This window comes from Serinus canaria, chromosome 7 (genome assembly GCF_022539315.1).
Source record: "Serinus canaria isolate serCan28SL12 chromosome 7, serCan2020, whole genome shotgun sequence".
Taxonomy (NCBI): domain Eukaryota; kingdom Metazoa; phylum Chordata; class Aves; order Passeriformes; family Fringillidae; genus Serinus; species Serinus canaria.
In genome coordinates this window covers 8,750,917-8,891,245 of record NC_066321.1, presented here as the reverse complement: position 1 = coordinate 8,891,245, position 140,329 = coordinate 8,750,917, and the positions used below count along the sequence as shown (strand labels likewise).

At 45.5% G+C, this 140,329-nt stretch overlaps 7 protein-coding genes across 17 annotated transcripts in view; 3 read left to right on the top strand and 4 right to left on the bottom strand.

The window, feature by feature from the left end:
- Positions 1-15,330, bottom strand: part of CFAP221 (cilia and flagella associated protein 221) — a 20,538-nt gene extending 5,208 nt beyond the window's left edge. Inside the window, exons 1-18 of one of the 3 annotated variants that reach the window (XM_018911298.3) lie at positions 15,019-15,330; positions 13,326-13,504; positions 12,804-12,904; positions 11,716-11,802; positions 11,515-11,610; positions 10,537-10,637; positions 9,031-9,134; positions 7,965-8,124; positions 7,415-7,535; positions 7,217-7,328; positions 6,889-6,997; positions 6,073-6,160; positions 4,882-4,971; positions 3,924-4,019; positions 2,634-2,724; positions 947-1,074; positions 423-503; positions 1-31 (exon numbers count right to left, since the gene is read on the bottom strand). The exon at positions 1-31 is cut by the window's left edge and continues 77 nt beyond it. In XM_018911298.3, the coding sequence (XP_018766843.1) occupies positions 1-31; positions 423-503; positions 947-1,074; positions 2,634-2,724; positions 3,924-4,019; positions 4,882-4,971; positions 6,073-6,160; positions 6,889-6,997; positions 7,217-7,328; positions 7,415-7,535; positions 7,965-8,124; positions 9,031-9,134; positions 10,537-10,637; positions 11,515-11,610; positions 11,716-11,802; positions 12,804-12,904; positions 13,326-13,458 (1,729 nt within the window). In that variant the 5' untranslated portion in view covers positions 13,459-13,504; positions 15,019-15,330. Of the gene's footprint in view, positions 32-422; positions 504-946; positions 1,075-2,633; positions 2,725-3,923; positions 4,020-4,881; positions 4,972-6,072; positions 6,161-6,888; positions 6,998-7,216; positions 7,329-7,414; positions 7,536-7,964; positions 8,125-9,030; positions 9,135-10,536; positions 10,638-11,514; positions 11,611-11,715; positions 11,803-12,803; positions 12,905-13,325; positions 13,505-15,018 lie in introns of those variants that run through there. The other 2 variants (XM_030241834.2, XM_018911299.2) reach the window with 2 other exon arrangements.
- A 3,617-nt stretch (positions 15,331-18,947) lies between these two features.
- On the top strand, positions 18,948-38,819 carry SCTR (secretin receptor). The gene is given in 15 exon segments (XM_009087813.4): positions 18,948-19,013; positions 19,015-19,071; positions 19,074-19,172; positions 22,658-22,784; positions 26,985-27,095; positions 30,900-31,003; positions 31,307-31,404; positions 32,389-32,521; positions 33,306-33,459; positions 33,549-33,609; positions 34,146-34,215; positions 36,886-36,977; positions 37,071-37,209; positions 37,384-37,425; positions 38,440-38,819. Coding segments are annotated over 15 exon segments (1,530 nt in total). The 3' UTR covers positions 38,617-38,819.
- Positions 38,820-43,070: 4,251 nt separating this feature from the next.
- On the bottom strand, positions 43,071-47,305 carry TMEM37 (transmembrane protein 37). The gene is made up of 2 exons (XM_030241877.2): positions 47,216-47,305; positions 43,071-46,388 (listed from the first exon to the last, which is right to left on the bottom strand). Exons 1-2 carry the CDS (start codon positions 47,234-47,236, stop codon positions 45,816-45,818), a joined length of 594 nt encoding a protein of 197 aa, XP_030097737.1. The 5' UTR covers positions 47,237-47,305; the 3' UTR covers positions 43,071-45,815.
- Positions 47,306-55,694: 8,389 nt separating this feature from the next.
- On the bottom strand, positions 55,695-58,816 carry DBI (diazepam binding inhibitor, acyl-CoA binding protein). The gene is made up of 4 exons (XM_009087812.4): positions 58,679-58,816; positions 58,478-58,595; positions 56,706-56,768; positions 55,695-55,987 (listed from the first exon to the last, which is right to left on the bottom strand). Exons 1-4 carry the CDS (start codon positions 58,685-58,687, stop codon positions 55,914-55,916), a joined length of 264 nt encoding a protein of 87 aa, XP_009086060.1. The 5' UTR covers positions 58,688-58,816; the 3' UTR covers positions 55,695-55,913.
- On the top strand, positions 58,485-69,863 carry C7H2orf76 (chromosome 7 C2orf76 homolog). Of its 7 annotated transcripts, XR_007778028.1 has the most exons (7): positions 58,887-58,989; positions 60,998-61,150; positions 62,834-62,884; positions 66,358-66,395; positions 66,521-66,602; positions 67,340-67,444; positions 69,676-69,863. XR_007778028.1 is itself a non-coding variant. In XM_018911294.3 (6 exons), exons 2-6 carry the CDS (start codon positions 61,018-61,020, stop codon positions 69,750-69,752), a joined length of 381 nt encoding a protein of 126 aa, XP_018766839.2. In that variant the 5' UTR covers positions 58,485-58,616; positions 60,998-61,017; the 3' UTR covers positions 69,753-69,863. The 7 variants fall into 7 exon arrangements, 6 of the variants coding, with proteins under 6 accessions (XP_018766839.2, XP_018766832.2, XP_009086058.2 ...); XM_018911294.3 differs by lacking the exons at positions 58,887-58,989; positions 67,340-67,444 and adding an exon at positions 58,485-58,616; XM_018911287.3 differs by lacking the exon at positions 67,340-67,444 and having other exon boundaries at positions 58,894-58,989.
- A 7,737-nt stretch (positions 69,864-77,600) lies between these two features.
- STEAP3 (STEAP3 metalloreductase) lies at positions 77,601-104,484 on the bottom strand. Of its 3 annotated transcripts, none has more exons than XM_009087806.4 (5): positions 104,294-104,484; positions 89,419-89,905; positions 88,419-88,946; positions 86,705-86,869; positions 77,601-80,973 (listed from the first exon to the last, which is right to left on the bottom strand). In XM_009087806.4, exons 2-5 carry the CDS (start codon positions 89,902-89,904, stop codon positions 80,683-80,685), a joined length of 1,470 nt encoding a protein of 489 aa, XP_009086054.1. In that variant the 5' UTR covers position 89,905; positions 104,294-104,484; the 3' UTR covers positions 77,601-80,682. The 3 variants fall into 3 exon arrangements, with proteins under 3 accessions (XP_009086054.1, XP_018766829.1, XP_050833081.1); XM_018911284.3 differs by lacking the exon at positions 104,294-104,484 and adding an exon at positions 101,486-101,858; XM_050977124.1 differs by lacking the exons at positions 86,705-86,869; positions 104,294-104,484 and adding an exon at positions 101,486-101,861.
- A 29,445-nt stretch (positions 104,485-133,929) lies between these two features.
- On the top strand, positions 133,930-135,249 carry C1QL2 (complement C1q like 2). The gene is made up of 2 exons (XM_030241745.2): positions 133,930-134,568; positions 135,014-135,249. The coding sequence occupies exons 1-2, from the start codon at positions 133,930-133,932 to the stop codon at positions 135,191-135,193; spliced, it is 819 nt and encodes a 272-aa protein (XP_030097605.2). The 3' UTR covers positions 135,194-135,249.
- Positions 135,250-140,329: the final 5,080 nt, after the last annotated feature.

The following is a 140,329-nucleotide window of genomic DNA, read 5'->3' as shown; positions in this document are numbered from 1 at the left end:
GATACTTCATAATGTTGCAATGCTGAGGAACCTAAGTGCAAAGAAAAAAGATGCGCTGCAGAAATTGACAATAATAACTTTCAGTTAACTCATAAATGGAATAGAACATTTGGCTTTATCATGATGGTAAAAGACACTTGGAGCACTCTCCTAGGACATGATACATAACCAAAACTTTGAGAAGCCATACTTCACCGGGACTTTGATCTTTGTAATAATTTCAGCTGAGGTGATTAATGTCTGTCTGGAGAGAGGGAAATACTGCTGGCTGTAAGCTGGGTACTTATGGAAACTGGTGAGCTTTGGTTTTAATAAAAGCATGATAATCATACAGCCTTATTAAGGCAACATTTTTACTGGGCTGTGCAGAGGCCATTTAACTGCAAAGGTAAGAGAAACATGAGGGAGCTGTACTGACTCACCTTCAAGTCGTGAAAAGGAAGAACATGTTCAACTTTCACGTTTACAGATTCAATAGGAACTGGGCCAAGAGCGTCAGGTGCCTGGAACAGAACAGCATTTAAAACCAGTAACATGGTGGGCAATTTGTTTTGTATTGGCAGCAATCCATGAGCACAGCTAATTGAAAACATATGGAAATAATTATGCAAATATTTACTTTATACAGTTTGATATTTCTGTTGTTCTTTCTTGGACTCCAGCATTTCAGTTATTTTTTTCTTTGCTTCTGAAAAATGGATGTTAACCGACTCTGAGCATTAATGTATTGTTCACAATTTTAGGATACAATAAAGAGAATGAAAAGATTTTTTTACTGTTTTCAGTAGAACCCTTAGTAAATCTGAAGTCCTGAATTAATTTGCCAGAACCCTGGAACACCAGTCACACTGTGAAATTTTAGTAAAACAACTATCAGCCCTGGGGCCAGTATCTTCAACAAAATTCTATCTAGAGTGCTGACTAATATTTGAGTTACTGTACCTACCAAATAACTGTGTAGTTCATGGGACCTGTTAAAAGGGAATTCAAAAGGCAATATATGATCTTCAGACATTCTAGAAGAAAAGTCCTTATGTTCTTCACTCTTCTCTTCTTTGCCAAAACTTCTGCTTTCTGTCATGAGTGGAAACCAAATATTAAGATTTTATAATACATCTTAATACACTGTTTCAGAAATAGAATCAAGCCACAAAATGTATTTAACATTTTCCTAAACCAGGATGTCTAGTAATTTAAATATAAAAAGTTAGGTAATACTTCCTAAAGTCTTTAAATGTCACATCTATAAGATATGAGCACAACACCTTGAATAGCAGACAGATTTAATTTCCCCTTTCCTAAAAAGACATCACAGCCCACTCCTTCCATCATGGTTCACAGCAAAGCTGTGTCAAGTCAGAGGCCTCTCTTGTACTAAATGTCATTACACCTTCTATTTGCAGCATTCCTGCATATCCTGCATCCTGAGAATTAAAAGTGCCTATCTGCAGAAGCAGGAAAAGGCCTAATATGGAACAGTGTGTCTCAGGAGCTGTCAAATTGTGTGTGTCTACAAGGGAGTGGGAAATAGGACTCACAAATTCGTCTCTGTCTCCTATTTACCCAACTGTGACTCCCATCCAAAGCCAGTTTTCTTCTATGATATTAAATAACAAGTCACTTTTCCAGACCAGTACTTTTGTTTTCATGTGAAAAACCCCAATTGATTAAAAATACTTCTATGAGAAAACAATGAAGACAAAAACTCAACCCAGTACTGGCTACCTGGCAATGTGTCTCATGGTTCCTACTGTCTCATTTCACTGAGTTCAGACATCCTGCCTTCATCACACTCAAGTGTCTTTCCCCCTTCCATCCCCCCTGCAGTAAGGTCCTCTCATCCTGCGACTCTCACCTCTCGGGCTCCACCTGATCTGTTCATCTCCCTGTCTCTCACACAGTCCCATCTGTCCTTTCATTGCTCCTCAGGCCTACACACAGAACCACAGAATGGTTTGGGTTAGAAGGGACCTTTAAAGATCACCTTGTCCAACCCCTCTGCCAGGGCATGGACATCTATCACCACATCAGGTTGCCCAAAGCCCCACCCAACTTGGCCTTGAATAGTTCCAATGATGGAGTATCCACAGCTTCTCCCCTGCTACTAAGTAGATAAACTGCAAGGTTCCTAAGAATAGTTAATCACATTTCTTCAACATGGTAAATAATGTGTATGGAAAATAGATGTATCTTGACTACAGCCATTTCCACGTTTTAGCAGGTCCTGTTGCCATAGGATAAGTGGCAATGGTCTTGAACTAAAATAAGGCAGTCTCAGACTAGATAAGGAAGAAATTTTTTGCTACCAGGATGGTAAAACACTGGAACAAGTTGCCCAAAGAGGTGGTGGATGTCCCATCCCTGAAAACATTTAAGGTCAGGCTGGACAGGGCTCTGAGCAACCTGCTCTCATTGAAGATGTCCATGCTTATTGCAGGGAGGTTGGACTGGATGGCCTTTAAAGGCCATGGAATCCAAATCTCTCTATGCCTCTTCCTTGTCATACTTTATTTCTTTCTGGAAGACTCCTTTATAAGGACTTATGTTTATATGTAATGCACCCAACACACTGCAGCACACCCTGAATTATCATAGCCATGGCCAAAATATGAACTTGTTCTTCTAACCCTTACCAGACCCAGAGCCTTCCTCCAGACCTCCAGCTTCCCTGGGCAGTCCACGGAACAGAAGCAATAAACGTTTTAGACGAATCTGAATCAAAACCTGAGAGAATGATTTTTAAATGTAAGTCAAACACCCTAAGATTTACAGAGCTCATTCAGACATCTCTATTTGAGAGTTTTTAATATAGTTTTCTGTTCAGAGAAAGTGGGAAGGAAAGATGTAGAACAGATCTCAACTCTATAATGACATTACACAATAAATACAGTTAAAATTTTTAATGTAGTCTTACAGGTTAATCAGACTTGGTTGGTTGGTTGGTTTTTGGTTTTTTTTTTTTTTTTTTTTTTTTTTTTTTTTTTTTTTGCTAGATTCTAATCCTTCAGCTGTGTTTACTGGCATATACAGTCAGTTAACCAGGGCCATATGAATTTTTGTAGCTCTGAGAATGAGGAGAGTAAACAACAACCTGCACTGTGTTTTTGCCCATACCCTACAAGATAAAAATGAAGAATTCTTGGTTTTAATACCAGATGGGGCCATTTGGTCACCTCTTTATTTGTACAATGAAAAAGAGCATTTAATTTCAAGACCTCAGTATTATGAATAGATTGAAGAATATCCAAACTGGACACTAGAAGAGCAGGACATTTCCATCTTGCTTGCTACATTAGGATTTACTGAGGAAACAGCAGTGGTGATGAGAGATAATATTGAAAACAAATGAAATAAACAATTTTATTGATTGGTCCTTTAGTCTCCAGGTCTATATCTCCCTTATTTGAATTTCTACCTGTTGTTTGTATGTTCCCATCATGCACCATTGCAAAGATCCTCCATCATCAGTAACCTCAGAGGACCTGGAAGGTGCTGTTCTCTCCCTCTACCTTCCCTTTCCAGATTAAGTGTCTCCTTACGGAGTAAGTGCTTTAAGCCCTGAAAATCTTGGTGGCTCTACACAGAACTCACTTCAGCTTGTTAAATTCTTTCTTGTACTAGGGGCTCAAAGCAGGGTGCTGTACTCTATATGCATTTTCAAAATCTTTTTTGTACAGAAGTATTTTTTACTTTAAAAATAATCTGAATTTATCTGCATTTGTTTAGTATCAACTGCAATATGAAAGATGAATTGAATACAAATCTTACTCCAGATCCTTATTTCCTGGTGAGGTAGGGGCATATTTATCAAATTACCAAATCCCTAGCTGGCTGTGAACAGTCCTCACATGCCTGTTGCATGTTCTTTTGTGCTGTTTCACAGGTGTCATGCCCTCTCACTGCATTCTGGTTGTTCATTTTACCTTGTATGCTGCTTGTTGGAATTTCCTGAACATCCTCTTTCTGCTGTCCCAAGGGTTATTATGGAGCAAGTCGAATGTGGGATGGACATTTGGTTGCTGCACAGTGTATTTTTTAAAAAGGAAACAGAAAAGAAAAACAACTTTTTACAACTAGATAAGGTAGAACTTTTCTCCATCCCAAGCCATACTTTGGCCTGAATCCGTATGTTATTTCTAAATATTGAAATTGGTCCAGTGAAAATATTTGCATCACTGGCATTTAACCAGAAGCCTTCACTGCAGGGCTTCATGGGAGGTAATCACCAAGTATTTGCAGATGGAGCACAGAGAATGCAGAGATAGGGTGGCATGGTCTGCATCCACACAAATGACCAGTGCAGACTAGGACTGCAGTGCACTCCCTGGGCAGTTGGACAGCAAAGAGAATGGACAGGGGCTCTAACAAAAACACAGTTTATCTTGGACAGACATGAAGTTGAAACAGCTGTAAGGACTCAAATCAGGCACCCAGCAAAACCAGTACCCTTTCTCCATAATGGCACATACCCAAAGGAGAGTGAAAGATGCCAAAGAGAAGGGCAAAAAAAATCTAAGTACCAGAAAGGTTCCTGTCAATCCGACCTGCAGGTAAAAGTTGGAAATCTTGTGATATGCTTGACCTTACAATGAGGCATGAGAAAGCTTCTCCTGAGAGGTCTTTCAGAAACAAGCTATATAAATTTCAGGTTAGGCCTGCAGATTTCCACTTGACTCTTATAATTAGATCAGAACATTAGAAGATGAGTTGTGCATGTAGCACGGTGCTTGCCCTACCTAAAAGTAAAATGGGGAATAAGGCACTGAAATAGGAATATCATGAGGAAAAGTATTCAGTGTCAAAAATCTATGGCTAATTTGTTAGCTTGGGAGGTGATAATTTAGCATGCACGCAGCAGGCTTTAAAAACATATGAACAAACCTGGTCAACGTGCCGAGTAACACGTCTGAAGGAAACTTCTACTTCACCCCTCTGAAACTCCTGTTCTATAATAGGATCTCCTCTTTGGAGCTAATTTAAAGAAAAATCACATTAGCACAAAGCATCCAGTGAGTTATTTCCTCTATTACAATCAGAGAAACTCACAATGTAACACTCTGGAGGTGTTTAACGAAACACAGATTTCATTCCCTTTTAGGGTGTGATTATTGCAACCCTTAAGCAAGTCAAACAAAGTAAAATAATGTCTTTTCAGGTCTGAGTTTCAATCAAATCTCAGTTCTAATTAAACATGGTTTGCTTCGCATAGCCAAATCAGCAGGATAGGAAATAAGTGCTTCTACAACTAATTCAGTGATACATCAATCTCACAACTTAGATTCTTTTTCACCCATTTCCTTCTTCTTAGTATTAAATATAACGTTTTATATTACCTAAATCAGTGTATAAATCAAGCCTTTACCCTATGTATAAATAATTTCACTCCCACAAACAGCTGGAAGTCAGTGGGATGCCAGAAGCTACTTGAATACCCAGGAGGCAGGATAAGAGGGACAGGCTTCACCAGTCCCTTAGGGCTTTGCCACATTGGGAAAAAAATTTCCTGCCACCAGGTATTGCTTATTGCTGTTGTCACCTCTGTGGAAGCAGACCTGAAGTCTGCAGTGACTGGAAGAAACCAAAGAGAGAGAGAGAGGGTGAAAATGCAGAAGTGCGACCCGATGAATTATCTCCCCATGGCTCTGCGTGGGAGTACTGACTGGATCTAGCTCTTTGAATCCAAGCCATTCAGGACAGCAGCTCCTCAGAGGTACAATACAAACAGAATATTAGATGTGGCCTTGGTGCTGATAGGATTGTTCTCGAATGTGGCACTCTGATGAGACTGGGTGGCTGGGTGCAAATCTGCTCACTTGGGCAAATATTGTTACATTTCTGATAATACCTTACCCTTCTCTCTGTCTACCTTCAAGATAAAACCAGCCCTGAAACAGTGATGCACAGGCACAATAAAGACATGACTGCAGTAACAAGCACAACTAGCACAGGTTTGCACTGATTAAAGAAGAAACACTGAACATGTAGAGAGCTTGATGCAGTTCACAGTGCAGTTCACTACATCATCTTGAAGTATAAGATTTTAAATTTACAGAAAAAACATAAAAGGCTAACCTTGTATTGCTCTTCTTCCCTCTGTCGGCTTTCAATAATCTCTTTTTTAAACTCCGCAGAGATTGGATCACTTCCCTTATGAACTTGCCTGCATTTACAGTGGAGACAAGAAAAATGCTTCACTTAGTGCACAGTTTGCTTTATTCAAAGGCAAGCAGACTTATTCCCCTCTTCCTGAGGTGCCTAGGTGTGAATGACATTCTGCATATGAGATATCTGTGGATTTCAAATGAAACCATCATGTGCTTAAAGATCAACTGAGTTCTGCTTTGCACCAGTTGATGTACAATAGAATAAGAAATCATTAAGGTTGGAAAAATCCTCTAAAATTTTTTAATCCAGCCATTAACCTAACACTGCCTAACACTTCACTAAACTATGTCTACCTCTATCAGCACTACATCTACATGCTTTTTGAACATTTCCAAGTGTAATTCTGCTCTTACTCCATTATTTTTAGCCTCGATTTATTGACAACCATGACAAAATCTTCCTTTGACCTTAAGGGCACAAGATGAGATGCCTGAGAACAAGGTTAGGCAAACCAGGTTTTCAGCAAGTTTCTTTTTGAATGGAACAATAAGGCAATCAAAGTCTTCATTGAGTACTACTGTGGATGCTACTGAGTCTGCTCTTAAGCAGGAGGGAAAAAAATAAATAAAACATCAGTAATTTAGGCTTAAACCAAATGTATTGAGACACAAAATGGCAGCATTCTGCAGTAGTGGACATTGCATATATTATTCATAGAGGCCTTGGTCAAGCAAATCCCAGTCTTGGTAATATGATTAATTAACATGGCTAACTAGCACTTACCACTTTAGATGATTTGCTTCCTCTTCCTGAACATTTTGTTTGACTTTTAGTTGAAATACAGCATCCTTCATCTGTCTTGTTTTTTTTCCTTCTTTGCCTTGGGACAGGGCTGCAGGAACATCAGAAAGCCATATCACACCTCAGTCTAGACTGGATTTTTAATTGCGAAAAACATCCACTAAGATAACCGTACCCCTCAATACATAAAGCTAAGGAAAGAGTTCTCACAGAAACAATAGTCACATCACATCAGCAATTCTGAAGCCAAGCTCCTCATCAGAGCTACAAATAATGCTAAGACCAAGTTTATGCTGCTTAATTACTTTACCTTCTTTTACGTCCTTCAACTTCAATTTGCCTGGTTCCTGAATCAAAACAGTGGCTACAGCATACGGATTTGACAAGTCCGTGGGGAATCTGAGGTTCTGGTATTCGATTTCCTATGAGATATAAATTAATAGGAAGAAACTGAAACATGGAAGATTTCCAGCCCAGAAAAGTACTTGTAATTATTATCTTTTCACACCTTTAGTTTTTGAACAGGCTTTGACTGTAGTTGGCTGAACTGGTCTCTTCTCCACATCACAGGCTTTCCAGACACAGCTTTTTTCTCTGGATGACTTTGTTGTTCATCAAAATATTCTTTTCTAGATGTCAGAAGGACACATATTCCTTTCATAAGTATTCTCTAAATGGCATATAAGTCAAATTTTTTCACAAAAACATTAAGTATAGTTCAAAAGGCTCAAAACCCCCTGCATCTTGCAAGGCCTCACCAATAAGAATAATGAGTGAGAATGATAGAAGCTGAGGATCCTCAACATTTCTTGAAGGATATGTAACTTCTCATTATATTTATTTTGTTTGTTTTATTTCATGTAGATTAAGGATGTTCTAATCAAACAGTGCAAAAAAGCAGGTACATGTATCAACAGTAGAATTACTTCAGTGCATTGTAAGTCTCCAAAAAAAACCCAATGCTTTAAAAAATCATAGCAAAATTGTATGAAATCCTATTACATTAATATTTTTTCAAACTGGGCAAAACCACTCCAAGACCACTCAGCCACACATACATCAGAGCCACATGTGGTATTGATGTTCCTGTGAATACACACACATAGGGTTTTGAGTGAAACTCTGAAATCCGTAACTGCATTGCCATTTGTGCTGTTCCATACTCAAATGGGGAATACTTCACAGTTACTTTGACCTTTCCATTGGCTGGAATGATTCCTGTGATTAGAGGAGAAAAACAGTAAGGGTCCATATAACATGAGCCCATTTAAGAGTATTGGAACTCATTCTGGGCTACTTTTTTTAAAACAACTTAATTGTTTGAATGGATGGCAGTAAGCATGGAAAATCTTTCTGGTCTCTAAGCACCTTTCAAAATTTGTGTCTTGCTGCCAGATAATGGACGATATTTTGCAATAGCAGAGAGATTTGACAGTAGGGCTACAATATTTCATACTGCTGTGAAAATGACTGCCTGTTTATATGTAGAAATTCTGCACTTCCATCTGCTAGTCTTAAGTCTTTGGCAGTTTCTGCTTTCATGGGCAAAGTATTTATAAACATATTCCTCTGAGCTTTTCCAAGCTAGGGGACTCATCTGGATTTGATGCATTACCTGTCTCTGCTTGACCTTATTTCCTCACTACTTATTCCATTATTTTCTCAAACATTTTAATGACCATTCATATCCCTAAACATTCAGGGTCTTTCCCAACCTAAGTGATTCTATGATACTATGATTACTCTGAGCACAATGGCTTTGAGTAGGAGCTGAAACTTTTTAGTGCTTCTCAGATGGCCTTCAGCCATAGTTTCAGGCTACCAAAATTTCTGACTAAAGTTTTACTGGGATGACCCTATTTCAGGGATATTCTTCTGGAAAAATAAAGGTTGCATGGACTGTTTGGAACATCCCATATTTTGTCAAAGCTGGGCATTGCCTAAAGAAACTTACAGCCAAGATGGCTATTTGCCATGAGGCTGAAAATGACTGGCAGCATTTACCTGCAAAAGCTTTGCCTGAGGAAAAGGTTTTTTTCTGTACAGCACTGAATACACTGTCACAAGTAACTACACTTAATAAATACAGATTTAACATTTAGAATTTTAAAGAAGTCAGTCTACCAAATGTTGGCTGGACAGTGAAGGCTCTGTGAGGCTGAATAATATCAATGTGGAATTCAAAATCTATGGGACAGCTGCACTGCAGTGGGATAACATACTCCTTACTGAAAAGAGAGAAAGGAAAAACTACGTTAATCAAAGTACAGTTATTCATCAATTACAAGCTGGGAAATTGTATTATACACACCACACACTAAATTACCTGCATTCAGAGGGGTGGGTTACTTATTAATGTGAAAATCATAATTTCTCACTGTGACAAAATAGCAAAATATTTCAGATCTTAATAAGAGCTAAATCTTGATTTGAATGCTGTACATTACTTTCTCTTACCCATACAGAATTTGATTACATACAAAATTTAAAAATTACTTTGTGGAAGGTAGTTATGACCATACTCAAATTCTTACAGACTGTAATATCTAGCAAGTACAAACAATGCAAACTGGAGCAACAATGAGTACAGAACCAGAAATCAGCCTTTTCCCATGGCACTCCTCGTGAAAGACAATGAGAAAAGAAAGTGTTGAAAACTCCAACACATTAGAATGACTGAACTTTAACCACTGTAGAAGTAATGGTGCTGGGGCCTGATTTTCAGAATAGCCCTTTATGTCTCATGCAGGTTGTGTGAGGAGCATTAACACACATCTTTTCAACCTCTCTTGCCTTTGCATGCAAGTGTTCTTTTTCTAGTATCTTCTCTGCATTCTGAGAGATTAAAATTCTGTATACCCAGCACCAAAATGGAGCAAATAACAGAATCACATCATGCTAGAGGCCCCAGAATATCAGGAGTTATGTACAGTCCTGTGAAAAACTTTCAATGTTATGATTCACTGAAGTTTAACAGAGCAAAGGGCATAGAAAAACAAACAAACAAAAAGATACAAATGGCATTCTGCAATGCTGGCTAATTTTTACTACAGAATTTTGCATGTTTCTTGTGTGTGTTTTTCCTATTCATATTTCTGTGCTTCAGTAAAATTCATGAGTTACTATCAACTCATAGGCTAAGACAAACCACCTGCTAGGACATTCACTTCCTAGAATTCACTCAAATCTTTACACTAACACAGATCACCATAATTACCACTAATATAGCAAATATACTGCACAACTAGGCCCTAATAAACAGAATCTGCCTTCTCCATTCCCCCTTCTCAGTTCCTATTAGCAACTATTACTGATTAATTCATGAGAACAGTCAGTGCTGTATCCATGCAATAGACAAAGTACAATGAAGTCTAGATCATTAAAAATACTTTTAAATACAAGAAGCAAAAATAAACAGCACCATCTTCATATATGTTTAGCTTACACAGCATTTATGTTATGGTGAATGTGCACCTGAAACAGTTCATATACAGAATTATTTTGCAGTCCAGACGGTAGCTGAGTTTCTTAAGGCTTTCAACATTATGTTGTATGAATAGAGGAAAATGGGATTTTTCAAGGTTTGGGCAGGTCTTGCAAAATGTGGACAAATGTCTGTCCTTAACTCACCTCTGACCAATTGATACATCAGACAGATTTATAAATGATGGAAATTCTACAACATTCACAGCAGGGTAAGCATGCATGGGAATAACTAAAGTATCATCTCCCTGCAAACAAAAAAACAAGTGCAAATATTTATACCTTACAATTAGTAAATCATAGAATCATATAATGTTAAGGGTTGGAAGGAACCTTAAGGATCATCCAGTCCCAACACCCCCTGCCATTGCCAGGGACAGCTCACACTAGACCGGGCTGACCAAGGCCTATGGACCTGCCCTTGAACACTGCCAGGCTTGGGGCATCCACAGCCCTCCTGGGCAACTGTTCCAGGGTCTCATCACCCTCAGAGTAAAGAATTTCTTCCTTTCTTCTCTCCTAACCTAAATTTCCTGTCTTTCAACTTGTACCCATTAGAACTTGTTCTACCACTACAGTTCCCGATGAAGAGTCCCTCTCCAGCTTCTCTGTATTCCCTCTCAGATACTGGAAGGCTGTGAAGAGGTCTCCATGCAACCTTCTCTTCCCCAGGCTGAACAGCCCCAACTTTCTCAGCCTGTTATGGAAATAAAAACTTTCTCTAGTAGTTGGCCAGTAAGTGGGCATAAAACATCTTCAAAATTATCATTGTGTTGTACCTCAGAACAATAATATTCTACCTGCTTTCAGTATCTTTCTGTCTTTCCATATTTTATGCAACTTTCTAGAGCTCCTCCAAGCTGCTCAGCTAAGTCATTGCATCAATGTGGCACAAAGACTGATCTACTGGCAAAGAATAGCAGAATAAGTTATATAATCTTGCCTACTGCTCTGGGATGTTTACAGAGAACATTTTTTAGTGCTTTAAGTTATAAACACTCCAATCAAGACCCACTGGGAATAAATCTATGTGTCTCTAGAAGATTAACTATACCTTTATCAATATGCTCTAATATTTGTTTTATTCCATTACAACTCTAACTATGTTTTGCAATGAATCCTCACCTGACAGTGAATTCGGATGCAATCATAATAATACCTCCATTCATCAGGGCAAAAATCAACAGTAACCACAAGGGACAAACCAGGGACAAGCCGGTGCTAGAAAAAGACCCAAAACAAGACAGAAGCCATGTAAAAACTGCTTATATGGCACAAAACCTGTGCTGCATGCAAAGAGCAGTGTGAAGACTTTCTGGCACTTACTGTTTTGTTGTATTTGATCTGAAAATACATCGTCTGGGGTGGTAGTATGTTAAGGTTTACTGCATTGGTAGAAATATTTATCAGCTTCTGCAGAACAAAAGAAAACAAAAACCACAAAACACTTTACAATATAAGAGGTCAGTTAAGAACGCCGACTATAGGAAGGTTTTGTAAAACCTTCCATAGCAAGAAGTAATAATTTTTACTTTAGCAGGAATAATTCTAAATATGCTCTGAATTTAAAATAAAACTATGCAAAACTTAAATCCTGCATTTTTATTCTTTAGAAACAAGTAACAATTTTTAACCAAGGAGTAACAGTTAGTTTTGCTAGAAAGATGCTACTATTGAATCCAATTATGATGCTGTTTTACTTATGTGCAAAAGGAACAAACATTTTATTTGGAACAAACAATTTATTGATCACTTTCAGGGATATCTGAAACAACAAGAATTACATAATACTTGATGGTTCTGTTTTGGTGTACAATCAACAAACTTTTGGACAGTGACAGTTCAGCCTGCAAAGCCTCCTGCATTTGTTTACTTTCCTTACATTCAGAGAACCTGGTCCAATATAACTACCAACCTCTGTCTCCATACACGTAAAACATGAATAACAAAGACCCACAAAGGGAAAGCAGAGAGTAGAAAAGGAAATACCCAAACCATTCACAAGGAAAGGCAATCAAATCTATGCACAGAATTTCCTTTCTGAGAATAAATTGTTCTTGGCAAAAGACCAGAAGTGCTTTCAAAACTTTCCCACCAGTAAACATGTTTGCAGACACAGTGACAGTCCAAGGACATTTTGAAAGCAAGTCTCTTGTGGAGTTCAAGCCCAAACCCTTTATTCACAATGTGTAAGTCGCATATCACAAACAGTGATGCAGACATGGGAAACAGGGAGTTTAAAGGAAGGTGATGCTCACAGCCTGGGACTCATCTCTTTTGTTACCGCAGGACCACTGAATTTAAGTGCTGCTTTTCAGAGCACTCCACAGGGCAAAGGCCTCATGACCAAGGAGTCAACTCAGATTCTGCTGTCCTTTTATGACCCCCAAGGGGATCCCTGCTCCAGAACTTACCAGCATCTGTTGGTGATGTTTTCCAACTTCATACCCTCCATAGTGTAACACAGCAGGCTCAGCCTGTACAACCCTGCTCCTCTGACTTTCTGAATAAATCTCTACAGATCACAAAACAGGGAGAAAAGGAGACCAGAAACCCACATGAGTGGTACTTGCATTGAAGCAGTCTAGCTATGCTATACTGATTTATTATCAAGGGAAAAAAAAAATATTTCTCCTTTTAAGCAGGCATGAATTTATAAATGGAAAGTTATGGCACCATCCACTACCCCAGCAGATCCATGATCCTGCCACCAGTTCATCTCTTGGTATCATGGCTTCAACAAGCCTCCCAAAACTTTAGGGTCAGCCGAGATCAGCACAGCTACTATTTCTTTCCTGACTACCCCTCCCATGATTTAGGCTCTCAGGAAGCTGCAATTTAAGCAACAGGATGGGAGTTGCAAAAAAATAAAAAAAACAGCCAAGATGTCCTAGAATTGCCACAAGGCTGGGAACAGTCAGAGAGCAAGAACTTACTTGATTCCAGCAGGTGATTGGGTACAGCAGGTCTTTTTTTAGGTTCTTCCATGAGGCTGCTCAGGACACTGGGTACTTTTTTCAAGGACCCCCGAGTGACCGTGATGTCTGGGGAGGCTGACTGAACCTCCATGTTATAGCAGAAACAGGCTCTCAAGGGCACTAAAATTCCTCAGTGCCTGTGGACAAATGAAAAGAACATAATGATGAAAATATCTTCTTTCACACTGGTAGTATCTGTTGCCTAAAACTGCCTAAAAACATTTAGGAGAGAGAGCTACTTTTTTTCCCTGATGAAGTAGAGTGCTCTGTGTGTGCTAAGCACAAGGAGAGAAGGATTCCAGAAAAGCTTGCTCCCACTGCAAGGCCTAGCACTCTTGGCATCTGTTCTAAGGCTTGCTGGGGACATTTGCCTTTCAGGTCTGTGTATAACATCTCTGTCTTCCTTCATGTCCCCCGTCAGAAAGGAAGGGAGCAGGTTCTGTTAATTCCACTATCTGAACTGATTTCTGCAGACATGTTCTTTCAATCTCTCCTGGGTATTTAAGTTGTTAACTTGCAGATTAATTTTTAATTTTTAAATATTAATATGGGGGATAAGAAATCTGGCATTTGAATATTTCATTTGGATAGCATCATCTGGGTCATTTGTTCAGTGAAGATAAATATAAACACAGAAAGCCACAGGCACATACTTAACACAGATCCTGTGTTAAGTATGCAGAGTTATCAGAACATAAACTTCTCTAATGACAAGTGCAAATTTTACATAATAAAGACACCAGGCATGATCCATCCACCAAAAATTATCCTCATAAATACAGCACACAGAGCCCTTGGCTCTTGTATGAACTGGAGAACTGCATGGAGACAAAGACACAATACTTTTGGAACAAATACTGAATTCAAAAGCTGTGCTGGGATTTTCAGCCCTCAAGCAGGCAGCACTCAACATTTTCAAAGCTGAATCATTACGCCACCTCCCCCATTACATTTTATGGTCTCATCTCTGGTATTTGTCTGATTTTCCAGTCTGCTTTAGATCTTTCAGGCACAACTTGAGAGGTGCTTCAAGCTCATAAAATGCTGTTTTGATTTATGGTTTTGTACAGTATTAAATAATAAATAAGCAAGAAGCTTAAAATAATGTGCTGCTAGGACCCTGGCCTTCATAATATTTTCCACTCAACAACATCAAGCACAAATTTTCCACTCATAACAGAAAACCTTCAAGAGGAGATGCATTATTGAGCACAACAGTAAATTCCTTCTGATGTAGCAAGACCAAACTCAGACAAAAAACACTGCAAAAAAATTTCAAAACACAAGGATAAAGCTTACATTTTTTCCACTTGCGCTCTTCAACTTTAACTTACACCACTGCCACCCTCCTTCTCCTGGTCAGCATTCCGCATCAGGAATGCAAGGCTGGAAAAGGTGTAGGCAGACATAAGTCTCCTCTAAGGATACAAACTTTTCAGTAATTTACAGTGATGGTGCCATCACGGCTCACCAACTTCAGTAACACACTGCGTGTCGCTGAAAGGGCTAATACAGGACAAATCCTTAAGGTCCTGGAATGTCGGAATACCTGATGTTCTTAAATTTTCCACGACAGCTGTGTCTTTCGAGACTTCGTGTGTGTGTGTATGAATAGAACTGTGAAACCCTGGGAGCCCATGGCAAAACTCACCCCAAACGCCCTCAGACCAGGTTATCGCCCTTCTCCTTGTCAGCGGAGCTTTCTAAGCCCTTTCTCGAGCTTTCCAATCCCTTCTCGCGTCTCGGAGCTCCTCGCACACCTCACCACACCGAAGGAGGCGGTGCAAAGCCATTACAGCTGCGAGAGGCTGGAAAAGGCATCGCTGTGCACAGCCCGTACCTGCCAATGCCACAGCCCCCAGCCCGAGAGATCCGGCACAGCCCGGCTGTCCCTGCCGACCCTCCCGGAGCCCCGGCACAGCCCGGTTGCCCCTGCCGGACTGTGCCGGCCCTCCCGGAGCCCCGCGGCCCGGCCTGGCCCGGCCCTGCCCTCACGGCGGCCCCGCGGCGGTCGCTCGGCAACGGGGCAGCCGCGCTGGGCCGCACCACTCGCGGTTAGGCTGGGCACGATCCCGACAGCGGCACTCCGGCTCCTCTGAGGGGGAAAAGTGAAAAAAAAGCGTAAAAAGCACACCTTTTTTTTTTTTTTTTTTTTAAATCCTTCTCCCCCGTAAACATCGTTTTCAGGATTCCCAGTGTGGCCGCAGACAGAGCAGAGGCACTTCTTTCCCTTTAAAAACTCTCACCTGTTAACACCTAAATTGTTCTTACTTGGTTTAAAATAGATTTTGAAAGGTTTATTACAATATTGTTTTTTTTAAAAAACCCTCTTTTCCCCTCCCTCTCCCTTCCCTTCCCCACTTTTATGTTCTTGCTTTCAGCATTAAAGGTCCGTCCCTTGGAAAGTACTCCTGTAAATCTTTCTTCCGTGTATTATTCATACCACCCATAAATGATGAGGGTTTTTTACCTAAATGGGTGCAGTGGAAAAGGGAAAGCAAAGAAAGCAAAGTTTTCTTCCTTTTTTTTTTTTCCTTTTCCCCTTCAGACAGGAGATCTGGATTAAGAATAAAATAATTTACTTTCAGTTTTTTTAACACAGGGGTAAAATGTATCCAGAAGTAGTGCATTCATTTTGGATAAAAACATAAACAAGAAAAGCTTCAGATCATAAAATTCAGATCCCAAAACACAGTTCCCATGCTTAGTAAATGTAATTGCTTATGGTCAGAAAAAACTATTCCTATACCCTTGACATGATGTCTTAAATAAAGGCTTAATATAGAAAGCCAGAATTGTTTCCACAATGAGTTTTTTACTTTCATATTCTAAGAATAAAATTGTTCACTTTCAGTTTTTCTAACACAGAGGTAAAATAGAGCATATGTCTCCTCACAATTCACATGTATATCAGTCTGTTTGGACAGTGATAGCTGAGTGCAAACCAAAAACCATGTCTGCTTCCACATCAGAGGGTCTAAACTTGATGCACCTCTGGAGAAGCACTCTTTAAAATTTCCTGGGCGTGGAAAAGATAGGTGAAAAGAGTGGGTTATTAGCCAACAAACCTTTAGATTTCCTTGGGAAGGCTGATATAAATCAAAAATGTTAACCAGGATTTAAATAGGTGATTCTAGCCTCAGTTTCGTCTCTGTATTCCAAATGTCAGATGAAAACTGTGTGGCCTGATTGTCAAGCTGTAGTAAAGTCATTGCAAACAATTTAATTATTTAGCAAAGGGAGGAGAAAATTTAGTTGTTTCAAGGACTAATGGAATTTTTAAGCATTAATAAATAAATGTTTACAGTCGAAGTTGGTTAGTGTTTGATAAGTAAACAATCCTACAATCAGAATAGAACAAAGCAATTTCTTTTATTTACTCCTAAAGTTAAAGTGAAAATGTTTTGAAATGGTGGGAACAAACTCAGATGTTTCTTTCCTGGTTTAGATATCAGACTTAAAATAAATTCCAGCTGTGACAAATTTACAAGGAGTATATATAGCAGGTATAAAAGCAAATGCACACAGCTATTGTTTAATTAAACAAACACCTCATTTGGGTCTCTGTGAATTCTTGGTAATAATTCTTTGTAGTCTGCTGCTGCTGTTAGGTTTCCCAGCTCTCCCTGTCTGTCCCATTGGGCTGACATCTGCTGTGAGTCAAGCAGTGGTTTGCACAGGTGAGAATCTCCCAGGTTTTATTTTGCATCCATCTTCTTTCAAACACCCAGCCTGCACATGAATAAAGTGGGAGGATCACAAAATATTAATTCACACTGTTAGCATTTAAATCCATCATTGACTCTCCAGACTCCTGGGCCTATTTTGGAATAAGTGCCACATTCCAAAGTACATTCAGAAGCAAAGCTCTCTCAATTACATAAATGCAATAAAGAGTGCTGGCTTTCAGGGGAAGATGCTGCAATATGAATGGAATAATAAAATATTCCTTCAGCCAAAGGAAGAGAGAGAAGGACTTGACGCCCCACTGAGATGATGCAGCATTATCAGTGTGGTTTCTTCAGACTATACAGCAACCATTGTCTGTCTGCCTCTCAGGCCCCCTCTCAACAATTTGTTTAACCCTTTGATATTTTCAACCAAATTCTGTGAGGGAGCAGATATCTTCAAGAAATGAAAATCACTACAAGTTTAGTGTGGACTAGGGCAAGGAAGACTGAAACATTTGCCATTTGGGGGGGAAAGGATGCTGTGTGAGTGTGCTGGATGAGCAGGACAGAGCCAGTGTGGGGTTAAGTAAATGCTGCTGCTTGCCTGACTGCTGGTCAGGGACTGTGGGGAGAGATGAGGGTGGTGTGCAGGGAAAGAGGGATCATTGCAGCTCAGCGATCTTCATGAGCACATATAGAGATGAGCTGGAGCTAGGATGGGCATGGAAAGGGCAGCACTTGCTAGGCAACCCAAATTCCTTCATTGTGCTGCTCAGCGGATAACTTGTTTAATCCAATGGCAGGATTTTCAGTGCACAGGCAATTAGCCGTATATTTTTCCTAGTCATTGACTTTACTGGTAAACCTGGAGCACATCTATGTTCTGGGCAGCCCTTCATTAAGTTTGACCTGTCTGGTGATGGAAAATTGGAATAGGTGGTAAAAGATGTTTTGAGACAAGCTGAGGACTGTCGTGCTTTGAGGAAGAGCACTGGTACACAGTGCAAACTTTGGCTCTTTTTTGAAGCTGTATTCAGTATTGTGCTAGAAGTGAATGTGACCAGCAAGGGTTTGGAGTCCCTGCCGTGGCAGCTGGGAGCTCACACCCAGCTAAGCACACAGCTCCTTTACAACAGTTTTGCCACAGAAACAAAACCTGGAACAACAAAGAGTGCTCTGCTGGCAGGTGAGGGGACTGCCGAGGAACTATCTTTGCAAAAGCCAGGATGTCTGAAACCTACATCTCAGAAACGAGGTACCAGTGGGATCCAAATGCAATGACACCTTGCAGCCTACAGCATTTGGATGAAATGCAGACTGGCTGTTCCTTCAGATGCTGGATAAGAGGATGAAATCTAGGGAGTATTTGGAGTCCTCCCTGGAAGGGAAGAGCAGATTCTCTGTTTATCCCAGATTAGAAGTTGTCTTTGGCTCTGGCAGCTGTGCTCAGCTGGGCTTGGTGGGACATGCAGGCAGCTGGCTCACCTGCAGCAGGCTCTGCCAGCTTCCTGATTTCTGCCTCTCAGGGATGTGTGCTCCCTGCGGGAAGCATGTGCAGAGCTATCAAGAGCAGAAGCAGTGCAGGCAGCCTGAAGAACATTCCTCCAACTTGGTTTCTCAGCAGAGCACTAATTCCAGGGCTGTACTTCCCCTTGATTGTTTGCCCCTGCCATTGTGGAGCTGACATCTTACAGGCGAGTCCTGCTTGGTCCCTTATCGTGGGAGCATGAGGAAAGATCATTGCCCAGCGACACCCATCGATAACAGTGAATAATAGCCAGGAAGGGAGGCAGACAACAGTAGGAACATGCTCAAGAGAGGTGCTGTAATTCTTGGGACATGGCGCTTCTGCAGAGGAGGAGGAGAGTTGCAGGGTGGACGGGAGGGGGAGGGGGTCCTGTCACTGCTGATGCTCTCTAGAGCTCAGCAGCTGGAGAGAAACATTGGCTAAGGATGGTCAAAGCTGGGAAGGGAAAAAGGCAAGGAGGGAGAAGGATGAAGTGAAAAGAGCTAGCAGCCACACTGGAGAGCATACAAACAGTCTGCTGACCTCTGATGCATGAGGGATGAAGAAAACAGACTGTGATTGACTATGTGGACCATCTGGGTGTTCTTCTGGATTTCAGCTGTCCCGGTAGGTGCTCAGATCTATTTACTCTGGTTTGCATGGAATCACATGTTATCTGAGTAATGCCGAGCACCTCTATTCCATGAAGTTGTGGTGACTGTTTAAAAAGATCTGTGTAGAACCTGGGATTTTAAAATTTTCTTCTTGCTTCTGCTGCTTCCTGCACTAATTGACAGTGACTAGATGACTAGATGCTGGATGCCTCATTTTCCCCACCTTTATAAAGACAGAAGTGTTACTAACATACTTTGACAAACACAGCAGATGCTGTGTTGAAGGAGAAAAGATTTAACTCCATTCAGAGAAGCTTTACTGATTTATACCAGCAATCAATCCCTTAAGGGACAATGCCCACATCTAGCAGTGCCTCCCTGGACTCAGATTGAAAGAATGTGAAGCCATGATTATACCACAAAATTTGTCTTTTTCTTTTTTTTAGCTTTATCACTTTACTGAGATTTATGTGGCAGATTGTCACTGCTGAGCTCCAGGTGCTTGGATCAGTCAGAAAGGAGAGTGGAACCTGGGCTGTGATCTCCAGGTGCTGCTTAGGTTATTCAGATTTTGAATGCATATAAAACAAGGGGTGAAATATGTCTGGCTTGGGTGTGAGAAGTTAGGAAAGAATCAAATCACTGTTTCATTGCAACAAATGGAAAGATCAATTTCTTTGTCCCAGAAGGGAACTTGGCTCCAACTGTGAGAAAACCTGAGCTCTGCTTAGACATTTTAATTGCAGAGTGGATGCAATCTTCAAACCTTTTGCCTTTTGATCATCTTCTGCAATAAAAATTGTGACTGTGATGGTTTTCTTGTAATTTTGGTTTCTTGATCTTAGTACTACCTAAAGGACTCTGTAAATAGATGTAATTTCTCAGGGTGTCCCCAAGAGCACCTATTTCTATTGGTTCTTCTAATGTTTCAAAATACCTGTTTTGATTTTGCCAGGCATCTTTTGCTCTTTAAATCCTCTTATTATACTAAATAAATCTACTTATTTTAAAATGAAATGGCTGTGAATTCTGGATAATATTTAGATCCACTCATTTCACACTTTAAAAGCTGTGCTGGCAGTTGCTATCAATATTGCAGCCTTCTGCCCGTTCTGGAGATGTATTTGTCACAGTTATCTCTGTTTGGAATGGGATTGGTATCTTGTCTTTAAACAAAATTTGAAGAGGTCTTTCTCTCTGTCTTGGTTTCAGTTGGGATAGAGTTAAGTATCCTTTTAGTAGTTGGTGAAGTGTCAAGGAGATCACAACTGTTTCAGGGAACTGTTTAGGATGAGACATAGAAACAGCACGTAGAGGAGCCCCTTTTCCTCCTTGCTCTCAAGCAGCGGAGGCAGGCTGTTTGCTCCCACTTGTGGAGGGTAAACACGAGTGAGACTGAGCACAGCTGGTGGCAGAGTGGGGTTATCCGGCCACGCCATGGGAAGCGGCTTTCGCATCGCTCCGCAAACATCTGAGTGCGCGCACCCAGCCCGCTCCCTCGGATGCCTGTGTTGGCACAGACTGGCTCAGGGACAGGGCTGGTGGAAAATAAGGTCTTTAAACCCACACCTGGAAGCTCTCTGCTTTCCCTGGGCTTAAAATCCTTTTAGGTGCACCTCTATTCCCAGGAGTGGTATCCAGCTGATTAGAAGAATAGAGTGGACATCACTTTGTGGGGTAAAACAGTAAATGTAAGGCACTACCTAGGCTGTACTCCTGCTTGAACAACACATTTAGTGTAAGAAAGTAATGATGTATCAGATCATCAGGGTGACCTTCACAACTGTGTGTGCTAAAAGTGTGTGGCCTCACTCTAGCCATAAAGAAATAACACAGAATTTAAATCTTTCTAAAACAAAAACTTTCTTCGGACCCACATTTCTTAAAGGAAAAGAGTGCCCACACAATGTAGAGGCTTTTTTAAGATGGAATATTCCCCTGTTTCTGAGATAATTGTTAACATGGTTCCTAGCATTTATTTTTCCATATGTTCAGTATCATCTTAACAACCCAGACTGGTTATGTTTGCCACTTCAAATGCTCAGCATTCAAATCCTGGCATCAGAAGAGAGTTTCTTTCATATAAAGTCTTTGCATGTGTGATTCCAGAAAATTTGTTACATTGTGCAAAACTAGGTGATTTCTAGTTCATTCATGACACACAAAGACAAGGGAGGAGGATACTGAAGTTAAACACAAGTTTACACACCAGACCAATTAGATGAGGTATGATAACACTGTTGAAAAGATCGAACTTTGTTGAGAAATACAATACTCAAAAAATTTCCAGCCCAAATAGTGGGAATATGGCCTCTAATGTCTGGTAGCTAAAATTTAATTGTAGAAAAGCAATAGCTTATTACAAGGTTTTCAGGGATTGTTCTTTCTCCCAAATCTAATCTGAAAGTGATCAGCAATGCTACAAGATTTATTAGGTTGAGCAGTAATGTGATGCTGCAGGGTTAACTTTCTTGAATAAAGAACATAAACAAAGTCTCTCTGATAATTTTCAACTAATAGAGCCTGATGACTGGCTTCTAATCTCTTCATTATTCATGTACATACATTTGTGTTTATGTATATGTACATAAAAGTTCCACAGTGAGAATTTATAAAGATTTTGGGTTTATCCATTAGAAAGAAATTATGTAATTAAGTACAATGGGCACCTACTTATATTCAGGTTTCTTGTGTCAAAAAGAGTAGACACTGGAAAAATAACCTTTACCCTGCAAAGGGTAAAAATGCTTTTTTCCTGAACAACGTAACTGTTAAGACCCTGTCCTACAAATAATTTAGTAATGATTTTCAATATTTGTCATTTTGATGGTCTGTAGCTGTTTGGTTTTTTCACTCATTTTGGTCCAGCTGCATAAAACATAAACACACATTTAATTGCTACATCAGGATTGAGTGAACATTAACATTTCCACATGGTTTTATGAGAAAGAAAGCTGGGAAGATATGAAAATGACTTAGGACAAATTACCATCTAGGTTCTCGCTAAAATCTGGGTGAGATTATGCTTTCAGGTGGGCTCCTGCAGCTACCAGATGGTAGCAGGGAAACAGGCTTGGGTGGTCTGCAACCAGTGGGCATATTTGGATCGCTTGTGCACAGGAAAATGAGCTGCCAGGTGTATGATTTAACACAGCCATGGGTGAGTGACTGATTCTCTATCTCCAGCAGTGTCCTGGATGTTTCTGCAGTCTTTTGGAAGAGCATCCTGTTCATGTACTTAATTTAGCAGAATAACACATATTTCTCAATGTCAGTAATGTCAGCAAAAGGGAGAAGACATAAACTCAGTCTGTGTTCGCCTGCTGCTACTACAAAAATGCAGACTTAACTGGGAAAATTGCCTGTACTTCAAGGAAATATTGCTCACAATCAAGTGATAGATTTGCATGGGGAATATGAGTATAAAAAAGATAGATTCTGTTGAGATTTTATACGTTTTAAGAGGAAAAGTGATTCCACTGCTTTTAAAATTTGTAGATCAAAGCTATTCCACCTGTCTGTGACCTTCTGAGCGTCCTGAAAAGGGAGGAAGAAAGGTGTGTGGAGACTCTTTCCCTGGAGGCAAGGAACAGAACGACTGAAAATGATCTGCTCCTGAGCTCAGGTAAAGGCTGAACTAATGCACACGATAAAACCTGCTATCGCATGAACTGGGTGCCTCAAACTCAGATACCCTGGCATCTCTTCCCATAGGAGGTATGCACTTAGAATACATCTCTCCTTTAAGAGCAGAAAAACAGATAAGATCTGTTATGAGGCTTTTAGAGTGGGATTTTGACCTTACTGTGACAGGGAAAATTGTGGGAACTTTCTAACCCAGTTGCTTGACTGCAATCCGCAAAACTAAGGAACACACCAGCAACAAAATCTTGCAAATTGCAATCATCTCTTCTTAGAAAAGGATAATTTAAAAAGTCAACTGGCAACTGCAAATTTACTTAACTATATTTACCTTAAAAATCAATGAAGACCTGCAGCCAATATTTCAATCACGTGGAAGGTCCTCATTGCTTCCTCCTTGTTCCAAGTTACTGTCACCTAATAGAGTTCTTGAATTTCAGCGAGGATTTATCATCATACAAAAGAGGTTTTTGGCCTGGGAAAGTTGTGGTACTGAGTCCTCATCATGTAGACAGCTTTGCTTTCACAGCTGAGCAACTGGGGTCATGTGCAAGAGATTATTAAACCTTGCCTGTGAACTGCGTGCTATTTCCCCCAGGCAGCTGCTGGGTCAGCATCTCAGAGGGAACATTGGGTGTAGGCAACACATGACTATTTTTAGTGTGTGACCAGCCATCACCATTGAGGATGGTGTTGTGTCACTCACAGCATCTCACAGACTGAACTGATTCTGGGTGACTTTTGTGTACTGTAACATGGGCAAGGTTCTTACCAGCAGGAGAAGGGAAGGAGCTCCCATAGATGTGCTGTGTGCAGGCTGTCCTGGCCACAGATAGGCTACCATGTGGAGCTAGAGATAGTTAAGGTGTTTTCTTAGTTTCAAAGCCTTCCTCTCTATCAGAGAGTGTTGGACTCACAGAACAGCCTCACTATGACCTGGCCCAAGGACAGAACTCAGAGGGAAGATCCATTGCCTGGTTTCTTTGGATACCTTGCATTTTTCTCTGTTACTGTTTTATCCCTGTCCCTTGCAGACTGATGGGTATGAGCAGAGCTTCAGGGCAGTACAGCCACATGGCAGTGACAGGATACCTAATGGCAGGTACTCCACAAGGTAGATCTGTCTCATTGCATGCAAGAAGTTTGATGATATGAATAAATCAGTATAGTTTCTTTCCTTCAGTGAAGAGCAGGGTGGTTTGTCAGCCTATTTCTTTTTCTGCTTTGATCCTGTGATATGGCTCTAATGTTCAGCTCTGTGTTTCCTTGGCACCAGAGCTCCACAGCAGATGCAGACAAGTAAAACTCTACAGGACTGTGCCAGTGTGGACCTGCACTAGTATAAGCAGGCAGTACCATTTTACAGATGGTCTTGCTTTATCTCAGTCAAATAGTAGCTTCTCAGCAGAGACTTAATCCAATTTTAAACTGGATCCACACCTTAAAATTCACCCAAGGCCTTTCATTATTGGAATTTTTAAATGGGGTAATTCTGCCTAAAATTCTATCAAACTCTAAGAGAGGTTTGTTACCTTGGTAAATTAGGGAGTAATGCTTCTATCCTGGGAAATACATACCTGAAAATACCTCCAGCCTTTAAGGTATCTGCATGCCTGAAGTCCATGTGGAGAAAACTCCATACAAGTATTTCAGTTTGAAGAAGAGAGAAACAGAGCTGAGGAATTCAGTGCATATCCTTGGTGGGTCATGCAGGGAGGAATAAAGGTGGCTTCACAGGGTGTGGGGCACCTTCCACACCTTATCCTTCCTGCACCTGCTACAGCTACACCTACAGCTTTCACTGGCACAGACAGGAAAAAGGACAAAGTAGGGGACAAGCTCCCACTCTGCTGCACTGCTCACATCTCTGTGAAGATGGCACAAAGGAATTCATTGCTGGGGAATCAGGCACCAAGTACCTGAGCAGTGAGTGTTTCTTATCCTCCAGCAGTAAAAAGGAAAAGGAACTCTGCCCTTATGATAACATTAGCTTGGGAAAGGGAGCAGTGGAATATTAACATAACCCCAGTCACAGTTATGCTCTTTTTAGTGCATGAGTGAAGACAAGGAAGTTCTCTTGGGAGCAAGGAGCAGGGCAGGGAAGCTACTGGAGACATGGAACCCCTGATCATGGTGACACCGTGTATTGCTGCCAGGAGAATGCTCTGAGTGCTGCTTGAGGGAGATCCCAAAGAGCACAGGGCTCTGTGAGGGAGATGTTGCTGTGCTTTGTCTCCACCCTGAGGCTCTTTGTCTAGCCGGGGGTGGGAGACACCGGCGTTTATCCATGAGGAGTGGCAAGAAGCCCACCTACAGGAGGAGTAGCTCAGCTGGTTTTTGTTTTCTCTTCCTGGATGGAAACCACCCAACATAATTTTGCCAGGTTTTTCTGTGCACTGGGTCTGATTTTGGGCTTTTATGCCTGTGGTGTTGGCATGAAGGTTCGATAAACCAAACAATGCAGCACGTTAAGTCATAAATATCACCCAAGGTCAAGCTTTGCTTGCCTTTAAACTTTTGTTTTGAAGTAAATCCTTTCCAAGACTTATAAACATTGGCACAGGGAGGACACCAGGGCTGAGGTGCTGCCCTGGCTGTGAGCAGCTCTGTATTTTCAGGCACTAGGACTGTTGCACAGAAGGAAATCAATACATTTCTAGAAATGTAAATATTTTTGTCAGGCTAATGGAGGTTGGCCTTATAAAGCATGAAGTGTTTGAGGAGAATGCTTGGTCAGCACTTCCTCTCCTCAGCTTTCAGGGAGCATGCAGGGCAGACGGCACACGTCCGGATACAGCAGGCACAGGGTAGTCCTGACATGCCCCAGTGGCCTTTTTTCCCCCTGTTTTGTTGCACAAACCTCAGAGAAGGCTGTGCTAAAACCATTGACAGGGAGTGGAGGCAAAAAGGAATGAGTCTGAATGATTTCAACCTGTATCTGGAGAAGAGCAAAATAAGACATGGTAGGATTGCAGTTTCTCTTTGGTACAAAGAGATCAAATGTAGGTCTTCTCCACTAACACGCTGCACCTCAGGCCAAAATTAATCCATACTAGCATCCAGCACCTAAGTAAGATGTCTAAGTAGAGATCACCATCATACTCTGCTCCATTGGCCACCAGATGAGCTCCCTGATGCATCTCTATCAGCCCTGCCAGAAGCAATTCAGTCAAGCTGAGGATGCAGCTGGAAAAGTCTCCCTCCCTCCATGATTGGGAGAGGGGACCCTGACAAGCCCATCCTTAAAATAAGCAGCCCTTGCACCTAACTGAGAGAAATGAGGTGAGTCTGAGCAGCCAAGCTCAGTGAGTGGTCTGTTGGCATTGTTCACTGCAGCCTGAGCACAGTGAAAGAGAGGAGTATTTATGGTCATAAAAGGAAGACATTGATGCTGTTCCTCGCTATCCTTTCTCCAGTATGGTGAGATTAGTTCAGCTGGTTAGAGCATAGTGCCCTAATAATGTCTAGGTTGTGAGTGTGATCCCCAAATGGGCCATTCACTTAAGAGTTGTACTCTCTTTGTGGATCCCTTGCAACTCAGAATAGTCTGTGATTTAAGTGATCTGTGGTTTAAGTGTCAACCTGGCGCTTTTTAAACTCCTAGTCACAGAATCACAGAATAGGTGAGGTTGGAAAAGACCTATGGTTCATCTGGTCAAACCTCCCTGCTCAAGCAGGTCATCTACTTGCATTTTTTCATATTTACAAAAATATTATGTAAGGAAAACATTAGGATGAAAGCTTTAGAAAGTGAAAGCTTTAGAAAGACTGAAAATAAGTTTAAAAATTTTCATCTGATTTCCTTCACCTTTCCAGGGCTATTCAGTAGTTACCAGCAAAAAGGTAGCAAAAGGCCTGATGTGTAGTTCAGATTGACTCTAATTGCTATTTGTGTGTCTAGTAGAGACCAGTGGCATCAATGACAAGAATAGGACAGGTCTGGGAGCTTGATGAGGCTGGTTTGAAGCAATCAGGACTTGCTCTGTCCTATCCAGGTCTCAGCAGGACTTGCACTGTCTCATCCAGCTTGCTTTTCAGAGCACTGAGCATCTTTGTTCCTGTAGCTGCCTTGGTCTGTGGGAGATGCTTGGAGATGTCTCCCAGTGTTTCATTGCTGGAAGAAGTTTCATGGTATTGTGTCACTGGGATATGCTCTATGGTATTTCCTTGTTGCCCCCCCCAGGCAGATGTGCTGGAATGTGGGACAACATGAGCTGCTGGCCTTCATCCACTGTGGGACAGACTGTCAATGCTCACTGCCCTGAATTCTTTCAGATGCTGACTGGGAAAAAAGGTAATGCTAAAATGGTGCTTTCCTCACCCAGATGTTTTTATTAAACACTTATTTATTAAGCACTTCATTTTTTATTTCTTTACAAAGATGCCATGCTCATTTCTGAACTTGAAATGAATATTTTTCCCTCCTTCTTTTGAAGAACAATAGTTACTTAGCAGGTCTGTCTCCCCCTCCAAGGTGAACATGAAAAAGCCTGGAATTACAGTAACAAGATCTTTAAAGTGTTTGTACTTTCTAGCCAGATGGAAAAAAGTGCAGGAATTAAATGCTATCCTGAAAAAGCAGGTTTTTAGCATGGTTTCTCAAGGAAAAGGGTTTTCTCCACTCAGGCTCAGTGTTTATTTCTATCTTTCCCTTTTAATAACTCCTAGAGCCAGTGGCTGGTCCCAGAGGATCTTGATGGGGACAAAACTTCACACAGCATTAGGTTCACACGAGCTTTGGCAAAACATCCAGCTAGACAGGCAGAAAAGATCCCCTTTTTTGCCTTCATTAAGAGGAAATCTGCTCTGGGGATTTCTCTCTTGCCTGTGACAGGATCCATACAAGTGACACAATCTCATGGAAATTCAGGTTTCATGGCTCACCAAACAATTCACTCAAACAGAGGTGAGCTCAAGCAATATTTTTTGTCCTTTTTTTCTGTGATATCTAAGTTAGAAATGAAGTGAAATTTACTCCCAGTAGACTACAGTAATCATGAGCCTGCTTTCTGTTCATTTCTGCTTTTCAGTAATGCCTAAGAAATGTGTTTATGTTTCTCTTTAGGGAGTTAATATTCAAATGAGAAGAAGGTTTTGCATTCTTCAGTTATAGGGCACAGATTAATGAGGTCCAGTACTTGCAGAAAAGCAGACAGATTCATTTTATGAAGGGAGGAACAGGAGACAAAGTATTAGATTGTCTAATAAAGATTACATAACTCAAAGGAGAAGCACTTAGTGCTCTTTAAATGAAATCAGACATGAGCCACTCAGATTAAAATAAAAACCTTGCTACTTTCTGTACACACGAACATTATCTGCCCTTTGAGCTCTTTAAGCTGGTTTAAAGCCAAAGGATAAACTACACCAAGGCTTAGATCGCTGAGGAAACCATCCGACTGGCATCTACTTCAGCGCAGTGATCCCGGCCCTCAAATGCAGGAACTGAAATCCCTGCTGGTCCAGCCACTAGAGGGAACTGCTCCCTGCCTCTGTCCTTCTCACCGGGGAAGAAAGCAGGAATTTGTACATCCAAAGGTCATAATTACATCTCAGATGTTCACTCCCTTATCTTGGAGAGAGACAGCTTAAACTTTAGTTGCCCTCCTTATCGAGAAGCTGATAAACAGTAATCAGAGTGACAGTGTACAAGACAGAACCCCAAGACCTGGTCCATCATCATTCGCATCTTATTTCAGTCTCTGCATCTGGCATTTTGGGTCAAAGTCAGCAATAGTTTACCCTCATTCTCATGGCCATCTTCTATTTTGGTTTTATACTGTGGTTGGCTGGTGACTTCAGAGTTTATTTACTGCTACAATCATTGCCCTGTTTGAAACAATTTTGAAAAAGAAAAAAAAAAATATTTGCTTGCTTCAAAAGAAAAGCAAAGGTTTTCTCTCCTCACCACTTACAAAGCAGATGGGCAGCCACAAATGCCAAAGGCCCATTTGTTAAGCCATGTGGATGGCTCTGAGCTCTGCCAAAACCCTGGTCTCTGTGCTCACTTCTTGGATCTAGACCAGACTGTCTGGTCCCTTTCTACATAGCAGACCAAAGAAACAAAGTTATCTGGAACCAAGTAACAAAACTGAGCATGGAATGAAGGAAGGTGTGACAATCATGAGGATTCAGGGACAAAGGTTACATCAGATAGCCCCAATCCCACAGCCATCCCTTTAGCCAGAGTTCCTTCTTGCCTAGGCAATTCCAAAGTACCAGTAAACACCAAGCTGAATCCTTAGACTGCAGACTCCCAGTCTGCTCTGAGTGGGGCATGATGCAGTTTCCCCAGTGTGTATGTCACCCATGACCCAGGAGCATTGTAAAAATTTTCCTTGTGCCCATCCATATGATGTACAATCATATGGCACAATCTCCTGTGCTTTGCATGTAATGCAATAGTGTGTGCACACCAGCACAGAACTTCACCTCTTGTCTGATCTGCTTTGACAGCCTCGAGCACAAAACAGCCACAGGCTTGTTTACAAGCACAGTGCTTTGCTCACACTGAAGTAGAGAATCTGCCACCACACCACCACTTTGCTGGGTGCCAAGACAGCCTGGGGAGAACCTTTTGGGAGAGCTGCTTCTTTCCTGTTGTTGCTGCACTGCAGCAAAACATAAAAAACCTGGCTTATAAAGCAAGCCTGGCCCTTTCAAAGATGCTAAACTGGAACAAGGTGTTCAAAAAAACATCAGAATAATAGTCTGATAAGGACACACCCAGAGCTCTTTCCACTCAGGGTTCTAAGCCTGTTTGCTGTGCCTTGCAGGTTTACAGAGGTGAGTTCAAATCAAGTGCAGACATGCTGTCAGGTCACCAGCATTAGCTCAGAGGTAGCAGGAGCCCTGACTCTGTCCTGACAATTCCAGCAGGGCTCCAAAGAGGATTAACCATTGCCAAACACATCTCCCTCAGTTTCCTCAGCACTGCAGGGGTGTTTCGCAAGAGCCAGACACCCTAAAGTCCTCGTGGCTAAATGAGTGGGAAGAAAATGGACTTTTATGGTGCCCTCTGGCAAGGCTTGTACTAAGAAGGACTGCAGGTTTCAGGTCCCCTTTAAATACCTGCAAGCATTGCCATCACTGCAACAAAGCCAGGATTTCACTCCATGTTTCTGAAGTGTGATTCTTACCAGGCAGATCAATGTGACTAGGACAGTGGGAAGTTGTGTTACTTCTTTGTAAAAGTTTCTCTTCAGCACATAACAAACATGCCTGCTAGGGCCACTTTCTTCCAGTGACATTGTAAATGGTGTTGGGCAGGACTTCCCACTTCCACTTTAGAGCCAAACATAAATGTGGACAAGTTCAAAACTATCATGTTCAGCCATGTGCAGCTTGCTGGGCATTCATCTCACACAGCATTAGGAGTCTAAAAGTCAGACATCCCAGTAGTAGAGGATCAGGCAAACTGCCCTCTGTGGATACCAGTCTGAAAAATGAGTTGAATTCTGCAAATGTCTGTTTTTCTCTGAAGACACCCCCAAGGGACACAGTTGAACTCTAGTACTCAGCTTTCCAGAAGCTGAGCTTAAGTGAGGGGAATTTCTTCCTAACCTTTAATTTGCAAGTAAGCAAGGAAATCAACTGTGTAAAATAATGCCCAGTGTGGGGAAAAGAGTTTTAGTATTCATTTAAATCTTACTGAAAATCTGTGATCATCTACAGTTTGTGTTCTATTTGGAGCATGACAAACCACAGTAAGGCGGTGGGAGCATTCAGCAGAGTATCAGGTTTTTGTGGAGCTTGAATCTGTGACTGAACAAGTCATGTGTTTGCTGATCTTGGAATAGTGGCCAAGAAACACCAGATGTACCGAGCAGTATTATTTATGTTGCAGTTAATAAAAACACATCCATCACAGTCATCCCTGAGTAGGCAAACAATATTATGACCCACACAAGTACACTGGGAAAGTATCAACAGAATCAGCTCAGCTGCATTTTGCCTCCAGCTATGCAGAGTGCACTGCCTGTGGCAACACACTCACCCTCTTGGAGCAACCCTACATGGTGACTGAACCCTGAGGACAGCAAAGATAAATCTGGAAATGGTCATACCCCATTCTGTCTTTTTTATTGTTACCACACAGGTTTTGTGTACCGAAACTGTACAAGTGAGGGCTGGTCAGAGCCGTACCCAAGACCTGACATTGCTTGTGGCTACAATGTCAACGACACCACCAACGAGGCCAGAGTGAGTCTGAGTGCCCATGAGCACAGATCTGCTGCTCTGGGGCCCTGGGGAGAAACACTTTTAGGAGAGACTGATTGATGTTGTGATTCAACACAGGTGGAGCTATTGCTATTGGTGGTTTTCAGCATGAATACTTCCTGCAAATGATTGGAAGTGGTTGCTCAGGGTGAAATTTCAGTAGCTGATTTAGCTGATTTTACAAGAAAATTTATTCATTAAATAGGAGGAGGGATCTTTCCTTTGGTGTGGGCTGATGTCTACCAGGCAGGCAAGGTAAAGGTGTGATTATATGTTCCCCTGCAGCGTTCCTATTTCATGACCCTGAAGACCATGTACACCATCGGATACTGCACCTCTCTCGTGACATTGATGATAGCCTTGGTGGTCCTGGCTTCCTTTAGGTGAGGAGAACCATCTCTGGTTTGTGTTTGGGCAGGACTTCTGGTCATCTCAGCTGACAGAAATCCTTCTATTTACTTTCTAGGCAAGCTAAAAATTGAAGTATATCTGAAAACCTTTATAGAAATCAGTACAAAATTTATCTCTGAACCTGGTCTCCCAGAAAATGTCAGGGCTGCTTATTATATTGTGCTCCCCTTTTCTTTTCAAATAATAGCTGGATGCATGTTGCAAATGGCATTTGCACCAACTCCCTGATGAGCTCTTCCCATGATTTCAGTGTCCTTTGGGCAGAATTTCTTTCTCCCTGCTGCTCTTTTCCCCAATTGAGGCTGTGGCTAAATCTTTGTTCTAAGTGCCACTGCACTGACTTGTGGTAAAGTATTTCAGGTTTCTATTATCAATCTGACATGCAGCTTATCTTCACTCATCCCTGTAACCTGGAATTTGTACTGTGCTGCTTATTCAGTGAAATAATTTCCCTTACAGTAAATGTCAGGGCGGCACCTCTGGGCAAAAGGAAACCCAACTACTTTGCAAATTCATATTCAGGCTGCACAGCCTCTGGACACAGACTATGTGAAGATTTAATACAGAAAACACTGCAGGCACAAGTGCACTGTGCTGGCAGAATAAATAAATTCATCCAGGTGTGAATAAACACCTTGGGTTCATGTTACTACAGAAAGGAGGGAGGGAGGGATGCTAGAACAAGCATATTGGCATGAAATCACAATTTTCCTGGCAACATTCAGTTTGTTTTAGTACCTGAGTGGAGCAGATATGACTGTAGCTTTTTAAGGTCTTCTCTAGGATATTCCCTTGGGAAATGCATTAGTCTTCCTTTCACAGTCAGAACTACACTGTTCTTCATTTGTCAGTTTATCACTGCTAAGGATTGAAACCTGTTGTTTACATCCACAGGTTCCTTATATTGGTGAGGAATGTCACTTCACTGGATCTCTCTCTTTTTTTTTCTTTTACAGAAGGCTTCGCTGTACAAGGAACTACATCCACATGCACCTCTTCACGTCATTCATTTTGCGAGCCTCATCCAACTTCATCAAGGATGTTGTCCTGTTTTCCTCTGAGGACACAAATTACTGTGGGGCATACACGGTAACTCTCTGCTCACCAGCTTGCTCCACCCCTCAATTTCCCAGCAGGATCCTAGCAGGATTTAGCGTACAGGGAAGGAAATCTCCATCCCAGCTTTACGTTCATCATGAGGGGTTATGGGAGAAGAGAGGTATGCTCTGCCCCTTCTCTGAGAACACATTAAATACTGCTGGCTAACACTGCAGTGTAAGTCTGAGACCTCCCAAATTTTGAAATGCTTTTGCCTTTTTCTTCTTATTGGCAGCAAACTATTTTGAAAATTTGGGTGTGAGGAGGGGTGAACAGCACTGGAGATGATGGTCAATGGTTTAAACTAAAAGATAAGAATTAGGGAGAGGAACAAATACTGGCTAGTTTTGTTTTGTTTTATCCCACTGGTTCTGCTGGATATTTGTTGCAGAAAAATAACCTTTTGAGAACATTTTAGATTGTATTTATCAACTGCTTTTCTTGGGGGAAAAAAAAAGGATTGACAATACATTCATATCCTTCTCTAAGGTGATAGTTGTGGTACTAGGAAGATAGTAATAGTGAAATTCCCCTGAGACAGTAACCTGAATCCAAGTGTCCATGACACATTCAGTTCTTCTAGTGAGGCAGTTGATTAATGCATTTAGGAGTGCCAGCTCTGCTTTCTAGTCATGTGAACCCCTGTCTGGAGGACACCCATTTAGTCCCCTAATTACTATAAAATCTCCATTTGCCAAGATTAATTTTCAGCTCTCTGTCTGCTAGAAGGTAGGAACAAACCCAGGCAGAAGCTAATTATCCTGTCTTTCCTCAGGCTGGCTGTAAGCTCACCATGGTCTTCTTTCAATATTGCATCATGTCTAACTACAGCTGGCTCCTCGTGGAAGGGCTGTACCTCCACACTCTCCTGGTGATTTCCTTCTTCTCGGAAAGGAAGTTCCTCTGCTGGTTCATCGCCCTCGGATGGGGTACTGGTTCTCCCTTCAGTGAGGACAACTGGGTTTTTCCTGCCTTTGGCATGGACTTGTGAAGCAGTAACTGCTTTTTCCAATTGCAGGTGCCCCAATGGTGTTTGTGGCTGCATGGGCGACTGCTCGGCAGCTCCATGAAAATATTGGGTAAGTGGTGTGGACTGGGGGAAGCTGGCATGCCAGGGGGAGCATGCAGCCCCTGTGCAGATTGTTCCATGGGGTCCTGCTCATTTCTAATTGCTGGGAGCAAGTAAATCAATCAACATCCTGCTGTGGTAGGAGCCTGGATCCTAGTGTGGGTGTGAGTAGAGGTACAGCTGAGCAACAGGAGAAACAGCTTCCAATTCCATTTGAGCATTTTCAAGGGTAGGAGGTAGCCTTCAGGTATGAATTCAGACCACATGTTTTCAGTATCTGTATTTAACTTTCTGAACAGTGAAACATTGTTTCTTTCTCTTTTCCCTTTCAAAATTTTGAACAGAGTTTGTACTTTAAGGGAAGCACTTGTTTCTGTCCGGTGCAGGTGTGCAGTTTTCTGTCAGACACGTTGTACCACTCAGTGAGAACAGGAAATTAGTTTTGTAGAAAAGAGAATAGGGGCCTATCTAAGGCGCAAAACAGACTAAACCTGTTTGAAAAGATACCAATGTTTTGATAACTGACTGCACCTTCTATTTTTACAGGTGTTGGGACATTAACACTGATGCCAATACCTGGTGGATCATTAGAGGCCCCATAGTTGTGTCTATATTTGTAAGTCTTTTCTGGGACAAGCAGATTCAAACTGTATTTTCAAGTACTGTGAAGTCACAGCTCATCTACTCAACTTTGTGTTAATGAACTGATCTTAGGCATGTGTCTGAACTGGTGTTACCCATGAGTTACTGCTTAAGCAACTTCTGCTCAGCAGGACTTAGTCAGTAACTAATGGCCCAAAGCTAAATTCACAAGAAAAGCCAGAGTGTCCTCCCAAGAAGCAAGTGCCTGAAGAAGATCAGGTTTCCACATCCTGTTGATTTCACATGAGCTTGGTTGTTTTGTGGAAGCTTGTTTTGGACTGTTTCAAGGAAAGCTCCAGAGGAGAAATGAGTGGCTGTACATTTCAGTACAATTACTTTTGTGTCTGCTGGTCAATGCCTCCCTCAGCAAAGCCAAAACCAACTTGCCTTACATGACCACTGGCTTTTGTTTTCAGGAATGAAAAAGTTCACAGGCTGCACACACCACATATTAGCAGACAGTACTGAGGCACTGCTCAGTGAATTAAGGCTCAGGCATTGAAACTCGGTGTGAGCCTGCCCAATGCAAGGCAGTAGTGATGACAAGAGCAGTTTGGTGTGTATAATACTCAGCACCTGTGTTTTGAGCATTTGCTGGTACTCTCCTTCAGAGCCTTAGGTACCAGGGGGCTAGAGCTGCTGCTTAGGATAGTTGTTCTGCATGATGAAGATGCTCTGGGTCAGACCATGCTGCAATGACCTGTCTGAAACCCTAGCCCAGAAATGTGAACTGCTGGTTATTCTCAAGTAACCCACTGACACTCCAAGCGAAACCCCAAGGGCTCCTTGAGGTTTTCACGTTTCCAGTAAGAACCATTTTGTTTGCAAAACACAAACTGCAACACTTGCACACTTCTCAGAAACCCAGGCAGCAGAGATGGTGGGTTAAAGTTCTGCTCCTATTGACCAGTGAGCAATCCTGCATCCCCGCAAGACAAGCAGCAGACCACACAAGTGATTTAGGATCAACTTAACCAGGTCATGGCATTTATTTTTCTTTATGAAACAACCCTCATGCTAGGAGCCACTCAGCAATATATAAAAGCCAACAAGACCCAGGCAAGACAAAAAGCACAATCTTAGTTTATCTTTTGGCGGCTCCTACCCGCTATCACCTTCCAGTTGTCCTCAGGATGCTGATCCTGCCTTGTTTAGCTGCTGAAGGCAGAAGCCGCCTGCATGACTCCGCAAGTTTTCCTCAAAAGAGGCTTTACTCAAGCCCATAACCAAACAAGCAGCCAGATCTTAAGAACCCAGATCTAATCTCTGTATTCCTCCCAGCCTTCAGCAGTTGAAAGGGCAGAAAATCAGCACCGGTAAACACCTTTGTGCTCCCAGGCTCTCGCTCATTCCCGCGCTGCCCGCGGGCAATTCCTTCGGGCAGGAATCTCCCCGCTCCCCCTTCCCCTGTGGTTTTTATCAGTGAAAAGTCCTGCTCAACCTACACGGCTCTTCCCTGGCCTAATTGGTTAAAAATCCCAGCATACCCAGACCTGAACCTCCTTTGCTCCCCACCACCCCTGAAGTATTTCTTTCCTTCGTGGTCTCCACCTCTATCTCTCCCCAGCTTTACTCCTTTCCTCCTCCCTCCCCAACTTCCCCAAACTTCCAGCCCTCTCCAGACTCCCTCAGCGGCCACAGCTGCTCCCTTTCCATCCGGTAACTTTAAAGAGCTCAGGGACTTGCTGTGTCTGTCCCATCTCCTAGATACCCGGTTTTTTTGGGAGATCCACACCCCCGAGCCCTGCTGCCATGCCCCCAGACACGCTGGACCCACCATGAGGAGGATGCACCTCTGCACTGGAGTTTCCCAGCTCAGGGAAGGGTTGAGGGCCAGCCACAGAGCAGGGTGCTGCAGAAGGGGTGCAGGTCTGCAGGCTGTGCAAGCCAAGGGCAGATCAGACCGAGGTCTCTCCCCATGGGGTGCGAGGCGCTGGCCCTGGGACAGACAGACAGACAGACACGCTCAGGCGGCTCTACCTCCCCTGCAACTCCCACTCTATGCCTGAGGGTCAAACGAGCTATTGCCTCATCTGCTCCCAAACTGAGCAGATCAGCATTTTTATCTGATATCCACCCTTCCAGAGGGGGGAAATGCAAAAGGAGGAACTCCAGTGTCGACTCTCTCCTCTCCCCACTTTTAACTACTCTGCCTCGTGATCCCAAACCACACTGAGTGTTTTTAGCAGGGAACAAAGAGCACACCTAGTTCCAGGGCTGCCTCTTTGCTGGCATCCACAGTGGGGCCAGACTGTGCAGAGGCTGTCAGAGCCCCACAGCCAGGGGGACCAAACCCATGCTCCTGGTTTCCCTGCCCTTTGGTGATTTGCCTGGATAACAAACCCTGACCATCTCCATAACTAAAGCTGCAGCAAACCAGCAGGGAAAGCAGCCAGCTTCCAAGCCCAGGGTGGCCAAGCAGACTGGAGCAGAAGGAACAGAGACTGGGATGGGAAGATGGACTCAGGCAGGCCAGACCCAACCCCTCTATTCTTTCTGCTTGTTCCAAACCCCACAAAGTGGCTCTGCTGATACCTACCAGTTACCTAAGTGGATACTGGGTTTGTTGTTTGGTGGGTTGCTTTTGTGTTCTTACTTTGTTCTGGTTTTGGTTTGTTTTTTTTTTGTTTTTTTTTTTTTTCAGATTAATTTCATTCTCTTTGTCAACATTTTAAGAATCCTGATGAGGAAGCTCAGCTCCCCCGAAAAACGGAGCAGTGATTTCAACCAATACAAGTATGTCCCTTACATGCCTTATAAGACATTCAAGGTCACCTGAGCATCTCTTGCTCCTTCTACACCAGCTTTTCCCTCTGTTTTCATTCTCAGGAGACTTGCAAAGTCAACACTCCTCCTCATCCCTCTCTTTGGGGTCCACTATATCATCTTTGCTTTTTTCCCTGAGGATGCAAGCAGCGGCACAATGGAAATTCAGCTGTTTTTTGAATTGGCTCTTGGATCATTCCAGGTAATATTTGACAAGCTATTATTTCTTTAAAATAAGAAAAAGAGGGAGAACATATAACTCTGCAAGAGACTTGAGTTTTCAATGGCAAAGCCAAGCTGATTTCCCTTGAGATGCCTCATCCCCATTCAAAAGCTGAAACTGCAATCCTGTGACCACGGTTCTTTTATCTTTTAGGGCTTTGTTGTGGCTGTACTTTATTGTTTTCTTAATGGTGAGGTGAGTTTCATGTGTATAACATTCTTTTTTATTGCTGAAGCATGCCTCGTTAATCAGTGGGATACATCCCCCAGTGAATTACACGTTTTGTCTGAGGGTTTTCTTCCCAGCTACCTAACATCACTCTTGAAATTCCTCCTAGACCAGGCAAGCCTAGGTAATTGTATGCCAGATGCAAACTTCACCTCTCAACTACTACAACCCTTTCATAAATCAGATAACATTATTACTGTCTGGGAACTGAGGGTGGGAGCACCATCCCTCACACAGTCACACTGACAGCCGACTGCTTCTGAGGTATGACACCATTATCTGCCACCCCATCCATGGCTGCTTTATTTACTCAATCCTTAGGAGGGAATTTATCAAAAGCTATACCCAGTCCAAGTTTATTAGGATTCTTATAAGGTAAAGCTTCTGGTAGAGGGATTGTTTCCATTGTAGTTGCATGACAACTCCCAGGCTTCTGGGCTAGAACTTGCACTCTGAAATGTTGCTGCTGGTAGAGGTGGGGGAAACATACAAACCTGGAAGATGTAGAGCTAATTGGATGGGGGGGAAAAAAAAGCAAGCCAGTGCCTAAGAAAAAGTCACTTTGAAATAAAGGAGGGTTTTGAAATACTCTGATCTGTCAACAGGGTTCAGAAAAAATGGTTTTGAAAAGAAAATCTGCATTTTTAAATTTTTTTTTAACCTTAGAGTGCCAAAATATCCTGGTTTTATATCTAAAATGAAAATTCTGGAAAAATCTAAACCAAACCCTTCCTAAGGCCAGCTAGACTCTGTGAACAGTTTCACCTGCAATTAAATAGAAAGTTGTGTGGCTACAACAACAGCATCACTAGAAGTGTCAAGAAACAGGCCCTACCTTAACCCCTTAAACTGGGGTTTAAATAACTAAGCCCGAACCTCGCAAAGGTAACCCACTCTCACTTTCCTGTTACGCTGCTCTCTGCAGTGCAGGGTTCCAACATAAACTAGCTGAACTAAGTATTTTGTGGCCCTTCTACCTAGGTTCAGCTGGAAGTTCAGAGAAAGTGGAGGCAGTGGCATTTAAGCAAGCACTGGCGACAGCATCTCAGCACGTCAGCGAGTAACGGAGGAAGCGGCTTGACCCAAGAGATGCAGATGGTGAGGTCCAGCCCGGCAGAGCACAGGAGAGGAACCCTCCAAAGGTCAAGTGTGCTTTAACTCTGTGCACCTGAGGGTACCTCCACGCTCAGATACACATGGCTGAGTCCCATGGACTGAGCTGGGAGTCCTGTGTCCATGTCCAAAGCGGGACTTGGCTGTGGATCAGCGGCTCTTGGAGCACATCTGTTTGTGTATATCCTGTGCAGCACCATGGTTATTTTGCAAAGCAAAATGGGCCAAAATATTATGCTCTTCCTTGAGTTTCTGCCCACAGTAATTTGTGTTTCTTTCCACACCTGCTGCTAGTTCTACCTTAAATGTGACCTTCCATTTTCCATGTGGCTCTCCAGCATGTTCCAGGCTAAGTCAGGCTGGTGTGTTTTTGATGTTCTTTATTTTTTATGCTGCAGAAGCTGGGAGGACATTGAATTTTATATGATGAAGGTTACATGCCAGCTTCCATGGGTTTGAAATGCAAAATTAATTAATCCCTAGAATTTATCAAGGTTCAAAGCCTTTCTGTTGTGATGATGGATGAATGGATGATGGACACTGAGAACATAAGGCACAGCTGAGCTCCAGTTTCCTCTCTGACTGCAGATCCATTGCACCAGTGACAGTGGCAGGCTCAGACAGGTTTTTTTGCCTTTGCCTCTTTTAGCAGCAGAGACCTTGGGAACAACAGTGGTCCAATTGCATAGTTGTATCATTTTGAAATGGTAACAAAGCTATTACAACATATTCCAAAGGTGACCAAAAAAACTTCAGTAAGATAGCTCATCCCTATTGTGTCTGTAACTATGAGACTTGACCATCTTGTATTTGAAGGGAAGAAATTAAAGCTCTTGAGACATCTAAAGGTCAATTGAACTGGACAGTAGAAACTATCTGGTGAAAAACAGTACCATAGTGGCAACCAAAAATCTCTTTAGAGTCTACAGTTCTTCTTGTACTAAAATCTGCAAGGCTGTGCACTGTAATACGCTGTCAAAAAGTATCTGAGCTATCACAGCTTTATGCTCTTAAGGACATAATTAAGCAGATTTCCCTGTTTTGAGTGGGAAAGGGATAAAATAATTCATCTGACAAATTAAATCAAATCTCCTACTTGATTTTGTATCCACATTTCCCTAGCTGGGGTGATTTTTGGCTGGGTTTCTTCAAGGGCAAAGACTTGAACTGAAAGCAAACGGTGTTTATCACTTCTCCCTCCTCCCGATCATCTGCAAGACATTGGCAAAACATGCATGGCATGTCAAATGCTGCCTGAGCAGCAACCCCCTCTGCCAAAACTGCTCCAACGAGCTTTTAATCACACCAAATGCCTACATGGCAGTCTTCTGCCATTTTATCAGAAGACAAACATGCAGAGAAGGTCTAAGGATACATTCAAGCTTAAATTACCTGTACTGAAGCAGGATTTTGAGTCATGTTAATTCTCTTTGAAACTCAGAGATTTAGGAAAAAAATGTTTTTTTCACTGGCAGTGCTGACAGTTATCCCACAGCCTCCCTGGTGAAGCAGGTGCTGCAGCAGCAGCACAAAGAGGGCAGCCAGGAGAGGAAGGGCACTCAGCAGCAGGGAGAGCTTGGTGGTTGCTCCAGTCTGCCCTGCCTGGCTGGCTTTCTTGGCTCATGCAGGTCACCCAGCAGTAGGAGAGTTGAACCTCTTTACAACCAGTAAAAAAAAACAAGATGTAAAGCTGGCTAGTGTTTCAAGGAATTACTTTAAACTTATATTTTTGGAAATAGCAAGCTTTCAAGTTGGCTTTGTCCTTTAAAAATCAGCCAAAACAAGTGGAAGGAAGAACAGGAGCAGGATCAGTCCTATGACTAAAGGAAAAGTGAAAGCCCCTCCCTGAAGGTTGGAATTAAAAATCTCACTTTTTGCTGACTCACCCAAGCCAAGCAGAGCCTCCAAACTTGTTAGGGGGTCCACTCTGTCCCAGTGCATTTAGCAAGTCAGATGCTTCTGAGAAAATGTAACCTTAATTTTCTCTCTGGCCTACGAATGGGACCAAGAAGGGTGAACCAACTTGTATGTTCCCTCTCTGAGAATTAAACTTTCATCCTTCAAGTCAAAGCAGCTGTTTGTTTTAAATGCAAGTACCTCCATCCAGCATAAATGAAGAAATACAGATTCAGAGATACAATAACATGCAATTAATTAGATCTGATGCAATTATTGGCTCTCACATGAGCCAGTGTAAGAGCTCAGCCCTGCAGCACATAGTTAGGACCAGCACAAGATTGGGAGGAGCCCAGGCTGAGCATGATACCTATTTGTACAGGGGCCTGCCACATGCCCCAGAAAAAAATACTGCTGGTTTTTATATTTAGAAACCCCCAGTTCTAGCATAAATTATCATTTTTACATGGCCATTTTGGTTTTATCTGAAATTACCAAGAAAAATGAATTATTCCCAGATTCTGTATAACGTGTTCACTTCAGGCATCAAGCACAAGCCTTGGTTGTATGAAGAGCTGAGTAACTCCATAAAAACTTCTGGATGTCAGCTAGAATTTGGAGTCCTCAGCTCTTGGGGAAGAGCACGTCCAATTGGGAAGATACCGGGAGCAGGCAGCCCCTGGAGTTAGGATGCTGTGACCTTGTCCTGGTTTCTGCTGGCAAGAAAACTTCTTCTGTCCTGGAAGCTGCTGCCAACCACCACCACAGGGGAATGGGCTCTTACCTCCCCCATCTCCTGGGCAGGCACTACAAAGACTCCCTGCACTGCTGGGGATCTTGCTTGTTTAGCTGTGCTGAAGGATGCCAGAGGAAAGAGCTGCTTAGCTCTGGGGACATCGACATGTTTGTAAGCAGATGAAGAGGAGCAGGAAAGCAGATCTCAGGGAGCAAAGCAAAGGGAGGAGATGAAGGCACAGAGGGTGAACACAAACTCCATATTCATAGAGCCCACCCACTTTCCTTTCATTACACTTGCTCCTGGATATTCAATGTAATATGGTGGCTTTACCAGTAATCAGGACCTGAGTACCACCTTTCACACAAGTAGTTGTCATTGTTCAGGGACACTGGTGAGAACCTCTGGCTATTCAACCCTGAGGAGCCAGTTGTTCTGCAAGCCAGCAGGAGCATCAGCAGCCTAAGAGCTGATGAATTTAAGAGGAAGTCATTAATGAAATTTCTTTCTAACACTAGCAACAAGGAAGTTCCTAGCAAAACTGTCAGAAGCAAAAACCAATAGTTGTTCAGTGAATAATTACATTGTGCAGTGCCTGAGTGCAGGGGTGCTGAAATGGGCTGTTTCAGAAGGGCTGGTACCGATTCAGCGGGGTTGGGTCCAGTGAAGGTGAGAGGCCTCAGGAATCCAGGCAACACCCCTTCCAGGACACTGCCTGGGGCAGACCTTGTTTTCACCCAGAAATGAGGCCCTTCTTGCATGTGCCAGCTGTCTTAGAAGGTTGAGAAGAAAGGCTATTATCAGCTTACCATCAGCCCCAGCAGAAGGAAAGAGAAAGCCGATGAGGACAGTCATGTAATATCTTTGTAATCACCTTCCTGTGGCTTGCAAAAGCAAGCAAGGCTCAGCACCATTCCTGGTGTCCCTACAAGCTCAGCTGATGAAGGTATTGGAGACTTAAGATCAAAATAACATGCTCTAGAGGACCCTGCTGGAGCAGGGAGGCTGGACTAGATGACCTCCAGTGCACCCTTCCAACCTCAACCGTTCTGTGATTCTGGAAAAACACAGTCCAGGCAGGAAATTTCCCTAGCTAGCATGCCCTGTATCAACATTTCCTTATTCTTATCCACAGGCAATGGCTTGTGTACAAGTGTCTAATTAAAGTTAGTAGCTAAGTCTAAACGGCTCATTAACAAGAAGTGATCTTCATTACCCCGCTTTTAAGAGATGCTAAACTGAGACAGGCCAACGACCTCTCCTGTTGGAGAGAGAACACCAGGTGCTAATTAACTTGAGATTACATAAACTAATTCAGTGGTGTAGCTGGGAAGCTTTTCCTGACACTTAACCAAACCTGCAAATACAGTGAGCTCTGAGAAAAACACATAAATACTTTTGTACTCAGATACCACTTCTTGCAGGCCAAACAATCAGAGCTGAGGAAAAGAGCAAGGATGCTTCAGACACGGGGTGCAGTGTGGGAACAGGAAGGTGAAGGACACAGGAAAGAGCTCTTTAGCTGGTAAACAGAGCACATGCAACAGCAGGAAGTCATTAAAGCGCCTACAAGGTTATCTCAAATTCCCACGAAGAAACACAGCTGACTGCCCTTCTTGTTTTGCAAGACAAGAAAGCAGTGCTGGCTTCTTGGGCTGGTGCAGGCACTGGAGGGAAAAGGAGAGGGGAGTGTGTAGTGGCCTCAGTTCCCTTGGTCAGAGCTTGGCAGAGGGCCAAGCAGTCATTTCTTCCATCAGTTTAGCTGGGTAAACACACGGAATGGTGCCTGGGAGATTATGTAAAACCTCCCTCATCCCCTTAAATCTGCACCCCAATATCAAAAGATAAAAAGAGTGAATTACAGTTCTTATTTCAAGTCAATTTATTTAACAAACTTCAGGAATATTGCTTGACACTTCCAAATGCTTCAGAAAATGAACAGTGACCCACTGCTGCACAGGTTGCTCTATATAAGAATCTCTGAGACAGTCAACTCTGTTTGGTAATATTTAGCTGTCAAAATGCATCTTTTCCCAGCATAATTGAGCAGTACTATACAAAAAAACAGTTGGAAAAAAAAAGTTACTCCATTTTCCCCAGACGATTCCCTACCCCCAACAAAAGGCCTCTTCTTCAGCTGGCAGAGGGCATCCTAAAAATCATTCACAATTGCACCACGTCTAGGGTGAGCTCAATGGCCAATTGTCCAGTTTCCCTCTAACCCGAGCAGGAGGCACCAGCCTGGAACCCAGTCTGGCTGTGGCTGCCTTCCAAGGAAAGGGATGGAGGAACAGCCTCCTGCTAGCATGAGGGAATGTACACTCAGCAGTGATTTCCAAGTCTGGATGTCACCAAAATGTCACTCTGAAGTTACATTCGTGTTTCTAGGCAAGCCAAAGACATGCAGGGGAACTGTCCTGCCTTACTGGGCACCCCCGGGCACCACAGCTGAATCATTGGTTAATTAAGGTACTCCTGGTACACCTGGTAACACCAAAGTGCAACAGTTTGGGACCAGAACTTGCAGGATCTCTTTGGCCTAAATGGCTCTGCTAAAGCCAACAGCACCAGCTCACACAAGCAGGCGTAAGTTCAGCCCAGCAGCAGGTCTTCAACAGTGCCATTCAGCAAATCAAAGGCACCTTCACACACAGTCACAGTGTGGTTTTCCAGAGACACAGGCACAAGTCCTTGTCCTTGAGAATGGGCCAAGGAACCCCATCAAAGCCCAAACATCACAAGAGCTTCAGGAGCTGTCTGGGTAGCACAGCTCTGCATCATGTTGACAGAAAGATGAGCAGATTCATGTGCAAAAATACAACTGGCACTGTCCAGAGCAAGCCAAGTCTGAACCTGCAATGCAAAATGGGCTTAGGAGTGCTGCCTTAAGAAGTTACAGAAGTCCAAGAAGGAATGGAGACTGTCCTGAAAGCAAGCACAGAAGCACATTCATCAGTGTGGTACGTTCTAGCTCAGGCACAGTTTAAGAACCTTAGCTTTCAAAGACAAAGCTGTTTACTCATGGCTCACACACAGAGGCTTTTTGACTTCTGTGCTATGATGCATTTGTTTCAGGTGAAAAACTGTGTCAAACTTGTTGCACATGCAACTAAAACCCTGCTCAACAGACATGGTACAGGGATGAAACATGTAGAAACATTTGTTCTAAAACAAGGATATAAGCAGCTTTACCAGTGGATACAAAGCAAACAGTAAACCAGAAACCTGAAATACTCTGAAGACATTTTTAACTGTGAGCAACTGAGTGCTGTGTGTTGGACAAGGAGAACACATGTAGGGCAACCTACTCTACAATTGAGGTCTTGTCTCCTTTTACACAAGACACCATGGAGAACTTCAAAGCTGTAGCAATTTTAGAGATCTTGACTCAGACATTGGCAGGAGGAAGGCCAGCCTTAGTAAAATAATTTTGGCCAGGTCTCTCAACATTTCTACCAGTGGTGACAGATTCGAGCTGCACCCATCAGCCCCTCCTTAGGCAATCACAGGCTGCTTCTCCTCCCAGGCTCACTGTTAATCAGAGGAAGAAAGGGACCTGATCTGGACAGGAGGATCTAGGACTTTCTCCTCCCACAAGAAATGCTACATGAGACTCAGCTACAGGACAAGCACTGCGCCAGTGGAAACCATGATAACCAAAACACATCCCCGAAGCTGTGGTAGTCTGTGCCTGGTCTGCCCAGCCACAACAGCCCACGAAGCCTCTGCAGAGCTTGTTCCACTTGCCCCAAAAAACCAAAAACCCCAAGAGCAATGCCCTGTTACCGTAAACTGTGCAAGGGTTGTGATACAGCCAGTTTGGTTGGCACATGTCCTTCAGGGGTGGCAGAAGAGTGGTGACACTGGGGAGAGGCCACGAACACAGGGATATGCACTGCTGCCTGAGGAAAACAGCACAACCCTTCCCTCGACACCTGAATCACCCAACACCTACCCCTAGCCCCAGGTCAGCTACCCTGTCTGAAGTGTCCCCAAAAAACTGACCAAGAACAGAACAGATAAAGGGAACATGCCTGAAGGAAACAAAACCTGTGACCAGATCAAGTTCTGTGCGCCTTCTCTTTTGAAAGAAAAATAAAGAAGATCCAGTGAAGAGTTTAAATGCTCCACACCAGTGAACACAGCCAGGCAGAAATCATCTGTCCCTGAGCCAGAAAAAACCCAACAAACCCATGAGACACACCAAAGCTGTATAACACTCTTCACAGTCTCCAGAATATGAGGAAAAGCACAGCAACACCAAATCCACAGCAGTACCAGTGTTGTGCAAGCCTCAGGTCAACATGTGGGATAAATTGCAGTCTTCCAAATCTCTGCATGTTTAGCAGGACACCCTCTGCTTTGATCCACTTCTCCAGAAAACCATATTGCAGTAGCAGCCAGTCCCAGTCTCTGCTTGGCTGGTGTTGCTCAGCTCTCCACACTGATCAGTGGGTGGGTACGTCTTCTACAGGCATCAGGACTGACTCACGCTTCCCGTCCTTGCACACAAATTAAGACAGGGCATCCTTTTCAAACTTCATTAGACTCTCTTTCTTCCAGTCTAATTGGCAAAGCCGATTACACAAAGGCAGAGGTACATCCTTTGTGCCTAGATTTTTCCTACCCCACTCCTGAGGTGTGTGAGGCTGTTGATGTGAAGTCCACTGATTCCGTTAAGGAAGAAGAGGAAGGCAGCAATGAACTCACACCAGTACGTCAGCGTGAAACCTGTGAAGGTGAGGTGGTCCTTCATCAGGATGGAGAAGCTCAGAACACCAGTGGCTGACAGCAAAAAAGAGATGAGGATGAGAACGGAGCCCATTGCCCATTTCCGCCTTGCATTGGCATCATCGCAGACTTGGGACACCATCAGCAGCTCCAACCCAAATATGGCAACCACAACAGCAAAGGACACCATGCTCCTGATGGGAATCACCCCCACGCTCAGCCCCTCCACCTGGGCCAGGCTGAGGTCTGTGACACACTTCAGGACGCTGTTGTTGCCAAGGGTGCAGAAGTGCCACAGTCCAAAGAGCTGCCCCCTTGCAAAGAGCCAGCGGCCATCGCAGATGGAGATGGATGACAAGACCACGGCTATGGCCACGCATAGGATGATCAGGCTCCTGATGAGTGTCTCAAAGAAGGATTTCTGTGGTCTCCGGTGTGCCAGCAGCTGCTGCACCTGAAAGAAGAGCATGAAGAAAAAATGTAACAGAGTTAACAGTGCTACTTGGGGGTGAAATGAAGTCAGAGGGACAAAGCTCTGGGATTCAGCATTTGAAAATATTTACTTGTGCACATCAAACCCCTTCTTGCAGAGGAAGGCTCTACACAGGAGAAAGGAAGGGTGGGTGAAGCTGTCCCTGGCTGCACAAACAATGCTCCCACGTCAGGGCCTGGGACCGGGATCACAAAAGCTCTTGGCTGAACCAGGTCCCGGCCCCACGGTCTTACGGCACAGCCTCCTGCTGTGGCAGGGCTAGAGGAAGCCATCGGCCCCTGGGAGGATGGAGGCCGGTGGCTGGGACGGGGGAGGCGGCAGCAGCGGGCTGGGGGGAGCTCCTAGTTCCCAGCACTGCCCTGCTGAGCTGTAGCCAGCCGGTCTCTCCTCCTCCGGCCGGCAGCAGCAGCGGCCCGGACCTCGGTCCTCACCCCGCGGTCGCACGGCTCAGCTACCCCGGGGGCTGGAGAGGAGAGTGGGGGGAATCTTCCGCTGCAGCCCCCGCGGAGCCGCGTGGGCAACGCACTTCCCCGCCTGACCGAGACCCTCCAAGGGACCCGAGATGTGATGGGAAGTCGAGCCAAGAGCCCCCAGCCCCCCCGGAGAGCCACGTGCGGCGGGGAGGGGGGAGCCGCGGCTCCGGGGAGCTGCCGCCAGCCGGAGAAGGCGGGAAAGGGAATCCGGCCGGCTGCGCCCCACTGCTCCGGGCAGGGTCGGAGCGACCCCGGCCGCGCAGGGCCAGCAGGCAGAGGCAGCAGCCCCGCGGCGGCAGAGAGCGGCGGACGTACCTGCGCCCCGATGGCCGTCATGCTGCCGGCGGCGCCGAGAGACGCGGGCGGGCTGCGGCCGCCGCTCTTTATCTCCCCGGAGGGCGGAGGGCAGCCCCCCCGCCCGCCACGCCCGCGGGGCCGGGGCGCCCTCCGGGCCCCCCCCCCGCGGCTGAGTCAGCAGCGCGGCCCCGACGGGCGGAGCCGGGCTGGGCCGGGCCGAACCAAGCCGAACTGAACTGAGTAGAATCGAGGGGAGCGGAGCGGAGCAGAGCAAGGCTGCTCCCCCACAGCCCCGCACGGTGGGGACAGCGCTGCTCTGGCCGGGGCACGGACCTGTCCCAGCCCGCTGCAGAGCACGTCCCCGGGCAGGAGGTGTGCCGGGCGGTGGCGATGCCTCTCGCCGCGCTGTAGCCTCAGCCCGTCCCGTGTCCCCGCGTGTCCCCGGCCGCGGAGGGGACACGGGACGCGGTGTGCTCTGCCGCCAGAACAGTCTGTGCTGTGGTGTAGTGCCGGGCGCTGGTGCACGGGGAGGCTGCCCCGGCCCTGCCCGCTCGCCCGGGGCACCGCAGGAGCCCCCGGCAGCGTCTCTGGGGCTGCGGTGATGGGCTGCCGTGACACCCGGCCCCGGTCGCCTGTGGGTACAGGAGCAGCCCGTGCTGCCCTCGCTGCCCGGCCCCTGGGGGTGTTTGTTCCCGAAGCCGCTCGGCACCGGCTCCGGTGCAGCGATGGCCTCGCACCTTGGGCTGTGTGCGTGCTCTTATCTGCTCTACCTTACCTATCTTACCTGTACTGTCAGCAAAAACCTCTCTGCTCACAAAGTTTTATGCCTTAGCTCTTTTTCTCACTCATGTTTTGACATCCTCTAACGAATTACTAACTACTTTTTTTCTTTTTTTTTGGTCTGAAACAGCTTTTAAAAAGCCCAAGAAAGCTGGGTGTTGCTGTGTCATCAGAAACTCTTGTTTTACTGCCAAAATCTGATTTTGACTCCAGCAGAGAGTCTGAGGTCCAGTGGACATCCCCACGGGTCGTTGTTCTGGGCTTCCCTCATATTCACAGGGGTTAGAATTTGGCCATTCCCTTTCTAGCCAAAAGGCATTGGAAGGATCTCCTTCTCCAATATGGAGTGGTAGAATGTATTGTTACTTTACCCTTCTTGCAACTTCCATTTCTGAACTAATCATCTGTCTATATAGATTGTCTTGTTATTTTAATCTCTGTGCAACTTCATAAGGGTTTACTGTGCTTCCTTTGAAACACCATTTATGCCTGCTGTGGTGTTTTCTGTAACACTTTCTAGCAAGAGTGAGTGTTCTGAACAACTCTAACTTTAATTTTCATACTTTCAATTTTAAGGTTAAATGCTGACCTTTTTATTTCTCTTCTCCTGCAGAATCTTTTGTTTAAATGTTTCTCTACAAAGTTGTATACAATGTTAGATTATATTTCTGTCAGACACAGAACTGAAATTTTCTCCTTTTGCAACTCATGGCAAATCTTTGCAAGGTCTGTTGTCAAAACTCATTTTGTGGGTTTGTAGTCAACAACATATTTTGTTTTCTGAATGTGCTATCCAAGCTAGAAAACTTGATGCTTGCCACATCCCTTTCATCTTAGGTTCACCAGTTGATAGAAGATCTTTATGAACATCCTGAGCTCCTAATTCCACATGGTAAACAGCATTTCTGCATTGCATATGCAGGCTGATTACATGCATTTGCTGTTATATCCTTCCACTTCAAAGTCCAAAATTCAATAATATATACGTTTTTTTGGCTCAAAAAAGCACAAACAGGTCTTGTCTCATTTGTTGCATGAGCTGAATAAATGCTGCTTGCATGTAATCATGCTGAGCAAATGCAGACTTGGGCCTGACAAAATATACCAACTCTTATCTGGCAAAAGCCTCACTAACTTATGCTTTCTGTAACATTGGCTCAGTGCTGCAAAGCATTATGCAATTTGGCCCACAATTAGCAAAATCATTAAGCATAGATCTGCATTTAAAACATCTGAGTCATCCTAATGACTTCAGCAGTTTAAAATCTTAACTTTTAACTGTGAGGGGTATTCTGCTGGGCAAGAGTGGTTTTTTCCTGTAAAAGACCATGGTAAGGCTCACATGCATAAAAAGCTTTGATGAATGAGGAAATTAAAGTGGTTAGTTTTGGAACCAAAAGTGCTCTCCTGTCATACTTGGATTCTTTAGTAAACATACAGTTTTGTGCCAAGCCTGTTCTTTGAGGAAAAAGGGTGGTAGGGGATGGTACCTTTTCTATAAAAGGAGAAATTGCTTTAATGTTTTGTATTTAATTTAGTTTCCCCCATATATAAATGAGAATGAAACTGGATCTGGAATTTTAATGAGCATTGAACAGGCCCTTTCAGAGTCACTCTCCTGAAGTCACCCCGCAGAGGATGGTTGCAGAGTGCTTCATTTCTGCCCTTGCCTGGCTGGAGATGCCTTCTGGTAAAGCTGTCTGAGTTTAGAAAGCCTGTGAGAACCCTGCACCTTTTTCAAATGTAATGAGTTTATCTTAATTTCTCATTACAAAACAAGCTAAACATACTATGTGACTTTAAAAGATCAAAAAAAAGTGGGAAAATGCCTCTATGCTATTTTTGAAAATCATATGTGAAAATGGTATATTAGAATAAAAAGAGCTCAGTGCTGTAAAATAAAAAACATTTTTTGTCTGAAAAATACATCACCTGTGTAATGACAACAGAAAATATGACCTTTAAGTCACTTTAGATGTATTTTTGGTTGTGTTAATGTAGAGATCTTGGTATACTGCCAGCTTCATTATTTTGTTTAGAAAGTCCCTTTTCTCTATTGTTTAACTAGGCATTTCACATCCTATCCCTGGAGAGAAAGTTTTCAGGGAAATGTGTTCATAAATAATGGAAATTACCAGAGACTGTTGTACAGCACAGAAATAGGTTCATCTGGTTCATTTAAAACTATGCAAAGTTTAACACTGAAGAATCTGTTCCAGCTTTTCTGCTGCAGAAGCCTGGAGAAGGTTCAGGACCAAAATCTGAGCCTCACCAGGGGCTTAGGGAGCAATTACCCAATTAAATAAAATCACTTAGAGGTGAAGCAGAACACAAGTGACTGAGGCACCACCAGCCCAGCCTCATCTGACCTTGAAGCCAGTTACTTCTGTAAATGCATTTTACTAGTTAATAAAATTCTTTCTGATCACATCTTTAATTCTTGGCATAGCAACTCGCCTGATGAGGTATTTAGACCCTCATTTTTTTCAGATCCCTAGTTCAAGGTATCTCTGCAGAGAGATGTGGACCTGACCTTTGAAACAAATAGATCTTGAGTATCTTGCAGAGTGAGACTTCGGGAGGTGTCCAAGGTCTGTATAGGGGGAAAACGTCACTTATTTTTTTGTATCTTCCCAAAGCAGTGAGCATGTAGAAAGTGTTATGAGAAAGAAGGAAGAGGCTAATTGTCTCCTGTCACTGTTCTCTTGTCTTCTCTTTTTCCTGGTAGTAGACTGGAAATCCAGGTTGAAGAAGCTGCATTCAGCTCAGGCTGGGTTCAGCCTAGCTGGGCTGGAACAGGGCAAAAAGTCACCAAGTTGCTGGCGAGCTGCTCAAGCCCAGCAGCTTCTGGGAACTCAGGCAGTCATCCTAGGTGAACCGTGCCCCAGGCAGCAGCATATATACCAAAAGGGGGTTTGGGTTGTGCCAAGACCCACACAGCTCAGACCAGCCCCTTATCACAACTACTTTACCTCAGGATTTTCCTCCCATCACTGCAAGTTATTGCAGCCAAGCGGACAAACTCATCCTGGCATGTAAAAGCACTACAGAGGAGAAAGCTCCTGGGCCAGATGGTTTCACTTTGCCTCCTGCCTGGACACCTCTGCTGTGCCACAGGAAGGCAGACTGGCCACCAGACAGGGGCTACCACGTGTCCCTGCAGCCCCACTCACTGCTGGCTGTGCATGAGAGCCCTGGGCTGCTGCACAGGGTGATAATACCCAGTTATACCCAGCAGCCAGCTCTAGGTCCTACTGCCCACCCTCATCAAACAGTGCTTGCTGAGGGACTCAGAGCTGGGTTAGAAACATGCTGATAATTTGGGACTCTGTTACAGTGATTTTATCCCCTAGCTCAGTTAAGTCTAAGAAGAAGAGAGACTTTAAGTGGGACAGGCTTAAAGGAATAGATGTATCCCAGCAAGAATTGTGTTTTCACCTCTGTTCAGTTTTTGGACCTACCTCAGCATCACATTGCAGAGATCTAGCACTGGGTGCTCACTCATTCTGCTTTAGAATCAGCCTTTTTCAGGGATCTCTGTTAATAGTTACACTGGCTTAGGAAATACCTCAAAATATTTGCATCTGACCATTCTCACAACTCTCCTTTGAAATATACATTCAATACAAAAAAAAAAACAACAACTAAACAAACAAACAAAAATCCCAAAACCAAAAACCCAACCCAATTTTAAGTCTTTAGCACTACTAGAAAAATTTGGGTCCACACTTCAATACTACATAAATTGAGGGAAATAATTCAATTTCTCAGCTGTCACACATTTTTCTAGCAGTAAAAAGTCATATCAGGAGATTTAAAAGTAGCAAGTACATTGAACTGGTTAGTCAGTGCCCCAAGTTCAGAACTTACTCAAAGGAGCAGTGTTTATTAGGAGGAGATGACATACCATTGCCTCAGCCTTTTGGGAAACACAAGTTGGTGCCTTGCACAGTTGGTAGGGACAAACAAGGTGTCTGCCTGGCTGCGTTGGCCAAGTAATGTAATTGTTTTTCTTTCCAGGGTGTAGAAAGAAAGTGGTGATGCTTCTTTTGATGCAGCTCATAAATGTATGTGTACTGGGAGTAGCTGGGAATGAAAGTTAAAAGATCACTGCAGACAAACTCCATGTGAATTCTGTACTCTAAAGACAACACAATTAAGCTGTGTTTAACTTTCACAGATATCTTGATTCTAGAAGAAATACAAGCTCATTCTATAACTGATGAAGACCCATCACAAGCTCATTCTATAAATTATGAAGACCCATCTAAAATGGATTGATGGTGTTTGTACTTTAAGTGAGCAGCTGATTGGAAGGTACTTCATAGACTTGTGGGGGGAAGAAAAAAAATTAGATTCTATTTTTGTTCCATTAACTTTTACCCTTCTGAGTTTATTATTGTGAATGCACTCAAATGTCTTCTATCAATGTAGTACCCACTTGTTTTACTTCTACACAGCTTTGACAACTTGGAAGACTGTGTAACCTACTTCTGGGGTGACAGCTGTGGTATTTAGAAAACTGTCCCAGCGAAAATACACTGTTTCCCTAATTTATAATCAATCTCACAAAATTACTTTGATGGGTCAGTCACCCCAAAGTAGTATTGCCCAATACTGTTTGCTCTGAACACTTGGGGGAAGAGCAAATATTTTGAACAGCAGCAAATGCAATTGTCATTTATTTTTAGCAGTATCATCAGGGTCATATAAGTTCAAAGGTTAAAATGCTTCCATCATGAAACAGGATCATTCCAGATGAGTACTGAAGAATTTTGAGTCAGTTGCACACTGCAGTCAGCCTTGGAGGGCCTTTTAACCCAAGTGAAAAATTTACTGCACAGGGCTGAAAAATCTGTTATTGGTCTTAAGCAACACGCCAATACTGATGTGTTTAATCTGTGCTGTGAGTGTTGCACCTCCACATGTTTGTTAAAAGCAAGCAAAACCCATCAGAAAGAGATTTCCAAGGAAAACATCATCCCCTTTCTTATCTCCACCTGCAGTGGGTGCCAACCAGCTCTGTGTTGCTCTGCGCAAGAGTTAATCATAGAAGCATGATAGAAGGAACACTGTCTTATCACACACAGAGTTAACATTTATTACTGCCATATCCAAAGTCCAGGTTCTGTCCTGCACACTGCAGACTCAGCAGAGCAGAGCTGAGTGTGTGTGTGCCAGCTGGCCTCTGACCTCCTGCCTGTTGGGCTGGCTTCAGCGCACGTCTCCGTCTCCGTCTCTCCTCCTTCCCAAGCTCTGCAAGCATCAGGATGTTGCTGGCCTTTCTTTGATCTAACAAAGAGGAAATAGCAGCAACTCCCTGAGCGGGTGTCAGAACAATCCCCTGTTTTGCAGCACTGCCCAGCCATCAAAAGCATCTGATCCTCCATCACAAGTACCTTGAGCAATGGCTCTGGATTATATTTTGGCTTGAGGCTTGCTGCTTCTGTTTCCAATCTCAGGCTGTATATGACAAAGGTTGTCTATTTTTACCACCTTATTAGTTTAATAAAAGCAATTACCTCTAACCTACAAATCTGTTTGCAGATGCCCTTAAACCACCACTGCCCTGGTGTCACTGCTGCCCAGGTGTTATCTGTGCAGCCCAGGTGCCTCACACACCTTACCTGCAAGCACTAGGCGGTCACTAGGTCAGCAACGTTTTCAGGCAGCCCAGCATCCTTACACATTTACAGACATTCATCCTGCTGCTAGACAACCACAACGAGCCCCTTAACTCAGCTCAGTCTATTTCTACTCTCAGTCTATTTCAACAATTACTACCCATCCAGCCAAATTTTGTGTTGCTGCTTCTTGTCACAAACACTGTGCACAGCCATCACCAGTACCTTTGCTTCTGCCTCCGTGCCTTTTGTAGCCACTTACTGCAGAGCTTTTGCCACATCTTGAAGTTTTCAGCCTGCTCCTGAAAGACACAGCTGATTGTCAAAGGGCAAGCTAAATAGTAATACCACTGATGTTACTTTCTCAAGGATGGTGAAGCTGCAAGCAGAAAGGTGTTACAACAGCAAAAATTAAGTATCCAAATAAAGACATACAAGGTAGAATTCTCAGTCACTTGTATTTCTTGGCAAATAGCATTATTTGTAAGCCTGGCCAAGAGCAAACCCTCTCTGGGACAAGCACTGTACAAAGTGTTTTCCTAACACTAGAGGTATGAGAAAGGAGAGCAGTACTGTAACAATTAATTGTCACAGGGGAAATGAATCCAAATGAGGACTGGGATATAGAATTTGCTACCCCCAGCCCATCCTTTAGACCCAGCTCCACTACTTTAGCAGCCAAAACTCTGAGTACACCTGTTTTGACAGAAAATATGCTGGCAAAGCACAGTGTGCTCACAGTGCATCAGCTCCCAGCAAAGAAGAGCAATGTGGGAGCATTTGCTGTGTGAGCCCCGTCCTGGTAAAGGTTGGCAGAATCCTTCAAAGGTGACCAGCTTCACAAAATACAGCAGCCAAGATGGAGCTGTAGAAGATGTGGAATTAAGGGCTAGAGAAGAGGTAAAAGTGTTTCTTATGGTGAACATCTGCTCTTACCCCTCTCTTGCAAAGTGAATTTAATTAAGACAACTCAAGTAACAGAGGAAACAACAGCAGGTAAAAAAAACCCAAATGCTTATTTTACTTACCCAGAAGAACAAGGAGGAACAAGAATAAACTACCTTGCCTTTTTTTTCTCTTTATCCTAACACATTTTAAAGGAAAAAAAGCAGCTCTAAGAGCATTTCCCATTAAAAATAGTAAAGGGGAAAGTTAAATTTTTGAAAGCACGTGAAGTAATCACTAAATCTACTACTCACCATGTATAACTAGCAACAAAACTGTATTTACTTAGACAGATACATAATGATAGTTTTCATCCCTATGTAGTTCTGTAAATCAATTGCTTATCTGAAGAGTTCTTGAAGTCCTCACCTATTCAGATGCTAACCAGTATAGCAGGAATTATAATGCCTTATTCCTGCATAAGGTTGTGATTGCCTTCTCAAATGCTCTATGCTGGAATAGTTCAATGTCACATTTCGAAAGCAAAATCATTCCATCATCAGCAGCTCCAAGAGACTATAGTAGGCAGACCAAAATCAGGAGCCTACTAGAGACAGACAGTCCCAACTGTGTGTTTTGTAATTGAACTTCTGCTGATGATCACTAAGTCTTTCTCTTTGAGCAGACTTGCCAGTGTTCAGCCAGTCTATAGGGACTCATCCCTCACTGCAGCCAACTGCATGGCAACATCAAATTGATTCTCTTGCTTTTACAGCATCAAGAGGATCAACTCCACTGCCTCTGGGATCTCTCCCTGCCCAGGGAAGGCTTTGTGTTCAGCATTTGCCTTTACTCTAGAAGCCCAACATTGTTGTTGGGAAATAAGATGTCCCAGAAGTGTTTTATAAAAGATGATTTGGCAGTTGTTGACTAAGTCTCTGAAGGCTCCAGGCAATAAGTATCAAGCACCTTGCTCCTAGCACACACAGCATTAGAGATAACCTTTTCCAGATAAGCTCTGGGGTGCTCCAGCTTCTGTGGGCTGTCACTCACCGGCTGGAGAGGAGTGGTTTGGACAGGAGCCGGCGGTGGCCGAACGCAGGGGACCGTCCCCCTCTAGCGGCACAAGGACGGGGGAGGCGGCTCTGTTCGGCAGCACTCACGGGATGAGCTCACCGCGAGCGCTAAGGGACCACCAGCACAACAGCTGAAGTACCAAATGCACTTTAATGAGTTCCGGATTTTGTTCCCAGAAGGAATTTATATCGTGTCAGTACATTAGCCAGGTACATAATTTCTCCTGAACTACAGGCATGAGGAGAACCGACTATGACATACTAGGAATCTAAGGTTACTCTTAGAAACCAGTTTTCCACATTAGAAATAAGGCAGGTTTCAGGCGTGCATGTAGCTGATTTATCCAGTCCTCAGATGCCATATTTGCCCTTTAGTTCTTCCACTTTTGCTATGTAAGCTTTCATTGCATCTTCTTTGGACATTCCTGAAGGACAGAACACAGGAAGCAGTCAGATACCTTTCACAGATTAAGAATTACCTTTTACAAGTCACAATTCCTTGCTCTAGTCTGTGCCACTGGAAGCAAAGGAGCCAGGAAGATCACTTTGCTGTGAATCCACTGCTAAAGTTTTAAACAAATGTGTTTTATCAGTCATGAAAACACAGTGCTTCTAAGCAAAGTTGGTTTTGCACAGATAGCAACAAACCAGTGTATTCGTTCTATTAATGCCATTAACAATTATCACAGGAAAGCTATTCCTTAAAAGACCAGAAAAAAGCCCCATTGTCATAGATTAGACCACTGGTTTGGCTCCTCATTTAGAGCTGGGAGCTCAGTTGTGTCTTACAAAGCTTTCCTAACTGGAAGATGCATAACAGCTGGAGGGAGAGCTCAGTCTCTGGGGTACTAGGCTGGGACGAGGAAAACAACTTTAGATTTCTGCTGCTGTTATTGTTCTTCTTTATTTATTTAACATCTTAGGCCAGCTGGGCATTTTGCACCCTAATTCCCTTTCACACAGGCCATATTTTTCAGGATTACTTCTGCCTTGCAGAGGTAATTAAAATTTATTATCATGGCATTCTGAACTAGAACTCCTGTATTAAAAGGCAACACAGTCCTGTTTCCTGCTGAACTACACATGTCTTTCAGACTAGTTTGCAAGGGGTAATTTTATTAATTTCTTTAATCAGACACTTACCTTTCAATGCACTCCAGGCATCCCACTTTGCTTTGCCTTTGAAGTCCAGCATACCAGGGCGCTCTGAGAAAGACAGGATAAGCAGCAGGATTAGTTTGTGTGATCTGGCTGTAGGTAATACCCACTTGAAGGCTTAGCTGGCTCTTAGCTGTGACTAAATACAATGGCTCATCTCTGCAGCTGTTGCTTGCTAACCTGTAGCCAGGCGATCACCTCAGGGGAATATGTTACAACATGGTTGGTGACACTAGAAACAGACTCTTTTAAAAAGTCCCTTGAGACTGCAGCATTTGAGCAGGAGAGCACTAACTACTGTAATTTGGTTTAGCTGTACTTTCTGAAGAGTCTGCTGTCACATAAGAGCTGTCCAATTAAAGAACACAGGCTCTAAAGTAAAGCAGAAACACCCTGAGGTCCATTACAGGCAGAGACACAGAAACAGACAGCTGTCTCTAGTAACATACAGCTTGGAACTCATTATCATCAAGTTAGTGGTGTGTTTCTAACCTATACTTCTGCATTTGAAAACCTTGGAAATTTAACTCACTTCACTGCAGGGTGTGGTGTGGGCAAGCAGAAAGTGAATGACGTGTATATGGTTAATCTTTGTGTAAAATCCCCTTTGTGGCTTTACTTCCTCCCTCTCTCTCCTTAAAGATAATTCTTAGAACTCACAAATAGAACTGGGCAGTATCCACAAATACCCTTGTGCAGCTCCCATGGCACAGTGACCTGTAGCTCCAGTTGGCAGCTCCACTTGTCTGCAGCACAAACCCCACCAGTCACCCTCCCACAGGCTCCTCCTCGGGCCAACTCACGTTGGCTGCTGCTTCACAGGAGTGCACACTTGCAGGAATGGTGGCATATCCACAGCACTACTTCACCCTGTCAAGCACTAATAATGCTGATGTCCAGCCACACCAAAAAGACCACATCTTAAACCCACAGTAAATTATTTTCTCCCTCACAGCTTTGAAAAAAGGAGATTAAATTACTTACCATTTCTTGTACACTTCACTGCCAGCTTTTAAATCAATGGACGCTCAATAAACTTTGCCAGCTACTGGGTTAGGAGGCCAGCACTCCAAAGAAATGACCTTTTCCCTTTCTAATTCTAGCTACTCCAGCGTTACACAAGGTCGATAGTGACACGCTCCACTTTAAATGTTATTCCAAAGACTGAGCTGCCATGGACAGCACTGTAGTGAGAGAAGAAGGCAGAAACATCCTACAGTGTGTACTTGAAGACTTATTTTTGGTACAGTCTTTCTGAAGTATATTTAATTGCAGCTCGTATAAAAGTTTTCTCCTATTCTTCTGGTTTTGCTTTCCAGCACTATTTTTAGCAGCCAATTCAGTCTAAATAAACTCAATGTGTCATCCTCTCCAGTATTGCAATTCCACCCTTGTATCACTCGCCTTGCTGTTTAAGTCTGTATAGCCGAGAAGTGTTCGCTTTAAGGCAGCACCCCTCGGCCTGAGCAGCTACTCACTGACAGAGGTCTCCAAAAAACCCAATCCCAATATTTGCACGCAGCTAACACAAAGCATCCTCAGGCCCGCACTGCACGGAACAGACGGCGGCAGCCGGGTTAATCTAAAAACCAGGAATTGCACAAAGCCTTATCGGGTCAGCCTGTGCCCTCCCGCACACAAATCCCTGCCAAGTCGGCTCTGAGGCACTTTCGCTGCGCCGCGGGATTGAGGGAAGCGCGAACACGGAGAGGTTTTGCCTCCCGAGGCGTCCCCGGCGCCGCCGGGGCGGTGCCTACCGGTGTTCACGTCGCCCACCGTGGCCTGTTTGTAGTGGCTGTAGATGTCCAGCATCTCCTGGTCCGTGGGCTGCGACTTCAGCTGCTTCACCTCCTCGGCAGCCTTCTGGAACGCGGCCTGGGGGGAAGGCGGCAGGGGGTGAGTGAGGGAAAGGTACGCGGAGCCCCCCGGCTGCCCCCGACTCCCCGCGCCCCCCGCACCTCGGTCATCGCGATGAACCCGCACAGTCCCGGCCCCACCGCTTCTGCCTCACCGCCCCCGCCGCGCGTCCGCCTCACCCCTCGCCAGACCGGCCGCCGGCCAATCGCAGCGCCGCGGGTCCGGCGGGCACCAATCAGCGTGGGTTGGGGGCGGGCGCAGGGCGGGCAAGGAGCCAATGCAGAGGCGGCGCGGGTGCCTCGCATTCATCAGCGCGTGAGGAGACAGCGGCAGCGCGAGGGGTGGGGCAGAGCCCTCTCAGCCAATTGCATGTCTCGGGGGTGCCACCGAAAGGACGCGATTGGCCGAGCGGGTGGGTGGGGCAGAACCCGGAAGCGCCGGCGGAGAGCGGTAATGGGCCCGGTCGGGCCGGGCCGGGCCTGTGTTGGGGTGGGCGGCGGTGCCGGTGTTGCTGCGGGTCCGGGGAGGGCCCTGTCTCCCAGAGGAACGGGCCTCCAGCGCCTCCCATCTGCCTGCTTGTCCCCGTGGAGGCGCGGGGTAGTACACGGTCACAGCCCTCCGTGCGATCGGTTTGAGTAGTAAATGTGAAAATTGGCGATTTCTGATTGCGCTCGCCATTCTGTGTTCCCACAGTGTTTCTCTATGCTGCTTAGGAGCGAGTGAGTTGAGTGCTGTGCCCTTTACTGCACCCGCCAAGTCACCAGCACACGTGGAATAGCACCAAGAAAACATCCGTCTTTGCTGTTTAGTGTTAATCGAGTCATTTTCAGGTGCAAAGTACGCTTTCTTTGATTGGCATGTGTTGTTTGTATGGTGTGCGATACGCACCCATTTAAAATGGAATTGGAACTTGGTGTTACTAGCCAAGGTGATGCAAAAGCAAGTTGCCTTGTGTGGTGGAAGGTCTTTGTCCTCATTCTGCAGATAGTGCTTGATGAAAATATTGGTAGTTTGCTTTGCCAGGCGATGGCTGGGACAAATACAGCCAAGGTTGGGATGCACCTGCAGGATGGTGGGGCACTTAAATAACCCCACAGGAAAAAAAAAAAAAAAAAAGAAATAGACACACAAAAAAGAACATTTGGGGATGAACGGGTCAAAGGTTCCCTCTCAGGACCGGAGGTGGACTCTGAGATCCTGCTCAGGGATGGGAGGTGCAAAGGTCGTGCTGATGTTGGAGCACATGGGCTGCAGTCCTTGCCCGTTGCTGCAGCAGCTCTGGCACTTTAGCAAGTGGCCAGGAAGCTGAGGGATGCCCAGCACCAAAGATAGAGATGTTTGTCAGGGTAGTAAAGAGCTTATTTTCCTGTGGGGAGAAAAAACCCAATGGAACAACACATGGGCTTGTTTGAAGAGGGTTTTGGGTTGCCAAGGCCACTCTGTTTTAGGCTCTGCTCTCTAGTGTAAGCCTATAAGAGCCATTCTAGAGACTGACTATTATAAATTAAATCCCTTAATTATGCTGTAGTATACCAGGAAAATTATTTGCCTGTGTATGTGGGGGTGGTTTTTCACTTTTCCTGGGGAGGTGAAAATGAGCATTGTGTAGCAGCTTAGGCATTTTTCAGAGTATTACACTCTCTCCAACATAAGTATGTTAAAAAAGTCTTTGGCTGTGTTTGTATTAGGACATTCTTCTAGAGCCCAGCAGGTGAAGTCTTCAGTCACTTAAAACCCACACAACGCACTTGCATTTATCTATTGAAACAGGACAACCCCCATGGCAGGGAGGAATGATGGGGAGGACTCCATCTTATCAGAAGGCTAATTAATTACTTTATTATACGTTATTATTCTACATTATATTCCACTATGTTACGTTACATCTAAACTGAACCTGCCAAGCTCTGAACTGCAGAGAATTTTGTGACTGTCACCCAGCAGTCCCGACACACACACACATGGCCCTGACAGGCCAAGGAAACAAAACACCATCACTTTGGGTCAAGAATCTCCATATTGCATTCTGCCTTTGCACAGATACAGGCACGGCAAGTGAAAGAATTGTTCTTCCTTTCTCTGAGGTTCAGAGAATGTGAAACCCAATAAATATTCTCGGGAAGAATTGTGTCTTGCTTTTCTCTGTGGGGAGAAATGTGGCTCCGTTTATCCACAGCACTTTTGCATGTGTAATGGGGAGTCTGGTGCAGCATTGCAGAGCACAGGTACTGGAGTGTGTGGTGTGCAGATTCTGTTTGTTTTGAGACCCTGTGGGAATCACAGCGGTGCAATCCTGAAGGGCACAATGCTGTTGGATTTCGCACGTTTTACTCTTTACAGGAGGCCCGCCTGCTCCTCCTTCTCTAGCTGTGCTCATGGGCAGAGGCAAGGCAGTAATTCCCCCCTTTGGTGTTTCCCAGGTCATTCAGAACTCGTTCTGATGGCAGCAGAGGGCTCGACCGTCACGGTTCGCCTGGTGCGCTCCTTCGAGCACCGCAATTTCCGGCCCCTGGTGTTCCACGGCGTCCCCCTGGAGCAGACCGTGCGCGAGTTCATGGCCTTCGTGCGCCAGGGTAAGCCCTGCCTGCTTCCTCCCCTTCACTGCCAGGTGCTGCTGTCCCTCCACCTTCCTGTGCAGCGAGTGAATGGGAACGGCTCTGGTGGAGATGCCAAATTCGTGTTTGCGTCCCCCCGTGTGCTGTCCTTCCTTAGGTGAAGGGTCTGCAGTTAATGAGAGCTTCGCTGTGCCATGCTTGACTTTGGGTAGACTGCTCCCCCATGCCCAAATCCACATGTTTAGTCTGAAAGAAACAAGGGCATTGCTGCATTTAGCTCAGGGCCTCAGGCTCCTCCTCCTGACAAATATTCATAAAATAATAGGAATAAGTGAATAGAATTTAGAATGTCTTTGATCCTAACTACACAAATATGTGGAATGTGGGAACGCAAGTCTGTTTGCTATTTGTGAGGAAGGAGAATCTTGAAAATTTGTTTTTGACACTGTGTGGTCTCACAGTGCATGTTTGTTTTTGAGTTTCTGTCTCCTCCTGAGCTTTGTGGTGCAGATTTGCTTGTCCGTGGGTTTACTCTTTCATAAGCCTGGTTGAAAGTGACAGTGAATCTAAAAGTCAAGTACTGCAGGCCAGCCCACACAGTGCTCATTAGGGTGTTACCCTTAATCCTGCAGGTGTATTTCCACACACCGCAATGGAGACATTCAAAGGGTATGAAATAACATAATTTGTTTTGTTGTTTTGGTTTTTTTTTTTTTTTTTTTTTTGCATGAAGTCATCTTAAACAAGTCTTGAGCTGTTATAGTTGGTAACATTTGAGCAACTCCTAGGACATTGCCCTGGGACAATGGGTGTCTTGTGTTTGGCAATTTCCATACTTCTAGACAGTGATAGGCATGGCAAGGTCTTAGGATGATGTTGGAAAACTGCAAGCACTTTCAGAACATATGGCACAGCTGCTGCTCTGAACAAGAAAATAAAAACCAATGCTATGAAACTTGCTTTTGATGTGGGCAATATTGCAACTCGCTGTTATTTGAGACAAAGCCAATGTTTTGAACAAGACTTAGAACCTCGTTCCACAGGGGTGCAAAAGCCCTGTTCCTTCCTTTACAGTAATTTGTTTTGAAGAGGCAGTTTAAGATAAATGGTTAAACTACTGAAGAAATCATGGCTTCAGCCACCTTGCTGCTGGGTACCCTGCTGGTGGCTTGGCCTTCTGAGTCCTGGTTAAGTCACAGGGACCAGGAAAGTGTCAATGTTCCTGCAGTTACCTATAGGCTGTGTCCTGCAAGCAGCTAAAGAGTTAATTTTCTGCCGTTTGGCTTCCTTTTTGTGGCATATTTACCTAAGGATTCAGTTCTGGATGACAGTTGTCAGCTGTTTGTATAAGGTAAAGAGAGATGCTGGGCAAACCATTTAAAGGATGTTCCTGGCAGATTTCTGAAGGATCAGTCTCCTGTGGTCATACCCTAATTGCACTGACTCACTGTCCTCCTGGGGTGTTTTGTTCAGAGAGGCTTCATGCTCAGATGAACTTATTCACATATGGAGTCACTATAGAATCTGGGCCAAAGGCTGTGTTTTAGCATTTGATGCTCAAACAGCTCTCTTGTGTTGCAGATTTATTTTGACTTCAAGGCTGCCCAGGGGATGCATACATTGCACAATAATGAAAAATGAAGGATTGGAAATAATTAAGAAAGAGAACTTTGTTTCAACTTTGTGCTTTTATTTTAATAGATGTGTCTTCAAGATCAGGACTTCCTCCTCCTTTCAAAAATTACAAGTATGGTAGGTGGTTTTTATTTTTTTTATTGTAATTATCAACAAATGACCACATGATATTTTACACCAGCATTTATACAACTTAAAAGATAATTGCTGTACAATACTATTGTTGGTGCCAGTGCCTGCCTACATTTGCAACTGTGTCCAACTCTTGTAGCTGGACTTAGTCCACTGGGATCTTGTCTGCAGAACTTGACCATTATTGTGAAAATCTGTTTTAATCTTTGAATTAGGCTGCATGGTTTACATTATTTGCTATTGGGAAGGGATGGGTTTTGATATTAATTTTTTATTACTTTTTTAAAGTGCCTTTTAACTCTGTCTTTACCCTAATGAGCAGCTTGTGGTCTCAAAACACTTTGAAATTGTAGTTCTCTGTGTGCTTTTGTACTTCAGTGTCTATTTACTGATGGTGAAGCAGAAACTGAAGGCAAAAAGTAGAAAATGCTCAAGTCTTAAATAGCCTACACAATATAAGAGAAACAAGGGAACTTTGCTCCAAGTAGATATGCAAGCTGGTGGAATGAAATAGCATGATGTGAAATTTAAGCTGACTCTATCAAAGCTATATTTACGTTTCCTTTTTGTGCAAATTGGCATGAACATGTCCAATTCATCTCTTTGGAATAGAGAGAACTTTTAAAATAGACTGAGTTACTTCCTTTCTTGGAGTTTGTAAACTCGGGTGTCAGTCACATATCTTCTCCTAAACTTGGCAATTCTCAGAGCTCCCATGGAGTTTTCCTGCAAGTGACCCTCTGTGTCCCATGTTCTTGGAGTTGACAAACTCCTTCCTCTATGGTCATTCAAAGAACTGAGTGAAAAATCTACATGTGAATTATAATACTTGTGAAGGGTAATAATCTCTATTTGCCTACTTAAAAAAACCCAGAAAACAAAGGATTTAATTTTGTGCTCTTGCTGATGGTGAAACAGTGCAAATTGAAGCTAGAAAAAGAGTTAGGGATTAAGATTGATGTTACATCAGTGGCAGGGACTTGAATGTTTTTATTATTTTTAATGTGTTACTTAAGGTCATAACATCTGGAAGTGTAAGTTTGAATTTGAAGGTGCCCTTCACCCCATTTGTGGCTTTGGCTGTTTGAGAGGTTCCTGTCCAGAACTGCTGCTCTCAGTTCTATCCCTGGTGCTTCTTTCATCACTTGGAGATCAGTTTAGCTTTTCTCAAGACATATCTGGTGGCTGAGGACCTGATTGTGCCCTGTAGGACTGAGCTACAGGGCACAATAACTTTAAAACCTGTTGCACCAGTTACTGGGAGCCTACTCTTACTGTGATGGTGCTAACTGCAGGAAAATTTTCACACAGGAAAATCAAAGCCAGGTTCCTCACCTTCCCCTCAGGCTGTGAATCATCCAGCTTCGTGGTTTTGGCATCTCTGCTGTCTCTACAGTGCTCTGCTGTCTTTCCTGTGTTTTTGTGAGGAAAGGGCAGTGAGACTTCTGCAGTAAAAGCCAGACTTTTCCTCCTGTTTTGTTTGGCAGTGCCAGAAATCTCAGTTGGATCTGGTTGTCTCCCACCTTGCCTTTTTCAGCTTCCTTCCCTGCAGAGTTCAGCACCACTTTGTTTTAACATCATATATAATGCCATCACGTTTTTAGTCTTGGCTCAGTGCTCCAATTCATATCTCAAAGCTTCTGACTTCCATTTTCTCTTCATGTCTTTGGATGGATTATTCTGGTTCTTGGTCTAGAACTCTTCTGAGTCAGTTTTATCTTAGCACCTTGTCATTGCCATCGTTTCACTGATGCTGGCAGTCTGGGTGCCAGCTTGTTCCATAAGCTGCTTCTCAATTTTATTTCTTTCATCTCTGAATGTGCAGCAGTATGGCAGGTAGTTCATAAAATCATTTAGAAAGTGGTATCTTACCAATTGCCATGATAGACCCATTATCACAAAAGGCAAGATAAAACCTTGGCAGTATGATTGAGTGGGGATGAAATAGCAAAGGCCAGTCAGAGGTCTTAGCTTATGGGAAGAGACTATAGTTTAATCCCTGTAACAGAGTTAAAGAAGCCATTTAATAGCTCAGATGAACCCATGGTAAAATGCTGGGTGCCAGTGGTGGACCTCTGAGCAAGTAGAACTGAGACAATGCTTCAGGGCATGATGGACAAGGACTAGAGAAAAAGGAAATTATCAAAGTAGACAGAGGAGCTTAAAACTAACAGGCACAGGCTGGGTTTATTTGCTGTAGTAGAAAGGTTTCATGATTGCAATATATTTTTTCTGTGATTGCTTGGTCTTTTTGTAATGTTTTTGTGCAAGATGGGTCCTGGTAATTGCAATTTAATGTTTGTCTTGCTTCTTATACCATAGTTATTACAACATGCCAGGACTGCCTTCTCAGTGACCTCTGCAGTGAGAATACAGAGTACTTCTTACCTTATGTAATGTTTTAATAGTGTTCAAAATGGGCCAGAATGCTATGGAGGCAAACTTCTGAGTGGGAATGTGATCTCTGTTATTCTGAACATCTGAATAATTGCTCCTGGTAATTTGAAAGTTGGTTTAGCCAATAGTTAACTTTGCTGCATCGTCTCTTACCAGACTGTTGCAACATCTAATGTTCACTCAATGCACAAAACTAAACTAGAACAGAAAATGAGCAGACAAGCAGAACTGGTTTTTCTTCTTTGCTGGGAAGGTATTGATGTGTTACTCCAGATTTGTTCAAACAGAGTCTTCAATTCTTTTTTTTTTTTTAGTGTTGCATGGCTTTAAGCTGTTCCCTCTGGATCTTTGCACTCATCCAGTTGCTTTAGTGACTGTGTTATTGTCCCCTGTGTTTCCCTTCTGTTAAGGCCTGCCCATGTTGCCAGGAGAAAGTGGTACTTTTTTTTTTAATTTCTAAAAGCACTGCACTACACAAACATAAAATAAAAATTATTGAAGAGGGTGTAGCATTAAAGAGAAGAGGCTGTAGATGTTCCTGTAAAATGAACTTGCTTAATGAAATTTCTGCTGTGGATGGTGGGTGTTGTGTTCATGAGAAGGAAAATTTCAAGGGATGATCTGAAGTGATCAGGTTACTGTGTCTTAATTACTTGCTGCCTATCAACTGAGCTGTAGCAGCTGACAGTGCATAAATGCTGTTGGTCCTGCCCCAACTGCATGTGTAAAATCTATTAAGTTAAAACACCCTAAGTGGCATTTAAATAGATGTGTTTTGACTGGCAATTGAGATGGTCATTAGTTGGTTGTTGCAATTCAGCCAGCAGACAGAAGCCCAGTAGGATGTGGTACCTTAATGTTGCATTGACTGCTTTAAGGCTGTGGCCACAGAACTGTGAGATAAAGATGCTTTCTCCTCTTTCAGGTTGAATACACAAAATGGTAAATAACAAAAGATTTTGAAGCTTCCCCCTTTGTTTGTTTGTCTTTCCCCTAGTACAACTTTCAGTGTTGTGTGCTTATTAAGCCTTTATTTAGGAAAACACTGTTTTTTCTTTCAGATACAATGAAGATTATTCACCAAGCACACAAATCTAAGGTAAGATTATTAGCTATGTTCTTCCCCTTTTGCATGCTTTATGCAAGCAGATCTCTGCACTGTCAAACAAGACTGGAGCCCAGGAAATTCTTCTTATTTTTGTATTCTGGTTCTCTGATTTGTAGACTGGTGAGCTTGTAGTGAGTTTGGAAGATGATGACAAACTGATTTTGAAGGAAGACAGCACACTGAAAGCAGCTGGAGTAGGTAGGAGTACATTTGTATTGACTGAAGATGCTGTTCCTTGTGGTAGCATTAAACTGATAGCTGGCTGATTATGTTTGGACAGGCTGCTGAAAAGTAAATGCTATTTCTGATGCTCTTTACACGACTTGATAATTATTCAGGGAAGCATTATTCAAATCATTGGTCTGAGGGCAGCAGGTATCTGCACTCCAAATGTTCAGAATGCAAATTGTGATTTTTAGAGGGTATGCTTATAATTCTGCTGAGAGTAATTTTAAATGATTGACAGATAGGTTATTAGTACCGTGCCTGCTTGGTCTTATCAGTAACATTTAAACTGATGTTTTGGTTAGTAATGTAAGTAGTGGAACCAGCATGGAATAATGAAATAAGATTAGATTTGTTTAATGTGCAGCATACAGTGTCTGATAGCCAGATTGCTCAGGAAAGCTCGAGCAGTATCACTTAGAGAATGTGCTGAACATAGCAAACAGTTGAAACTTGACCTGATTTCTCACGTTTTGACAGGAGACTACACATAGGGCATGTCTTTTGGTAATAATGTAAAGAAATGTCTGTCATGATAAAATTGATGGTCCCTGGATGTCCTTTGGGCTTCTCAGAAATGTGGCTGAATGACTTTGTGGCAGCAGGGTACTTAGGGGATCTGGGTACACTCCACCTTGATATGGACATTTGCTCATTTGAATCTGATTTGCCTGGCTGGAAAGCTTTAAGTGCCTGTGCTCTATTTGCAGGGGCTTCACAGAGGAGGCTCCCTCCTGCTCCTGCTGCTCCCTGATTGCTCCCCAGCTACTGAATGGGATTTCTTTCTCCTGGGTTACTTGGCTCTCCTGATTCCTGTGATTTATTTAATTTTTTTTCTGGTTTTCTGGGTTTTCTTTTTTTCTGGTTTTAAGTGACTTGAGATGTCTTTTCAATGTTTTTCTCTGGTGTGAACTACAACTGGCATCAATATACCTTTCCTAAAGGTCTTTGAGTGTTCCTGTATGAATCACAGTTTTTACTACACACCAGGTCTTTTTGTCTGCAGGAAGCGGGGGAAAAAAACAGGAAAAGGGAATTACTGGCACTCAAGCCTTGCAGATTTGTAATTTAGTTAGCAAAAGATTAATTTAATCATGATCTTTATCAGTGTAAGGCATAAGAGACAGTGCAGTTCAGGAGAGGGACTGATGACAGTGCCAAATGTTGAATTAGAAATAACAAAGCTGTCTTCTTTCAGAAAGGTATGGATGAGTATTTGTATACATTTTCTGTCTTTGGTTTTGTAGCTACAGCAGTGAAACAGTTGGATGTGATCTCAAAAAAGGTGTCAAAACATCAGACTAAATGTTACACTGAAAGGAAACAGGAATGCAGCAGCCTGTTCTCAGTCTCTGTACAAAGGGAGGTGTGGTGGTTCATTTAGGGCAGAAGATGATTTAAAGTTGTTTTTTTTTTTTTTTTTCTTTTTTTCTGACTAACAGCAGTTATTAGTCATTAGTGTATAGAGGATATTTGTGATAGGAGAGGAAAACCCATTCTTTGGAAAATGCAATGTGCCATTGTGTCATTTTGAATTTGGATATGTTCCCGTGTATCTTGACGTGAAAATTAGCTAAGTTAGGAGTGAGGTTTTTGTAGTAAAATCTTCAATATTTTACTTTTCTCCTTCAACAAGAAGTAGAAAAGAGTAAGACAAGAAAATGATATCATGTATCATGTACCACTGGTACTCATTTTGTACAAAACAATAAATGTTGTACATTTTCTTTAAATCAGTAAGAAGATTTGAAATCTCCTATTGAGATATTTTTTTCAACATCTAGTCTTGTCCAGACTAGATGTTGAAAAAAAATACTAGAATAAAACAGAATCACCATTAGAAAATCTGGGAAATTCTGCTACATGCAGAACAGCTTTCCTAAGGTGCAGTTGATTGCCCTTGGCACTACCCAGGGTTGGGCTAGAGAGTTATAAATTATGAGGACATTAGATAAGTATCCTCAGGAAAGCCTCTGTAGTAGTGATTATTATTACAGTTATTATCCAGTCAGCAAAGTTAATGCTTGCATTTTTTTAAAAAAGCAGGGTGTATGTTAATAAAGTGTTCAGTATTCATTACAAATAGTCTTGTCTGTTTTCTAGTTGAGATTCTAAAATCCCTTCTTCTCTTTTTTGTTTCTTTTTTTTTTTCTACAAGACAGGCAGAGTTCATTAACTTGAGGTTTAATTTAAAAAATGAATGTGGAATTTATTGGCTCAGCACCTTAAAGAATTTCATGTTTAATAATTGTGAAGGCATTCCATCAGATTTGTCTCTGTTCTGAATTAGTAATGTTGCTGACTTATTGTTTTAGAAGAGGAAGTCCTTGACCTACTGGGTTGAAAGAATTGTGGCTGTTCTGAACCTTTGTGGGTCCTTTAGCTCTGCCATATCCCCTGTGAATAATTAGAGGTATTTGAAGGTATTGCTGGAGAAGCCAATTTGTGTCTTTCACTTTGCATATTGTCGAAGCCTCATGAATTAATCATCAGCAGGGCAAAAAATTAACTTCTTCAGACACATATTTTGATGGGTCATGAGGGAGAATGTAAAGTGATCTGTAAAATATTCTACTGATCCTCTAAGTATTAAATTATTATACCTACAGGCTAATTTAATGGGAAAAAGAAGTTTCTTTCTCCCTTTCCTAACAGAAAAATGCACAAAAAAAGAATGTATCATGCTTCATTACTTTCATTGCATTTGAAGGTGTTAGAAATGTCATCACTTAATTTGCTGAATGCTTTTACAAACAATTCTGAAGACTGTGTTAAACAAATCTTGAGGGGTCTTGTGTACATATTTACTTCTATACATTCATGTTCTTGGTGGTTTTGTTTGTTTGGGATGTTTTTTTAATGAGATTTAATGACATCTTTAATACTGGCAACCTTTTTAAAAACATGATGAGGAAGAAAAAAAAGTGGGTGGTGATTTATAATTGTCTTTGACCATAAAGTTGCTAATTGTCTTCTAAGATTCTAAATAGCTGGCTGCTGGTTCATTTACTGGTGTGCTAAATATTTAATTTTTTATTCCTTCTAGAAAATGAGACAGAATTAGCATTCTTCTGTGAGGAAGATTACAGGAACTACAGAGCTAATCCTGTTTCGGCCTGGTGAAGATCCCAAGAGATTGTTTTGTTTTCCCATACCTGTTGTAAATTTTCCTTATTCTGCTTAATGAGATTTTTCTTAAAGATCAATAAATCCTAGAGGATTTCTTTGCAAACAGTGCAATTCCCTTCCTATAGAAATTAATTTCTGTCAATATGCTAAGGCTGAGAGAAGAAAAACTGGGGGACATAAATGACTTTTTTTCTTCCTCCCTTTTCTTTTTGCTGTGCTTGGCTCTTGAGCCTCAGGCAGTGCCATCCCTGACCCAGGACACACGTTCTTGGTGTGATCTCACAGCACACAGTAACTGCAGATGGAAATTACAGAATGCACAGGATGATCCCATCACAGTACTAACTTCTAATGAAAATGAAGTGAGACCTCCTTCAAATGAAATGAAGTATTTTATGACCAAATCACTGGGTGTTTGAAAGAACTTGAGAAGAGAATCTCCCCGTTTCAAGTCACAGCTTTACTTCTCTCATTTTGTTTGGTCTCTTTTGTTTAAATAGTGCAGACTGGCCAGTGTTTCATGCTTTTCAGTGGTGAATGCTCTCCATTATCCTCTCTTCCATTAGCATGCTGAAAGGGACAAATGTCTGCTGGGAGGCTTTTGTGTCCACAGAGCAGCTCGCCTGTTCCTAGCTTCCCTTCATGGAGCCACCTTCACACCAGGCTAGCAGCCTGAGTTCTGCCAGGACATCAGTGTGCCTAAGGAGGGATTGGGCATTTTTCCAAGTGGAGTGAAAGCTCATGGTTCAGTTTTAAGAATAAAACCTGAATGATTGCATTTTTTTGAAAGGAGAGGCCCAGCCTGTGAGCCACATGTCTTCAAGAGTGGAATTGATTCTTTTGTGCTTTCCATGAGCCAAATATTCTGTTAGTATGTGTTTGTTCTTGGTAATGCTGGCCTTTCCTACTGCATGGACCAAATTAAGAATAATAGAAAATAATCATGCATCCAATAAAGTACCTTTAGGTAGACATCACTTATGAAATGCTTTTTAGTGGGTACCAACATGGGACACTGTGCCTTTAAGCCTCCCCTCACTGAAGTAGGAGTGATGCTGGCTCTCTGCCTTAGCAGGAATTTTGGGCTCTGCTGAATTGAATGAGGCCTCTCGTGCAATTGCTTTAGACCTACACATCTATGCTGAGCTCTGGGAGAGGGCTGACAATGCTATAGCCATGAGACTTCCTGGAGGAGTAACCCTGCCATTTCCTAGGCTTTGATTATTGTTTTTATTGACATGTGTGGTTTCCAAAGTATCTAAGTAAAATTTCCCTTTGTTTTAGATGTAGGGCCAAAGAACCCTCTGTGTATTGTTCCCACCTCGTTTTCTTCATCCTTCCTGACAACTTTAGGCTGTTTTGCTCACCAACAGCTTTGCTTCAGAGTTTTATTCTCTAGTGGAAGACCTCTTAATTTCTCAACTGTGATTAAATTATTGTATCTTTTTCTTGTAAGGAGAATTCCTGTGTCACTGAAGTCACCTATGTTCTCCTGGGATGTAGATGCCATTATGCATGCCCTGATGAATTTATGAGGAGAATTTACCTCTTGCCTTCTCTTTCTGTCCAGGCAGCCTCTCTGTTGCTGGTGCCTGCTCCCCAAACACGGGCCCACGTTCCGTGCTCTTACAGTCTCCCATGTTTGCAGATTTATGTGGTTAATACAAGTTTGTGCTCATCTTCTCAGACAGTTCAGGCTGATGCATTGCACTCCAGACTATCTCATCTTTGTTCAGCCAAATTTACAATAAGGAAAGAAACTTTTTAAGAACAGATAGGGTACCAGAGACATCAGTGTGTCAGGCTGGCCTGCCAAGGCATCTAAATGGTGTCTGTCAGCACATGCAGGCTCTCAGACTGAGCATGACTGAGTTTGGTCTCCAGCCCTTCCAGACAGATTTGGATTAGTTTTGTGATCCCTTTTCTCTAAAGCATTTGTGTTTGAAAGAGTCACCACATTTTAACAATTGTCCTTTCTGGGCTTGTACAGTTCCAAACTTGCAGTGTCACATCAAGTGTGGTACAGTGGAAGAGGAATTCTACAGCATCAGGGAGAAAAACTGTAAGTGTTCTACTGCAAATAGTCAAGAATGATGTGACTGGCACTCCAGATTAACTTCTCTTTCCAAGGGAAGAGTTAAACTACTGCTTTGTGAGCTCAGTTCACTCTGGCAATGGCACTTCATTGGCTTCTTTCTCCAGCAGCACAGTGGAGCCTTTTGTAATGCTCTCAATGGCCATACTTGTAAACCGGTTTCTTCCTGAAGTGTTTTTCTACTGTGTCCATTTATTTATTTATTTTATTTTAAAAAATGTTGTGACTTTCAGTAATGCTTCTTTCAAGTAAATACCACAAACCCACAGATAATAACTGAAAACTTGTTAGGAAAGATGTTGTTCCAACTTTTTTTTTTCTTTTTTGGTGGGATATAGTACAGCCTTGTATCCAAGTATGTTTGGTTCCAGGATTGTTGAATACTGAATGAAATCTCTGAACACTGGCTAATAAATTAGTAAAGACTGAGATGTCTTTGGCCATGTTGTTTTGAAATCCTCTTTCTGTTGAAGGAAATGACAGGGCTAGTACTGTGGTTTGTTATCCTGGCAGAAATCATGAAGTGCATTGGTTTACAGCTGCTTTTAATCAGAGGTGCAGTGGGGTAAGCCATACTTCTTTGCCAGTGCTCTTAGGCATTGTGGGGTTAATAAGGATTCCTGTTACACTGGAGTGTTCTTGGAACCACTCTCTATTTTTTTGTTAAACAAAAGAGCAATATCCAGAGAGGACTCTGAAATAAGATAAAATTTATCCTGGGTTGTAACACTGCAGTAGGGAAAGGCAGTCAAACTGGAACCCTGGGGTGGTGTGTCTGGCTTGGCTGTTTCTTGGAGAAAAAAAATGATCCCAGAGAGACTGGAGTTTTGATTAGGAGGTGTGAAAACTGAAGAAGAGAGGAAATTTTGAAAGGAATTATCATAAACAGGAAGAAGACGTAACAGTGTAAGTAAATAAACAGCAAAATTTGCATGTGCAATGCTCTTGGTGCAGAGATGCCAGAGCAGTGCTGCTTTCTGAAGAACTAAAGGTATTAAAATGGTGCTTTTTCATAATTTTGGAACTGTATTAATGACCTGCTCCAATAGGCATCTTGTTTTTTTCTGGCTTTGTCACATTATGCTTTCTGCATCCAACAGTTTTAATCATTTTTTTCTGCCCAGAGGTAGTTAAGTTGCTTTTTGAAGAAGCAAGGGTTAAGAAAAATCTGCTGACATGGACAGCTGAGCTGACCAATGGCATAAAGGAGAACTCAAAGATCTGATAAGCCCCACTTTTACAGTTAACTGCTTTATCTGATGTAAACATTGTGACTTAAAGGTGATCCAGAAATATATTGTGAGCTGTGGTGTTTCTCTTTCACTCTCTGGCAGTATTTAACATCCCCTGAAAGATCACTTTTTTAAAAATGAACCTGCAAGTAGCAGTCCAAGAGTTCCCCCAGCCATGATGGGACATCCATGGCCTGTCCTTGGAAAATAATAGCCACAGAAATCCAGTGTCCAAAGATCAAGAAGCTAAATCCAGAGCATAGGATGCTCATTCTTGGTCTCCTGTGACTGTCAGGATCCCAGATACAGAGTGGGCAGATGACTGGAGGTGTCACAAAAGCCTGAGGCAAATGCACACTTTTGTTTATTGAACAGCTTGGACTGAGCTCCGGCTTCCTGGCTGGCAACTGATCCCCCTTCCATTGCTTCCTTTCCATAGAATTGCTTGGCACAGATTTGCAAGTGATTAATGAGTCAAGAAACGCCCAGTAGACAACTTTTGTTGCTTTTCATTTTATCAGGATATTGACTTCTCTCTACTCCCCATTTCCTATTGAGTCAGAGACACCAACGCTTCAAACGTTTCCCCAACCACTTCTCTTTGCTTCTTGCCACTTCTGGTTTGCAGTGCCTTAATGGTGAGGTTTGCACCTCATCTGATATGCAATAGCAGCGTTTCCTGTGGCAGTGAATGCACACTTTTAAAAATTTGTTCATGAAAAAATATGCTTTGATATGGAGACTTAGTCTACAATATGCCTAACAGTGAACAACAAAGGCTCTTTTCTTGCTCTGCAGCAAGACTTGCACAGGACAGCATGGTCACCCAGTCAGTGAAAACAAAAATGGTTTTATCATAATGGTTTGAATCTTGTAAGGAAATGAAGGAGTTATATCAGGAAAGCAAAAAAAAAAAAAAAAAAAAAAAAAAAAAAAAAACGGGGGAAGTGGTGAAAAGCCAAGACCTATTGCCATGAAGTCTTTGCCTGCAGAGAAAGCCACCAGATGTCAGCACAGCCTATTCTTTGCTTCTCCAGAACCTCTGCAAGCTGAGAGATGTGTCGTGTATGAAAAGGGCTTATCTGTGAACTGCTTTAGTCTGTGAAGTCTGTGCTAGGGTTCTGGTGATGAAAGCTGAGTCCTTCCTTGCAGAAAAAGTATTTCTTTTCATATTAAAATCAAAAAGCGGCAAATTGAACTGGTTTCAGTGCTTAAATTCCTCTTGTTAGAGAGCATCCTTTGCAGAGCCAGTTCCCAGCATATCTAAATCGCTGCATGCTGTGAAGAGGCATTTGCAGAACATTCATTTGAAGAATTGTCTGGAAAAGATCAGTGTTAATTTGCTGAGGTTTTGTAAAGTCGATTTTAAGTATGCCTATTTCTTTTAAACACAAAAGAAAACCATCTGGAACAGGCACACATGCAAAGCAGAGCAAAACATCTTCAGCAACACAGCTTAAACACACCACAAATGGTATCTTCCATGCTTCTGACCCTAAGTTCCCACTATATCCTCCTTGTAGTGCAAAGGCTAAGGAGAAGCTGGTACTGCATTTTCCAGGCTGTGCCTCCTGAGCTACCATGAGCTGAGGTGGGATGTGAGTTTTGGAGCCCGAACCCAAGCACTGTGCCCAGCTTTACGCTGCCAGTGATTAGAGCATGCATAGATTCTGCCTGGTTAAAAGGCTAAATTTGAATTTTTGCAGAGGGACAAGGTGTGACAGAGCTTTCTGCTCAGATTCCCATCACTTTTCTTGCAGCACCTTGCAGGTGCCAGGGAGGTGTCAAAAAGAAGGAAGTTAAAGTGGCAGCTAGAGCCTGGGTAATGTAAATATTCCTCCTGTTTTGGGCTGCTTGTTAAGTCCCTTTCTTCCAGCCTCATCACACTGGTGTTGTGTTAGGGGTTTGCCACAGCTTGCTGTGTATGGGAACTACTTCTCAATTCCAAACTCTCACTCGAACCCTCAAACATTGCTCACATTCTGGAGGTGATGCAAGAGAAATTGCAGCTGTGCAGTCTTGGGCTGTGTGCAGGGGAAGCCTGGGGTGTGCATGGGTGCAGCCAGTGTGGTGTGCAGGTTGTCTGGGAAGTGTTTCTCTTGCTTCTGTCCCTTCTGCACAGCACCCAGTTCTGCTTTGCTGGGGACCAGGACCTGGTCTGGAAGCTTGGCACACATGGCAGATAAGTGAGAGGGAGCTGGGTGTTTAGGTGTTCTATGTGCCTGTACATGTGGTGTTCTTGATCAGCGATGGATTGTAACTTCTGTTTGTTATCATCGTCTCTCTCTGATACCAACAGATTGATTACTTTGTAGTGGGACAGGAGCAGCTAGCCAGAAGAGTGGGACCTTCAGCTGGTAGTGAATACATTAAAGGGCTCAGTGTGACAGATTAATGTAAGAATTTACCTTTGTCTGTCCATCCCTGCTCTCTGGCAGGTGACTTACAGTGTTGTGTACCAGGAATGTCAGTGAGAATGGCTGCTGTCTGCTCTCATTGCACACCTGAGAAGGTTTAATTCTGCTTTCTAACCTAAAGCCAATGGAACATATTCTTTAAGAACAGTTTGGGAAGCCCCTTTTCTTCAGTGAACTGGGATTTTTAAAATGGAAGGCATGGTGTTGGTCTGAGTTCAACACTACTTTGAAGTCACATCTTTGTCTCTCTGTTTGTGTTTGGGTGTTGGTCTCTTCCTTCAAGTTACCAGTGACAGGACAAGAGGAAATGTCCTCAAGTTGTGTTGGAGGAGGTTTAGATTGGATATTTGGAAAGATTTATTCACCAAAAGGGTTGTGAAGCATTGGAACAGGCTGTCCTGGGAAATGGAGTCACCAGCTCTGGAGGGATTTACAAGACTTGTAGGTGTGGTGGCACTTGGGTTGAGTGATGGGCTTGGCATTGCTGGGATAACAGCTGGACTGGATGACATTAAAGGTGTTTTTCTGTGCTTCGTGATTGTCCATCCAATTGAAGGGCATCAGCTGGCTTTAGAGTCAAAGAGCAGCCTAGCCATGAAAGCTTTATATCCCAGCAGTTACCATCCTGGCCATTTCTTCACAACTATTCCCCTGGCCCAGCCCTCCCAAATCAAATACAACTGGTTTTGCAGAACACAGACTTGAATCTTGCACAGCAGCTTTGTTTTCTAGAGTGCTGAACAAGACAGCTACTTGAAAGCAGCCATCTGGCTGCAGACAGCTCTTTAAGGCAGCAGGCTGGCGTGCAGCAGCTGAAGGTAGCTAATTGCAGATCAGATACGGGAAACAGGTACCAAGAGTAACTAACCAGCTGAACAGCAGCTGAAGTGCATCCTCCAGTGCTGAGATTTCTAAATCTAAAGCAGATTATCTTTCTAGGAGGATGCACTCGTGCCACTTTAAGTCTTTGAAAGGTTTCAGTAATACCATGGCTTGTGATATGTGATCCTCCTGACTGGCCCCAGACAATGCTTATTTTTAGTCTTTGATTATGAAGGTCCTGTACACGCTCTGCTAACAAGAGCTGTCCCTAATCATAGATGGTATCTGTGGATTCTGTGCTCAGCTTTAAAATGTGTGTGGTTCTCACAAACACAAAAAAAAACCCTTGTGCAGAAATTCTGCAAAACTGATGCTGCTTATTAAGGCTCAATAAATAGATAAAAGAAAACTGTCCTAGTGTAACAAATCTCCTTCCTCAACTCTCATTCCTCAAGGCACAGTCTGCAAATCCAGCTAGCTCAGTGTAGGAAATTCAGAGCTCAAGAGTAACACCAGGTTTTGTTGCTAATTGTAGCTGTGCAGGCCACCTTGGAGAGACTGGAGAAAATACATTGCACAGAGGTGCTGGAGCAGGTGCATCCCCCTGAAGATTCAACTATAGTTTGATATATCACTTTGTGAGTAAATCCCTGAAGAGCAAGAAACCACTTGCACTGTTTAAAGCTTTGTATTATAAAACTGAAGGAGTGATAGAACTGTACCTACAGAGGTTAATCTTCAGCTCAGGAATTTAAATGAACTCATTAAAATCAACTTACAAATTAGCTCATTAAAATGCAACGCTGCAGATCCAGAAGTTGGTTGATCTGGCATGCCACTTGTATGAAAAAGTGACTTAAGAAACAGAGAACAAATTTATAGTACTAAAACTCGATCTTTCTTTGCAGTCCCCCATCTGGAACTCCTTCTTCCTTGAACTCTGCAGCAACAGCACTTTCTATTTAGTGAATTAATCTTGTTTGATCCTGTGCTACAAGAGCTGTGTAGTATCAGTAGCCCCCTGTAATGAAATATATGTCTGCACACACTTGGTGCCCTCTCACACTCATAGGAAATCTGTAATTGAGCCCTGGCACCATGGGTCACAGCAATGATCATTTTATTACCTTGATAATGAGATTCTACAAGCTGCTGGCTGTAGTGGGTTTTATTTCTTAGTGGTTAAATTCTAGATAATCACACTACTCTACCACTGCCATTAAAGTAATGGTTTTGTTTGGGGGGAGGCAGGAAAAAAGACTCACACGAGCTCTGATATAATTATGTAGATCTGTTCAGAACATCTTTATATAACTACAGAGGCCAGAGATTAAAACTGGCCTTACTCTTACAGCTCTTCATTTGGTTCTTACATATCCCGGAGGCACATAGTAGGCAGTACAGAAAATAAAAATACAAAGATTTTTACATTCAAGCTATATATTCTGCAATAAGATACATATATTTATGTGTGTGTGTGTGTACATATATACAGAAAGAGAGAAAAACTTCAAGTACAAAACCAGTTAAATGGTAAATTTTAAGCCAATCTCACTGAATGTCCTATGCACATCAAAAATGCTTGGTGAAAAGATAACTGAAAAATCCCTTACTTTCATTTTCAGCATTCCAGAATCAGAAGAAATGACTCAAAATGTTGTGTCCCATGTTTTCAGGACCAGATGCATACAGAGGGCACCATGTGAAATGCTGCTCTGCATTTTTAAAGATTGGTTTTGGTTTTCAAAAAGGATAGTGGCTGGCTGGCCAGTCTGTTGACACAGGCATTACCTGGAGACACTTGACCAACATTTTTCTTTAGATGCTGTAGAGCTGCAGTATCTGTGGGGATTTTGAGCTGGCTTGTTTGTCCCTTTGGGCTTGTGTCCATCTGAAAAGCACCATGCTGACTCACTGACTGCCCCTCTGCTCATGGAAACTGTCCCTTTGCCATGGGAAAGGGTTTGTAGGCATGGAAGTCTTGTAAACAAAGTGAGGGAGTAAACCTTCTGCTGGGCAGAAAGGTGAGTCTTTAACCTTGCAGTGACTCAAAATAAAATAAATCATTCTTTTCCCCTTGATGACAAAGCCTGTCATCCTGTGTAATGCTCTTTCTCTGCCTCCTGATCTTTTTTGGCTACCAGACAGTGGTCTTGCCTGACCTAAAGATATGAAAAGAAACCTAGATGGGAAAAAAGGCATTGGATACACTATAAAGGGTGTAAACTGCTGCTTTTATCTTGTCTTTGCCTGATGATGAAATGGAAAAGATGACTAAAAAATCAGGCTTGCTGAATCCAGTCTTCCCTCAAGGATGAGTTAAATCGGAGTAGATGGAATTATATTCAGATGAAACTGTCTCAAATCTATGTGGAAACTTAACTTATCACCTAGCCAGAAATAAATAGTGTTGGGTCATCAGTCTGCTTGGAGAGTGATTTGGTCAGGTGCCAATCTGGGCTAAGTTCTGGAGGTGGATGGGGAAACCTAACAAACTCAGCTTGCTGAGAAGGACAGTGGTAAATAATGGTACTTTTACCACGTTTTCCAAACCCCATGAAACAGCAAAAAAAAAAATCACCTTTTTATGAAATCTAGGCTTTCCCCTCAAGGAGCAGCATTTGGAGACTTTACTGTAAGTGTTAGGCAAGAACTAACAGTCAATATCATCACTGGCCACATGAGCAATATTTGGAGAATATTACTCACTGTAGTTACTTGAGGCTAAACAGGGAATTCTTATGAGTCTCTGTCTGTAGAACTCTTCCAGGTTATGGGAGCAACGTTGTTTTGTGGAAGGGTTTATGTGCCCCAAAGCTGATCATTCCCCCTGCCCTTTCTATTAACTGGTCTGGTAACAAGTACTTCCTTGTCCCACAAGCTGTACCTCATTTGGTGCTGACAGCTCTTGTTTCTCAAAGCAACAGTGAACACTGAGTGTCTCTTCCTTAACTGTAGGAAAATGAGGCTGCTCCAGGCATGTCCTTGTACCTGACCTTCCTGAGGTAGTCTTCTTGTGTCATCCCAATTGCTTGCTTTTAAATGAGCTGTAGTGAATGGCTTTCCATTCACTGCTCGGTGATTTGGATGTCCAAAACCTAAAGAATTAGTCTGATTAAGAGTAAGAACTTCATAGAAAGCCACAGGTGAAACATGAAATTAGGACAGAAATCTTCTTTGCCCTGTGCTCTGTCCACAGTGGGTGTAAGTCAGAAGAGCATTTCATACCTGCTTTGTGATCTAGCAAGGGACTTTTTAAGGTGTAAGGCAATGAAGGACTGTGCCCAAAATGTACAACGTGTTTTTATGTTGTGGTCAAAACTTGATGATCCCTTTGCAGGACGTTCAAAGATCTTATTATTGCTAGTGAAACAAGTGGGTTTAGAGCTGCTGTTTTGTTTGCTTAAATGGGAATGTTCAGGTGACAGCCATTTCTAAAAGCTTCACCCTATTATTTGATGTAAGGCCAGCTGGAAGGCCTTGGCTTTCTCCATGTAATTTTGTGAAGCAGCAGGCCTTTCCAATAATTATCCTCGCTCTATTTCAATCAAATACTGCTTGAAACTTTGGCTCAGTGTAACAGAGAACATGCAGCAGCAGCTGTCATCTCAGAGCCAGCAGTGCAGACCAGACGTCTGGTATTGGGGATGTCTCTCTCTCAAATGCTTTTACACTCCTGGAAAAGGTGCTTTATTTCCTCAGCTTATAAACATGCATCAGGCACTGCTTCCAGGACCAGAAGTGCTGTCTGTATTTGAAAGAACAGGGATACTGGGCTTGCTGTCAGATTTGATGATTTTAGTAAAATCTGCTGTCACAGTAACATGAATATAGCTGTACTGACTTGTCCACAGAGTTCATTGAGGAGAACAAAACCAGAGGCAATTGATCTTTCTAAACCTCACTGCCTTGACTAATTCATTCACTCAAGAGGTGTGGTATCTTTGCTGTCATAAACTCCAGAAAATCTGTGCAACCTCGTATTAAAAAATAAAGGCATTGAATTTTATGAGAGCAGCTAGGAAAGCAACTGAGAAGTACTGGTTTGGGGAGCTGCCAGGCAGCACCTCAAGTGACTGATCTGACTAACAGAGTCCATCAGTTTCCATGTATGTTAGTGCTGCTAGCTCGGCTCTCACAGTCACTTTTAAGGCAATAATTGTCCTAGTAAATCAGCAATATAATTTAACTGCTACTGTCTAACCTAGTTTGATGGCCATCCATTTTCTAAAGTCACCAAATTTTATTTTTTTTATCAACAATACCATTATACCAAAACATACATATATTTAAGAAAAAGAAACACCTTTGAACTTAGAAATGTTGATAGTGCTTCAAAATCCTCAAAGCTGGGGCTGTTAGACATTACTGGAGGTCTCCCCACTTGAGAATTCCCCCGTTGCACTGGGCAGAACAAATTTGACATATCTGCCCTTCTCCCAGCCCCTCCTGATTCTCAGAAGTCTGTGCTGGATGCAGGGCAAACTGAAGATGACTTTGGCTATGATCACAGTGCATGGGACCAGCAGGGTGAGGGTGTAGGTTGGGGGCAGGTAGAATTTGTACTGGTTCTCATCGAAGGCCCTCGACCAGCCGTACGTGAGCGTGTGCAGAGTGCTTATCACCAAGGCAATAAATCCAAGGGAGGACTGAAAGGAAAAGAAACACGTATCAGTTAGCAGAGTGCCTTGTGCCTGGCTGTCTTCCTGTATTTTTGACATTATTTTCTAAGTGTACATGACACAGAGGAGGCCATGTGTATTCCTGTGTTTCAATAAAACATGGCTGGAACCCTTTCCTGGGGAGTGTGCCAGACTGTGCTTTTCTTTGTCTAATCAGAGGTTAAGTGTGACATTAGAAACTCAGCAGGAATTTCCCAGAAGGTGCTGCCAACTTAGCAGAGAGGAGGGCTCCTGCATCCTGTGAAACAGCAGCCCCCAGCCCCTGCTGGGCAGGGGGGCACAGGCAGCTCCCAAGGGCTCCTCCTGAGCTGCAACTGCCAGCTCTGCTCTGCCCTGCCAGTCCCTGGCTGGCTGAGGCTTCTGACCAGCAGGATGAAGCATCAGTGATGTGGCTCTGAACCACAGCTGGCACTGCTGGAAGTGGTTGAAGCCACAGCTCCACAGAGAACAGAGATCTTCAGGTGTCATCTACAGGAAAATGAGATTGTGCAGGAAGAAGCGCTCTGTTCTGAGGTGAGCAACAGCCCTCAAGGGTCTCCTCCTCTGTCTTTGAGATCTGTGTTGGTTCAAAGGCTGTGAGAAGAGCCCTTTATCCACTCAGGGAGGCAGCAAGAACGCAGCCCCTGTTCTACAGGCAAGAACTTCCCCCATTTTCAGCTGAGATCATGCTCCCAAGCACACACAGGGACAACATCTCTTGAGTAATTCCAGCTCCCTCTGAGGGTTGCTCTCAAAGATAGGTTTTGAACTCTTTCCCTCACTGAGGGCTTCTTGCCAGCATCAGAGGTGGTGGCTCCAGAGCCTGCCAGCTTCCACTGCCTGCTGGCACTCAGCAGCCCTGGGCACTCACTGTGTTCTCCTTTGTGCAGGCCTTTGCTGCTGTATTTTCACAGAAAAGTGCAGGTGGAGCATCTTGCTCTGCTGCCCTACTTTGAATGCTTGGTCTAAGTCTGAAATAACAACCAAATTTCAAGTTGCCTAGACAGTGAAAATTTTGCTGCTTATGTCCCTAACTTAGGGAAGAAAGCCTTTCAAAGCTAAAATACCTGTCTTGGTGCAGAGATCAGCAAGAAACAGTCTTCCTGAAGATATGTCCAGGAAAGAGGACATGGCAGGGAAATGAGGAACCAGGGCAAGATGGGAGGAAGGACTCATCATCTTTTGAAAAAAAAAGTTTCATCCAAAGAACTACTCAATTCATAGATTCCCCTTCTATTTTTGATTCCTGAGAAACAATTAAAAAACCCAGAGAACTTTTAAAAATGTACCACGTTGTTACCAAAAACCAGACCAAGACTCCTCTAAACTTCAGAGCTAATCTTTTAAGCAGTTGAGGGGACTGGGGAAGGGAGGGAAGGAGAGCTATAAATCTGCTACCAGATCTAGGTACTTCACTTTTACAGTATCTATCTGGCAGTCATGTGGGTGTCACTGAGTACTGCCAAGGCAGGGCAGAACTCATCTCTGTGTTACAGCTGAGCATTACTCAAGGTCATGCCAGGAATTGGGAACTGGGCCTTAGTCCTATGTGCAAGCCCACACTTATCCTTTCTCTCATGTCCTTCTTACCAGAAGCTGTGTCCATGTCCTAAACCAAAATGGTAACAAGCAGCAAACCCAACAGGGTCAAGATTAGTTGCATTTGGAAAATTAAGGAGGTTGCTGAAATATGCCATGGTCACAGTTGAACCTAACAGCAGGACCTGACCCACAGATCATCCAGCATTTATAAGTTAAGATTCTCTCCAATAGGCAAAAACCCCCAGCGTGGCAAAAGGTTTGAAGTAGCAGATTAGGACTCATCTGGCAAAGCAGGGCAGGGAGAAGGGGACAGAGTGAATCCAAGAGCAGGAGCTTTCTGCCCTGGGCAGGGGGTTCATCTCTGCCATGCACAAGCAGGGCTCTGTGCATGGCAGGGATGTCCGAGCTGGAGATAATTACCTTGTGCCTCCAGGTAATTATGGAACTGGGGGAGAGCAGGAGAGGAAATTAAAAAGACAAAAGGTGACAAACCATCACAGGCACTCCTGACTGACCCACCTTTGTGTGTGGCTGGGGGGATGAAACAGTCTAATTGGCTACAAACACATGGCAACAAGGACATGGCTAAGCTGCTGTGGCTGGAGCCAGGGCTGGCAGCTCCTCTGGCAGCAGCAATGGGCTGATCCACTTTTAGCACAAACGAGGAGCTGATGGGGGGAGCAGAGGGGGTCCCAGTCCTGATGCTGGCTGAAGGAGCCATGGCTGCACCTGCCAGGCAGCTGGATACAGCAGGTCTGTAAGAGCACAGAACCCAAAAGTTTTGCTGATTGGAGCTTGGCTCAGTGTTTACAGCTCAATATACACTCAGTGTAGCACAATGCAGAGCCTGCTGAGCACCCCACAGGGGCTGATTTGCCAAAGTGCTTAGCTCTGATACTACTCTTGAGCTCTCATTGATCCTCTCTATGCAGTTCCTAGTTATGAAATCTTTCTGGGTTTTGTTTTCAACAGTGGCAGAGGCTTTTTTTGTACTGTCACAACATGTGGGGCAGGCAGCCCTGTAGGGTATTAAAGCTCTCTGAAAGGTGCTATATGAAGACAGTATCTTCCTGGTGCAGGTTTTGCATGTAATTTCTATTCTGCATTAACTCTTCCCACCTCCCCCACTTCCTTGGTGCCTGCAGGCTCCCTGTAACGCCTCAGCAAAGGTGATCCAGTCACATGTGGCTCATTTAGAAATGCTTGGGCAGCACTGAAAGCAAAGACCCCCTTCCTGACCCAGCTAAGTTTCTGACTTGTGCAGCCATCAGTACTGTGAAATTATTAGCGCAATGAAAGCAGCTCTGGCCCCTTGCACTGCCTCTACAGGAGAGTTAGAAAAGGTCTGATTACAGATTCTTTACATCTTATGCTACATGAACTATGAAAGAAACCAGGTCAATTCAACCTTCAAATTCCAGGAGGGCTTCTCAGGATATGAAGGTAAAGGCAATCATACACATTTTTACTTCTCAGGCAATTAGAGTTGATTTGTAAATCACTGGGGAACGTTAAAAATGTCTCTTATAAGTTGAATTACATATAAATCATTCCTGTTAGCCAGAGTTTCAATCCTGTACATTTTCTGTTAAAACTGGACACACAGGGAAACTGTGTATCCAATTTAACCATAGTTAATTGAAATTTGAGTATGTGCAGGAGATACTGTGAAAATGAACCTTTTTTCCTATAACTTTGGCAACAATAAAAATAGGATTTTCGATCTGTCAGGCAACAGATGTGTATTTTAATACTGTGGCAGTATATGGCACTAATACAGGTGTACACATTGGCTGTTGGAAAATGCCAGACTTGGGAAGCTCTGGGTAAGGAGGGGAGTAAAGTGACTCCTGAATCTGCCTCACATGAGGCCTTTGGTGCAGCATCTCTCAAACACCAGTTCAACTTAGTTGGGAACAAATTGCTGCGTTTTCTGGAAGGCATCTGGCTGGGGTGTCTGCACTCTGCATTTCACCTCTTTTATGCTGTAGAAGTGCTAGAAGTCCTAAGTATTTGAGAAAGCAGCCTCATGCTTCACCCCTTGTATTTGCACTGTGCCACTGTGCATTAATTCAGGGAGGCTCACTCTGAGCTATGTGAATGTAACCTCTGGAGCTTGGAACCAGTAGCTGTAGCTGCTCTTTTAATTTCCTCAAGAAAGGCACCACCGACTTATTGAGGAGTAAGTAATTAAAAAATCCCTCATTTACAAACAAAGGTAATATGGAAGCTAACATGCCAGGAGATCTGTAACCTGCTCTTTTTACATGATATTTCCACAAAGAGGCACAATACCAGCCGTGTCTCTCCTGCCTGTGATCAGCTGGGAGCTCGTGTCACACTGTCACGCTTTATTCCATGCAGACAGAAATAGGTGTGAGTATCTTTCCATGAACTAAGCCAGCCAGTTCCCATGTGGGGCAGCCAAGAGCTATTTTGGAACTGACCATCACAAATTTGTCTGGTCCCAGTGCTGACATACCCTTGGAAAGGCTGGGAAGGGGTCCCAAAGGGCAGATGGGACAGTCGTGTTACACGCACGACCTGCCATGACAATGTTTGTGTTACACGACACAACACCAGCACCCTCCAGGACAGCTGCCAGGCTGCCTGGGGAGCCAAAGGGAAATGCAGGGAGTTTCAAAGCCTCCTCCCAGGCTGCAAGGAGATACTTCCCTTCGTTTGGGATTCCTGGTATGAGATGTGCAAGTCAGGACTGATTTATCCGGTGTCCCAGCAGCTGCAGCCCTCCCCTGAGACATGGTGGTGAGAATTAATATGCTCCCATTGTCCAGTCTGAAACAAAGGTTTAAAGCCAGTCTCCCTTCTCCTTGAGGGATGATTTCTTGGGGTCAAGCTCTCCTAGTGCAGCCCTTCTACTCAGTATAAATAATTACTGGCTAGCCCACAGCAAGAGGGGAAAAGAAGACAAACTGGATTGCTCGTGTGGTGATCAGGGCACTTGTGGGAGAAGCAGGGGAGCAGACTTCAAACTCCTGCTCTAATGAATATTGAATTATTTATATACCACTGGAGAGCTTCAGCAGAGCTTAACAGAGGCTGGATGATAGATATTCACCTCTGCATCCCTGAGCCCTGCCCTCCCTTTTGGAAGGGTCAGGTGGTGCAAAGGGAGGCTCCACAGGGGAGCTGCAGGGGAACGGGGTCCTGGGGGTGCTCACACACCTTGGGTGCCACAGGGATTACAAAGCTGGGTGCATGCTAAGCAGCCCTGCTGTAGGAGGCACAAGTGAAAAGGAGTTTTAGGGCTGTGGGGTATGATTGTGACACAGTAAGTGGAATCTGGCCTCAAAATCAGCTTTAATGTGCAGAGGATAGTTGAAAGGTTCATTCTCTGCTATCTCTGTTAATGAGCCCTAAGCCTGGCTCCAAATGCATCCCTAAAAAAGCTGCAGCCAGTGAATACTGTGTCTGTGAAAATCCCAGGGGGTAGACTCAGGTCACCAAGGGAATTTGGCCCTTGAGGGTTTGGCCATCACTGCAAATGGGAGGAAGGCTCCTAAACCACTGAGGAAAAACTAAACTTTTCTGCAGGTTTTAGAATCAGACATGGCCTTTTCATTGAAATCATACCCAGTTCTCTGTGCTGTGTGGGCTCTGGCAGCTTACAGACTACTCTAAGCCTTTTTGTCTATTGAACACTTGGGTGCATGCAGTGTCTCCCAAACCTGTCTTTCCCCTGCACTGTCCTCCCAGGCTCTCTCCTCTTCAGCAGCTCACTCTCGCTGAACAGCAAGGGCAGATCTGTGTGCTGTAGCCAGCTGTGCCCACAGTGAGTTCCCTGATTGCCCTCCACAGCCTGGTGCTCCCCACAGCAGCTCTGCTGCTGCTGATCTACATGTGGATGCCCATGACACTTTGCATTCTCCCTTCTCCTGAGAAAAACACCTTCCCTAGACAGGACAAGCCCTGTGTGAGAGCAGCATGGCCCCAGGACACACCACTCTGCCCCTCTCCTACTCTGGGTCTCTCCTCCTGGAGAAGGGGTCTGTGGCTCTGCGGTGCATGGAGAGGTTTTGCTGCTGACACCAATGCACAGCTGCCCTGCCAGAGCAGGATGTGCTGGGAAAGCAGGTCAAGCCCTGCCCTGTCTGTGTGAGGGCCTGACTCTGATTCTGCAGAATCCCTCTCTGGCATCAGCAAATATCAACTTTACCTGAATGAAACTGAATTCCCTCCAGTTGAGAGAGTTTGCGATGGATGGAAGTGAAGTGATGGCAAGTAACGACAGCAAGCCCAGGGCAATTATTCCAACAGAGATATAAATCTCCATCCTCCAGACTTCCTCCTCTACCCAGACTGTCATCTTCTTCTCCATAGCCTGGCATGACAATGAAGGTTTGTTAAAATGGGGCACTTAGGGACAGAGGAACCGAGTTTTATCTGTTTTGGTTTTGGAAGCAGGTTTCCTGGATGAGGTCCTGTTCACACCTCCAGCACTATTTGCCTGTTTGGGAGATGTAGAAATGCTCTCTTATCCCAAAGCCATTTGGCCAAAGCTAGACCTGATTTGAAGCCTGCTGGGAAGAACTGCTGAATGCTCTCAGCTCCCATGCCTGTAACCACAGCAGCAAGCCCCAAAGTCACATTTGGAAAGATAATTACAATGAGAACTCAGTTTCAAGCCATGAAAACAAATACAGATGCTTGAATATGCAGTAGTCTCCTAATAACCTTTGTTTTAAGTGCATTTAGGGGGGAAATTGTTCATGCTAATGGAAGGGAAGATGGGTTTTATACTGCATGGCAAAGAGGAACATTTAGAACTGTCTCTTTAGCCCATTAAATGGGTTTAATTTACTAAACAAAGATGTTGCTAGAAAACAGGAGGTAGAGGGGAAATGAACATAAGATGCTTGCCTGAGATTAATGTGCAACTGTGGCACTTGAGAACAACCTGCTCAAGGCTGGAGCTGAGAGGCTGGGAATGGTGTTTGATGGATGCTCTGAACAGCCACTGCGGCCCAAACCAGCCATCCTGCTCCCCTCTGCCCCCACAGCCCCTTCCTTCCTTTTTCGGGACAAATATTTGGAATCACTGAGCCAAATAGCCCAGCACAGAAAGCAGAGGGGTTGTGGGGTAATCCCTTGATCACATTCCCCCCTGAGCTGCATGCAGCCTGTGCCATCCCAGGAGGGAGCAGTGAGGAGCAGTGAGGAGCAGTGAGGAGCCAGGGGCAGGAAAGAGCAAATCCCATCCTCCCATGGTACTACAGAGCTGGCTGAACTGCCTGAAGGCAGCAATCTCACACTGGATAAACACTGCTGAGTGTGTCCATAAAGCAATTAAGTCCCTTTCCATTTCCTTGTTCTTATATAACTGGTTCTTCACCACCATTTTGTTAAACTCCTGCAGGCACAGGGTGAGGAGGACACACAACCCTCCCTGGGTTATGACTTGGTTACTCCAGCAGGCATAATTATGAACATCAGTGTGAACAAACAGGGATCTCTCAAGATTTTGGGAGCTGAAGGGAACTCTGCTCCCCCTACCACTGGATTTCCCCTTGCCTAGCATTTTTCCTGCCTCTGACCTAGTCTCAGACACACCAGTGCCAGGTAAGGCTGGTTTCAAAGGCTTGTCAGTGTTTCTGGGGAGCAGTGGCATGGGAGGGTTGACCCTAGCCCTGGCTGTCACTGCAGAGGGAGCTGTGTATCCCAGGAGGTGGCAGCTCCTCAGCACAGACAGGCAAGTGCTCAGTCTGTGCCGTGCGGCTCACCTGTGGGGGAAGCGCTCCTAGAGAGCTTTTTCCCACTGTCCCACAGCTTTGGAAAATGATGAAAACCCCACGATATTAGGCCTATCACCCAAGATGTGCATGAGTTCAGCAGACCCCTGCAGGTGCTGACCCGAGGAGCACTCCCATTACCTGCTTGACGGCCGTCTCAATTAACAGGTAGCGGTGGGAGCGGCGCATGGGCAGGCACAGGCTGTACACGGCGTGCAGAGCTGCACAGAAGAAGCTGAGGAGACCAATCTGCTTCCTATGCTGCAGCCACTGGTCCAGCCAATCTGGGAAGCGCCTGTACTTGGTGCCATAGTAGAGCTGGGAGCAGGCTGCCAGCACCCCGGGCAGGTAGACCAGAGACAGCATGACGTAGGAGACGCACGGCAGCGTGGTGTTGACCACCTCGATGGGGATCTTGTACAGCTTGTTCTTCTGCTCCCTGATGTAAGGGTGGATGACCTGCCGGATCAGGTTGTAGGTGAAGAAGCAAAGAAAAAGCCCCAGAGCCAAAAAGATGGGGATTTTCCAGGCTGGCAGGAGGCGGAGGGGAATGTTCTCGATCTCACAGGCTGATGACATGCAGCCCATGTCCACAGGGGTGAATCCCATGACTTGAGCAATTTCTGCAATGGTGCGCTTGGCTTCTTGGTTATTTGAGCAGATCAGAACCTGCAACGAACAGAAATACACACAGGGGGCAAAGAAATCAGGCTGCTGGGATTGAGTGCATCCAGAAGGATTCTGTGTCACAGGGAGCCTATGTTATTCCACTGAGCATCAGAATTCCTGGCAGGCTTTTTGACAGGGATTTACCATGGCTGCCAAAGACCTCTCTCCTGGACAGGTTTCCTTTCCTGCATGTACCGCCAGTTTGTTTCACTGGCTCTGTTTAGATAAACAGATAACTGAACAATACTTTTCACTTAAGCAGATGCTCCAAGGACTACAAAGTGTGAATGGAGTGAAGGTAGTTCATTTCTGAACAAAGAAATGCAGAAGCTAAGGGGTGGTCTCTGGATGCCACAGCCAGCACTCAAGACTCCTTCTCCTGGAGCCTAAGGCCATTTGCTGAGGCTGCCAGACCTGAGCTGCTGGAACAGCTGGGATTTGGGATTCTTCCCCTGCTGGAAGAAAACAATACCTGCTTATTTCCATCCCTGGCACCCGACTGCAGCGTCCACGCAGAAACCACATTAAAGGCCTTTACCACGGTGCAGGCTGGGAACAAGGAGGCCAAGTACTCCGCGTTGGATTCCTTGTGATGGTTGATCTCCGTGTTGTTGCTGACATCCACCAGGATCTTGCCCACCAGCACATCAGCCAAGTCACAGAGGGTGGAGTAATGCTCCCTGAAAATGGCCACGAAGATGACATCCGCCTTCTTCACGGCCTCGGCCTGGAAGGTGACCTCTGCTGCAGCAGGGAACAGGCTGGCTTTCCGCTTGGGGTTGCGGCTGCCGACCACCACCCTGAAGCCGGAGCGCACCAGGCGCACGGCCAAGGAGCGTGCAAAGTCCCCGCTGCCCAGCACGCCCACGGTGCGCCCAGCCGGCACCGGCGGTGGGCTGCGCTCGCCCGCCGTGCTCCCGTGGCCCAGCAGAGGTTTGGCCATGTCTCCTCTGGACATCCTGGCAGGAAAAACAAGGAGAAACGCAAATTCACTATGGAGCTCTTGCAGAGACCCAGACCACGTCTGGGGTCATGGGGAAAAATGTCACTTAGGCAGCTCGAACATGGTTTTGGTCCCAGTGGCCCAAGACCTGTTTGCCAAACCCATCAGGAAATGTGCAGTAATGTACAGGCACCACTGGAGGGGCACAAAACACCAGGCTGGGTTGGAAGGTGAAGGCTTTTATGGAGGTTTCTCAGGCTTGTGTGATCCAACACCTGCTGGATGCACTCATCCATCCTCTGGTGTCCTTCATGCTGGCATCTCACACTGCAAAGCCAGGCCAACACTGACAGCAATCAGGACCAGAAACTCTGAGATTCCCATGGAGCTACCAGACACCTCCTAAAGAAGGGGTTCATGAAGATCCCTGAGACTACATCTGGAAAATCTGGAGGGGTGAATCTGATTTGCCAGAGCAGAATCAAGGCAGAAGGTCAAACTGAAATGAAAGTGTCCTAAAAGTGGTAAATGAAGAGAGTTTCAGCCCTTGCCTGTCCCAATATTTGGGTCTGGCAAGTGCTGTTTGTTTCAGCTCTTTAATGAGTATTGAGAACTTACTTGTGACATTTAAAAAATATAATAAAACATGATGGGATTTGCTCATGAAAGATCTTGATGAGCTTTACAAACGTTAATGAATTTTGCCCTGTAACAGATAAGATATTGAGGGCATGGAGAGGTTTTAAGCAGAACAATGAATTCACAGGCAGCACAGCAGCTGAACCTGGAGGTCAGAAGAAACTTGGGCAGGGAACTGCTAGACTGCTCATGGGCTGTGTCAGTGGCTCAAATGTGCCTCCCAACTTAAGGAACAGCAAATTTACCCTAAAGGAATGGCAAATTCCTGAGGGTGAGATTTTAAGAGGGCTCACAAGGCAGCCCATGGAACTTAAACACCAGGGCATCTGGCTTTTGTACTGGCACACTGCTAAAGATTATAATAAAGACCATAATTAACAGAGTTGTGATATACTGGGGATGGAGAAAATTGGCTTTGGTGGAGTGCAGTCTTGCCTTGCACCTGGTCAAGTTCTCTCAAAGTGAAGGTGACCATTTGGATGGGGTGACCTAGTCTCTGGCACTGGTGTGTGTTTCGTAGGCTTTTGGAAATGTCCTTCACCCAAGGCTCTTCTGGGATTGGCACAGTAGTGGTGCAAAGGGGAAGGGCACTTCAGCATGAACTGTTACCAATGGGAAACAAAGGGTGAGAAGAAATAAATTATTTTCATAATGGGAATAGGTTGCCAAGGGATTTCCCTGAGGATTTATGCTATTCAACATGCTCATAATTGATCTGGGAAAAGGAGTGAATATTGACAAGATGGAACTTGTGCATAGTGATCACAGAATGGTTCAGGTTGGAAGGGACTTTACGATCATATACTTCCAACCCCTTGCTGTGGGCAGGGACACTTTCTACTAGACCAGGCTGCTCAAAGTCCCATCCAACCTGGTCCTGAACACCTGCAAGGATGGGGCATCCACTGGATCTCTTTGCAACCTCTTCCCATGCCTCACCACCCTTATACTAAAGAATTTCTTCCTAGTATTTACTCAAAATCATTTAGGACCAATCTTTCTTGTGAAGAATCTGCAAAAGGATCTCCCTATTCAAAGTGCCTGAACACCAAAATTCACTACAGAAGCTAGAGAGACATGGCAAGAGCTGCCTGTGGGCATAAACTCCTCTAATCATACATACACTTCAAAGAGCTGTAAATTTGTTAAAACCACTCAGAAAAATGATCAAAGGGTCACATTACTATGAAAACACCAACATGGAGGTCCCTGGCAGACAAACATCAAGCACACCCAAGTTACCAGATGAGATGTCTCACACAGCAGCCAGATCTCAATCCTGCTCCTCACTGAAAACCTGCAAAACACCTTCAGCAGATGGACTTTGAAACCAAAATTCACTGTCCTGGGTACAAACCCATCATTGTTTCAGTGACAATACTGTTTCTATGGCAGAGGTCTGTCCTCTCCTTGCCTCTCACCAAGCACCACCTTATCCCAGAGACCCAAAGGTGCTCACAGAAGAAGTGCTAGCAGGGGAAAACAAGTGCCAAAGAAGTGCATGGTGACTTCTTCCCCTTCAAAACTCATGTCCACTGTACAAATACAGAGATCGAACAGCATACTGCAGTTCTGCTTATTTCTCTGAAAAAAAAAAAAAGGGGGAGGGGAAATAAACACAGAAAGGGGCCACAGGGATGACTTATTGATCTTTGTCTGCAAAGATGCAGGGTTTTTTTTTCCTGGTCCCTTCTTATCAGAAGCTTTATCACACACTCACTGCTTTACTTTTTAGAAACCTTCTTGCTTTGCCTAAATGTACTCATGTCCAGAACTATTTGTTCTAGGGCCAATGATATTGTTCAGAATAATTAGCTTGCTCTCCCCTACTCCCCTCCCCTTTTCCACCACCTGTGCACACAAAATATTACCCCAAAAGAAAGAAACCCATCTCTGTCTCTCAGCCATGGGGGGAGAAATCAGCATTCAGGGTGACAAAGTGATTGTTACCCACAGACTCATTTCATAATCAATTCAAGGCACCTCAAAAGTTCTCTCTGTGGTCCCACTGGGATGTAAATGTTGCTGCAAGCAACTTTTTTTTTTAATACCATGCTTCCTCTGTCCTGCAGCTGCCACTGAACATGTAGAGAGATGTCGGCAATGTTTCAAGATAAACATCTTTGCTGTCTCCAGTTATTTTGATTAAAAGGGATGACAGAATTAAACAGCCTTTGAAGTCAGCAGGATAGTTACAAAGTAAGACAACTCAAAATATTTTCTGTGAATTTTGGTGTGATTATTTCAGTCATGCTCTGACTGGTGGGGCTTTGGAGCAGGACTCATCCCTGCTGCCAGCCCAGGGTGGCACGGTCCCTGGAGCTGGCTGCTGCCTGTGGCTGTCATTGCCATGCACTGAAATCCTCCTGAGAAAGGAGGGGAACATCTCTCTTTCACCATGAACACATTTCACTAAGACAAACGCTGTGGTCTCTGCCTAACAGATGCCTGGCAATGGACTGTCTGGGCAACAGCTTTTCTTCTGTATCTCTGGGGAGCACACAGACCCCCCACCTCCTGCCACCACCCCGACTTACCGAGTCCATGCTGCATTTCTGCACCTTTGGACATGTCACCTGCTTGAAACTCTGACCTCCCTAAGCTAATTCACCACAGCAAGGCCAGTCCATCCAGAGTGGGTGCAAAGCACCATGGCCAGGATGCTGCGGAGGAGGCCAGGAGTGAGTATCATGGTGCTTAGACATTTTTAGCACCTCCAGATTTAGATAAACCCCATTTATTGATCTTCCTTGTCAAGCAAACTGCATCCCTACTGAGTTATAGCACGTGCAATCCAAGGAGATCAGTTTCTTACCAAGGAAGCTCCAAGATGATTTAAAGCACAGCCCAGTGGGGATAAACAAGCTCCAATTCTAACTGGGCAGCAGTTCTCTAACTAAAATACTGAATTCAATGTACAGCTGCCCTTCAGCTCAGCTGCTCATGACACCCTTACATCACTGCTGTGTCCACTGCAGCACACTTGTACCTCTGTGCAGTTCAACGATTGCACTGCCACTGCTGCTGTTAATTGCAGGGCAATAGCAGTGATGGGCAGTGAGCAAGATGGGGAGCTCCCCTCTGCTGGGCACTCTACAAAAACTGTCCAGAAGGCAACTCCTGCCCCAAGGAGTGGGATCAGACAGACAGGAGCTGCATGAAACAAAGCAGTCAAATCTCTGTTGCCCAGGCAGAGGGTGGGAGGGGTTCTCACAGAAGAAACACAGGGATAATTCTACATAGCTTGCACCTGAGGCTTGGCAAAAGCTGTTAGCTTAGGCTCAGTGCCAGGCAAACAAGGTTTTTCTGCCTCTCTGACCACACTGAGAGGCCTCACTCCAATTTTGCAGCAGGACAGACATCCTGGACAGAGCTGGGCTGCAGGAGCCCACTCAGGTATTCCTGGGCTCACAGCAGAGGCAATCTGCTGAGCAAATCATCCCCCACAGCTACTGGGGAACAGGCACACTTGTTATCCTCTTTCAACAGACGCGGGGGAAGGAGATACTAACAATGATGGCACTCCAGCAAGTTTGTCTGGAATGACCCAGATATCTTTAACGAGACCATCTTTTGGGGCCCCTTTCACATCCTCTGCTGCAGGAGGATAGCCTATTTGGATCCTGTAATTAGCAGTCTAGAGGTGTTTGAGTTGTACACCCTGAAGAAGGATGGACCAGTGGTGGCAAGGCATGAGCTTTGCTTCAGGTTCCGGACAAAAAAAATCAAGATTTATTTCAATGCCTTGGTATTCAGATTTATCAGATAAAAGACAAGTTAGTTTTACCCTAACTCTAATAAAAAGGCAGTGTTTTAAACATATCAAACTGTGCTGAAGAATATGGCAGCAATCTCATACAGAGCTCCAACAAGTGTCCTGTCCAGTGAAACCAAACTGCTTCCTGTTTGCACAGAAACTCATCTTTGAGCTCAGCCTCACATACTCAGTCTGCACCACCTTGGCTAAAAACACTGCTTTTCTGTCTTCCCCCAAAGTCAGTGTTTGTTTAGACTGACCACAACTGAGTCTCCATGAGCTGTGGATTCAACCCGTGCAGGTCATCAAAGAGCCTGCTCATTGCTTCTGTTTGGGTGCCACTTGAGATAAAGCACATGATTATTACACACATTCCTTAACGAGCACATGGGTTGAAAGACTAGCAAGGCTCCTGAGGAATCAAAGGATGCAGCAGAGTCTTTGGTCAGGTCACTGAAGAGGAGTTACATGATTTCTGCACTGGGAAGGTGCCTTTGGGCCCTGCCAGCCGTGGCTGGCACCAGCTCGGTCCCACAAACACATGCTCCAGGGACAGGGGTGATCTCTGTCCCCAGGGGACTTCCAGTCTGCATGGAGAGACCTTTGAATCATGAAGCCAAAGCCCTTCAGCCTCTGTTTGCAGAGCATCTCTTGCTGTGTTAACCCTCCAAAAGCTCCAGCTGGAGAGGAGCATCCAAAGCTGAAGCATTCCACTCAGGTTTTGCTCTGAGCAGAAATACTTTTTTTTTTTTTTTTTTGCTACCACCATTTTATTTCCAGAGAAAATCAAATGTTTAAGTCTCTTTTCCACACACAGAGCATCCCTCCCAGGAGCACAGCAAGTGCCATGAACCTGAACCTGTTGGAACTGGAACAGATTTAAGTAATAAAAGAGCTTATCCAAAGCTGCTTTAATCTCAGCTCTGGTGCACATTTCTGGAGAGCTTGCAGTCCTGCCCAGGCTGACTGGAAATGACTTCCCCAGCTCTGCCTGCAAGAGAAAGAGACAGGGAAACCAAGCCTGCTGCCTTTTTGCTTGCCCCTTTTCTTCTTTCTCCTTCCAAAGCAGAGTTATCTCCCAAATGGTGCAAACCAGGAACTGGCAAAGGATGGAAATCACCCTTCCAGAAAAGCCTTATTAGCAAACCCAGCCGGGCTGCCAGCCAGGACATGAGAATGAGGAAATGCTGGGAGCTGGGCTGTCCCTGCTGCTGTCCTTCAGCCCACAGGCACACGGGACAGGGACCGGGGCTGTGCTCCCCGTGCCCCTGCCGCTGGGGTGGGGAGGAGGGACAGGGACAGGGCAGGGCAGCTGCTGCTGCTCTGAGGGGGCATCACTGTGTGCTGAGCGTGGCACTGCGGGGCAGGGGAACAGACTGTGGTGGGCTCAGGGACTGCTGTGACCCTAGACCTGCTGTGGGTTCAGGGACTGCTGTGACCCCAGGCCTGGGCCTGCTGTGACCCCACACCTGCTGTGGGCTCAGGGACTGCTGTGACTCCAGACCTGCTGAGGGATCCAGGGACTGCTGTGACCCCACACCTGCTGAGGGATCCAAGGCCTGCCGTGACCCCAGATCTGCTGTGGGCTCAGGGACTGCTGTGACCCCAGATCTGCTGTGGGCTCAGGGACTGCTGTGACCCCAGACCTGCTGTGGGGCTCCAGGAGTTGCCACATGTCCCCCTACAATTGTTCTCCACCCTGATGCACTCTGCAGGTCCTTATCCCTCCTCCTGCCTCAGGGCAGCTCTTTATCTGCTTTATCTGCTATAATGATTACCTCATTATCAGGTATTTATCTGCTAAAACCACTTCCATAAGCTCCTGCAGAGCCCCGCTTTCTCTCCTCTTTATCTCTCAATCCAGTTAACCTTATCCCTTCCTCTTTTACCCCCAAAGGACATGGCAAACGATTTGCCTTCTCCTCTGCAGACAGACACATTCTGTGTTTGGAGTACAGGTTTCTCATCTCCATTTGGTTTTTCCTGCACAAGTGAAACCCAACTCTTTCATCAGAGCTGTTATTTACCGAATGTCCAACAACTCAGCCTCTGTTCCTTGCTCTCATTTTTCTTGGAGGATGCCCAGAACTGCATTTTCCAACCGAGCCCCTAAAAGGCACCACCTGGAGCAGAGACGCTGCTTCCCCAGTGCACCACTTCTCTTTATCCATCCCAAGAGGACTGTTTGCTTTTGCACAACTGTGTGCCCCTGTTAACCCATAGGGCACAGTGTCCCCGTCCTCTGGCTCCTGTGACCACTGGCTGGCTGGTCGCTCACCTGGTGTCCGGCCGGTCAGTCAGTCCTACCACACAGGACAGAATGTGCGCCCTGTTTTTTTAAACCAGCTCTCACAATCTACAATTCTTAGTCTCTTCTCTAAAATGTTTCCAGTCCCTCCTAGCTCAGTGTCACCTACAAATTCAGTATCTGCCTTCCTACTCCTTCACACACAAATGAAAACATGGGCTGACAGGCACTGACCCTCCCAACTCCATACACCCTCTGGTTTATACACTGAAAAAAAAAAAATTAAAATGCTGGTTTTGGAAGCCAGCAGTGAAGCCTAAGGCATGTCCATGTCCCTGACCACAAGATGTTCCTCACCAGCACCAAAATTCAAAAATAGCTTTCAGAACAGGGGAAAGTAGAGGAGAAAGGGCTACCAGAATTTCCCACAGGGACAAAATGACCTCTTCTTCCCACACAAGCTCAGACATTTTGGCTACCGTTCTCCTATAGAACTGCACCAGCTTGTGATCACTTGGCAGGGACAGTTTCTCCAAGGATAAACCCTCCATTTTAATGCTGAGCAGGAAAACTACCTGTCTATGATGAACAACTGGAAAAAACCCCTTTGCCCTGGCTTCATCCAAATTATGTATTTTAAAGCAGTTACCAACAGGTTCTGCCATAGAGATCTTCAAACTTTTCTCCCCCAGATTTGCCTCCATTTGCAGTGCCACTTCTCTGCAGCAAAGTCCTTGTCTGAAGAACTTCCTCTGCTCTTCTGCAAGAACATCTGTGCACACTGTGTTGATAGAATAATGAGAAGCCTGAGAAAGACCTACCCTGCAGTAAAACATGGGAATCTGAAAGTCTGGGAAATCCTGAGGTTTCACTGTAAGACTGTGGAAGGCACAGACCTGAAGCAAGATGGAGTTTGCTAGAGCAGTGCTGATGCTGACACAGCACACAGGAGCTTATCTGGCTGATGTGACTCTGAATGAGGTTATTTTCTCAGCTTAGCATCTCACAGTTCTTAAGTGACATTGTCGTGGTTTGAGAGCTCAAACCATGACAGACATAAAAGGGCAATTTATAACAAGTTTAGGCGCTATACTTAAGTCTTGTATAGCTTCTCTTGCTTTTTTGGGGAGTTTTCATTCTCTTGCTTCTCTTACAAGTTAATAACTCAGTGACTCACCCATTTCTGAGCCTTCCCCTCCTCAAGTGCAAGAAGAGCAAGAAAGCAACCCAAAGGTGGAAGTTTCTCAGGTAGATCCAGTAATTCCCTGCAGCCAGACATGATGGGTGGAGGTGTTCCTGCCTAAAATGAGCTGGGGCTTCCACCCTTCTCCAGGCCAACAGAGGTAAGGCAGGACCTGACTTCAGCAGTCACCACAGGGAGCTGGCAGGCTCCAGCTCTCTTTTTAAAATCTCTTTGTTTCTTTCCAGGAAAAGCATGGAGGAATTGTGCTGAGCATGCAGGGAAATATTTGTATTGGCTATTTCCGTGCCACAGTGCCTGTTAGAAGGGTCTCCAAGATCAGCACTCTCTTGCCTTTCTGACTTTGCTTCACCCAGTCACTCAGAAGATGCACAGGACCACATGGGGAGAAGATGCCTGGGAGGGAGGCAGTGTGGGGTGGAAGGAAGACACAGCCTATGGCAGAGGGCCAGCCCATCTCCCGCTGATCTGATTTTCCCCCTCCACGGAGCACAGGCATGACATACAGTATAGAGGTAGCTCTGAGCTGCCCTGAATAAGCACAGTGGAGAAAATAGGAAAGGTAACCAATGCAGGGGCATGTACTGCCTCTTCTGATTTTCCCAAGAGCTCCTGGAAAGCTCCTGGGAGAGAGGCAAACACAACTGGCTGAACAGGTGGTTATCTTTGGAGACACAGATGGGGAAGAGAGGGATGCTTTTTCTTGAAGTCAACTCACTGCCCTGCCTTCCCCTTCCTCTCACACCAATTGCCTTCAGTCCAGCATCCTGCACAGTAGATCTAGCTAGCTTTCTCCTGCACTGGCAGGGGTCTTGCAGGTGAGCCCAGAGAGACAAATATTTGCAGTGTGAACAATATGCCTCCCCCCAGGACCCCAATCCTGAGCAAGACCCAGGTGTGCTGGACAGGTACAAACAGCATGTATTTCACCACAGTGCCAAACTGCACTAGCACAGGTTCTGTCCTGTATCTAACCCCAGCATAAGAAGGATGTGGACCTGCTGGAGCGAGTCCAAAGAAGGGTCACAGAGATGCTCAAGAAGGATGGAGCACCTCTCTTATTAAGACAGGCTGAGAGAGTTGGAGTTGCTCAGCCTGGAGAAGACACCAGGAAGACCTCAGAGCAACTTTCAGTTGAAGAGAGCTGGAGAGGGACTTTTTACAGAGTAGTGTAGTGGTAGGACAATGGTGAATGTCCTTGCAGTGACAGAGGGCAGGTTTATATCAGATATAAGGAAGAAATTCTTCAGTATGAAGGTGGCACAGATTGCCCAGCAAGGCTGTGGATGACCCATCCCTGGAAGTGATCAGGATCAGGTTGGACTGAGTTTAGAGCAACAGGGTCTAGTGGAAGGTGCCCCTGACCATGGTGAGAGCTGGAATGAGATGAGCTTTAAGGTCCCTTCCAACCCGAAGCACTCTGTAGCTCTATGAGCTATTCGTGCTTGCACATGATCTGCAGTTGGTATCAGGCTCCTTCGGTGGTGGACATGTTATCTACAGACCCTGACTCTTGAAGCCTACATCCCGTGGGGAGCTCTTAGGACATTTTTTCCAAAGACTACAGTGGTGTATTCATACTAAAGGAAATGCACGTTGCCAAAACAAAGACTTTAGAGACTCACTGAAAATCTGAGAACCTGGAAAAAGGATGGGAGGAATTTCTGTGTCAATACCTTAAACACCATGAAAAATTTCAAAATCTTTAGGCCCCAGAGTAAGTAAAGGCTTTTGGAAACATGTTGGAAGCTCCCACGTCACTGACATACTTTTAGAAGCTTTTTACTTTCAGTTAAGTGACAGTTCACTTAAACTTAGATGAAGATGGGAAGCTGCTTAATCCACTGTACGTCTGCATAAGAAAACCTATGAAGAAGCAGTAAATTCAATTTTGAAAAGAGCATTTTCTTCCATTATGATGTTGACAAAAAGCTAACTCTAATCAGTGATGGTAAACTTACAGATAACAAATCGGTGTGTTTTAATTCCTGGTGTGTGACATTTCTTATCACAGCTGCCACTGCCTTTCCCACCTCTCAAGAGAGCTGGCATGGCTGGCCTACTTCTTCCATCATTGGAAAAAATGTGTTTCCCCTGAATCTAAACCTGCTTCTATTTATGGGTGTGATGTTACAAGGTCATTGTCAAAGCATAGTTCTTAACAATAAAAAGCAAAACAACCCCAAAACAAAATAAAGAGCAAAATAAACAACAAAAAAATTATGCTGTCAAAGAGCACGTTTTCCTGGGGTTTGATGTGGTTTTGTTAAACACAGACTTGTTGAGTCATCAGCATTTTCTCCTTTACAATCACAGAGGAAATCAAATATGTGCAGTGACTGCAGCATCTTATATTACTGTACATTTGCTTCATAGCAAATGTGATTTTAGAAGAAAACAAAAGCTTGATGCAGTATTTAAATCTTATTAGTCCTGCATCTCCTCAGCCCACAGGAGTATTGATGCTGTAGGCAACAGCCTTCCTCTCCTGCTGTCTCTCAGTTTTGGTTTCTCGCCACAGCAGGCAATTCTCTGTGTTAGTTTTATTTAGACTACTCTGATTGAGATGATCTGGGGTTCTCTATACCCCTCTGCCCAGCTCAGGCATTAGGAACACAAACACTCCCCCAAACTCCCTGGTGACCATCTGTCATGGGCAGATGTCACATCCTGGACAGGGTCACAGGACAGGGCCAGTCCACCCCAGCTTCCATCTCCTGTGGGATGTTCCTACTACAAAGTCACCTCTACAATTCCTTCACAGCTCTCATCCCTCTACTCTTACATGGATCAAATGTTGAAGCCCCCCTCAAAAAGCATCCAACCTTTGCAGCTTTTACAAGTCCTAGAGTGGTTCAGAAACCCCAAAGCTGCTCCCTGCTCACCTCTGAGGGATCCTGGGCCCTGGCCAAGATTTTCCCCAAGTTTTTTTTTAATATCTCAGTGCTGATTTCTCCGTGGCTGGAAAGAGCCACTCATCTCCTCGAAGTATTTAGCGAGCTGAGAATGAAAAGTGAAACCTAAGTGCCAAGTGCTGCTCTCTGAGGAGCACAGCCTGAACGTGCATGCATGCATGCATCCATCAGTCCCCACTGCGCTCACGAGGACCGCACCACTCGGAACCGGGAACCCGACGCGTTCCGGGGGCTTTGTGCCCGGTTGGTGCCAGGGACAGGGAGCTTCCCGCAGCCGCACAGATGTGTCCAGCAGCCAGGGAAGGACAGCGCTTCCCGCGGGAAGCCCGCACCGCAGCCCGGCGGACCTGCACCCCACCGAGTTCTGCCGGTGACCGCCCGGACCGAGACACACCGGCCCCCGCAGACATCTCCGCCCGGGACCCGGCTCCAGCCCCAACACCAACTCTCGCACCGAGGGGTCCGAAAGCGCCCGGGACCCTGCCCGAGCGCAGGGCGGAGCGGGCCGCGGGCAGGGAACAGCCCCCCTCTCAGCCCCGCCGCGGGGATCCCGGGCCGGGCTGCGACGGAACGGGGGTCCAGCACCCGCGCTCGGCGGCGGGGGAGAGCCCCCCGCTGACCCGGGACGTTCCCGCCGGGCAGGGCAGCCCCGGCGGCACCGAGCCGAGCCGAGCCGAGCCGAGCCGAGCCGAGCCGAGCCGAGCCGAGCCGAGCCGAGCCGAGCCGAGCCTCCCCCGCCCTGCACGCCCGGCGCGGGCGGCTCGAGCCCCGCTCCGGTTGCTCGCCGTGCTGGCGGTGCCCGAGATCCGCCGTGCCCGTCCCCCCGCGCTCCTCACCTCTGCGCGGCGGCGGGAGGGCGAGCGGCGCCGTCCGGCAGCGCGGAGCCGAGCCGTGATGTCAGGCGGTGGGCTCCGCCCTCTGCCCATGTGCCCGCCGGGGCCGCGGGCGCCGCTCCGCTAAGCTCGGCAAAGACCGGCCCAGCACGGCTCGGCACGGCCCGGCTCAGCGCCCAGCCCGGCCTGGCACAGCCCGGCTCAGGGTGAGGGACCCCCAGCCCCGTCCCCGCAGGGCTGCGCGGGCGTCACTGCCGTGCTCCGGTTAAACACACGCGGGCAGGAGGGCATCGCTGCCGGGGCAGCGGGGCCGCGGTGTCCATTACAGACAGGAGTCGAAGGCTAACCTGAATCCTCTATTTATAAACTCATTTCAGAGCCAGCCCGTGTCTCATTTTAATGGGCGGGTGCGGCTTGTTGCGCCTCTGCCCCTGCTATCAGGGGCCGCGCACTTGCTCTGGAAAGCTGTGCCGGGAGGCGTGGAGCAGATAATGAATGGTTCTGCGCCCTAAGAGCTGTCCTGCTGCGAACACCCCAACACTGCCGCACGGCCCCTTCCGATGGACCGGGGCAGCAAGGGACCTGAAGGGGTTGTCTCATCCGCCCCAGCCGTGGGTAGGCGGATGCAGTGTGTGTTTGAAGCCCAAGCAGAGGATGTGCAGCCCCTTTGAACCCAACCTGAAGTGCTACACCGCCCCTGCACTCGGGAGGGTTTTAATCTTTGCCAGCTGCCATCCCCTCTGTGTCCTCCTTGCACATGGGAAATGTCTTCCTGGGATGAAACAAGCCCCACTTTTTTTTGTCTCTCCCCAGCAGGCAGTGATTCTAACTATTTCAGCCCATTCTCACTGCTGTCCTGTGCAGATATTCCCCCTCTCCAGTCTCTGTGCTGCCTGCAAAAGGGCCCAGATGCTGGCCAGGACTGTCCCAGCTTGCAAGGGTACTTGCCACCTCTCACATCCATGGGGTGGGAGATACAGAAACCTGCAGATATGGGGAGGCTTCAGCAAAGATGTGGGATTGCTGGGGAAGCTTCCCGTTGGTGACTCCCAATGGCTGGATGCTGGATAAGACAGAGCTCCAGAGGCTTGGGATGCTCAAGCAGTAAACTTTGAGATTCTGTGAGTTCCCTGGGTATTGGACAATACTGAAGAGGTGTGAAAACCTATTGACATGGTTAGGAGGAGGATCATTGGGATAGCTGTACTTCATGACCCCTCTGCAAAGGCCATCTGTGACAAAATGCATCTGGCAGAATGAGATTACTCCTTAGCCCCTTCCTGCCTGTAGTGGCCCCTGCCTCCTCATGCCTATCATGGTGATAATTTATATGCCATGATCAGCTCTTTGTGGAGAGTGAAGGACAGAAATCATTGAACTCTCCTGCACCTGCTATATCTTGTTACCTGCTCTCCCACATTATGTAAAGGGCAAATTTTGCCTTTAAATTTATTTACAGAATCCATAGTCATTCCCTTGTTTGCCGTGGTCATTGCAATTCATCTTACAGATTTGTCTTTGCTCTCTCAGGTCTCTGCACCATGCAGGTCTCTCCCTGTTCCTGTTTCCCTGCATGGGGCAAGGCTGCTGCCAGAGCAGTGTGATCAGTTCCCTGGGTAATGACCAACCCTCTGGAAGTGCTGAAATCTACTTCTCCTTTTTTAGATAACACTTCCTTTTTTGTAAATTAGCAAACTTTTCACTGAAACACCCTCTGCTTTCCCACCTTTATATCACAGAGAAGAATGAATACCAGTTTTATACCTGTTTTCCTCTTCTCAAGCCTCTGGCTAGTCCTGTCCACTTGTTTACTGGACAGTTTGAGTCCTGAAGCCCCATTTTTTCTGCAGTCATCTCAGTAGGCAGCTAGGGCCTCCCCAGCTCCCAGACCTTGACTGGCTTTATTGGTTGCTCAAAAGATTTCCTTGGGATCCGTGTTTCTGATGAGAGATCTGATGTGGGCTTGCAAGTTGGCTTGATTTCTCTTCTACCCAGAGAGACCCAATGTGCCAGGATTGTGCTGAACTTGGCCAGTGTTTCTTGGGTGTATTTCTGGGTTTTTTCCCTCCCTTTTTCCTTGCTGGTCCTGAGAAAGGACTTTTCTCTGTCATCTGGACTGTTCTTCTCCCAGCAATCCTCTTTCCTGGTCCATCACTTGCTGGTCAGAGCTGCAGCTCTCTGGCAGCACCATCTGTGTCCCTTTGCCCAGCTGGCTGTGTCCTGCTGTCCTCTTAGCCGTGATGCCACCTGCACCCCCTCCTCCTTGTCCTTCCACTCCATGGGGACAGGGAGTTGCCTTGGATCTGCTCAGGGCTGGGGCTGCCAGGCTCCTCCAGTGCTTATGTGCTGGCACAGCATGGCACCGGTGAGCAGATGAACCTCGACAGCTCCTGGCTGCCCAGCCAGGGAGCCAGAGGGAGTTCCCACCTCCCACACTATTTTGGGGGGCTGGAGCCATCCAAGGTGACAGTGTGGAGGGGTGCACCAGGCCAGCTGCTGCCCCACACCCAATCAGTGAGGGGGTGACCCAAGGCTTTACTGCAGTAAGACACAAAGGCAGTGGTCCCTGAGCCTCCCTGTGCCCCTTGTCCCCTGCCAGCTCCCTTGGGTTCATCATGTGCCAGCCCAAGGGCTGCTGTGTACCCAGAGGCCACAGGATGCAGAAGTGCTGGGCAGCAGCAGCTGCACCTGAGCAGGTGCTGTGACAAAAGCAGAGTTTGGGGACACCGCCTCATCTGCCACTCGCAATGTCATAGCCAGGGAATGGCTCAGCTTCCCCCTGAAATCCAGGGGCAAAAATGGCAAACTTACCACTGGAAAACCAGACCTATTTGGTGGGGCAGTCAGTACAGGTTGCTTTTCCTCTGGCCGTCCCAAAGCTGTGGTTTGGGCTGGAATCTGCTGTCTTGGGCCCGCTGGTACTGTTTGGGTTGGGAAAGTGGGTTATCAGCACGACAGGGTTCTTCTGTCTGCTCTGGACTGGCACATGGCCTGGGGCTGCCGAAAATGCCAAGCTCAGAAAGGAGCTGAGAGGCTGGGACATGTGCAATGTACATGTACAACAGAGGTGGAGTGTGGAGATAACATGGTTAATTATTGCCAGAGAGTTGGTTTGGCACGGTTGTGAAACAGAGAGCTCGTGTAGGGGAATGATCTGGGGACTGCAAAGGTGGGATGTGGGGAGCTGTGATGGCTGTGAAGTCAGACCTGGGCACACAGTGTCTTTGTTGGGTGAAGAAGTGGTAGTTCATGCTTGTCACTCGACCTCTCTGGGGTTACCCAGAAGGACTGGGAGTGATTCTGACACCTGACAGCTCTGGCTGAATTCTCATGGAAGTGCCAGAAGGGAGCAAGCAGAGGGAAGCAGTCTGGGGGCATGACAAAGCACTGCTGTGTCCCTCCCAGAGTAGAGAGCCCACAGCCCTTCTCGCACCTGAGAGCTGTGTGGGGGCCATGGTGGCTGGGTGGTGCTGAGTCTGGTCTGTAACCACAACAGTCACACCGTCAGTTGCATGTCCCCTGCTGGAGATACAGAGATGCCAATGAAATGCCTGTTTTTTTCGGACTAGGCTTTTGAGGTGAGCTGTGGCTGAGTGTGGGTGACTGCACAGCTGTGCCACACACTTCAGCCCCAGCACCCTCCTTGCTACAGCCGTGCATGCCAGGGTGCTCAGCGGGATGTCTGGGCTGGAAGTGCCCATACAGGGCTTGTGCGCTCCTGGGCTACGCTGGATGCAGCTCCTGCATTGCCCCCATTCTCCCCCTCCCTCCTGGGGTCTGACAGCGCTCCTGGGGAAGCACAGTTAACGTGGTGCTACCCGAAAACGGATTCCTGCTACTAATCAGCTCTCGGCAGGTTCTCGCCTTCTCAACCGCCTGGCTTTTCGGGGAACAGTGTCTTTTATCGGCCCTTCACGGAGGAAACCTGTTAGAGATGCTCCCCGCTGGGGCTCGTCTCCGCCGGTCGTGCAGGCGCCACCTAGTAGGAAAAGGAGAAAACGGACCAAAAGTCAAGGAAGGTGGACGTAGAAGTTATTTCTCTCTGGGAAAACTGTTTAATCCAACACAGGGCTGCTCTGGGGCTCTGCTCTAGGGCTGAGCCCGTGGTTTGGGTACTTGCAGCAGAATTCTCTGCAGGGAAATGATGAAGTGTGGAGATGCCCCAAACTGGAGCACAGCTTGTCCAGGATGGGTCTGGATTTATTTGATCTAAACATAGACTTTGACATATAGAATAATTTTCAGGCTCCTCCTTGATAACATTGTTGGGGCTGGATTTGATTAACTGTCTGTATGGGTTAATTGCATTATGCTACCTTCTGCTCTGGTGGGTGACAGATGCTCCTGTTTTGAGCACTGAGGTCATCCCATCAGCTGGAGGCTTTACTTACAGCTGGAAACATCTCTCTGCTGTCCCTGCATGTACAGTTCTCATTCACGGAAGTGTTCATGGCTTTACCACAAATCCCATACTGCTGTTGTCATCTTCTAAGAGTCACATAGATTTTCAGTGTGATTTCCCAGCCCTAGAAAACCTCCCAAAATCAACCCTCCCCATGGTGGAATAAAAGGGACCTATAACAATAATTTCCTTTGAACAGAAAAAACAAAAAAATCATGATTTTGTACCAATCTTGCGATTTTTGCGCAGCTTGACTCCCCCTTTTCCATGTGGGGAGGTGATAAATGCTGGTGTCTGTTATCTGCTGAATTCCTGCAGGCAGGCTGTGTGTCCCCTGCCGTGGATACACAGCGGCACACGCCTGTGCAGCAGCTCTCTCCTGATATGTGCATGCTGTGGTGAGTCCTGCTCGAGGCATGCCACCCTCTGGTCTTTCCCCTTCATCCCCCAAAATATCAAGAACCAGAGGCCAGGGATGCTGCAGTTGTCACCCAGGTCCTGGGGGTCCAGTGGCTTCACCCTGCCAGGGAGTGCACAAGCATCATTGCCCTTTGCCTAGAGCAGAACCTCAATTCATCTCCACTTTCACAGATAAAAGCCTGGATTAATTAAAGAAGAGAATAGAAACCACTTTGATTTCAGAACACCGGAAACTCCTAATTATCACGGTTCCCAAAAGCGCTGCTATAATTAAGGGGCTCTCACTGTTGTCACTGCATACCCAGTTTTTGCAGGGATTTGCAAGTGGCACCTATATTTTTTTGCTTTTGGTGAAGTACAGCAACTGAAGGCATGAATTCTGGCTCCAGGTGCATCCCTTAAATCAGCCAGAACACCACTGAAACAGCATCCAATTCCCTCATGGATTTCTTATTAGAAAACCAGAGTCCCCAATGGCAGTGTGTTACAGACAGCGTCTGCTCTCCAATTATAGTCTGATTATACAAAATAATAAAACTGGGGGCCTTTTTTTCTTTGCCTGCTGTCTTTCTGTCTTCAAAAGACACTTGGGGGCTGTTTCTGGCTTTTTAACCATAACCAGCATTTATTAGTATTTTATTAGTATTTAAAAAAGGCAGTGGAAACGAAATTTCTCACCTGATCTCTGGTCCTCTGGTTCCTGTAACCTTTCCAGAAGCACTGAAAGCATCATGATGACACTGATAGTGAAACAGCCAGACTTTGCTATAGCATGAAAGCAGCAAAAGACCCCTAAAGCAATAATTGAGTAAATCCCATAGGAGCATTTTCCCCACAAATGCCAGGTCTTGTGCTGCTGGGCAGGAGAGGAGTGCCTTTTGCCCTCTTGTGTCAGAGAAGTGGCCAGGTAAAGATGTAGCTGATAATACACATCACCTCCATGTTTATCCCTGGGCTGCTGCTGCTTTCCTGTCTTTATCCTGAAATGAGGTAGGTTTGGATTAGGTATTAGGAAGAAATTTTTTTCTGTGAGGGTGTTGAGGCACTGGAACAGATTGCCTGGAGAAGCTGTAGATGCTCCAACACTGGAAGTGTTCAAGGCAGGCTGGATGGGGCTCTGAGCCAGCTGGTCTAGTGGAAGGTGTCCCTGCCCATGGCAAGGGGATTGGAACAATATCATCTTTAAAGTCCCATCCAACCCAAACCATTCTGTGATTTTTTCTTCTATGACATCTTTACTAAGTGTTGTCAGAAGTCTGCCCACTGCCAACAGTTTTCTTGATGAGTGTCAGCTTCACCACCAGGGTGGTTCTTCTGCTCCCTGGGTGCTTCACAGATGTGCATGAAACTGTCCTAAAAATTCTCCTTCCTTTTGTCAGCTGCTTTCCCTGTCTGTTGAATGGCCCTGGTTTTGCCCAGGTCTCCCCATCCTGTCCAGGAGGTACTGTCTGACTGCAGAAGCCTCATGGGACTGCAGAGCTGGTGCATGGCTTGCAGGAGGGGTGGGTTTGGGTCCACTGTTAGGGCAGTGAGCACAGTGGGGTACTGAGCTGCAATGCCCTGAATATCAGACACGAAATCAGCAGTCTGACTTGCTCTGAGCTCTCCCAGGTACTTGTAGCCCACGTTTTTAACAGCATGCTTTCCATGGAACACTTTCTCTTCTCCCTTTGGAAGGAGTAAATGCATAAAGGATGGGTTTTGAAGGGATACTTAAAAAAGCAGAAGGATGCTCCTGGACCTCTAACCACAAGGATTTCCATCTCCACCTGCTGATGCAGGAGTCTGTCCCAGGCTTGCTGCCCTGTGACTCTGAGTTTCCTCCCTGACCCTGGGGAGCATGAGCATCCTGACATCAAGCAGAGGCAGGTGACCTGTAAAAAACATGTTTTCCCTCCCAGCAGTGTTGTTTTAGTAGCCATCACTTGTGTATGGGCAATGCAAACATGATCAGACCAAACCATGGATCTGCTCTGATCCCATTGCTAGAAATTGGTTTTGTTAAGCAAAATGCTACCAGCTTGAAAAAAAATATAAAAAAAGGAAAGTTAAAGGAACAGATGCAAAATTTGCCTGTATTAGAGATGCAGGGAAGCATTGGAAGTTAGGGAGATCACAGACAATTGAATTTAATTGAAAAAATATGATTAACTAGAATGAGACTTGAATAAGCAGATCTAATTTGAATTAAAGAAACAAGCTTATTGCCTGAAGAAAAAAGTTGGAGGATTAATATTATTTTGTATAATATGGGTTCCAGTATAATGGGTTTCAGCACTGCTTATATAGGATAGCTCATAAAAAATCCCAACTCCACCCTCAAAGTGGTTTTACCATCAAAATTACAGGTTTTTTGAGATGGTCACAGGGAAATGGGGCTCTTGCTTGATCTCATGGGCTTAGGGGAGATTTGAGCTATGGATGGTAAATGGGAAAGCTTGATCCAAGATTTAGAGCTTCCCAGCATCATCTCAGGTCTGGTAGCAAGGCTTACAGCTCCCACCTTACAGGGAGGGGAGCAAAACACAAGCCCTGGGAGCAAACCAGGGGCCAGTGACAGGTGGACTCTTTCATCAGCAAGGGCAATGGAAGGAGCATTTCCAGATTGTCAAAGCCTGGTGCAAATGGCTCTGAGCAGAAGCCCCAGGGGCAAGCAATGCTGGCAGCTCACACTCGCTGCTCATGTCCAGGCTCTGCTTCCACACCAACACCTGGAAGCAAAATCAGCAAGAAAATAGTTTTACGGAAAATGAATAGTCTGTATTCACATCACAAACAGGAAAATTATATACCAGCAAGTAGCACAAATGGGAAAAATAAGAGCTTAATTTACAGTAATTTTGTAGAGTTATAAGCATCTTTATTCCAAGGGAGTTCTCCTCAAAGCAGCAGAATGGTTTAGTGCATCCCCCTGCAGCTTTTTTAATTTCCACTTGGCTGCTGCATCCTCTGCCACAGCATTTCCACCCACCAGCATCCTCCTCCTCACTGAACAGTCCCATTGGCCATGGTGACACTGCTATGGCTGTGTCCCCCTGCTCCCCACAGGCAGGCAGGATCTGTCCTCTGTGGGAGGGGGCATCTGGGAGCCCATGGGAGGCCCCTGCCTGGCTCTGTGCTGAGAGCAGCTGGGCGTGTTGGGCACTGTGGATGAGCCAGCAAAGGTCACTTCCATGTCACCCTGTGGCATGGCTGGCCAGGACAGAGCTGTGGGCACACTGGCTGGCACAGAGCCTGGCCAAGGGGCTATCAGAGCCCTCATCCTGGGGGTGGGCATGGGGATGTGGGACAGGGAGGGGCTTCAGGAGAATGGAGAATTTGCTGGACTCTTTCCAGATGATAATTTTGACATTTTGTTGTCTCTTGAGGATATTGAAATAGGAATAAATGCAGCGTCAGTGCTCATTTGTACTGACTGTCACTGCCAGACTGGGGGCTGACCTGAGCATGCTTTTAATGCATATTTAATGGGTACAGTGGTCTCTTGGCCCATCTTTAGCTGCTGCACACCTGCACTTTGACACCACACACCTGAGCCCGTCACAGTGCACCCACTGCCTGCCCCTCCTCGCCCAACCCTGCCGTGTGCTTCATTCCCAGCCTCCCTCACCTCCCCCAGTCCCTGCCCCACCAGCATCCATCCCAAGGAAACACAGACAGGGATACATTTCCTCCAGTGCTCTGTGGAAGAACATGAGCAGGGTAGTGCCCTTCCTGCAAGCTGGTCTGGTAGCACATCCCAGAGCAGGTGATAACCTGCCCCACACCCCAGGGATTACCCCAGATATCCTCTGCCCTAATATTGTGTGAGGATCTCATTTCTGAGCAAAATCCAGCTGTGGTTTCATTAAAGAGGCTCTTGCTCCTTGTGCTGAATATTTAATTTGTGTGCGTGTTGAGTTCAGGGTGTTGATTAAGCATGACTTGAGATAGAGGGAAATTAGTAATATGGGAAAGTGCAGTCAGTATTTCATGGCAAAGAGTAATTGAGCTAACAATTGACATATGGAGTTGTGTGGGCAAACTAATTAAATTTTACATCTTCCCAAGCATTTGTGAGTTTTATAAGTGTTTGATTTATATATTAATTAAACCTCAGAGTGAAATAAAGAGGACACAACTATTTATACTGAAAATGTGTCCATCAAGAGAAAGGGCTTTAATGTATTTTCAAGCAGATGCTGAAGTACCTCTGTGAGTCCCCAGCTCAGCTCCCTGGTGACATCCCCTCTGGTGTCTCTTCCTCTTCTTCCTCCTCTTCACTATCAGGAAAAAGCTCTCTGCTTTTTGGTACCTTCCTGATGGCTGCAGACCACAGGTTTCCCACTGATCTGGATCCTTTGCAGGTAGCTAGCGAGAAATCCAACATGTGATTTAAATATTTTTCTGACCCATTAGTAAGGCACCAGAGGTAGGTATGGCATGTCCTGGGATGATCTTGCTGAGGTTTTCTGGAGTTCTCTTATTTGCATCTTGTCATATTTAAGGAGAACTTGCATTATGTTTATTTGTAGGTGGACAGAAGGACATGTGGAGCATTCATGGTGGTCAGCATCATTTTCAGCCTGGTGGATGCTCTGTGGAGTGGAGTTCCTGAAGTTATAGCATCAGTTCTGCTCCTGGGATCTTGGACATGGAGCTGGGAGAGATAGTATTTGGGTTCAGTGACAGTGAGGAGTCCTAAAACATACAGTTCTGGCCCTGATCTTTCTTTTAGGCTGTTGTGCACTCCCCACCAGTGACACATCTCTCTGGAGGCCAGCACACATCTCCCAGGTCTCTTTGGGTGAGCTGGGAGGCCGATGCTGGGCTGGTGTTGGGGCAGTCCTGGGAGGTGCAGGGCTGGCAGGGGCTTCTGGCTGTGCTGGGATGAGCTGAGAGCCTTTGTGGAGCAGTTTAGTTTATTTGAATGACTTTGTGTGAGTTTAGTTCCAGGGCTGAGTTCCAGAGCTTGGGCTGCTCCTGCCCAGGGTAGTCTGGCTTACTGTTTCAGTGAGTGTCTCTGCTCCTCTCCAGAGCTGTTCCTGCTAAACTGCCCTTACTGCCATGTGCATTTTAATCCTGTGGGTCAATGTGCCTGTAAACCCCTCTGATTCCAAAATAAATAAAATAAGGAAGTGTTTCTATTCTGCTCTGCAATTATGCTTCCCCAGCAGCACAGGTGATGGGGCCATACCAGAGATTTTGCATCCATTTTTATATCCTGGCTCTGAAATCCTGATCATGCTAAAAAATAAATTTACCTTTTATATTTGCTATTATTGGCTATTATTATATTGGCTATATAATTGGCTGTTATTTTTTCCTCTTTTGAATGGAGAAACAGGAGCTGTTTATGTCAGCAGTGATATAGGATTCAGAAGACATTAGGTTTTGATAGTGGAATTACAGCTAAAACATGGGTATTAAAACTCCCTCAAATTTAGTAAATTATTCAGGTATGTAGCATTTTATAATCCACAAATGCTGTGAAATAGATGGCAGCTATGTTTAGAGTCATTCTGCGTGCCACCCGCTGTCCCACCTGGCCTCTGTGGACTCCATCAACCTTGTGATGGCCAATGATCCCTGTTCACAGTGTCAGTGATTAATATATTTGCTCATTGGAGAGGAGGAATTACAGAAACTTAGTGTTTGTGTGCAGTTAGAAGCTGTGGGGACAGGAGCAACTGGGACCAGGTAGGAATGAAAATGGGAGAAAAGGAAAGGCTGGTGCTCAGCATCAACTACTTTTAAGAATTGGTGCTTTGTAGAGCATCTTTTCCAGAAACCTTGAGAGAAGGAAGATGCAAAAGGCTCCTGTCACATGGCACAGAGGGTCATGGTGCCTCCTGAAATGCTGCATTGCAATATCTCAAACCCTGGAAAAATGCAGTCTACTGCCAAATATAACCTGCAGGACTAAACAGGTGAAGCAGTGTAAAATCTAAGCAGCCTCTGTCCTCTGCTGCCACTGATGTTGAACAGGCACATGCAAGGCTGCTCTTGGATGTCCTGCATAAGTGCTGTTTGTCTTGCTGGAGCAGGTACCCAGGCCAGAGCTGCAGCCCTGCCCAGGACTGTGGCTCTGAAGGAGGTGGGGATGCCCATGCTGGAACCTCTCTGCTCTTCAGAATCCCTCAGTACTGGTGGCATTGCTTGACTTTCTCTGAATAGTCCCTATGCCCCTAGCTGCTTTCAGAGCAGAGGGGACTGGAAGAGTTGCTCCAAAATAACATAAAAAATAGGAAGTGAAAGGTCAAGACTTCCCACAGAGTAATTTTGCCTAGAGCACCAGAAAACATAAGGGATGAGAAGGGATGAGGACTCATGTGGTGATCAGCCCCGATCAGCTCCAGGTAGTGCAGCCCTGGCCCTGGGCAGCCTTCTGGTTTCTGTTTCCTCTCTGGTTTTTGCAAACTGCCCTGTCAGACCTCACTTACTGAGAAGACCCATGTGCAGTTTTTCAGATGCCGTTAGCTGCTCCCTGTTCCTCCTCCATCCTAATGTGAAATCTGTCATCGCACTCCATCAGGGTGCCTTTCTGCCTGCATCCTGTGTGAGCTCCAGATTGCTATTGATAGGTGGGAGAGCCACGACAATCTTGAGGAAATTTGTGATCTGGTCCTGGCATATTTGACAGATAACACTCCAAATACAAATGTCAAAACGCATTTAGGTTTTTTCCCTTTTCTAACTTGCCCTGAAGAAAATGCAAACACTTCTTGACAGAATCAGTTCAGGAGCCTCCTCTAAGCCAGGCCTTGAGTGTTAGAAGAATCTGCCTCTTAAAGCCATATAGATCCACTGCTGCTGTATAAAAAAATATTCTTTACCCTGAGGCAGAATGACTCAAGAAAATCCTGACGTGATTAGACACCACTCTCTTCTGAGAAAAGAGTAACTATACTATTAAAGGATAACTGAGATGCTGCATAAACTGACAGTATTTAAATTTCTCAATGTCTCAGTTCTGAAACGTCATTTGGCATGAGGGCACAAGGAAGGACTTGAATATTTTCTGGCTACCACTGTGCAGCTATTCTGTAACCTGAATGTGATCTGCTGGAAGCACTTGCAGGTGCTGTCACTGCTCTCCACCTGCTGACGTGAGGTTTATTTAGGCTCTGGATTTGTAAAATTTATAAATGCAGGCTTGAACAATGTATAACAATTAATAAATAAGTAACTTGCAATTTTTGCATATGCTTTAGCATGCAGGAATTCCTCTTGCCTTAAATCAGTGTAATGATGTCAGTTAAACAATTATTTACTTGTAGTGCCTAAGAGCCTGGCTCCACCACTCTGTTCAGTGACACACAGTTTAAACACAAAGCCAGGGTCTATATTTATATGCAAATATCATCAAGTTCAAGCTTAAATCACAATATTTTTGAAGTCAAGATTGTGTGTTAAATAATACTCCATGCATGTATGCAATTATATATCAGTGGTGTAAAACCCTTCAGACTTCAACCCTAAATCATAGCAGGCAGAAGGGCTGAGCCCAGAGCACATGGATAACCACAACCCCCCTGGCTTGTGTAGATTTTGGGGGGCAGTATGAGTGTTTTGTGTCAGCTCAGAGCTCTGATCCAACCAGCTTTGATAGCTCTTGGGAATATGTGTGATTAACCAGCCCAGCCACAATATGTCACCAGCACTCCACACAAACAGCTCTGCTACTGCTGGAGAGCAGGCAGAGGGAAAACACCAAATCCAGCAGCCAGGGGAGGGGAAAATAACATGAAAGGACAGGGAAGAAACTTGAGAAGAAGGTGATAATGGACAAAATGGACATTCCTGGAAAAATGATCATAGGAAAGGTGAGTTCAGCAGCAGGTTAGGTGGAGCTGCATGAGTCCTGGTCCCTGGGATATGCTGGCACCCCAGCATTGGGGTTTACAGGCTGTAAGTTAAAAGCACTCATTCCTTTAACTTTGCTTTCCATTTTGAAGGATTGTTTTTCCTCCTAATTGTATTAAGTCTTGCCTGTTGCGAACTGAAACTACTCAGTACACTAATTCCCATTCCCAGTGGTCCTGTCCTGACCTGTCCTGTCCTGTCCTCTCCTCTCCTGCACCAAGCACTGGGAATTACCAACAAAAAAGCTGTGTCAGAAATAAAATGCATGAAAATAAAGGAGCTTTAGCAGCTCCATGCAAGTGTAAAGAAAACACATCCTGATGCAATGAGCGTAGAGCCCGGATAGAGCATGACCTTTGTCAGGGGCTAGTAATCATTCCTGGCAGTGTTTGCTCATGAGGATTGGGAAATGTGGGCAGCCCATTAACCTGTGCCACTCAGGATCCCCATGGCTGAGCATCACGAGCATGGAGTGACTGAAACAGCCCTTACAGCTCTCTGCTCCCTGTGCTGGGTCTTTCAGCACGGACAGGGACCAGGGGATTCACTCGAGGTCTCGTGGGTTTGCAATGGAAGGGATGAAATGCAGCCCTATCCAGGGCTGTAGTGCAGCTCCTTCCTTCCCTTCATGGCTGTGGCAAACTCATCAGGCCATGCTGCTGCTTGGCCAAGTGGCAGGGGAGTCAGTCAGTCCTTATGCAGACGCCTGGAGCTTTGGGGAGCCCAGCTCTGTGTGTTTGCATGAGCACTGTACATGCTGATACCACTGGAAACACAGATGGGGAGATTACCATAATATATTCAGAAACAGAAAAGAGGATGCATCTCTTCATGGATTTGCTGTCTTTTAGCTACTGGGTTAGAATTTAAGAATCTTTAATTCCCAATTTATAGGGTAATATGCAGTTCACCTATAGATGTGCTTTAGTGTGTTTCAAATATACCACTTTGGGCCTTTATATGGAGAGCAAAGCTGCCTCCTCCAGGGAGGGAGGAGGAAACCATTTCAGTCAGACACTGAAAGGCCTAAATCAGCTTGCCTGGCACTATATGGGTCTGGGGATGCTGAGGAAGTGGAGGTGAGATGTCAAAGTACAGTATTCAGCACGTGTAATATCAGGGGAGTCTCACTGGGGAGTGACAACCCTGTCAGCCCACCCCAGCTAGGATTTAGTTCTTCTGGTCAAACCCCAGGAAACCAGCAGTAAGTCTGGGGTCTCTGTAGCTGGAGGTGAAGGTTCAGCCAGCCAAATTTATCATGCAGTATAGCCTGAGATGTGTAAAGATGTGTTCTGGCTCTATTTTTGTATAAAACTTTTTTTCTTTAGTATGAGCTACATAGTAAAATTATTTACTGGATAACAAAGCAGCTGGACACAGGAAATAAAACCATACAGAATATTCATGCTGTGTGACTCTAAGCACCTGATTTAAAGGCTTGGTGTCTGAGTCTGTCTACAAGTGACTGAGAAAGATGTTCCTCCAGAGCACAGCAGTGTTGTGGGTGCTCTGAATTATCCTCCTTTTCTCTCTCACTCTGCAAAGACACTGGTTGCATGTGATCCCTGCAGGGAGGAAGGCCACTTCCTTGGTATCCAGGTGGATGCCCTGGTTTCATTGTTTCTGGACTATTTTTAGTTGTGTGCACTCATGCTGATACCCAGCCCTGCAGGCTGCCTGTTGTGCTGGCTGGGTTGGTGGGAATGTGATGGGGTGTCTGATATGGGCTCAGGGGGGCTCCGTGCTGCAGAGTGGGGATGTCAGCCTGGGAGCAAAGCCAGCTTCTGGCTGACCCTGCCAGAGAGGTAAAACCAGAGCTTTATGCAATGGTGTGTGCAGTACACCCAGGCCAATTAACTTGGAAAAGGATTACTGGTATGCCACTGGGATGCATCTGTGACAAGTTCAACCTCCGATGGCCACTGCGTAAGGCAGTGCTGGTGCTAATATGCAAAGAGTCCCAAATTGTCATGAATTAATAAAACTAGGAGCAGGAACTCCCTAAGGGTGATTAAAACATTTAAGTCAGCATTTATTAAAGGCTGGCAACTCTTATGGGCACTAGGGAGAAGGAGAGGAGGATTTGGAGCCAGGATCCCTGCAGTGGGGACATGGGGTGGGAGCAGGAGGCACAGCTTCCCAGGGAAGTTTATCAGGAGACCCTGGAGGATATTGCAGTGCTACAGCAAAGTGCAAGGCAGAGATGAAGAAAAGGCAATGACAAATGTGAAGTGCTTTGTTTCTGTTTTTGTGTCTGTGTTGAGGACGGGTTGTGCAGCTCAGCTCTCACTGCAGAGCTGTCGCTCAGAGGGAGCCTGGAGCGGCTCCGTGTGCGGGCGGTGACGTGCGGCCGGTGCTGCTGCCAGCCTCTGGACACGTCACGCTCTCCTGAGCAGCCATACAGGGCTTTTGCTTTCTTAAAACCATGTTCAAGTCCAGGAGAGCTTCTCCAGTGCTGGCTCCACAGCAGGATTCTGTCTTTCTGTGGCATGTTGCAAGCGCTGCTGGTGGATTGTGTTTACCTGTGCCCAGCTCCCTCCCACCTGCGGCAGCGTTTTGTGTGCTCCTTGCTCCTCAGTCCCTCACTGACAGCCAGTGTGCCAGGAGACAAAAATACCATGAATTTGGACCATAAAACTTTTGGACCTTTCGTCCTGAGGGTCCCCCTGTCAGTTTTGTCCCAGCTGTGTCTGACTGAGTGTGGGGCAGAGCATGACCTCATGGAACTAAAGTGGCCGATAAAGTGTCACGGTCCCAGCCTTAACTGAGGCAGGTCCCTGCCTTGGCTTTGTGTCCTGTCAAACACTGCCTAAGTCTCAAACTCTGTGTGATGAATAGCAAGGATAGTACTGAAACCAGGCAAGAGGTCTCCACACTCTACCTGGGTATCAGCGAGCCAGCAAGACTTCAAATGGGTCTGGGAGCAAAGCAGCAGGGACAAGAGGGACTTGACGTGAGGACCTGATCTCACATCCTTGTAACAGCTGGACTTCAATTTTACACCGTGTTGTACAACTGCTCTGTCAGATCAACAAGAAAAGCCCACTATATCCTTTCAGCATCTTTGTTCTACATATTTTGCTGTTAATGGGGAGAGGAATTGAGGTGGGATTTCCTGGTGGCTCTGCAGGCTCAGCAATGCTGCATCTGCAGCAAAAAGCCCCTTCCATCCCCATGTGGGGCTGTACCCCTGTGCCAGCTGCAATCCACAAGCAATTAAAACTGCTTAGTAAGGCAGACAAATCATTTATTACATTTTCTACCTTCTTCTTTTTCATTTTTATATCAGTTGAGCAGGCAAACACAGCTTTTGCAGAAGTGCTGAAAGGGAATTTTAAAAGCCATCCTGCCCTCCCATTTGTTTGTATTTGTAGTGAGATTCTGCCAGTGCTGGCAGACTCAGAGGATGAGAATCCTCCAGGGATTTTCCCTAAATGACACTCTCAAAGTCAGATCTGCATATGCACTGCATCAGACACCATTTAGAGAGTAGATGTAAGATCCCAGTTAAAAGAATCACATTTGCTAATATTTTCCCTCTGTTTATTCTGGGTCAATGTGCATTACAGAAGAGGCAGAGGTGACCATGTTGCAGAGTTTGATGGGATACTGGCAAAGGGAGAACAGACGAGTTCAGAGAGATGGGAGATGCTGATGCAGTTTTGGAGGACAAGGTAGGATTTGCAGAGCGTCACTCAAAATAATTGTGAAAAGTATAACAAATGGTGGAAGCAGAACAAATCTGAATGTGCCTTTTTTTGTGGTAAAGCACTATTTTCAGCTAACATTGATTTGATTTGAAAGGGAGTTTCAGTGGAGTGAAGAATAAATGAAATATGAGCATTGTTTTCAGATTTCTCTGTGATACAGAGTGATGTAGAAATTAACAATCACATGAACATCACAGAGAGACAGGGCCCCAGTGGTTCCCTTCCCAAGGGCGTCTGCCAGCACTCAGCAGAGCTCCTGAGTGCTGAGGGTGATGGGAGACACCTTTACTGACCAGGCTTTCCCTGTTCCTGCCCATCCCACTGGGATGCTGGGCACAGTCTGGGGAGTGTCTCCTGGGGCCCTTTGTGTTCCCAGGGTGAGGGCTGGACCTTGCTGGGCTGCTGTAGGGAGCTGTGTGGAGTGCAGTGTTTAAGGTGTTAAATGAGAGATGGGGGCTAGATTTGGTGTAGGTGACAGACCTCAGAGAGAGGCAGAAGCACTGACAAAGCCTGAACCAGCCCGAACCAGGGCTGGTTCTCCAGCAGGATGCACTGCATTTAGCTCATCATCATCCAGAGTGACAAAATCTGGGCTCAAGAACTCCAATTCCCCTGCCTGAGATCTGCCCCCATCCTGAACTCTCCCTGACCCATGGAACTAAGACAGTTCCTCATCAGGATGATTTAAAAACCCTTGGCTTTTAAATACCAGAAGAAAAGACACAGTGCTTCACTTCAAACTCATTTCCAGGGGCAAGGTCTCCAAAGGCCAGAGACTCTCTGCCTGGTGCCATCTGATTTCCTCCTGCATTAGCATTACACACTGGGATTTGGGCTGATGTACAAATTTCTTTTCCAAGATGCCAGCCTTGGTGCTGTTTTGCCTGGTTTGGGGATGCAGGCTAGGAAGCCAGGAGCAGTTCAGCCAGCCCCAGCTCTTTTCTGCCAGCCTTGCAGCAGTGACTTGGGGAGAAGTTGAAGCAGATTGAGGTGGCGCTGGAAACCAGCAGAGCAAGGTTTGGTGGAGCTCATTTATTGTCACCTCCAGTTCATAACCCCAGCTGACCTCAGGGGGAGTTTTGAGGTTGCATTAGTTAGTGTCTGTAAGAAATTAAGATGCTTCAGTGCTACAGCTGTGGAAAAGTACAGGATGAGATTTGTGCAGGATTTACATGCACTGAGTAAGATGTGTAGACTGATGAAGAACAGAAGCCTGTTTTCCAATGGATTTGTACATTTTTCTCCCTCCATCCACCTTCTTCCTCTTAACTGCAAACACCACCCTGTGTGTGACTCCTGGTGGCTGAAAGTGGCCTCCTTGGTTGGCCTGTCCTGCCAGAGATGATGGAACCCTTGGAACCCTTGGGGACATTCTGTCTCCTCTCACCAGAGCATGGATTTGTGCCTCTCTGATTTCCATGACACTTGTAGCAATGTAATTTTTGAAAGGCATTTTGCCACAGTTTAGTTGAAGCTGTGATATGGGCCTTACCCACTGATGGAGAGACAGTGTGGTTACTCAAGTGCCACCTCCTATTTAGTAACCTGGATAAATGTCCTCCTCACCACCAAGGAGTAAAAACCATCCTTGTCCTGGGGGGCTCAGGGAGGCCTCCGGGAGCCCTGCATCTTCCTCCTTGCAGGCAGGCAAGGATGGAAGAGTGTTACTTTGATGTATATTTAATGTAACACATACAACAAGGGTAAGTAGGAAAAGTACAAATTTTTAATGTCCTTAATTACATTTTTAGCTTCACTTTGGGGTCAGCTGATACCACCACGGAGCTGGTGCCCATTCAACAGAGTCATGCAGATAATTTGGGATTGGGCCCAATGACTTAAAATTATTTTATTCGTGATGTAAACAAGAGCAGAATAGAGCTGTGAAAGTTTATAAATAACAAAAGCTGGATTTTGACTAAATCTATAGAATTTTTTTCTAGTATTCACCTTGCATGTATTAAGACATTTCCATAAATAAAAAGGAAACTTAATAAGCCTCAGAAAGGTTAGACTGTTTCATTGGATTTTATGCCTGTTGCATAAATCCTACCCAAGTAATTCCATACTTTGTGTGTACATAATTTTTTTACAGTATAAATTCCATTAACACATTCATGCCATATGTGCCATATATTAAAACAAGCAGCCTCCTGCACCCCAGTAAATCACTAGCATCCATGCCTGCTTCCCAGTTTCATCAGCATGGATCTGCTTGGGCAGTGTGGTGGTGAGAGATCCTGTATGGAGCCTCAGGGCTGCAAAACCAGCCTGTCTGGGCTATATCCCTGACTGTAGTGAGGCTCTTCCATGATAAAGAGCTATACTCCTTTGCTACTGGACTACCCCTATGCCAAACCCCCCCCGTGAAGAAGAGATAAGTCCAGGGTCCATCGGCTGCTTCCGAGGAGAGGGAGTAGAGACGAGGAGTGACGGAGAGTGACCGCGTCACGAGGACGGGATCGTAGGCTTATGCGCGTAGAGCGAGGATAGTCGTACGCGCGGTAGCTCAGGAGAAGGAGAGTTGGAATCCGTGCGATTGGGAGATGCGGAGAGATGAGGAGACGCTCCTCAGGAGACGGTCTAGCGGAGTAGGATGACGGAAGCGGCGAGGCGAGGAGAGGCAGCGGAGTGAGGCTGAGTGCGGCGGAGCGGGATCGTTAGGAGCGGAGCGACCTAGCACGCGTGTGGTAGGGGCGAGCTTTCGCGGAGTATGCTATGCGCGGTCTAGCGCGCGATGAGGATGATCTAGCGCGAGGCTGAGGCGTATAGTACTAATCCGTATCGTCTATTAGCTTGCTCGTATGTCTCTGTATCCTGCCTTTCTTCTCTCTCTGTGCTCTTCTCGTCGCTTCTGTGCTCTGTCGTCTTCTCTTCTCTGTTGAAGTTGCACACTAACTAAACCGGGGATGCACCATGAATTGCTTTAATTCCCGATGTTCTGAATATCCTGAGAATTTGTAAAAGAAAATTATCCTCTTTATCCTAATCAAAAGCAATTAAAAGTACACTTAAATAGAGCACAGATCTGTGCTTAATTCCAAATGTTTTGCACGTACAAACAACAGGAGTTGTTACTAACTCTTCAGCTCCAGAAGCAACAGCAGAGCGCCCTTTTTGCTGTCATAGGTGCTTTGCAAATTCACAGTCAGTTTTCTGGCTGGAATACTTTACCTTGGTAATGGCCTGTGCAGATCAAAACTCAATCAAATAAGATGAAGTTTCATTGCTTGCCACAACCATTGCCATGATTTAGCACTTCTAAAAGTTGTTTTACTCAGCACAGCCGAATCGGTGCAAAATGCCACGTTCTCAGTTACTTTGCCTTGCAGCCTTGAAGTTGATGCATTTTACTCATTCATTTCACATAACTATGTCCTTGCCATTTTCCCTTCCTTTGGACAGAGCTCTTGGCTTTCAGACAATTCCTGCAGACCCTGCAGCAGTTGTGTCACCATAAGATGTGTCACTCAGACTGGGAGCAGTCAGGTTTGAAAACCCAGGAGTTGCCTGACTTGCATCCGAGGTGGAGCAGGCAGTGAGTGAGCAGACAGCAAGAGGGATGCAGAAAGACAAAGTCTTTCAGACTTAAGCAAAGCTTAATGCAATTAAAACCAAGCCTTAGATGTGGCTCTTGGTAATGCTGGTAATAACTACCTTTTTGCAACTTCTAGAAAGAAGTGGTCATCTCATTTTGTGATAAAACAGGTGTGCAGAATGAATGGTCTCATTCTCCTAGATACAAAGTGTGATAAGAAAGGAGTTGGCATATCCCTTTGGGGTAAAAAAAAAAGTAATTAGATTGTTAATTTCTTGGGACAGGATCCATCTTTCCTTTCTGATTTTGCCTAGCACTCTGCACAAAAGGGTGCCCATGCATCACAAGCTTCCTGGCAGCTACCAAACATGCAACACTCATGTGAAACAGGGATAAGTGACAGCCAGCACATGCATCTGGGTCTGGTACTACTTAGATCACTAGTAAAGGCACTGATGATGGGATAGGGAACACTTATTAAACTTAAAAGCACATGGTGACAGCTGGCAGGCTGAAGGAGAGGCTGAGAAGTTCAAATAGTGGCAAATCATGAATTGCATGAGTAGACCAGAATGTCATTCAGAGCAGAAAAGATGTGAACCATAAGAGGAAGTCCAGGGGAAGAACTCTAGAGGAAAAAAGTGATGAAGAAAGGTGGAATAGGCTGAGCATCTGGAGTGTGGACTGACCAGGGAAGCAAGGTGGCAACTGTGTCAAGTGTGTGAAAGGCTGTCACAGAAAGGGAAGGAATCACCTGCTTTCTCTGTTCATGGTAGATAAGACAGGGAATTGGAGGCTTAAACTGCAGCAGAGAAATTAAGGTTAGATCCTTATGATTTTCTTTTTTTTTTTTTTTTTTTTTTGGGTATGGTAGAGATTATGAAGAATTCCAACAGATTTCTTGAGGAGGTTTAGGTGTTTCTATCCCTGGAGAGATTTCCATGTGTTAAATATTGATCATACCCAAAGGCAGAAAAAGTGGTGAAGTACTCACCTCCTGGAGATGCCATTGACTTTCTGCTACTGGGAATTATAAGAAGCTGACCTTGCAATAAAGGCAGTGCCAAAAAAAAAAAAAAAAAAAAAAAGGTTTAGAACTCAGATGTGGAAGATTGCTTTTGTGAACCTACCCAGAGAGACAGTAGTGTCTCAGAAGTTACCTGAACCTAGGAGTCTGCTTTCAAGGTGGCTTGTTTCAGTATTCTAGGAATTCTTGGATTTGCAGAGAAATTAGTGTCTGCTGTTTGAGGTTACCATTGAGGACCCATTCTCAGAGCAGAATTTTGGGTGTCATGTGGAGTCAGATCCATAACAGTAAACTTCATAGTGATGACAATATGTGGCCAGACATCTGTGATATTACCTTTTCTGTCAAGCAGGAACTAAAAGAGATGGATTGAATATTTACTCCATCTACAGCTTTGTCTACAGAACACAGTTACAAGAGTCAGTGGGCTTCAGACCTACCACGCAGGGTGGACACTTCTGCCTTGCAGAAGTCCATTAACTCACCCCAGGCTTTTATTCCACACAACATGAGGGATGCAGAAGGGCTTGCAACCCTGCTGCCCTTGGAGGGAGGTGACCAGCCCTTCCTTCTGTCATTGCCTCTCCTTCTCCTGTGTCCCTGTGGTCTGCAGTTGGCCCTGCTTGCTCAGGAAGAGATGGCTGGAGGTGAGCACTTCGGGAGGGCTCTCCTCCTCCTTCCACCTGCTTTTCATTCCTTGACTCACTGGCACTCAGCCGTAAGCAGTGACGTGACAGCTGAGTCACGGACACACCACCTGGATGCTGTCAGCATCAATCTCTCTTATAAGGATCATAGAAGAACAAATAGAGAAGACTCTTAGGGCTTCTCATTCGTCTTCCTGCCAGCGGGACACCGAGCCCTGCAGTGCAGTCTCTGCTTTGCCCAACCTCGCTCTCAAAATCCCAAGCAATGGGATTCCACTGCCCTTCCCCAGGAGCTGCTCTGTGGTTCAATAAACATCATTACCAAGGAGAGAACTGCTTTTCCATTATTATTATTATTTACCCCAAGTATTCCTAATATGAGCAAATAGCTTCTTACTGATATCCACACTGGAGGGTTTTTTTGTTTTCTTGTGAAGAAATTCAGTAAAGTTGCAAAATCGGAGATGAAATGTTTTATTTGTGCTCTGTTTAACAGTTTTAAGCATGTCCCTGCTGCATGCATTGTTGTGCACAGTGGATGAGAAAGCCCAGAGATGCAGCCCTATGCCCTGAAGAGCTTACACTTTTCATTTAAGCAAGATACAGTGACTGAGAATGACAAGTAACAAGAAGGCAGGACAAGAGTCATACGAGAAAGGTCAGGATGTTTCTAAATAAAACCTATTGTCATGCTTTTAATTTGGTTTATATTGAAGAAATCATACATGGCTACATATTTTTGAGACAATTTCACTGTGATTTAATGAAACATTTTTAATCTCAGAAAGTCATCTTGTCTGCTTTTGTTTGGTGCTTATTTAAAGCTTCATTTTTACAGAAATTTATGTTTTTCTCTCACAGTTACTCTTTCAGCTTGGCGGGGCTTTTGCAAAAACAGTTGTCACAGTTAGTCTGGTTATTAATTCCCTGGGTGTCTCAGAGGTACAGGAGGTTTCCTGGCTGATTCATGCCACTGGACTGCTTTTCCTTGACCTTTGTCTCCAGCTCTCTGTCTCCTCCCTGCAATAACCCAAACTGCCCTTACTCCAGAGGTGGCAGTCGAACCTCTTCATCTGTTTGCCTGTGAGTAACAAAGCACCTTCTCTCTGCACAGACCTTACAGCTCCTCAGAGCAGCACTGACTCCTCTCTTGGGCACCAATAAACCAGAGCAGAGCATCACAGAGCCAAACCATCTGCACCACCTCCTCCATATGCCCTCTTCAGCTTTTGCACCCCACTCACTGTGTGTTTCCTACAGCTGATGGAGGTGTAAAGCCAATTCCTGCCATCCTTAGCTTTGGGTTTCCAATCCACACATCTTCCCCTTCGCGCTACTTGATTAGCAGGGGAGCACATTTAATTTTGGGGGATGCAGGGTAAAAGTCTATAATGGTAACTCAATGTTATTCCAACAGATGTCCATTCAATGCCATCTGTCCCACCTGTGGCTTTGGCTATTATTTCTTACTAATTTTAATCTTGTCTTTGCCTTAAGGGGACAAATTCTTTCTGGTACCTGACTGTAGGTTTAGCAAACTCCCTGAGGGAAGCCCAAATGCATTTCAAAAGCATTTTTAATGTGTGTCTTTCATCCTGGTGAAACCAGCTGTCCATGCACATCAATTCCCCGCAGCAATTTTTCCTTTCATGGAATGGAAATATTCAGCCTCGTGGTTGGGTATGGAAATTTTGCTGATTTGAGACAAAGGGTCTGCTTAAATGGACTGAATTTAGTACTCTGACTTTCCAGCCTCCCTCTTAACTCTTCTGAAGGAAGCCATGAAGGTTTGAGAGCTGAGTCCTGCTGGGAATTTCAGAGAGCTTGGAACAGATATGTGTGATTTTCAGCTGGAGAACCTGCCAGGGGTTTGGTTTTATTCACATACACTTTGCTGAGCATCTTAGCCAAGTGCACACCTTGTACTCAGAAGGCAAGGGGAGGTTCTCTTTCTTCTACTAGACCTCCCAAATCAAGTTAAAAAAATATGCTAAACTATGACTTAATTATTTGTATTTTGTGTGGAAGGCCCTAGCTCAATTAAAAAAAGCAGATGCTTATCTGTATAGATAGTGCAGAGTTATTGCAGCAGTCACACTGGAAAAGCATTAGTTATCTAAGGAGACAAATTGAACAAGACAAATCTAGGGCCAACCTGTTTCTCCTCAAGCAGTTTGTAAACACATGCTAAGAAGCAGAGAATTAGGAAAGGAGAGTTGAACTTGCTCTTGCTATGACCCAAATGCAGCTGTTTAAGGGCAAGCTTCATTTTAATTTACTCTTTCTAAGCAAGACATCATTCAAAGCTGATGTTTGACAGGTGGTGATGCTCATATCCTGCTGTTTCTTCAGGACAGTTTGGTTTCCCTCTAAACCTACCCTACATCCAACTGAAGACCTGCTCTGGGAGCAGGGAGCTCCCAAAGAGCTTGGAGCTCCTTTGGTGTTTCTTTCACAACTTTGGCTGCCAGGGCCAGGTATCAGCTGCTGCTCCCAATAGAGTTCCTAACAATTTCCTGGGCACAGGAGCAGCCATGGATGCTGGGACAAGGCATCTTCAGCACCAGCTTTAGCCATGGCCTGAGGTTGCTCTGTTCTCACAGAATTCATCTAATCTTTGATGCATTAACTTCAGGGTGTGACCCTGCAGTGAGAGAAGGCAAGGACAAAAGTCCCAGTGAGGCAAAAGTGGGAAGCAAGGTTCAGTTGCTATGATTGATTATTTTTTCCAGAAAATACAGGCTGATTTCTTTTGAGTTTGGTGAACAGTTCCTATTTTGGGAATATGAAGGCATTTGGCTCTCACTGATCCTCTCCACACCTCTTGGTATTTCTCCAAGCAGTGCCCTGAAGGCAGCTCTGGTGTTTGTAAGCTGCTCTCCTGTAAACACTCAAAGGTATTTATCCAACAGAGGGAGAGCCAGCTTCCCTGTACAGCAGGTGGATGTGGCAAAATGCAAATAGCAGCAGTTCACAGGGATCGACACCCCCAACAAAGCCCAGGCAGCTGCAGTGTCTGTTTGGATGATGTGCAGGCTTCTCCTTGAGCAGGCTCTCTAATGGACACTGTGCTGCTACAGGGGGATGATTCTGGCTGTATGGACAGAAATTTATGCATTGTTACAGCAGCTCAAGTGCCTGTGGGCTATTGCAACTCTGCCTTACAGACAGAGAGATAAGAGCCAGCTCCCCTCCTTGCTCTATGTCATAAAATGCTTTTGCTGCTGTGCAGGACCTCATGTACTCATGGGGTCCATCAAATGGGTGTAAATGGAGCTTTGTGCTCTTAAGACGAGTCCTGTTGGAAACCCTGGCATAGGTCATAAAGAAGTGCACAATACTTGTGGGGAATGATGGCTGCTAATACAATAAACCTAACCATTTCTAAACTTCTCCCTCCATTAAGCAAAAATAATCAGTGTCATTACATTTTATATTTTGTGAATGAAAACAATAGTATATGCATTCTGAACATTAACAGAGCTGAATGTGCTTGTAGCAAGAAATGTGAACATTTTAATATAAGGACTATATGTATTATGTTTTACTAGCTGTTGAATACAGCAGGTTCCAGACAGCTAATTTTGGAAATGAGAAATATTTCATGATGTGATAAAAGCAATGAATGAAGCACTTCAGAGGATCAAAATGTAATGTTATCCATAGCTTCCATTAATTAGGACAAAAGATGGCAAAACAAAGCTACACACTGGGATGGATGAGGTACTGATCTAAGGGTACTGTGCCTTTACTCAAAGTAATCTTGATTTCAGCTTCTTAAAAGTATTTTACCATGGCTCAGGAAGTCCTTAAGCCATGGATTGATGGAGATTAAGAGCAAATACCAGGAAACTATGAGCATAGACTTATTTTGATCTTGACATTTTTGCTAAATAGGGTATCTGAGCTGGGATGGCTCTTACATTTTCAATTTAATGGCCAAATCCAAAAAGTTGCTAAAAGAAGGAATTAAAGCAGAATATAAATATCTAAATCCAGCATTGAAATCAAAAGGCTCTCTCAGCTGCAGTCCAATCCTAGAAGCACCTAACTCAGGCGGTACCTACCTTCATTCTCCAAGAACTTCAGATGTACAACAGTCACCTTGCACCTGCGCCTGGAACCTTCTCCTCCTCAGTGGGTCTGAATCCTGCTGTATCCTGCCAGGGTTACAGATGGTTCAGCACTTGTTGGACTTGGAACAAACCACATGCTTGAGTTCATGAGCTCAGTTTGTGATAAGGATGTGCAGCTGAGAAGGTGAAAAAGGAAAAGTAAACCTGAGAGAAAAGAGAGCAAATGCAGAGGAGTCTTTAGTTCAGCAATTGGGATTGGTCTTTCAGGGACAGGAATTGTGTCCTCCTGTCTGGAATTCACAATCAGCTTCTGGAGGAAGACTGAAACTCCAGATAGGTGCTCTCTCCTCTAAACTAAAAATTATACTCACCTTTGATCTTCCTCTTATAGCCCAATAAATCTTTAATTCTTTTTATGCAAAGAAGAACAGGTTCAGCATAAGGGCATACAGTGCTCTCCTCTGCTCTCCCTATCTTCCCTGGATATCCTGCATCCTGGAAGATTTTTGCATCTCTCCAGGGAGCACAGGTTGGTATTTATCAGGCAGCAAATCAGATCTCCTCCTTGTCGCCCTGCTGACAACCTCCCTGAGAAAGAAGATGGCCAGCTGCAGCCTGCAGGAGTGTCCTGTGTTTGCCTCCAGATGGACAGACTGCCCATGTCCTGAAAGGTGGCTCAGCCCCAGTGACAGGCATGGTTTGAAAGCTCATCACTGAGCTCCTTCAGTCATCTGATTGCTTTCTTTCTGTCTCTTGGGAGAGGACATTTTTCAGCAGAATAGATCCTAGAGAACAAGCTGGAGAAAATCCAAATCACAACTCCCAGCATCTGGAAGTCTGAGACTACTCTCATGGAAGACTGCAAAGAGTTTTAAAAGCATGTTCCAAACCTGGTAAATGGTGAAACACTGGAAGAAACATCCAACCTCCCAGGCTGGTGTCCTCACCACTGCCTTGTATGTATGTAAGTGCATGCAATAGTTGTGAGATCCCAATCCAGCAGACACCCTGGAATAACTGTGGAAAGTGGATCTGATGGAGCACAGCATCTCTTGAAGGTTACTAGCAACCTCAGGTGGGTGGGTGACTGTCCCTTGAAGCAGAAATTAAGGAATGGAAATTCTTGTCCTCCTGGAATTTTGGAGCTTCAAAGCAAACTGTGTTCTTTGCCTGTCCAAATTTGGGAATTGGCTGAACTGTGTGAACAAGTGTTTCCCTGATCAGTCAGGTTCCCGTGTCCTTACAAGATCTGAAAAAGAAGTTTCAAGTTAGATCCATACAAGCTTTTAGGGGCTTAAGAACTGCTTTGGCCAACAGCAGCAATCACAAAAGGTCCTGCTCAGCCAGTGTCTAATGCTGAGGTCTGACAGCCTTTGTGTTTCACCAGGGATGCCCTGTGGGTGCCTTACCCCTCTTTGGACACACCCAGAGGCACCTGAGTCTTGCCAGCCCTTAGCAGCCAGCCCTGGAGCACCAGCCTGACTCACTTTTGGAAAGAGATGAAGTGCCTGACTCTAAGAGGGGCCTTGGTACGTGTCACCCCAGCTGAAGAAAGGTACCTCCCTGCAGGGCTGGCAGTACCTCCGACACTGCCTCATGAGCTGATTTGGTAATTCACTGCTGTGGTACATCCCATTACACATGGAAAGCAGACTCCCAGCAGTGCAGTAGCAGCCTGTACCAAAATTGTAACCTAAGTGTTCCAGGTACCTTTCTGTTCCTATATCCCAAATTACTAGTGTAGGTTCAGTAAATGGCACCAGCGTCCTCACGGATCACAAGTGCTGCGTCTTGGGGCACAAGATGCATTGCATCAGTTGGGCAAGAACTCCAGGTCTCCAGGAATATGGATCCTACTGGAGTTATACATTAAAGTCACATTGTGTTTACCTTAAAGCAATCTGACTAGGGATTAACTAGGTGATCAGTCCATCTCGCCACATCACAGAGGAGTAATTAAATTATTCCCAAACAAAATTGCTAGAATTTGACACCTAATCTAACTGCTGATATCTCTGTAATCTTTTCTTCCTAGTTGTTCAAATGCCCAACCCTCCTTATTAAGATCAGTACCCATTTTGTCCTGCAGAAAGTTAGAATATATTTCTTCTTCTTCATCTGTCCTTGTTGATCTATGGGAATAAAAGACCCCATCACATAAAATTATTCTGGCTTTGCAGAAGGGGCTGGTGAGCCTCTGTTTGGAATATAGTACCCAGTACCAGTCACCTCATTAGAGAAGTGAGTTGCTACAAATTGGGACGTCGGAACAGAGTCTAAACGATTCAAAAACTTAATTATTCAGAAAAGGTTTAGAAAAGCTACGGTGTGGCTTGCTGCCTTTGGAAAACAGGAGATTAAAAAGACACTTTAGGGGGGTTTGCAGAGCTCTGGGGGAATTGCAAGGATTCACATACACGGGAAGAACAGAGCAAGTGACAAATACCAGAACAAAAGGGAAATTAACAGAAGCTTAAGTAGGGATGAGCAGCAAAGCAGTGTAATTTATTTGTGAATATATTTGTATTTAGCACAGTTAATATATGGAAAATTATACTAAAGCTGGAACAGAAACAACTATTAGAAATCATTTTACAAGGCTTTAGACACGTGTGGGAGCTTAAAATAACTCTGTGGGGTGCAACTCATAATTCAGAGGAGAGGAAAAGGACTTACGTCTTCCTTACAATCTCTTAAAACATTTAGCTCCATTGTGCTAAGAAATAATCTATCCATACAATTCTCAGGGAAAGGTTTTCATTTACAAAATTAATTTTCCTTCCAGCTTCAAGTATATAAGTGTGTGTGAAAATAATCAGAGACACTCGAAAGGACAGGGCTGAACCCTGATCTCAGGAACAACAGAGCAAAGCTCGAATAACTCCAAGAAATTCTGGATGCACACAGGGATGTAACTGAGATGAGATCTAGTCCTGAAGTGCTGCACTCCAGACAGGAAAACCTTGATGTCCTCTCCTTAAATTTCAAGAAAAACTATCAAAAGAGTCCCAAGTCCTTTTGGGGCATTTCCACTGTTCTTGGAAGAAGCCTGTATGTCCCTATTTGCATATGATGCCTCCAGGCCATCAGCTTCAGCAGGCGTTGGATCAGACTGGGCGGCTCGCTCCTTCGACCCGCAGCTGTGCCTGCTGTAAGACCAAACAGACTGCCTTCAGCTCCGGCGTGCCCGCTGGGAATTCACCCTTCTAACGCACCGGGGGAGCGTGGGACACCGGCATGTTGCCTTGAGGCAATCTGTGTAATCCCTGTATCGCTCTTCCCTTTCCTCCCAGGTCGGGTGCTGAACCCGCCGCTCGGAGACACGTGGGTGAGATTCCCAACTTTCTCTCCGGGGGAGATCTCCGCAGGCAGTTTACGATGCCAGAGCTCCCGCTGTGCTACCAGCGTTTTACTCGCAAAATCACAGGCAATTAATCACACTTTTCTCGGGGGAAAACCCACTTGGTTTGGACCCGTCATTACGCAGGGAAACTACAGAACACCGTGCTGTAACCTAACCTGAACTCTGCTAAAGGCATTTCTTCCTAGGGCTCCCTTTTCACTTGGCAAGCCCTGCCTGCCTTTGGAAAACCGGGACGCGTGTAACGGACCCTGGTTACACTTGGATGTGTAGAGGAGGAAGATGCACTCGCGATGTTGTCCCGCTCATTTTTGGGCCGCCGAGGCAGGACGCGGGGAGCCTGAGGAAGCAGCGGAGAACGCTCTGATTTTTTGGGTATTCCGTTCTGTGGTAACTTCTCCCTTACCATGAAAGCAGACCTCCCATCAGTGGCAGTAGCACGTCCTGTACCAAAGTTGTACCTATAGTTTTCCAGGTACCTTTCTGTTCCTATATCCCAAATTACTAGTGTAGGTTCAGTAAATGGCACCAGCGTCCTCACGGATCACAAGTGCTGCGTCTTGGGGCACAAGATGCATTGCATCAGTTGGGCAAGAACTCCAGGTCTCCAGGAATATGGATCCTACTGGAGTTATACATTAAAGTCACCTTGTGTTTACTTAAAGCAATCTGACTAGGGATAACTAGGTGATCAGTCCATCTCGCCACATCACAGAGGAGTAATTAAATATATTCCCAAACAAAATTGCTAGAATGTGACACCTAATCTAACTGCTGATATTCTCTGTAATCTTTTCTTCCTAGTTGTTCAAATGCCCAACCCTCCTATTAAGATCAGTACCCATTTTGTCCTGCAGAAGTTAGAATATATTTCTTCTTCTTCATCTGTCCTTGTTGATCTTATGGGAATAAAAGACCCCATCACATAAAATTATTCTGGCTTTGCAGAAGGGGGCTGGTGAGCCTCTGTTTGGAATATAGTACCCAGTACCAGTCACCTCATTAGAGAAGTGAGTTGTCACAAATTGGGACGTCGGAACAGAGTCTAACGATTCAAAAACTTAATTATTCAGAAAAGGTTTAGAAAAGCTACGGTGTGGCTTGCTGCCTTTGGAAAACAGGAGATTAAAAAGACACTTTAGGGGGGTTTGCAGAGCTGCGGGGGGAATTGACAAGGATTCACATACACGGGAAGAACAGAGCAAGTGACAAATACCAGAACAAAAGGGAAATAACAGAAGCTTACGTAGGGATGAGCAGCAAAGCAGTGTATTTATTTTGTGAATATATGTGTATTTAGCCACAGTTAATAATGGAAAATGTATACTAAAGCTGGAACAGAAACAACTGATTAGAAATCATTTTACAAGGCTTTAGACACAGTGTGGGAGCTAAAATAACTCTGTGGGGTGGCAACTCATAATCAGAGGAGAGGAAAAGGACTTACGTCTCCTTACAATCTCTTAAAACATTTAGCTCCATTGTGCTAAGAAATAATTATCCATCCAATTCTCAGGGAAAGGTTTTCATTTACAAAATTAATTTTCCTTCCGCTTCAAGTATATAAGTGTGTGTGACAATAATCAGAGACACTCGAAAGGACAGGGCTGAACCCTGATCTCAGGAACAACAGAGCAAAGCTCGAATAACTCCAAGAAATCTGGATGCACACAGGGATGTAACTGAGATGGAGATCTAGTCTGAAGTGCTGCACTCCAGACAGGAAAACCTTGATGTCCTCTCCTTAAATTTCCAGAAAAACTATCAAAAGAGTCCCAAGTCCTTTTGGGGCATTCCACGTTCTTGGAAGAAGCCTGTATGTCCCTATTTGAATATGATGCCTCCAGGCCATCAGCTTCAGCAGGCGTTGGATCAGACTGGGCGGCTCGCTCCTTCGACCCGCAGCTGTGCCTGCTGTAAGACCAAACAGACTGCCTCAGCTCCGGCGTGCACCGCTGGGAATTCACCCTTCTAACGCAACCGGGGGAGCGTGGGACTACCGGCATGTTGCCTTGAGGCAATCTGTGTAATCCCGTGTATCGCTCTTCCCTTTCCTCCCAGGTCAGGTGCTGAACCCGCCGCTCGGAGACCGTGGGTGAGATTCCCAACTTTCTCTCCGGGGGAGATCTCCGCAGGCAGTTTACGATGCCAGAGCTCCCGCTGTGCTACCAGCGTTTTCACTCGCAAAATCACAGGCAATTAATCACACTTTCTCGGGGAAAACCCACTTGGTTTGGACCCGTCATACGCAGGGAAATACAGAACACCGTGCTGTAACCTAACCTGAACTCTGCCTAAAGGCATTTCTTCCTAGGGCTCCCTTTTCACTTGGCAAGCCCTGCCTGCCTTTGGAAAACCGGGACGCGTGTAACGGACCCTGGTTACACTTGGATGTGTAGAGGAGGAAGATGCACTCGCGATGTTGTCCCGCTCATTTTTGGGCCGCCGAGGCAGGACGCGGGGAGCCTGAGGAAGCAGCGGAGAACGCTCTGAGGTGACCTGCTGCCTGCGGGGACTTTCCCCGGCCCCCTCCCGCAGAAAGCTGTGCGTGTCGGAGGCGGCAGGGAGCTCACCCCGGCGGGACCGGGGCTCCGGCCGCCGTCAAGGCATCGCGCAGGGGCCGTCCCGCTGCGGGCAGAGGGATGGAGGGACGAAGGGATGGAGAGATGCAGGGAGGAAGCACTTCAGGCGGCAGGTGAACGGGACAATACGATGCATGCCCGACCGTCCAGGTCTCAGCGGGGCGCAGTTTGGGCGGCACCCGCAGCGACTCCGCCGGTGGCGGCGGGGCGGGCGCGGTCTCCCCCCGCAGCCTGAGTGCCCGGGGACGTGCGGGACGCCCCGCCGCCTCTCCCCTCCCCTTCGCCCGCCCCGCCCGGGGGGCCGAGCCGCCACCGGCGCTCGGCACGGCGAGCGGGCGGGCGGTGGCGGACGGGCGCCCCGCGGACCGCAACGACGGCGGCGCCCCGGAGCCCCCCAGGCGGCTCCGCCCCGGCCCCCCGCAGGTGGGTCCGCCCTGCCCGCGCCTCTCACGTCGGGGCGGCGACGGGGGCGGGCGAGCCCGTCCCCCACGCGGGACCGAGGGCTGGAGCCGGGCGCCCGCTCGCCGAGGCGACGCCCCCCGCGCCCGCCCAGCCCCGCCGGGCGCTCGGGGCGCCGCGTCCCCTCGGAGCGGAGCGGAGCGGGGCGGCTCTCGGCATGGCGGGGCTCCCGGCCGGCCGGCGGGCGGGCTGAGGCGGGGGCCGGGCAGGGAGGCGCCGGCGGCGGGGTCTCACCGCCTCTTCTTGCCGTCCCCCGCAGGGAGCGGCCGGCCCCCCGCGCCACCATTGCCTCGCACGGCAAGGAGGACCTGCTCGCCGCCGCCGCCCGGCTCTGGCAGCGGAGGAGGCGGCTGCTGGCCGCCGCCGGGCTCGCCCTGGCCATGGCCGTCGCGCTGCTGGTCGCCGTGCCCCTGCTGCTGCTGCAAGCGCCCGCCGACACCGGCGCCCACTACGAGATGATGGGCACCTGCCGCATGATCTGCGACCCGTACAGCGGCGGGCGGCCGCCCGGGCCCGGCAGCACCGCCGCCGTGGAGGCCCTGCAGGACCTGGGCGCCAACCCCCCGCCGCCCTTCGTGCAGGGACCCAAGGGGGAGCCGGGCCGGCCGGGCAAGCCGGGCCCCCGCGGGCCGCCCGGGGAGCCGGGCCCGCCGGGTCCGCGGGGCCCGCCGGGGGAGCGGGGCGACGCGGGGAAGCCGGGGCTGCCCGGGCTGGCGCTGGCGGGCGCGGGCGGCGGCGGGAGCGGCGGCGGGGCGGCGGCGGGCGGCGAGGCGGCGGGCGGGCTGAGCGCCGCCTTCAGCGGGCCGCGCATCGCCTTCTACGTGGGGCTCAAGAGCCCCCACGAGGGCTATGAGGTCCTCAAGTTCGACGACGTGGTGACCAACCTGGGCAACCACTACGACCCGGCCAGCGGCAAGTTCACCTGCCAGGTGCGCGGCATCTACTTCTTCACCTACCACATCCTCATGCGCGGCGGCGACGGCACCAGCATGTGGGCCGACCTCTGCAAGAACGGCCAGGTAGGTTCCGCCGCTCCCCAGCGCGTCCTCCCGCCCCGGGTCCCCCGGTCGTTCCCCTCCCACCGTCCCCGTCCCGCGGGCACGGCACTGACCGCTGCCGCTCCTGGGAAAAGAGCCAGCGGGAGCATCCTTCGCGCCGTCGGGGCGGGGGTGCACCTCTAGAGCCGCCACGAATTCCGAACTCCCGGCTTGCAAACTTTTCTGCCGGGCTGGGGAGAAGGAGAAGCGAGGACAGAGGCGGGAGGGAGGACGCAGGGTAGTGGAGGGGTTGGGAAAGAGGGACTCGGGGCATTGATGGTGCGGGCTGGGGGGACTGATGGAGGGGCCGGAAAAGAGGTACGTGGAGGACTGATGGGGAGGCTGCGGAGGAGTGACTCGGAGGGCTAATAGAGGTGCTGGGCAAGAGGGGCAGCGGGGCTGATGTGCCCAGTGGCTGTGTTGGCAGGTGCGGGCCAGTGCCATCGCCCAGGACGCAGACCAGAACTACGACTATGCCAGCAACAGCGTGGTGCTGCACCTGGACTCCGGCGACGAAGTGTATGTCAAGCTGGATGGAGGCAAAGCACACGGAGGCAACAACAATAAGTACAGCACTTTCTCTGGCTTTCTTTTATACCCTGATTAACACACAAGTGACACGACACAACTGGCCCCGCCACTGATGCACATGAGGCGGCTTGGCAATTCCATACTCCATGTGCTGCTGTTCCTGCTGGTGTCCACTGTCTCCGCAGGTCACTTAGCTTCATTATCAGTTGTATGTTTTTATTTCACCCTTGTGGAAACGAATAGAAATGAAACAAAGTGAACCCCTTCTTACTCTCCCGCATTTCTTCTGACCCCACTCTCCCTCCTTGTCTGCCTGAGTGTTTGTGTGTCACATGAGGAACTTGGCAGCTTGAAACTCTGAATGGTTCCAGGAGGGTTTTAAAAGAGCCCAGAGTTTGGACTGGTGTCACACACGGAGTTTGAACAGGTCACATTTTTTCCTCAATAGTATAAAGACGATGATGAATTTTCAGATCGACTATTCACAAGTAGGACTGGATCTAACTGTTTTTCCTCTGCTGCTTTGAATGGGGTCAAGTGTAACTTTTCTTTCTGTGCAATGCAATGCTCGTGTGAATGATGGTGCATTAACGTCAACCTGTTTCTGTCTGCAAAAAAATTTGCACAGCCACCCAAATACCACATTAAATTATGTTTTAGACAATGCCTTCTTGCTTTTTGGGTCTTCCAGTGCTACAAGCAGCACGTGGTGGTGGCCACAGGAGGGTGGGAGTAAAGGAGGGGGTCATTCAGTCCCTTATTGTTTATGTCATATTTAAAGTTAGGATGGGATCTTGCCCATCCTAGGTCTTGAATACAGTGCAAGGGGGCTGGGAAGAAGTAGACGAGAGAGGATAAAAGCTTCACTGTTATGCAGTTTTGTGAAATAAGGCACACAGTTATCACAGAGGTGAGAGTGGGGGGTGTGGAGCGAATCTCCTGAACAGATTTACTGGGTTAAAACCTGATCCAGAGGTTAGCGAAGTGCAGGAAAAGAGTTTAATCAGTTATTATGAAAGCCATGTTTCTGTAACATGCTTGACAAATGTATGAAGGCAGCAGGGGACAGAGTTTGTCTAAACCTTGCACTTGCAGTGTGTGTAGGGTTGGAAGCACACTGACTGGACATGGGTCTGTGCGGTTGCCTGAGAAGGGCTGGGTGCCTGAGAAAACTCGCCAAGACTGATGGACTCAGACCATTTAGAAGGGTTTCTCCTCATGGTCTCTGTAATCCCAGTCACCCTTGGTCTTTTTTCAAAATGCTCAGGTGTAGTGCATTGGTATGCATCAGTAGTGCATGTGGTTCTGAGCCTTTGGTGGAGGAGGTGCATTTGTCATCATCCACCCCAGTAGGTAACTCCTCAGTTTGGGTAAATGGGACTGCTCTGCGAAGCTAGGAGAGGTAAACTGATTACAAAAGCACTTACTTTCATGTCCTGTCTTGTCATTTCATTTTCCCTCCTGGAAAGTCTTACTCCCTATCAGCTCTGCCTTCCAGTGTTAGTGCAGTTATCACAGACCAAGAGAGACAGGGGCTGGTCTAAAACAGCTCTGCCCAGGCTGGAGCTTTGCCCTGCCCTGATGTTGCCGGAGGTAAGGGAGACACGGTCAGATGCACTTGTTCCAGCACCAATTTGGGGCAGCCCCATGAGGACCAAGTTCTTAGAGTCACTCCTGTCTCCTATCCTACCTAGTCCTCAGAGGGTATTGTCTCTCCTTGGCTGGAAGGGGAGGGTCAAAGGGAGAAGACAATTCCTCCATCCTGTCCTCAAACATCCCGGCAGGGCAACAGAGTTCATACCAGGTACACGTGTTAGACACTTATCAATCTCTTATGTCTTGTCGATTTGTACTATTTAGAATATGATTAAATCCAATGTCTGAGACCATCCAAATGAAGTATAATTGCTATGGATCCTCAATTCCCACCGGATCCGTAATCTTTTTGACTATTCCTCCTCCCTCCTTCAATGAAATGGAGCTTAGACACAAAGCCCTTGGTTTAAATTTCAAAAAATAAATTGACATGCAGCAGCATTAGCAGGAGCCATGGAGAATTCGAAGGAGGGCCGGGGCTCTGCTTGATCCTTTGCATTAAGAAGCAATTGTACTTCTCCTAAAAAGCCCAACTGTTCCCCTGGCAAAAGGGCAATGAAGATGCCTTGCAAGGGAATTGCTGTTCACAATACTTAAACAAATTTGAATCTTAGATTTTAAATCTGTATCCCTGGTGGAGCATGCTCCCTCAATTCAAATGCAGGGCTGGTGGTGTGTGCCTGCCAAGGTGTCAGTAGCTAAGCGGATGATGGATTGATGAGGCAATGGGAAGACACAGGCTCACAGTGGCAGTTTGCCCCGACAGTGATCTATGTTCTGCACATATCAATGTCATGAGGAGGCTTGAACACCCTCGCTAGATGTCTCATTTCACACTATCTCCTTATGTACTAATTATCAGGCTGGATTATTCCCAGGACAGAAACAAAAAAAAATGCTCATCGCCCCTCCACTGACAGTTTAACACAATCAATAGAATGAACGTCTCCCTCAGCTGCTCACAGGCTTTTGTTTCCTCTCCTCATTGGCAGGTCTTCCCAGATTGCTCTGTGGGGGTTGAGGTCTCACCCAGCATCTGCTTGGACAGGCTCTCTGTCCCAGTCATTTGGTGTAGCTCAGTGTGTGGGTTGTGGATTTTTTTTCCTGAAGTAACGCAGGGAAAAGCAATTGGGAGATGAAAAACTTCAGTGCTCAGTGGTGCAGTTATCCAGAAAGACAGAGGCAGCGCTGCAGATGGGGACGGTGGTGCCTGGATGTCGGCGTGAGCTTGTGGGTGACTCAGCGGTCGACCACACGACCAGGCAAACCCAGCCTGAGGTGGCCTGTGTAAACCCACTGGGCTTCCACTGAGACTTCAAGTGAGTCTTTCCTTGCCTGCCTTGGGAGTGGTCGCGGGCGTTCTGCATGTTTCATGTCAGTCAACGATAAGGGCTTAGTTTGATGAGATGAGATACCCTCGGTTCAGCCTAGTTTGGTGGGACGAGGATGATTTAAAGTGTACTCAGGGGCTGGCTTCAGCTCTCTCTGGGTCTGGCTTTCCCAAATGATACTGCATCTCAAACATAGCTAGTGTCTGCTCTGGAGGTCTGACCCCTTAGAGGTGTTATTACTTGATGAGTAGCAAATGTGCTTTTAAGAATTGGGAGTGTGGTCAGGTGTGATGTGAATAGGGAAAGCCCCCAGAAAGGAGTGGAATACTGGAGTTTTAGACAAAAGGATGCTCTCGTTTCTGAGCCCAGCCAGTGTGCTTAAGTTAAAATCATAATACAAAACTTAAATTAAAAAAAAAAAAAAAAGACAGGTGTTTGTGCTGTCAAAGTAGCTTAGATACTGCACCAGCAAATCCTTGATCTTTGTGCGATGGAGGGGCCGGAAAAGAGGTACGTGGAGGACTGATGGGGAGGCTGCGGAGGAGTGACTCGGAGGGCTAATAGAGGTGCTGGGCAAGAGGGGCAGCGGGGCTGATGTGCCCAGTGGCTGTGTTGGCAGGTGCGGGCCAGTGCCATCGCCCAGGACGCAGACCAGAACTACGACTATGCCAGCAACAGCGTGGTGCTGCACCTGGACTCCGGCGACGAAGTGTATGTCAAGCTGGATGGAGGCAAAGCACACGGAGGCAACAACAATAAGTACAGCACTTTCTCTGGCTTTCTTTTATACCCTGATTAACACACAAGTGACACGACACAACTGGCCCCGCCACTGATGCACATGAGGCTGCTTGGCAATTCCATACTCCATTGTGCTGCTGTTCCTGCTGGTGTCCACTGTCTCCGCAGGTCACTTTAGCTTCATTATCAGTTTGTACGTTTTTATTTTCACCCTTGTGGAAACGAAATAGAAATGAAACAAAGTGAACCCCTTCCTTACTCTCCCGCATTTCTTCTGACCCCCACTCTCCCTTTGTCTGCCTGAGTGTTTCGTGTGTCACATGAGGAACTTGGCAGCTTGAAACTCTGAATGGTTCCAGGAGGGTTTAAAAGAGCCCAGAGTTTGGACTGTGTCACACACGGAGTTTGAACAGGTCACATTTTTTCCTCAATAAGTATAAATGACGATGATGAATTTTCAGATCGACTATTCACAAAGTAGGACTGGATCATAACTGTTTTTTCCTCTGCTGCTTTGAATGGGGTCAAGTGTAAACTTTTCTTTCTGTGCAATGCAATGCTCGTGTGAATGATGGTGTCATTAACGTCAAACCTGTTTCTGTCTGCAAAAAAATTTTGCACAGCCACCCAAATACCACATTAAATTATGTTTTTAGACAATGCCTTCTTGCTTTTTGTGTCTTCCAGTGCTACAAAGCAGCACTGTGGTGGTGCCACAGGAGGGTGGGGAGTAAAGGAGGGGGTCACTTCAGTCCCTTATGTTTATAGTCATATTTAAAGTTAGGATGGGATTCCTTGCCCATCCTAGGTCTTGAATACAGTGCAAGGGGGCTGGGAAGAAGTAGAGAGAGAGGATAAAAGCTTCACTGTTATGCAGTTTTGTGAAAATAAGGCACACAGTTATCAAGAGGTGAGAGTGGGGGTGTGGAGCGAATCTCCTGAACAGATTTACTGGGTTAAAACCTGATCCAGAGGTTAGCGAAGTGCAGGAAAAGGAGTTTAATCAGTTATTATGGAAAGCCATGTTTCTGTAACATGCTTGACAAATGTTATGAAGGCAGCAGGGGACAGAGTTTGTCTAAACCCTTGCACTTGCAGTGTGTGTATGGGTTGGAAAGCACACCTGACTGGACATGGGTCTGTGCGGTGCCTGAGAAGGGCTGGGTGCCTGAGAAAACTCGCTCAAGACTGATGGACTCAGACCATTTAGAAGGGTTTTCTCCTCATGGTCCTCTGTAAATCCCAGTCACCCTCGGTCTTTTTTCAAAATGCTCAGGTGTAGTGCATTGGTATGCATCAGTAGTGCATGTGGTTCTGAGCCTTTGGTGGAGGAGGTGCATTTGTCATCATCACCCCAGTAGGTAACCTCCTCAGTTTGGGTAAATTGGGACTGCTCTGCTGAAGCTAGGAGAGGTAAATTGATTTACAAAAGCACTTACTTTCATTGTCCTGTCTTGTCATTTCATTTTTCCCTCCTGAAAGTCTTACCTCCCTATCAGCTCTTTGCCCTTCCCAGTGTTAGTGCAGTTTCACAGACAAGAGAG

Bases quoted from the DNA above. Each gene is read 5' to 3' on its own strand.
- TMEM37 (XM_030241877.2), bottom strand. From the start codon at position 47,236: ATGACGGCCATCGGGGCGCAG. The intron at 46,389-47,215 runs GTACGTCCGCCG...CTCTTCTTTCAG, and splicing joins TGACGGCCATCGGGGCGCAG to GTGCAGCAGCTGCTGGCACA.
- DBI (XM_009087812.4), bottom strand. The intron at 56,769-58,477 runs GTAGGCACCGCC...TGTCTTTCTCAG, and splicing joins GGTGGGCGACGTGAACACCG to AGCGCCCTGGTATGCTGGAC. The intron at 55,988-56,705 runs GTAAGTGTCTGA...TCTGTCCTTCAG, and splicing joins TGCCTGGAGTGCATTGAAAG to GAATGTCCAAAGAAGATGCA.
- C7H2orf76 (XM_018911287.3), top strand. From the start codon at position 58,947: ATGTCTCGGGGGTGCCACCGAAAGGACGCGATTGGCCGAGCGG. The intron at 62,885-66,357 runs GTAGGTGGTTTT...TTTTTCTTTCAG, and splicing joins TTTCAAAAATTACAAGTATG to ATACAATGAAGATTATTCAC. The intron at 66,396-66,520 runs GTAAGATTATTA...TCTGATTTGTAG, and splicing joins ACCAAGCACACAAATCTAAG to ACTGGTGAGCTTGTAGTGAG.
- STEAP3 (XM_009087806.4), bottom strand. From the start codon at position 89,904: ATGTCCAGAGGAGACATGGCCAAACCTCTGCTGGGCCACGGGAGCACG. The intron at 86,870-88,418 runs GTAATGGGAGTG...TTGTCATGCCAG, and splicing joins TTGAGACGGCCGTCAAGCAG to GCTATGGAGAAGAAGATGAC. The intron at 80,974-86,704 runs GTAAAGTTGATA...TTTTCCTTTCAG, and splicing joins GGGAATTCAGTTTCATTCAG to TCCTCCCTTGGATTTATTGC.
- C1QL2 (XM_030241745.2), top strand. From the start codon at position 133,930: ATGGCCGTCGCGCTGCTGGTCGCCGTGCCCCTGCTGCTGCTGCAAGCG. The intron at 134,569-135,013 runs GTAGGTTCCGCC...CTGTGTTGGCAG, and splicing joins ACCTCTGCAAGAACGGCCAG to GTGCGGGCCAGTGCCATCGC.